Source organism: Electrona antarctica, assembly GCF_951216825.1.
Source record: "Electrona antarctica genome assembly, contig: scaffold_56, whole genome shotgun sequence".
NCBI lineage: Eukaryota > Metazoa > Chordata > Actinopteri > Myctophiformes > Myctophidae > Electrona > Electrona antarctica.
This window is the reverse complement of record NW_027638622.1, coordinates 100,079-208,642: the sequence shown is the minus strand read 5'-3', so window position 1 is coordinate 208,642 and position 108,564 is coordinate 100,079. Positions and strand designations below refer to the sequence as shown.

Here is a 108,564-nt window from a genome sequence, read left to right as displayed (position 1 = left end):
GCCAGGCCCTGCTCATAGAACACATTTCATCGTAGTGGTTGATGCCTTGTTCAAGGGCATTTCAGCGGTGGTAATTTTAACGTGTCGGACGGCTGGTTCGAACTGGGAACCTTCCGGTATCTAGACCGCGCCGCTATCCGTTCGGCCACCGCTGCCACTAAGTCGAAAATGAAATGTACTGTAATTCTGCAAACTGCAAAATATTTCAATCAATCAAAAAAAGCTTGTAGATCGGCTATTTTCGACTACACGACGAGTCACGTGACTGTGTGTACATCCCCCAGCTAGCTATCTTAGTCCAGCTAGCTTAGCTTACTAGCTTCTGAGATATAATTTAATACAAAACAAGTTGTGTATTTATTCATTTGTTATAAAACCTGCTTTATTCGAGTCGACAGTTTGTGTTAAATAATCTGACGTCCTTTAATACAACAATAAAACACGTGACACGTGACAATATCCATGAAGATACAAATAAAGCTAAACAATAGCTAAAGCTAACACACACTGCGCATGCTCAGGACTCGGTGGCGCGCACGCGCCGAAAACAGCCGATGGTCAGAGTTTGAAGCTCGGCTGTTTTCGGAGCGCATGCGCAGAAATAGAGTCACAGAATTCCACAGGGTCACAGATCTCAGTGCAACACACCGGAAGTCTATTGGTCTCCGGGTTGGTTTACATCCGGTAGCATGTTCATTATTCATTAATAAATTACATTACACACAGTTGGTAGATTCACCACCAGATGGCCAGACCGCCATACGACGGTGTACAAATGCACCGGTGGAAAGGTTTAACTTTAAACGAATGGATGTGAAGTAAATAAACTAGTTGTTCTGTTAATTAATGGATTATTATTTTATTTGTCAAATTAAATAATATTACATTAATATTTTCTGCTAGTCAGTCACCCTAAACCCTAAACCTCAGGAAGACATTAGAAACACATTATCTTTCTTGGAGTAGCCTAATCAAATGTGAAAATACTATAATCAATATCGACACTATTCTGAAAATAATTATATAGGCCTATTTGTCAATTTTTCCGAGAGTAATCAAGTGTTTAAATTATATCAAGATATGCTAGTATTTTAAATACAGTTTTTTCAGACACATTTTTGAAATTAGGTGTTATATTTGTGCTTCTTGTATTTTTGCACTAATATATTTGTGTCATTTAAGCCAGGGGTTCTCAACGTTTTTGGCCGGGGACCCCCGGAAATGCTTTGGCAATGTCTCGGGACCCCCGCCCCGCCCCCTCCCGACCCCCAATATAAATTGACTGCTACAATAACCTTAAACCATTTTGGGCGGGAACCCCTTTTGGTGTTTTAAGCATTGTTATAATTTAGCTATAGCAGATCTACAAGCTCATAGCGCGCCACCGAGTGGCGCGCTACGAGCTTGTAGGTCTGCTATTTTTGAAAAATCGTGAAAATAAAAATTTTAAAAACCCCTTTTTTTTTTTTTTGAAAATAATTTGGGGACCCCCTAAAATAATTTGGCGACCCCCCGAGGGGTCGCGACCCACGGGTTGAGAACCCCTGATTTAAGCTATAGGGGTTTACTGATTTTATAGAAACATGAACTTAAAAACAAAATACATACATACATACCTGGGACGTATCCTCAGTGATGTATCCCAAGGTCATCGGGGTTTCGGGTCTCCCAACATCACACCCCTCACTCAGGTGACCCAGCCGGGGTGATCAAGTCCCGACTTACGTCCCATTAGCTACCCTCGATCAGTCCCATTAGGGAAAAACCAGGGCCACACAATCCGTTCCTCCTGAACTACTCTGCCGGGACTGGGAGGTACCATTCTGGCACGTGGAAGGACTAGGCTCTGTGGGTTGACTCCTGTCCGGGCCCCTCCTACGTCTCACCAGGTCCACTCCTGCTCTCACCAGGTCAGGCCCTGTGCGTTGCACCAGACTCCCAGCACCAGGCAACTTAATTTGTATTTAAAAAAGAAGGTTTCACATCTTGAAATGATGACTGAAACAACAATACAAGGGAATCTTCCATCAATGTGTAAAGCTGTAAATAGTGCTAGTTGTGGCTATTTTCAGATGGGGGTCGGTAGCCAATTACATATAATCTTCGGGGTCCATGACATGAAAATGTTTGAGAACGACTGACATAGAAACATGGGTTTTTCACAAAACTGTCAGGATTTAGAAGACATTTGTAGAATCCTTCCCAGGTCAAAATGGGAAAGCCAAGTCCATTTGTACGGACAACTCCCATCCCCTCAGCTCTGAGTACAGGCTGCTTCCTTCCGGCCTTCGCCTAAAGGTTCCAGGGGCCACAAGTAACAGGTATAAATTCTCCTTCGTGCCTGACTCGTGCCTGATTATGAAATTCTGTTATGAAATTCCATTGCTACACTGATACCTTGAACTGCCATCCTGTTTTTTAGTGGTGCAACCACTCCCTTACAAAGCTGTGTGTGTGGGTGGCTGGGTCTGAACACGAAAACAGCATGGTTATTTTTCACTACCTGTGCTAACACACACGCACAAACACACACGCACATATTAACTGTAGCCTATATATGATGATTTTGGTTGTGCCAGTACAGTACAGTACAGTAGAGGGTACAGTAGAGGGACCCCCACACGGTAACTCTGTCATTTCTCAACCGTTTCGGACGCGGGGCGGCTCGCCGTAACTGGCCCGGCCTTATGGCCGCGTTCCTGGATGTTCCGAGGACCCCCTGGGGACCCCCACATGGTAACTCTGTCATTTCTCTACCGTTTCAGACACGGGGCGGCTTGACGGAACCGGGCTGGCACCCTGGGTGCGTTCCTGTGGGTCTGGAACTTCCGGGGACCCCCCCCCCCCCCCCCTGCACCACTCACTTCACATGGGTGTGATTTTAGTGTACCATGTTACCACTTACAGGATCTCCTCACTGGTCAACCCTTGACTCCTTAAACCGCTCTCAAAGGGCACCTACGGACGGCTGCAATTCAAAACTGGCCCCCATAAAATCTGAATCCCCCCGCCCACCCCTTTTCCCCCTCACTGTATATGTTTCTTTTCCCTTTTTCCCTCCTTTATGATGAATTCCTGTTCTGTTCTTTGGCTATATAGAAGTGTCTATTTGTACGTCTCTAAATGTGTTGATGAATTGAACAAGGTGGACCCTCTTGTAAACAAGTGTAATGCTTTATTGGGTCGTCCACTCACAGTTAAGGTGGCCTTACACTAGCCGATAATCGGGCATTTTTTGACGCTCGGGGGGTGCCCGACTCAATCGATCTGCTCGGGGCCGCTCAAAGCGCGATCGGGATCGGCCCGATCAACATCAAGAATGTTTGATATTTGCTCTGCCCCGCTCCGATTATCCTGTAGTGTGTCCTATCAGATTTCAGATTGAAACAAATCGGCTAGTGTAAAGGCCACCTTCAACCCTTCATCAATCAATCAATCAATCAATCAATCAATCAATCAATCAATCAATCAATCAATCAATCAATCAATCAATCAATCAATCAATCAATCAATCAATCAATCAGGGATCCCAGATTTGTGTTGTTAAAAATAATGTAAATATTCCACAATTATAACTTTTTTTCCCCCCAAGGTGCTTTATTTGTTTTAAATAGCAGAATTAGCCCTTAGACTTGGCTTGTTTTCATAACCGTGGTTGCTTATTTCTCTCAGACAACCTGGCAACACTGCCTCGTTGCGTCATCAACGGTGGCCTTATGATTAGTGTTGCCATGTCTGCTTATTATAAGTGACTTTTGTTTTTATTTGATCGATAGTAAGTATTTAATAACAGTTTGCAGAATGGGTACATGTGTTGTTGTTTCAAGTTGTGCTTGAAATGTACTGTAATTCTACAAACTGTTAATAACTTAAATCAATCAAAAATACATAAAACCCCCCCAAAAAAACAGGAAATGTGAAGTTGCTTTGGAAATATTGGTGGTTGCGTTTTTTGGGGGTTTCGTTTCTAAACTAAAGTCTAATAAATTATTATTCATGTCATGTGTGAGTGTATGGGACCCGAATGGAAACAAGGCCGCAAGGTCTTTCTTCGGTGAAATCCTTTTTTGGACAACAAATGTGGCAGCGGTGGCCGAACGGATAGCGGCGCGGTCTAGATACCGGAAGGTTCCCAGTTCGAACCAGCCGTCCGACACGTTAAAATTACCACCGCTGAAATGCCCTTGAACAAGGCATCAACCACTACGATGAAATGTGTTCTATGAGCAGGGCCTGGCTGGAAACAAGTTCTTGAGCTTAGCCCAGATACCCTGGGTAAATATAGATTTCATTTCATTTCATTTCACTGTACATTGTGCTGTTTGACTGTACATTGTGCTGTTTGCATTTATATGTTGCCTAATAAAATATTCAATAAATCAATCAATGTGACTCACATCGTGACGCGTAGTGAGCTTGTAGATCTGTTATTTTCAAATAGCCGATGAATATCACATTTCAATTTCACATGTTGTGGCTTCGCTTTGCGCTTATTTCTGTCACAAAAAAACCTAAAACCTGGCAACCCTCCGTCCGTCCGTCGCCTGGCCAGTGACGCGCAGTCGCAGAACGTGCTGCAGCTCGAGCTGCTTCCATGATGATAATAAACAAATAAACAAAACAACACATTTATTATCTGTAGAACCATCAACACTCTGCCTGCAGGAGCACCAGGCCACGGACACTGGGACACCTGCTCCCCCGGACACAGGGCCTCAGTGGCGGGCGTTGAAGAGGCACACACAGCCCTGAGAGGAGCCAAGGTATGGTTAGCATGATGCTAACAGCTATAGCCTGTTCTGGTGAGGGGAAACAAGGTAATGTTAGCATGATGCTAACAGCTATAGCCTGTTCTTATGAGGGGAATACAAGGTAAAGTTAGCATGATGCTAACAGCTATAGCCCGAATACAAGGTATGGTTAGCGTGATGCTAACGGCTATAGCCTGTTCTTATGAGGGGGATACAAGGTAAAGTTAGCATGATGCTAACAGCTATAGCCTGTTCTGATGAGGGGAATACAAGGTAAAGTTAGCATGATGCTAACAGGCTAGCCTGCTCTGATGCTAGTGCTGCTAGGGAGGAGAGAGATGTACTGGGCATCTGTCTGTGACTCTGTGACTCTGACTGTCTGTGACTCTGTGACTGTCTGTCTCTACCATCATGGAGAACACTGGCTCATTTGGCCATAAAACAGGTTTTCAACCCTTTTCACATCAAGGTCCATTATTTATTTATTCAGCATTTGAGCCACGGACCACCATTTGATTCTTGATGACATTTAGCCTCTCAGACCCATCTGAGCCACGGACCACCATTTGATTCTTGATGACATTTAGCCTCTCAGACCCATCTGAGCCACGGACCACCATTTGATGACATTTAGCCTCTCAGACCCATTTGAGCCACGGACCACCATTTGATGACATTTAGCCTCTCAGACCCATTTGAGCCACGGACCACCATTTGATGACATTTAGCCTCTCAGAGCCAAGACTATAATAATATTGTTGTTGTCGTTGGATTAGATTCTGTCCACAATTCCATGCTGTATTGATGTTGGTACCATTAGGAGAGATAACATGGTGTTGGTACCATTAGGAGAGATAACATGGTGTTGGTACCATTAGGAGAGATAACATGGTGTTGGTACCATTAGGAGAGATAAGATGGTGTTGGTACCATTAGGAGAGATAAGATGGTGTTGGTACCATTAGGAGAGATAACATGATGTTGGTACCATTAGGAGAGATAACATGATGTTGGTACCATTAGGAGAGATAACATGATGTTGGTACCATTAGGAGAGATAACATGATGTTGGTACCATTAGGAGAGATAACATGGTGTTGGTACCATTAGGAGAGATAACATGGTGTTGGTACCATTAGGAGAGAGAACATGATGTTTGTACCATTAGGAGAGAGAACATGGTGGTGGTACCATTAGGAGAGATAACATGGTGTTGGTACCATTAGGAGAGAGAACATGGTGGTGGTACCATTAGGAGAGATAACATGGTGGTGGTATCATTAGGAGAGATAACATGGTGTTTGTACCATTAGGAGAGATAACATGATGTTGGTACCATTAAGAGAGAACATGGTGTTGGTACCATTAGGAGAGAGAACATGGTGTTTGTACCATTAGGAGAGAGAACATGGTGTTGGTACCACTAGGAGAGATAACATGGTGTTGGTATCATTAGGAGAGATAACATGGTGTTGGTACCATTAGGAGAGATAACATGGTGTTGGTACCATTAGGAGAGATAACATGGTGTTGGTACCATTAGGAGAGATAACATGGTGTTGGTACCATTAGGAGAGAGAACATGATGTTGGTACCACTAGGAGAGATAACATGGTGTTGGTACCATTAGGAGAGATAACATGGTGTTGGTACCATTAGGAGAGAGAACATGATGTTGGTACCATTAGGAGAGAGAACATGATGTTGGTACCACTAGGAGAGATAACATGGTGTTGGTACCATTAGGAGAGATAACATGGTGTTGGTACCACTAGGAGAGATAACATGGTGTTGGTACCATTAGGAGAGATAACATGGTGTTGGTACCATTAGGAGAGATAACATGGTGTTGGTACCATTAGGAGAGATAAACAGGCAAACGTTGATCAAAATAACAATTCTACATTCTCTAATTGTGTAGACTTATTGTAAATTAACTAATGCAGATGTTTAACAATATTACAATAATGTAACTCTTGAGAGTGTAACATGAAACCAAATGGACCTGTAACTCTCAAGAGTTAAACATCTATGAGGGTCCACTTGGTTTACGCCCCAAACAGAAGTGGATAAACAGGTCTGGCAACACACTGGGCACACTAACACTCACCATTACACACTGCAAATGAGAGGCAGCGCATTGTGACAGATTAATAACATGTTTCTATATCAGTGGTTCTCAAACTATTTCATGTCAATGACCCCCAAAAATATCTGTATTTGGCCGCCGACCCCCATCTGAAAATATGTTGTTCCAGGGACCCCCCAGAAGCAATTTGAGTTAAATACTCGCTCTGAAAGAATATATATTCAAAGATGTTTCAAAAAATAGCAGAGCTACAAGCTCGTAGCGCGGCACTCGGTGCCACGCTATGAGCTTGTAGATCTGCTCTTTTTCAACAGCTAAAGAATAACATAATGCTTTTAACACCAACAGGGGTTCCCGCCCTGAATGGGTTAATATGCTGTTTTTGGATAATGATGGAAACGATTATGAAAGAATAAGAATAATTTGTGATAAAATAGCGCCATTTTTCAGTGACATCATCGATGGGGAAAATGTACCAGCGAGGTGCAGTTCCTTTGGTGCCCACTAGTAGTCTCCTCTGAGTGAAGTCTGGACCAACGTGTGTGTATTCTGTCGCTATGGAATGTGTGTGATGCTGTTTTTTTTAAACGCGCTGGTGGTCTCCACCAGGCCGAAGGCATGTATGGGGAGAGAGTATGTTTTGCACTGTCCGTGTGTGTGTCCGTCCGTCCGTCCGTCTGTGAACAGCTAATCTCCGGCACCGTTAACCCGGTCGGTGCCAAATTTTGCACACACACTCCCTGGATGCCAACGATGAACCTCTGCCCCATATTTTCCAGAACGGACTGTTATAGCGCCACCAGGAGTCCGACATTTGTAAAAAAACATTTTTTGATATTACGGCTCCAGATTCTGTCCAAAAATCCCGCAAATCGTTACACAGTATCTCTATAGTCATGTGTTCAAGACGGATCTGTCCGATATTTCATATTCCATCCTAATTGGCTAACATTGGCTTTCAAAGTTTGCACGATTGGCCTGTTTTGAACAAAAAGCCTCAAATCATGAACGCATCGTGCAATTTACGTGAAATCTTTCACAGACGTTCATACTAGGCTGAGGAATATATCCCACCCTTTTGGCCTGTTATAGCGCCACCAACAGGTGGATTTTTGCAAGACACATTTTTGGATCAAATTGCCTCAAATCATCCAATTGCCATACGAGGCATAAGAAGAAATTGCACCCTTTTCACATTGGCTTATTACAGCGCCACCAGGAGGCCACAACCTGACCTGCCCTGGTGGAGACCTGTGCTCCTAGGATATCCTACCTGCCCTGGTGGAGACCTGTGCCCCGAGGTGCACTTTATCTAGTTGTGATGTGAATGTGGTGGTTTTAGTTTAGAGGGCTCTGTAAACACTCTGGTTGTGATGTGAACATGAACACACACACACACACACACACACAGGCCAGGGAGAAGGGCTTGTACAGTACAGTACAGTACAGTACAGTACAGTACAGTACAGTACAGTACAGTACAGTACAGTACAGTACAGTACAGTACAGTACAGCACCACTCAGTTCAGACAGGTCTGATTTATTTTTTAAATATCTATGTACCCAGAGAGACTGACTGACAGTGTTGCCATGTTGTGTGAGAGACTGACTGACAGTGTTGCCATGTTGTGTGAGAGAAATAAGCTACCAGGTCTATGAAAACAAGCCCAACAGAAACGTCTAGGCTAGGGCAAGCTATTTGAAAATAGCAGATCTACAAGCTCACAACGCAGCGCAATGTGACGCATTGTGAACTTGTAGATCTGCTATTTAAAAAAAAATATATTTTTTACATGGATACTCTTTGTTATCTGTGATGTCACTGTGATGTCACTGTGATGTCACTGCCAGCTCATTGTTGATCTGGCATTCTGTAAGTCAGACATGGGCAACTGGTGGCCCGGGGGCCACATGCGGCCCCCACCTTCACCTAATGTGGCCCTCAGGTTAATATCAACTGGTGGCCCGGGGGCCACATGCGGCCCCCACCTTCACTTAATGCGGCCCTCAGGTTAATATCAACTGGCGGCCCGGGGGCCACATGCGGCCCCCACCTTCACTTAATGCGGCCCTCAGGTTAATATCAACTGGCGGCCTGAGGGCCACATGCGGCCCCCAGCTTCACTTAATGTGGCCCTCAGGTTAATATCAACTGGAGGCCCGGGGGCTACATGAGGCCCCCACCTTCACTTAATGTGGCCCTCAGGTTAATATCACAATACTGATATATTATTGATTTGTAAACATGACCCGCTATAATTACTTCAGTTAAAATGAGTAGCTTAATGACCTATGGCCCCTCCATCTATACAACTATAACATGAGTAGCTTAATGACCTATGGCCCTCTCCATCTATACAACTATAACATGAGTAGCTTAATGACCTATGACCCTCTCCATCTATACAACTATAACATGAGTAGCTTAATGCCCTATGGCCCTCTCCATCTATACAACTATAACATGAGTAGCTTAATGACCTATGGCCCTCTCCATCTATACAACTATAACATGAGTAGCTTAATGACCTATGGCCCTCTCCATCTATACAACTATAACATGAGTAGCTTAATGACCTATGGCCCTCTCCATCTATACAACTATAACATGAGTAGCTTAATGACCTATGGCCCTCTCCATCTATACAACTATAACATGAGTAGCTTAATGACCTATGGCCCTCTCCATCTATACAACTATAACATGAGTAGCTTAATGACCTATGGCCCTCTCCATCTATACAACTATAACATGAGTAGCTTAATGACCTATGGCCCCTCCATCTATACAACTATAACATGAGTAGCTTAATGACCTATGGCCCTCTCCATCTATACAACTATAACATGAGTAGCTTAATGACCTATGGCCCTCTCCATCTATACAACTATAACATGAGTAGCTTAATGACCTATGGCCCTCTCCATCTATACAACTATAACATGAGTAGCTTAATGACCTATGGCCCTCTCCATCTATACAACTATAACATGAGTAGCTTAATGACCTATGGCCCCTCCATCTATACAACTATAACATGAGTAGCTTAATGACCTATGGCCCTCTCCATCTATACAACTATAACATGAGTAGCTTAATGACCTATGGCCCTCTCCATCTATACAACTATAACATGAGTAGCTTAATGACCTATGGCCCTCTCCATCTATACAACTATAACATGAGTAGTTTAATGACCTATGGCCCCCTCCATCTATAACACTATAACATGAGTAGCTTAATGACCTATGGCCCTCTCCATCTATACAACTATAACATGAGTAGCTTAATGACCTATGGCCCTCTCCATCTATACAACTATAACATGAGTAGCTTAATGACCTATGGCCCTCTCCATCTATACAACTATAACATGAGTAGCTTAATGACCTATGGCCCTCTCCATCTATACAACTATAACATGAGTAGCTTAATGACCTATGGCCCTCTCCATCTATACAACTATAACATGAGTAGCTTAATGACCTATGGCCCTCTCCATCTATACAACTATAACATGAGTAGCTTAATGACCTATGGCCCTCTCCATCTATACAACTATAACATGAGTAGCTTAATGACCTATGGCCCTCTCCATCTATACAACTATAACATGAGTAGCTTAATGACCTATGGCCCTCTCCATCTATACAACTATAACATGAGTAGCTTAATGACCTATGGCCCTCTCCATCTATACAACTATAACATGAGTAGCTTAATGACCTATGGCCCTCTCCATCTATACAACTATAACATGAGTAGCTTAATGACCTATGGCCCTCTCCATCTATACAACTATAACATGAGTAGCTTAATGACCTATGGCCCTCTCCATCTATACAACTATAACATGAGTAGCTTAATGACCTATGGCCCTCTCCATCTATACAACTATAACATGAGTAGCTTAATGACCTATGGCCCCTCCATCTATAACACTATAACATGAGTAGCTTAATGACCTATGGCCCTCTCCATCTATACAACTATAACATGAGTAGCTTAATGACCTATGGCCCTCTCCATCTATACAACTATAACATGAGTAGCTTAATGACCTATGACCCTCTCCATCTATACAACTATAACATGAGTAGCTTAATGACCTATGGCCCTCTCCATCTATACAACTATAACATGAGTAGCTTAATGACCTATGGCCCCCTCCATCTATACAACTATAACATGAGTAGCTTAATGACCTATGGCCCCTCCATCTATAACACTATAACATGAGTAGCTTAATGACCTATGGCCCTCCATCTATACAACTATAACATGAGTAGCTTAATGACCTATGGCCCTCTCCATCTATACAACTATAACATGAGTAGCTTAATGACCTATGGCCCTCTCCATCTATACAACTATAACATGAGTAGCTTAATGACCTATGGCCCTCTCCATCTATACAACTATAACATGAGTAGCTTAATGACCTATGGCCCTCTCCATCTATACAACTATAACATGAGTAGCTTAATGACCTATGGCCCCTCCATCTATACAACTATAACATGAGTAGCTTAATGACCTATGGCCCTCTCCATCTATACAACTATAACATGAGTAGCTTAATGACCTATGGCCCTCTCCATCTATAACACTATAACATGAGTAGCTTAATGACCTATGGCCCCTCCATCTATACAACTATAACATGAGTAGCTTAATGACCTATGGCCCTCTCCATCTATACAACTATAACATGAGTAGCTTAATGACCTATGGCCCTCTCCATCTATACAACTATAACATGAGTAGCTTAATGACCTATGGCCCTCTCCATCTATACAACTATAACATGAGTAGCTTAATGACCTATGGCCCTCTCCATCTATAACACTATAACATGAGTAGCTTAATGACCTATGGCCCCTCCATCTATACAACTATAACATGAGTAGCTTAATGACCTATGGCCCCTCCATCTATACAACTATAACATGAGTAGCTTAATGACCTATGGCCCCCTCCATCTATACAACTATAACATGAGTAGCTTAATGACCTATGGCCCTCCATCTATACAACTATAACATGAGTAGCTTAATGACCTATGGCCCTCTCCATCTATACAACTATAACATGAGTAGCTTAATGACCTATGGCCCTCTCCATCTATACAACTATAACATGAGTAGCTTAATGACCTATGGCCCTCTCCATCTATACAACTATAACATGAGTAGCTTAATGACCTATGGCCCCTCCATCTATAACACTATAACATGAGTAGCTTAATGACCTATGGCCCCCTCCATCTATACAACTATAACATGAGTAGCTTAATGACCTATGGCCCTCCATCTATACAACTATAACATGAGTAGCTTAATGACCTATGGCCCTCTCCATCTATACAACTATAACATGAGTAGCTTAATGACCTATGGCCCTCTCCATCTATACAACTATAACATGAGTAGCTTAATGACCTATGGCCCTCTCCATCTATACAACTATAACATGAGTAGCTTAATGACCTATGGCCCTCTCCATCTATACAACTATAACATGAGTAGCTTAATGACCTATGGCCCTCTCCATCTATACAACTATAACATGAGTAGCTTAATGACCTATGACCCTCTCCATCTATACAACTATAACATGAGTAGCTTAATGACCTATGGCCCTCTCCATCTATACAACTATAACATGAGTAGCTTAATGACCTATGGCCCTCTCCATCTATACAACTATAACATGAGTAGCTTAATGACCTATGACCCTCTCCATCTATACAACTATAACATGAGTAGCTTAATGACCTATGGCCCCTCCATCTATACAACTATAACATGAGTAGCTTAATGACCTATGGCCCTCTCCATCTATACAACTATAACATGAGTAGCTTAATGACCTATGACCCTCTCCATCTATACAACTATAACATGAGTAGCTTAATGACCTATGGCCCTCTCCATCTATACAACTATAACATGAGTAGCTTAATGACCTATGGCCCCTCCATCTATACAACTATAACATGAGTAGCTTAATGACCTATGGCCCTCTCCATCTATACAACTATAACATGAGTAGCTTAATGACCTATGGCCCCTCCATCTATACAACTATAACATGAGTAGCTTAATGACCTATGGCCCTCTCCATCTATACAACTATAACATGAGTAGCTTAATGACCTATGGCCCCTCCATCTATACAACTATAACATGAGTAGCTTAATGACCTATGGCCCTCTCCATCTATACAACTATAACATGAGTAGCTTAATGACCTATGGCCCTCTCCATCTATACAACTATAACATGAGTAGCTTAATGACCTATGGCCCTCTCCATCTATACAACTATAACATGAGTAGCTTAATGACCTATGGCCCCTCCATCTATACAACTATAACATGAGTAGCTTAATGACCTATGGCCCTCTCCATCTATACAACTATAACATGAGTAGCTTAATGACCTATGGCCCTCTCCATCTATACAACTATAACATGAGTAGCTTAATGACCTATGGCCCCCTCCATCTATAACACTATAACATGAGTAGCTTAATGACCTATGGCCCTCTCCATCTATACAACTATAACATGAGTAGCTTAATGACCTATGGCCCTCTCCATCTATACAACTATAACATGAGTAGCTTAATGACCTATGGCCCTCTCCATCTATACAACTATAACATGAGTAGCTTAATGACCTATGGCCCCCTCCATCTATACAACTATAACATGAGTAGCTTAATGACCTATGGCCCCTCCATCTATAACACTATAACATGAGTAGCTTAATGACCTATGGCCCCTCCATCTATACAACTATAACATGAGTAGCTTAATGACCTATGGCCCCCTCCATCTATACAACTATAACATGAGTAGCTTAATGACCTATGGCCCTCCATCTATACAACTATAACATGAGTAGCTTAATGACCTATGGCCCTCTCCATCTATACAACTATAACATGAGTAGCTTAATGACCTATGGCCCTCTCCATCTATACAACTATAACATGAGTAGCTTAATGACCTATGGCCCTCTCCATCTATACAACTATAACATGAGTAGCTTAATGACCTATGGCCCCTCCATCTATAACACTATAACATGAGTAGCTTAATGACCTATGGCCCCCTCCATCTATACAACTATAACATGAGTAGCTTAATGACCTATGGCCCTCCATCTATACAACCATAACATGAGTAGCTTAATGACCTATGGCCCTCTCCATCTATACAACTATAACATGAGTAGCTTAATGACCTATGGCCCTCTCCATCTATACAACTATAACATGAGTAGCTTAATGACCTATGGCCCTCTCCATCTATACAACTATAACATGAGTAGCTTAATGACCTATGGCCCTCTCCATCTATACAACTATAACATGAGTAGCTTAATGACCTATGGCCCTCTCCATCTATACAACTATAACATGAGTAGCTTAATGACCTATGACCCTCTCCATCTATACAACTATAACATGAGTAGCTTAATGACCTATGGCCCTCTCCATCTATACAACTATAACATGAGTAGCTTAATGACCTATGGCCCTCTCCATCTATACAACTATAACATGAGTAGCTTAATGACCTATGACCCTCTCCATCTATACAACTATAACATGAGTAGCTTAATGACCTATGGCCCCTCCATCTATACAACTATAACATGAGTAGCTTAATGACCTATGGCCCTCTCCATCTATACAACTATAACATGAGTAGCTTAATGACCTATGACCCTCTCCATCTATACAACTATAACATGAGTAGCTTAATGACCTATGGCCCTCTCCATCTATACAACTATAACATGAGTAGCTTAATGACCTATGGCCCTCTCCATCTATACAACTATAACATGAGTAGCTTAATGACCTATGGCCCTCTCCATCTATACAACTATAACATGAGTAGCTTAATGACCTATGGCCCTCTCCATCTATACAACTATAACATGAGTAGCTTAATGACCTATGGCCCTCTCCATCTATACAACTATAACATGAGTAGCTTAATGACCTATGGCCCTCTCCATCTATACAACTATAACATGAGTAGCTTAATGACCTATGGCCCCTCCATCTATACAACTATAACATGAGTAGCTTAATGACCTATGGCCCTCTCCATCTATACAACTATAACATGAGTAGCTTAATGACCTATGGCCCTCTCCATCTATACAACTATAACATGAGTAGCTTAATGACCTATGGCCCTCTCCATCTATACAACTATAACATGAGTAGCTTAATGACCTATGGCCCCTCCATCTATACAACTATAACATGAGTAGCTTAATGACCTATGGCCCCTCCATCTATACAACTATAACATGAGTAGCTTAATGCCCTATGGCCCTCTCCATCTATACAACTATAACATGAGTAGCTTAATGACCTATGGCCCCTCCATCTATACAACTATAACATGAGTAGCTTAATGACCTATGGCCCTCTCCATCTATAACACTATAACATGAGTAGCTTAATGACCTATGGCCCTCTCCATCTATACAACTATAACATGAGTAGCTTAATGACCTATGGCCCTCTCCATCTATACAACTATAACATGAGTAGCTTAATGACCTATGGCCCCTCCATCTATACAACTATAACATGAGTAGTTTAATGACCTATGGCCCCCTCCATCTATACAACTATAACATGAGTAGCTTAATGACCTATGGCCCTCTCCATCTATACAACTATAACATGAGTAGCTTAATGACCTATGGCCCTCTCCATCTATACAACTATAACATGAGTAGCTTAATGACCTATGGCCCTCTCCATCTATACAACTATAACATGAGTAGCTTAATGACCTATGGGGTACATACGGGTACCCCCTAGGGGTACACCGTGGTACTACAGGCAGGGGGTACTTGAGGTAAAATGTAAACACAAGCCAGCATGGTTATTGGCGATGAGTCACCGCTGGTTCTGGATGTCCTCAGGCTCTGATTGGTTCTGGGAGGCTAGTAGACTCGTCCTCAGGCTCTGATTGGTTCAGGGAGGCTAGTAGAGTCGTCCTCAGGCTCTGATTGGTTCAGGGAGGCTAGTAGAGTCGTCCTCGGGCTCTGATTGGTTCAGGGAGGCTAGTAGAGTCGTCCTCAGGCTCTGATTGGTTCAGGGAGGCTAGTAGAGTCGTCCTCAGGCTGTGATTGGTTCAGGGAGGCTAGTAGAGACGTCCTCATGCTCTGATTGGGTGTTTCAACTCAAGCTGGCTTGGTTTCAGTCATACGTGTCAGTAATAATATGTTGCCTCTACCCAATTCTAAATGTTTTATTGTCTCCACCATGAAGGCATGGGGAGAGAGTATGTTTTATTGTCTCCACCATGAAGGCATGGGGAGAGAGTATGTTTTATTGTCTCCACCATGAAGGCATGGGGAGAGAGTATGTTTTATTGTCTCCACCAGGCTGAAGGCATGGGGAGAGAGTATGTTTTATTGTCTCCACCAGGCTGAAGGCATGGGGAGAGAGTATGTTTTATTTTCTCCACCAGGCTGAAGGCATGGGGAGAGAGTATGTTTTATTTTCTCCACCAGGCTGAAGGCATGGGGAGAGAGTATGTTTTATTGTCTCCACCATGAAGGCATGGGGAGAGAGTATGTTTTATTGTCTCCACCAGGCTGAAGGCATGGGGAGAGAGTATGTTTTATTGTCTCCACCAGGCTGAAGGCATGGGGAGAGAGTATGTTTTATTGTCTCCACCAGGCCGAAGGCATGGGGAGAGAGTATGTTTTATTGTCTCCACCAGGCCGAAGGCATGGGGAGAGAGTATGTTTTATTGTCTCCACCAGGCCGAAGGCATGGGGAGAGAGTATGTTTTATTATCTCCACCAGGCCGAAGGCATGAGGAGAGAGTATGTTTTATTATCTCCACCAGGCCGAAGGCATGGGGAGAGAGTATGTTTTATTGTCTCCACCATGAAGGCATGGGGAGAGAGTATGTTTTATTGTCTCCACCATGAAGGCATGGGGAGAGAGTATGTTTTATTGTCTCCACCAGGCCGAAGGCATGGGGAGAGAGTATGTTGTATTGTCTCCACCAGGCTGAAGGCATGGGGAGAGAGTATGTTTTATTGTCTCCACCAGGCTGAAGGCATGGGGAGAGAGTATGTTTTATTTTCTCCACCAGGCTGAAGGCATGGGGAGAGAGTATGTTTTATTGTCTCCACCATGAAGGCATGGGGAGAGAGTATGTTTTATTGTCTCCACCATGAAGGCATCGGGAGAGAGTATGTTTTATTGTCTCCACCATGAAGGCATGGGGAGAGAGTATGTTTTATTGTCTCCACCATGAAGGCATGGGGAGAGAGTATGTTTTATTGTCTCCACCATGAAGGCATGGGGAGAGAGTATGTTTTATTGTCTCCACCAGGCCGAAGGCATGGGGAGAGAGTATGTTTTATTGTCTCCACCAGGCCGAAGGCATGGGGAGAGAGTACGTTTTATTGTCTCCACCAGGCCGAAGGCATGGGGAGAGAGTATGTTTTATTGTCTCCACCAGGCCGAAGGCATGGGGAGAGAGTATGTTTTATTGTCTCCACCAGGCCGAAGGCATGGGGAGAGAGTATGTTTTATTGTCTCCACCATGAAGGCATGGGGAGAGAGTATGTTGTATTGTCTCCACCAGGCTGAAGGCATGGGGAGAGAGTATGTTTTATTTTCTCCACCAGGCTGAAGGCATGGGGAGAGAGTATGTTTTATTGTCTCCACCATGAAGGCATGGGGAGAGAGTATGTTTTATTGTCTCCACCATGAAGGCATCGGGAGAGAGTATGTTTTATTGTCTCCACCATGAAGGCATGGGGAGAGAGTATGTTTTATTGTCTCCACCATGAAGGCATGGGGAGAGAGTATGTTTTATTGTCTCCACCATGAAGGCATGGGGAGAGAGTATGTTTTATTGTCTCCACCAGGCCGAAGGCATGGGGAGAGAGTATGTTTTATTGTCTCCACCAGGCCGAAGGCATGGGGAGAGAGTACGTTTTATTGTCTCCACCAGGCCGAAGGCATGGGGAGAGAGTATGTTTTATTGTCTCCACCAGGCCGAAGGCATGGGGAGAGAGTATGTTTTATTGTCTCCACCAGGCCGAAGGCATGGGGAGAGAGTATGTTTTATTGTCTCCACCATGAAGGCATGGGGAGAGAGTATGTTTTATTGTCTCCACCAGGCCGAAGGCTGGGGAGAGAGTATGTTTCATTGTCTCCACCATGAAGGCATGGGGAGAGAGTATGTTTTATTGTCTCCACCATGAAGGCATGGGGAGAGAGTATGTTTTATTGTCTCCACCAGGCTGAAGGCATGGGGAGAGAGTATGTTGTATTGTCTCCACCAGGCTGAAGGCATGGGGAGAGAGTATGTTTTATTGTCTCCACAATGAAGGCATGGGGAGAGAGTATGTTTTATTGTCTCCACCATGAAGGCTTGGGGAGAGAGTATGTTTTATTGTCTCTCCACCAGGCTGAAGGCATGGGGAGAGAGTATGTTTTATTGTCTCCACCAGGCTGAAGGCATGGGGAGAGAGTATGTTTTATTGTCTCTCCACCAGGCTGAAGGCATGGGGAGAGAGTATCTTTTATTGTCTCCACCAGGCCGAAGGCATGGGGAGAGAGTATGTTTTATTGTCTCCACCATGAAGGCATGGGGAGAGAGTATGTTTTATTGTCTCCACCAGGCTGAAGGCATGGGGAGAGAGTATGTTTTATTGTCTCCACCAGGCCGAAGGCCTGGGGAGAGAGTATGTTTTATTGTCTCCACCAGGCTGAAGGCATGGGGAGAGAGTATGTTTTATTGTCTCCACCATGAAGGCATGGGGAGAGGGTATGTTTTATTGTCTCCACCAGGCCGAAGGCATGGGGAGAGAGTATCTTTTATTGTCTCCACCAGGCTGAAGGCATGGGGAGAGATTATGTTTTATTGTCTCCACCAGGCCGAAGGCATGTACAGCTAATCTCCGGTACCGTTAACCGGATCGGTGTCACATTTTGCACACACACTCCCTGGATGCCAACGATGACCTCTGCCACTTATTTTCCCATAGCGCCACCAGGAGGCAGAGTTTTGAAAAACTTTTTTTTTTATATTACTCCTCCAGGTTCTGTCAAAAATCCCGCAAATCGTTACACACTATCTCTATAGTCATCAAGACGGATCTGTCCTATATTTCAGATTCCATCCTGATTGGCTAACATTGGCTTTCAAAGTTTGCAGGATTGGCCCGTTTTGAACAAAAAGCCTCAAATCATGAACGCAGCGTGCAATTTACGTGAAATCTTTCACAGACTTTCCTACTAGGCTGAGGAATATATCCCACCCTTTTCACATTGGCCTGTTATAGCTCCACCAATAGATGGATTTTTGCAAAACACATTTTTGGAACAAAATACCTCAAATCATCCTATTTCCATCCAAAGCGTAAGAAGAAATGGTACCCTTTTCACATTGGCCTATTATAGCGCCACCAGGAGGCCACAACCTGACCTGCCTGCCCTGACCTGCCCTATTTAGGGCTGCAACTGGATTGTTTCCTTAGTGATTACTTTGCCATGGCGTCAGCCTCTGTTTAATATAAATGTTGTATCGCCAGGTACTGTCATGGCGTCGGGATGTTTTTAATTCATATTAATTTGCCGGAATCGGGCCGGCACACTGTTTTACAGGTATCATGGCGTCAGTATGTTATTAATATCAATCTTATTGTTTTAAAGGTATCATGGCGTCAGCCTCTGCCAGCGTGGATTCCAAGGCAGAGCTGACAGCTCTTCTAGAGCAGTGGGAGAAGGAGCAGCAGGGAAGCACCTCGGAGCTCAAAGACATCCTCACCAAGTAAGACTTATTATAAACACTAAACCTAACCCCAGCCTAACCCTAAACCTACCCCTAAACCTAAGCCCAGCCTAAACCTAACCCCTAACTCCACTGGGTAGCAGGGAAGCACCTCGGAGCTCAAAGACATGACATCCTCACCAAGTGCGTGCGTGCGTGCGTGCGTGCGTGTGTGCGTGCGTGCGTACTAATCAAACTTGGAGATCCATTGTCAGTGGAGTTAAGAGGTTTTCTCTGTCATTTATAAGAACTATCAATGACAGAGAAAACCACCTAACTCCACTTGAGCTGTATTCGGGTACAGTGGTGATAATATAATGACACATGCAAGTATCTGATAATATACAAAGTCACAATACCAACTTTGATGAGGCAGTATTGCTTTGTTTAAAAAATATAAGGTTTTCTTTAATTTCTGAAAAATGTAAAATGTGTTTTTCCATTTCCTGAAAAATGAAGATTGGAGGTTTCCTCCCGACAGCAGAGATATATAATGTGTAATATATTTTATAACTAATATTTCATATATAATGTGTAATATATTTCATAACTAATACTTCATATATAATGTGTTGTGGTGGCCCACATTTAGAGACTTGCAGAGACATTCACCAAATGGACATTGTGCCTTTTAAGAGGATGATGAGGATGAAGGGCGCAGGTTAGACTAGTGTTGTTGTTGTGACTCTGATGCTGCTGCAGTGTAATGCTATACGTTTAGGGATTAAGTAAACTAGTGTTGTTGTTGTGACTCTGATGCTGCTGTAGTGTAATGCTATACGTTTAGGGATTAAGTAAACTAGTGTTGTGTTGTTGTTGTGACTCTGATGCTGCTGCAGTGTAATGCTATACGTTTAGGGATTAAGTAAACTAGTGTTGTGTTGTTGTTGTGACTCTGATGCTGCTGCAGTGTAATGCTATATGTTTAGGGATTAAGTAAACTAGTGTTGTTGTTGTGACTCTGATGCTGCTGCAGTGTAATGCTATACGTTTAGGGATTAAGTAAACTAGTGTGTTGTTGTTGTGACTCTGATGCTGCTGTAGTGTAATGCTATACGTTTAGGGATTAAGTAAACTAGTGTTGTTGTTGTGACTCTGATGCTGCTGTAGTGTAATGCTATACGTTTAGGGATTAAGTAAACTAGTGTTGTGTTGTTGTGACTCTGATGCTGCTGCAGTGTAATGCTATACGTTTAGGGATTAAGTAAACTAGTGTTTTGTTGTTGTTGTTGTGACTCTGATGCTGCTGCAGTGTAATGCTATACGTTTAGGGATTAAGTAAACTAGTGTTTTGTTGTTGTTGTTGTGACTCTGATGCTGCTGCAGTGTAATGCTATACGTTTAGGGATTAAGTAAACTAGTGTTGTTGTTGTTGTGACTCTGATGCTGCTGCAGTGTAATGCTATACGTTTAGGGATTAAGTAAACTAGTGTTGTGTTGTTGTTGTGACTCTGATGCTGCTGCAGTGTAATGCTATACGTTTAGGGATTAAGTAAACTAGTGTTGTTGTTGTGACTCTGATGCTGCTGCAGTGTAATGCTATACGTTTAGGGATTAAGTAAACTAGTGTTGTTGTTTTGACTCTGATGCTGCTGCAGTGTAATGCTATACGTTTAGGGATTAAGTAAACTAGTGTTGTTGTTGTTGTGACTCTGATGCTGCTGCAGTGTAATGCTATACGTTTAGGGATTAAGTAAACTAGTGTTGTTGTTGTGACTCTGATGCTGCTACAGTGTAATGCTATACGTTTAGGGATTAAGTAAACTAGTGTTGTTGTTGTTGTGACTCTGATGCTGCTGCAGTGTAATGCTATACGTTTAGGGATTAAGTAAACTAGTGTTTTGTTGTTGTTGTTTTGACTCTGATGCTGCTGCAGTGTAATGCTATACGTTTAGGGATTAAGTAAACTAGTGTTGTTGTTGTTGTGACTCTGATGCTGCTGCAGTGTAATGCTATACGTTTAGGGATTAAGTAAACTAGTGTTGTTGTTGTTGTGACTCTGATGCTGCTGCAGTGTAATGCTATACGTTTAGGGATTAAGTAAACTAGTGTTGTTGTTGTTGTGACTCTGATGCTGCTGCAGTGTAATGCTATACGTTTAGGGATTAAGTAAACTAGTGTTGTTGTTGTTTTGACTCTGATGCTGCTGCAGTGTAATGCTATACGTTTAGGGATTAAGTAAACTAGTGTTGTTGTTGTTTTGACTCTGATGCTGCTGCAGTGTAATGCTATACGTTTAGGGATTAAGTAAACTAGTGTTGTTGTTGTGACTCTGATGCTGCTGCAGTGTAATGCTATACGTTTAGGGATTAAGTAAACTAGTGTTGTTGTTGTTTTGACTCTGATGCTGCTGCAGTGTAATGCTATACGTTTAGGGATTAAGTAAACTAGTGTTGTTGTTGTGACTCTGATGCTGCTGCAGTGTAATGCTATACGTTTAGGGATTAAGTAAACTAGTGTTGTTGTTGTGACTCTGATGCTGCTGTAGTGTAATGCTATACGTTTAGGGATTAAGTAAACTAGTGTTGTTGTTGTGACTCTGATGCTGCTGTAGTGTAATGCTATACGTTTAGGGATTAAGTAAACTAGTGTTGTTGTTGTTGTGACTCTGATGCTGCTGCAGTGTAATGCTATACGTTTAGGGATTAAGTAAACTAGTGTTGTTGTTGTTGTGACTCTGATGCTGCTGTAGTGTAATGCTATACGTTTAGGGATTAAGTAAACTAGTGTTGTTGTTGTTGTGACTCTGATGCTGCTGCAGTGTAATGCTATACGTTTAGGGATTAAGTAAACTAGTGTTGTTGTTGTGACTCTGATGCTGCTGCAGTGTAATGCTATACGTTTAGGGATTAAGTAAACTAGTGTTGTTGTTGTTGTGACTCTGATGCTGCTGCAGTGTAATGCTATACGTTTAGGGATTAAGTAAACTAGTGTTGTTGTTGTGACTCTGATGCTGCTGTAGTGTAATGCTATACGTTTAGGGATTAAGTAAACTAGTGTGTTGTTGTTGTGACTCTGATGCTGCTGTAGTGTAATGCTATATGTTTAGGGATTAAGTAAACTAGTGTTGTTGTTGTGACTCTGATGCTGCTGCAGTGTAATGCTATACGTTTAGGGATTAAGTAAACTAGTGTTGTTGTTGTTGTGACTCTGATGCTGCTGCAGTGTAATGCTATACGTTTAGGGATTAAGTAAACTAGTGTTGTGTTGTTGTTGTGACTCTGATGCTGCTGCAGTGTAATGCTATACGTTTAGGGATTAAGTAAACTAGTGTTTTGTTGTTGTTGTTGTGACTCTGATGCTGCTGCAGTGTAATGCTATACGTTTAGGGATTAAGTAAACTAGTGTTTTGTTGTTGTTGTTGTGACTCTGATGCTGCTGCAGTGTAATGCTATACGTTTAGGGATTAAGTAAACTAGTGTTGTGTTGTTGTTGTGACTCTGATGCTGCTGCAGTGTAATGCTATATGTTTAGGGATTAAGTAAACTAGTGTTGTTGTTGTGACTCTGATGCTGCTGCAGTGTAATGCTATACGTTTAGGGATTAAGTAAACTAGTGTTGTTGTTGTGACTCTGATGCTGCTGCAGTGTAATGCTATACGTTTAGGGATTAAGTAAACTAGTGTTGTTGTTGTTGTGACTCTGATGCTGCTGCAGTGTAATGCTATACGTTTAGGGATTAAGTAAACTAGTGTTGTTGTTGTGACTCTGATGCTGCTGCAGTGTAATGCTATACGTTTAGGGATTAAGTAAACTAGTGTTGTTGTTTTGACTCTGATGCTGCTGCAGTGTAATGCTATACGTTTAGGGATTAAGTAAACTAGTGTTGTTGTTGTTGTGACTCTGATGCTGCTGCAGTGTAATGCTATACGTTTAGGGATTAAGTAAACTAGTGTTGTTGTTGTGACTCTGATGCTGCTACAGTGTAATGCTATACGTTTAGGGATTAAGTAAACTAGTGTTGTTGTTGTTGTGACTCTGATGCTGCTGCAGTGTAATGCTATACGTTTAGGGATTAAGTAAACTAGTGTTTTGTTGTTGTTGTTTTGACTCTGATGCTGCTGCAGTGTAATGCTATACGTTTAGGGATTAAGTAAACTAGTGTTGTTGTTGTTGTGACTCTGATGCTGCTGCAGTGTAATGCTATACGTTTAGGGATTAAGTAAACTAGTGTTGTTGTTGTTGTGACTCTGATGCTGCTGCAGTGTAATGCTATACGTTTAGGGATTAAGTAAACTAGTGTTGTTGTTGTTGTGACTCTGATGCTGCTGCAGTGTAATGCTATACGTTTAGGGATTAAGTAAACTAGTGTTGTTGTTGTTTTGACTCTGATGCTGCTGCAGTGTAATGCTATACGTTTAGGGATTAAGTAAACTAGTGTTGTTGTTGTTTTGACTCTGATGCTGCTGCAGTGTAATGCTATACGTTTAGGGATTAAGTAAACTAGTGTTGTTGTTGTTTTGACTCTGATGCTGCTGCAGTGTAATGCTATACGTTTAGGGATTAAGTAAACTAGTGTTGTGTTGTTGTTGTGACTCTGATGCTGCTGCAGTGTAATGCTATACGTTTAGGGATTAAGTAAACTAGTGTTGTTGTTGTTTTGACTCTGATGCTGCTGCAGTGTAATGCTATACGTTTAGGGATTAAGTAAACTAGTGTTGTTGTTGTGACTCTGATGCTGCTGCAGTGTAATGCTATACGTTTAGGGATTAAGTAAACTAGTGTTGTTGTTGTTGTGACTCTGATGCTGCTGCAGTGTAATGCTATACGTTTAGGGATTAAGTAAACTAGTGTTGTTGTTGTGACTCTGATGCTGCTGTAGTGTAATGCTATACGTTTAGGGATTAAGTAAACTAGTGTTGTTGTTGTGACTCTGATGCTGCTGTAGTGTAATGCTATACGTTTAGGGATTAAGTAAACTAGTGTTGTTGTTGTTGTGACTCTGATGCTGCTGCAGTGTAATGCTATACGTTTAGGGATTAAGTAAACTAGTGTTGTTGTTGTGACTCTGATGCTGCTGCAGTGTAATGCTATACGTTTAGGGATTAAGTAAACTAGTGTTGTTGTTGTTGTGACTCTGATGCTGCTGTAGTGTAATGCTATACGTTTAGGGATTAAGTAAACTAGTGTTGTTGTTGTTGTGACTCTGATGCTGCTGCAGTGTAATGCTATACGTTTAGGGATTAAGTAAACTAGTGTTTTGTTGTTGTTGTTTTGACTCTGATGCTGCTGCAGTGTAATGCTATACGTTTAGGGATTAAGTAAACTAGTGTTTTGTTGTTGTTGTTTTGACTCTGATGCTGCTGCAGTGTAATGCTATATGTTTAGGGATTAAGTAAACTAGTGTTGTTGTTGTGACTCTGATGCTGCTGCAGTGTAATGCTATACGTTTAGGGATTAAGTAAACTAGTGTTGTTGTTGTGACTCTGATGCTGCTGCAGTGTAATGCTATATGTTTAGGGATTAAGTAAACTAGTGTTGTTGTTGTGACTCTGATGCTGCTGCAGTGTAATGCTATACGTTTAGGGATTAAGTAAACTAGTGTTGTTGTTGTGACTCTGATGCTGCTGCAGTGTAATGCTATACGTTTAGGGATTAAGTAAACTAGTGTTGTTGTTGTGACTCTGATGCTGCTGCAGTGTAATGCTATACGTTTAGGGATTAAGTAAACTAGTGTTGTTGTTGTTGTGACTCTGATGCTGCTGCAGTGTAATGCTATACGTTTAGGGATTAAGTAAACTAGTGTTGTTGTTGTGACTCTGATGCTGCTGTAGTGTAATGCTATACGTTTAGGGATTAAGTAAACTAGTGTGTTGTTGTTGTGACTCTGATGCTGCTGTAGTGTAATGCTATATGTTTAGGGATTAAGTAAACTAGTGTTGTTGTTGTTGTGACTCTGATGCTGCTGCAGTGTAATGCTATACGTTTAGGGATTAAGTAAACTAGTGTTTTGTTGTTGTTGTTTTGACTCTGATGCTGCTGCAGTGTAATGCTATACGTTTAGGGATTAAGTAAACTAGTGTTGTTGTTGTGACTCTGATGCTGCTGCAGTGTAATGCTATATGTTTAGGGATTAAGTAAACTAGTGTTGTTGTTGTGACTCTGATGCTGCTGCAGTGTAATGCTATACGTTTAGGGATTAAGTAAACTAGTGTTGTTGTTGTGACTCTGATGCTGCTGCAGTGTAATGCTATACGTTTAGGGATTAAGTAAACTAGTGTTGTTGTTGTGACTCTGATGCTGCTGCAGTGTAATGCTATACGTTTAGGGATTAAGTAAACTAGTGTTGTTGTTGTTGTGACTCTGATGCTGCTGCAGTGTAATGCTATACGTTTAGGGATTAAGTAAACTAGTGTTGTTGTTGTGACTCTGATGCTGCTGTAGTGTAATGCTATACGTTTAGGGATTAAGTAAACTAGTGTGTTGTTGTTGTGACTCTGATGCTGCTGTAGTGTAATGCTATATGTTTAGGGATTAAGTAAACTAGTGTTGTTGTTGTGACTCTGATGCTGCTGCAGTGTAATGCTATACGTTTAGGGATTAAGTAAACTAGTGTTGTTGTTGTTGTGACTCTGATGCTGCTGCAGTGTAATGCTATACGTTTAGGGATTAAGTAAACTAGTGTTGTGTTGTTGTTGTGACTCTGATGCTGCTGCAGTGTAATGCTATATGTTTAGGGATTAAGTAAACTAGTGTTGTTGTTGTGACTCTGATGCTGCTGCAGTGTAATGCTATACGTTTAGGGATTAAGTAAACTAGTGTTGTTGTTGTGACTCTGATGCTGCTGCAGTGTAATGCTATACGTTTAGGGATTAAGTAAACTAGTGTGTTGTTGTTGTGACTCTGATGCTGCTGTAGTGTAATGCTATATGTTTAGGGATTAAGTAAACTAGTGTTGTTGTTGTGACTCTGATGCTGCTGCAGTGTAATGCTATACGTTTAGGGATTAAGTAAACTAGTGTTGTTGTTGTTGTGACTCTGATGCTGCTGCAGTGTAATGCTATACGTTTAGGGATTAAGTAAACTAGTGTTGTGTTGTTGTTGTGACTCTGATGCTGCTGCAGTGTAATGCTATATGTTTAGGGATTAAGTAAACTAGTGTTGTTGTTGTGACTCTGATGCTGCTGCAGTGTAATGCTATACGTTTAGGGATTAAGTAAACTAGTGTTGTTGTTGTGACTCTGATGCTGCTGTAGTGTAATGCTATACGTTTAGGGATTAAGTAAACTAGTGTGTTGTTGTTGTGACTCTGATGCTGCTGTAGTGTAATGCTATATGTTTAGGGATTAAGTAAACTAGTGTTGTTGTTGTGACTCTGATGCTGCTGCAGTGTAATGCTATACGTTTAGGGATTAAGTAAACTAGTGTTGTGTTGTTGTGACTCTGATGCTGCTGCAGTGTAATGCTATACGTTTAGGGATTAAGTAAACTAGTGTTGTTGTTGTTGTGACTCTGATGCTGCTGCAGTGTAATGCTATATGTTTAGGGATTAAGTAAACTAGTGTTGTTGTTGTGACTCTGATGCTGCTGCAGTGTAATGCTATACGTTTAGGGATTAAGTAAACTAGTGTTGTTGTTGTTGTGACTCTGATGCTGCTGCAGTGTAATGCTATATGTTTAGGGATTAAGTAAACTAGTGTTGTTGTTGTTGTGACTCTGATGCTGCTGCAGTGTAATGCTATACGTTTAGGGATTAAGTAAACTAGTGTTGTTGTTGTTGTGACTCTGATGCTGCTGCAGTGTAATGCTATACGTTTAGGGATTAAGTAAACTAGTGTTGTTGTTGTGACTCTGATGCTGCTGTAGTGTAATGCTATACGTTTAGGGATTAAGTAAACTAGTGTTGTTGTTGTGACTCTGATGCTGCTGCAGTGTAATGCTATACGTTTAGGGATTAAGTAAACTACATCTCCTGTCTCGCTGTTTCTTACCCCACAGTGTAATATATTGTATAACTCATATTTATATATTTTCTTCTACCAGGATCTCTGAGCTGGTGGAGAGGGAGACGGAGGAATACCACAAAGCTGATCCTGATCCCTTTGATGACCGACATCCTGGTACAAGAATTACCATAATTAATATTCATGACATCCTGGTACAATAATTACCATACATCTATATATACAAGTGAGAAGTTGTACCCAACCCAGGAAAAGGGACCCAAAGTCAACAGCTACTACGTCACTGACACACTCCAACACACACTGCAACACACTACACTCACACGGCAGTGACGTCACACACTTACCCTCCGCGTCGTTCGGCCGCTATCTCGTCATGTCGCGCCGAACGCCGAGCCTCAACACCACCCGCGGAACATTGCTCATTGCACTGCCACCAAAGTTGCCTCCCTTCCACACTCACAAACAATATCAATATCAATCATTTAAAAAAAAACCTCACAAGCACCCACACCCCCGCACGCACACACTCGCACACGGGCCACGGAACACTGTTGCCATGTCTATGCAAACAAGCCCAGAAAAAATGCCATTCAACACGCTACTCACACACACTACAACTCGCTTAAAACTCGCGGACCTGGCAACACTGCGTCCTGTTTTCCCATTGGCTACTGTTGCTAATTTGATTTCAGCATGTTTTACACTGCAGTTGCGCAGTGCACACCATGGGACAAATCGGCTTTTCACCCCCTGCCACTGTGCCCACAAACGCATGTCCAAGAGGAAAACAATCTAAACATGATATACTAACGTCAGCATGGGGCAGATTAACACACACAAGCGTTATTAGTTGAGTTTTCTTATTGAAGTGCCTCTGAATTGTAACGGTGTGTTTATGTCAGTCATTGATGCGATCCGTTGTTATTCAGCCACCACCAGCACCATACGCACGGACTGGAGAGAGAAGTGTTTCTCTCCCTTCGGCTCATGTAGCCCTCATTGTAACTACAAATATTGTTCCCGAAGAAACAATGTGGGGTCACTGCAATCCAAAAGATTGTAGCCCTACTATAATGCAGTCAAGGTCCCCCAAACAATATACTACAGTATGTTCTGCTCCATTCTCAACATCTTTATACTATATAAATATACTACAGTATGTTCTGCTCCATTCTCAACATCTTTATACTATATAAATATACTACAGTATGTTCTGCTCCATTCTCAACATCTTTAAATATACTACATATTTATACTATATAAATATACTACAGTATGTTCTGCTCCATTCTCAACATCTTTTGGTTTCCAAAAACAGTAATTTATTGTAAGTAAACAAAAACAGTAAAAAGCAGTTTCATGTGTGCTTATTTTAATTTAATTGAATTTGCTTTGATGTGAAAATACAACAAATAATAATAATACCCATCCGTTACTACACGTGAAGGGCACAATACTGGGTTTAAAAACACAGCTGAAACATGAAGTGGAGTCTGTCAAATCTCACAATTTCCTTCTTCCCATTGCGCTGCAACATTCTAGTTAATATACATGACATCCTGGTCCTTAATTACCATAATTATTATTCATGACATCCTGGTACAAGAATTGCCATAAATTAATATTCATGACATCCTGGTACAATAATTACCATAATTAATATTCATGACATCCTGGTACAATAATTACCATAATTAATATTCATGACGATGACGATTCACATAATGACTGCATTACATATCGTATTCTATATGCCATCTGACTTCATTGTGGTCATCAGAATAAATGCATGTCGTATCATATCATAATTATTCAGAATAAATCCATATGGTATCATATTGTTGTGGTCTTCAGGGAGGGCAGATCCAGAATGCGTTTTAGGGTTAATATATTGTTGTGGTCTTCAGGGAGGGCAGATCCAGAATGCGTTTTAGGGTTAATATATTGTTGTGGTCTTCAGGGAGGGCAGATCCAGAATGTGTTTTAGGGTTAATATATTGTTGTGGTCTTCAGGGAGGGCAGATCCAGAATGTGTTTTAGGGTTAATATATTGTTGTGGTCTTCAGGGAGGGCCGATCCAGAATGTGTTTTAGGGTTAATATATTGTTGTGGTCTTCAGGGAGGGCAGATCCAGAATGCGTTTTAGGGTTAATATATTGTTGTGGTCTTCAGGGAGGGCAGATCCAGAATGCGTTTTAGGGTTAATATATTGTTGTGGTCTTCAGGGAGGGCAGATCCAGAATGTGTTTTAGGGTTAATATATTGTTGTGGTCTTCAGGGAGGGCAGATCCAGAATGCGTTTTAGGGTTAATATATTGTTGTGGTCTTCAGGGAGGGCAGATCCAGAATGCGTTTTAGGGTTAATATATTTTTCTGGTCTTCAGGGAGGGCAGATCCAGAATGCGTTTTAGGGTTAATATATTTTTCTGGTCTTCAGGGAGGGCAGATCCAGAATGCGTTTTAGGACACCTGCTGAAGATTCTCTTCAAGAATGACGACTTCATGAACGCCGTAAGTACGGAGCAAACATAGGAACGTTAATATCTCATTATAATATGATATGAGTGTTATTGTAATGAGAGCATAAAGATGATCTCATTACAATATGAGAGTTATTGTTGAGAACGTAACAAAGTCCGTCTGTCCGTCCGTGTACAGCTAATCTCCGGCACCGTTAACCCGGTCGATGCCACATTTTCCAGAACGGCCTGTTATAGCTCCACCAGGAGGCCGAACACATTTTTGGATATTACTCCTCCAGATTCTGTCCAAAAATCCCGCAAATCGTTACACACTATCTCTATAGTCATGTGCTCAAGACGGATCTGTCTTGAGCTAATGTTCGATACAGCTTAATAACTGTTAAGTTTCTATTCATCGCATTACATGCATCGCATTACGTTATACTTTAGCTTTTGAAAAATAGCAGATGTACACGCTACGAGCTTGTGGATCTGATATTTTTGAAAAATCGTGAAAATGTGTTGCAAATCTTTGAATATATATTCTTTTAGAGAACATTTTTAACTCAAATCTTTGCTTCTAGGGGGGCCCTGGAACAACATATTTTCAGATGGGGGTCGGCGGCCAAATTAATATATTTTTGGGGGTCGTTGACATGAACATGTTTGAGAACCACTGACACAGAAACATGGGTTTTTTCAAGAAAACTGTCATGATTTAGAAGGTATTTGTAGAATTGTCGTCAGGTCTAAATGTGTTAAACTAAAGGAAGTGTGTTCTGGTTAGGTTTATTTACTACATGTTCTAAATTAAGTGTGTGTTCTCATTGAACTAAAGGAAGTGTGTGTTCTCATTGAACTAAAGGAAGTGTGTGTTCTCATTGAACTAAAGGAAGTGTGTGTTCTCATTGAACTAAAGGAAGTGTGTGTTCTCATTGAACTAAAGGAAGTGTGTGTTCTCATTGAACTAAAGGAAGTGTGTGTTCTCATTGAACTAAAGGAAGTGTGTGTTCTCATTGAACTAAAGGAAGTGTGTGTTCTCATTGAACTAAAGGAAGTGTGTGTTCTGGTTAAACTAAAGGAAGTGTGTGTTCTGGTTAAACTAAAGGAAGTGTGTGTTCTGGTTAAACTAAAGGAAGTGTGTGTGTGTTCTGGTTAAACTAAAGGAAGTGTGTGTTCTCATTGAACTAAAGGAAGTGTGTGTTCTCATTGAACTAAAGGAAGTGTGTGTTCTGGTTAAACTAAAGGAAGTGTGTGTTCTGGTTAAACTAAAGGAAGTGTGTGTGTGTTCTGGTTAAACTAAAGGAAGTGTGTGTTCTCATTGAACTAAAGGAAGTGTGTGTTCTGGTTAAACTAAATGAAGTGTGTGTTCTGGTTAAACTAAAGGAAGTGTGTTTTCTGGTTAAACTAAAGGAAGTGTGTGTGTGTTCTGGTTAAACTAAAGGAAGTGTGTGTTCTCATTGAACTAAAGGAAGTGTGTGTTCTGGTTAAACTAAAGGAAGTGTGTGTTCTGGTTAAACTAAAGGAAGTGTGTTTTCTGGTTAAACTAAAGGAAGTGTGTGTTCTGGTTAAACTAAAGGAAGTGTGTGTTCTGGTTAAACTAAAGGAAGTGTGTGTTCTGGTTAAACCTCCAGCTGGTCAACAGCTACGTGATGACCAGCAGAGAGCTGTCACTCAACACGGCGGCCTGTCGACTCCTCCAGAACATCATGCCTGGTCTGGAGACCGCCGTGGTGTTCCAGGAGAAGGTAGGATATGACCCCTGACCTTTAACCCCTGACCTTTAACCCCTGGCCTCCAGAACATCATGCCTGGTCTGGAGACGGCCGTGGTCTTCCAGGAGAAGGTATGATATGACCCCTGACCTTTAACCCCTGACCTCCAGAACATCATGCCTGGTCTGGAGACGGCCGTGGTCTTTCAGGAGAAGGTAGGATATGACCCCTGACCTTTAACCCCTGACCTTTAACCCCTGACCTCCAGAACATCATGCCTGGTCTGGAGACCGCTGTGGTCTTCCAGGAGAAGGTATGATATGACCCCTGACCTTTAACCCCTGACCTCCAGAACATCATGCCTGGTCTGGAGACCGCCGTGGTCTTCCAGGAGAAGGTATGATATGACCCCTGACCTTTAACCCCTGACCTCCAAAACATCATGCCTGGTCTGGAGACCGCCGTGGTCTTCCAGGAGAAGGTAGGATATGACCCCTGACCTTTAACCCCTGACCTCCAGAACATCATGCCTGGTCAGGAGACCGCCGTGGTCTTAATTTGAAAGAAGAAAAAAAGGGTAGCCAGGTTACAACACTTTCTTGTTTTTCTTCTTTGTAATTATTTGTTGGGCCCAAAATATTGCGTTTGTTGTCATGATTTGTCACGATCCGAGTTGGCTTCGTCCGACGCTTACAGATCTTTAAATAAATACACGATCCGAGTTGGCTTCGTCCGACGCTTACAGATCTTTAAATAAATACTTTTTGAAACGTCTATGGGGGGAATGAACGGGAATTATTTCCTGGGCCTGGCGTCGTCATGAAAGGGGGCGGGACTGGGACTGGCGTCGTCATGAAAGGGGGCGGGACTGGGCCTGGCGTCGTCATGAAAGGGGGCGGGACTGGGCCTGGCGTCGTCATGAAAGGGGGCGGGACTGGGCCTGGCGTCGTCATGAAAGGGGGCGGGACTGGGACTGGCGTCGTCATGAAAGGGGGCGGGACTGGGCCTGGCGTCGTCATGAAAGGGGGCGGGACTGGGCCTGGCGTCGTCATGAAAGGGGGCGGGACTGGGCCTGGCGTCGTCATGAAAGGGGGCGGGACTGGGCCTGGCGTAGTCATGAAAGGGGGCGGGACTGGGACTGCTGTCGTCATGAAAGGGGGCGGGACTGGGACTGGCGTCGTCATGAAAGGGGGAGGGACTGGGCCTGGCCTCGTCATGAAAGGGGGCGGGACTGGGCCTGGCGTTGTCATGAAAGGGGGCGGGACTGGGCCTGGCGTCGTCATGAAAGGGGGCGGGACTGGGCCTGGCGTCGTCATGAAAGGGGGCGGGACTGGGCCTGGCGTCGTCATGAAAGGGGGCGGGACTGGCCCTGGCGTCGTCATGAAAGGGGGCGGGACTGTGACGCTCTATGAATATGGTACCAAGATAGTGAAGGGGCTATATCTTGCGCCACCCACTAATTTTTGAAAAAACCTTTTAAAATAGTTCAACTAGCCAATTTCATAATGTCTCGATGTAGATCAGCTAGTTGAACTATTTTAAAATGTTTTTTTAAAATAGTAAAACATGGCAAATTAGTTTAGGGATAAGGGGTGGTGCAAGATGGATGTCATAGTATCCCATCCTCCAGGAGGGCATCGTAGTGATATTTTAACACATTGTGATCCCATCCTCCAGGAGGACATCATAGTGATATTTAACTCATTGTATCCCATCCTCCAGGAGGGCATCGTAGTGATATTTAACACATTGTGATCCCATCCTCCAGGAGGGCATCGTAGTGATATTTAACTCATTGTATCCCATCCTCCAGGAGGGCATCGTAGTGATATTTAACACATTGTGATCCCATCCTCCAGGAGGGCATCGTAGTGATATTTAACTCATTGTATCCCATCCTCCAGGAGGGCATCGTAGTGATATTTAACTCATTGTATCCCATCCTCCAGGAGGGCATCGTAGTGATATTTAACTCATTGTATCCAATCCTCCAGGAGGGCATCGTAGTGATATTTAACTCATTGTATCTCATCCTCCAGGAGGACATCGTAGTGATATTTAACTCATTGTATCCCATCCTCCATGATGGCATCATTGTGATATTTAACTCATTGTGATCCCATCCTCAAGGAGGGCATCATAGTGATATTTAACTCATTGTATCCCATCCTCCAGGACGACATCATAGTGATATTTAACTCATTGTGATCCCATCCTCCAGGAGGGCATCGTAGAGCGTCTCTTCAAGTGGGCTCAGGAGGCGGAGCAACCTCTGAGGATCTACGCTACGGGTCTGCTGGCCGGAGCCATGGAGAACCAGGACATCGCTGCTAACTACCGCGAGGAGAACTCTGTTCTGGTACGTATTAATATAGAGCCATGGAGAACCAGGAGAACTCTGTTCTGGTGAGTTATAGAGTCTCACGTTGCCAGATTGTTTCCTCTTGCAATGTTCAAATGCTTCTGTCATACAGTCTGGAGCAACGGAAGCTCTGATCATGAGTCAAATATATATAAATGCTTCTGTCGTACAGTCTGGAGCAACGGAAGCTCTGATCATGAGTCAAATATATATAAATGCGTCCGTCGCACAGTCTGGAGCAACGGAAGCTCTGATCATGAGTCAAATATATATAAATGCTTCCGTCGCACAGTCTGGAGCAACGGAAGCTCTGATCATGAGTCAAATATATATAAATGCTTCCGTCGCACAGTCTGGAGCAACGGCAGCTCTGATCATGAATAAAATATAAATGCTTCCGTCGTACAGTCTGCAGCAACGGAAGCTCTGATCACGAATAAAATATAAATGCTTCCATCATACATGCTTCTGTCATACTGGTGTACGTCAGTCAGTAGATGGTGCTGTTGGCTGAACTATGACTGTTTTCATTGCACTAGTTGATTTAATTGATTATGAAAACGTGTAGATAAAGGCGCTATATAAATATAAATGCACCATTTACTCTCCTATCAATTTATTCCAACCCAACTCCCGTGGGAAGCTTTGTGACATATTTTTGTGCAGATTTTCCACACATTTCGCTAACCTCCCCTAATTCAGAGCAACGGACTGACCTGGTGCTTCCTTCCATGCATGAGGAGTCCATCCCTTTACCTTAACCCTAACCTCCCCTAATTCAGAGCAACGGACTCACCTGGTGCTTCCTTCCATGCATGAGGAGTCCATCCCCTTACCTTAACCCTAACCTCCCCTAATTCAGAGCAACGGACTGACCTGGTGCTTCCTTCCATGCATGAAGAGTCCATCCCCTTAGTTTCTAAAGGGTTTACTGTGTTTCCTGGCAGGTTCCTCTGATGCTGCAGCGCCTCCGTCAGCTCCAGGACAAGGACTTGGAGAACCGCATGGAGTTCAAGAGACCGAGCCCCCGGAAAGGTCTGTTCCCCCTTGGGGGCCCCGAACCCAGCCTGTACCCCCTGGGGGGCCCTGAGCACAGCCTGTTCCCCCTTGGGGGCCCCGAACCCAGTCTGTACCCTCTGGGGGGCGCCGAACCCAGCCTGTACCCCCTGGGGGGGCCCGAACCCCCCAACCTGTTCCCCCTTGGGGGCCCCGAGCCCCTTCTTCCCCTGGATGAGGAGGCGGTGGATGGGGGCTTCGATGGAAGCCCGTTCGGCTCTGCGATGATGGGGTAGGCCTGCTGTCGCCATTATTACACAAATACACACATCGTCTAATCCAGTGGTTAGCGCAGTGTTAGCATATCAGTGTTAGCATAGCAGCAGAGCAGTGTCAGCATAGCAGTGTTAGCATAGCAGTGTTAGCATAGCAGTGTTAGCATACAGCATAGCAGTGTTAGCATAGCAGTGTTAGCATAGCAGCATAGCAGTGTTAGCATAGCAGTGTTAGCATATCAGTGTTAGCATAGCAGCATAGCAGTGTTAGCATAGCAGTGTTAGCATAGCAGTGTTAGCATAGCAGTGTTAGCATAGCAGCATAGCAGCATAGCAGTGTTAGCATAGCAGTGAATAACTATTCAAATGGACTTTACTCTCATCAGCACAACATAGGACTAGGTTTGAAGGCTGTTTAAAGGTTCTGTAGATCTGGTAATTCAACAGGACTATGTTCTGTAGATCTGGTAATTCAAGGTTCCGTGACGACAGAAGAGACAAATGTAATGAAAATAGCCGATCTACAAGCTCACAACGATGTGGTGATGCATTGTGAGTTTGTAGATGTCATTAGCTATTCTACATAATGATGTCATCATTCAATGACATCACAATATCGTCATTGCAGCCAATGTAATCGTCCTATAAAATCATATGTACTATAAACAAAACAAATGTAGGAACTTGACATTTAACTTCTGGATGTTAGTAGCATTTATTTGTGGAGTTGCAGGTATTTCAAATGTTGCACTGGACAGTACATCTGAAAGGAGGACCAGATCATTACCTCTATGCTGCTGTGGTAGTCGGGCTCAAGGTGTATTCCTTTGGGCGATTAAAGCCTCTTAGGGAGAACAACAGTGATCAGATTCAGGTGAACATCTTCAACCAGGTGTCGTTGCGCTGGAGGATTTTGCCCCCAGAGACAACAGGAGGAGGAGAGCGCCCCCTTGAGGTTCCCTCCAGGCGTCAGGGCCACACAGCTGTGCTGATTGGAGACACTGTCTACCTCTGGGGAGGGTACCCTTACTGCAACGTGCTTTATGCATTTGATGTCGACGCCCACAGATGGTTCAAACCACAGGTTTCTGGGACTGTTCCAAATGGGAGGAGCTACCACTCTGCCTGCGTCCTGGAGAATGTCATGTTTATCCAAGGAGGATACACCCAGCTGACTGGACGCACTAATGACATCTACAAGTTGGACACCAGGACAATGGTCTGGACTTTAATCAACACCAGAGGAACTCCTCCACCTGTTTCATCCAGTCACTCTGCCACCATTATCGGGACAAAGATGTTTGTATTTGGGGGCTGGTCTGGGTATGAACAAAACGTCTATAACACCATCAGAGTGTTTGACACAGAGACCAACCTCTGGCTGAGCACGCCTTCTGGACAGATTCTTCCAGAAGGACGCTACGGTCATTCTGCCTTTGCCTACAATGGAGAGCTGTACATATTTGGAGGCAAAAACTCACCCCAGAAATTCAACGACCTGTGGAAATTCAACCCAGAGACCTTCTCCTGGAGTCAGGTTGAGCCCAAAGGGAAAAGCCCATGTACGAAGTCTTGTTGGATGGCCTGTTGTTGCATGGGAGATCTTATCATCCTCTTTGGAGGAAACAAAGGATCTGAGTTGTTCATCTTAAACTTTAGTCCGAGTCTTAAGATGTTGTGTAAACTGTCAGTTTTTCAGTACAGTCTGGAGCAGTCACAACTTCCACATGACATCAAGTGGGAACTGGCAGCCATGACTAGCAACAACTGAACCATTAACATCCAAAGGAAATAACAAAACATCACACCTGTGTGAAGTGAGGGGTGCTTTTATCATCACACATCACATTCCGTGGTACACACAGACACACAAAGCTGGACATATGTGGGGCCAGCACCCCTCAACAAATAAATACCGCTAAAGCCATAAAAATCAGATGGTATGAGGAACTGGTCTCTATACTGCCTCCCCCTGGCCAGCCGGGGCGCCTGATGGAGGTGAAAGGAACTGGTCTCTAAACTGCCTCCCCCTGGCCAGCCGGGGCGCCTGATGGAGGGGAAAGGAACTGGTCTCTAAACTGCCTCCCCCTGGCCAGCCGGGGCGCCTGATGGAGGGGAAAGGAACTGGTATCTAAACCGTTACCCCCTGGCCAGCCGGGGCGCCTGATGGAGGGGAAAGGAGCTGGTATCTAAACTGCCTCCCCCTGGCCAGCCGGGGCGCCTGATGGAGGGGAAAGGAACTGGTTCGCTTTCCTTCCACGCGCTACGTCCGTCGTCCAACCAGGGAAACTCCCCCCTGTCAGGTGTAAAGGAGCAACTTGGACACTCAGGCATGAAGGAAGCATGAGTTCAAGTCCGTTGCTCTCCCCATGTCCCCCATATATGGGGACTAGGTTGGCGGAGGGTGTGTAGAGCCCAGGCTCACATTGGTAAATAAAATGGTAAATGGTGCATTTATATAGCGCCTTTATCCAAGGTGCTTTACATAGATTGTGCATTACATTCACCCATTCACACACACATTCATACACCGATTGCGGCGGAAGCCATGCAAGGTACCAACCAGCACATCGGGAGCAATTTGGGGTTCAGTGTCTTGCCCAAGGACACTTTGACATGTAGACAGGAGGAGCCGGGATTCGAACCGCTGACCCATGGATCATTGGATGACCTGCTCTACCTCCTGAGCCACAGCCACAGCCGCCCACATTAGATAATTGACACGGGTAAAAAATGGGTTACAAAATCGTGGGATAAAAATTATATATAAAAAAAAAAAACCTGCAGTAGTGACATCACTGCTGTTGCTTTCATCACAGTGCAGGACCCGCCTTTCACTTTCACAGGAAATGATGTCATCAATATGTAAACAAAGATGGGATGCTGAGGGACTGCCAGCTGCACCTCAACTATTTCTGCAATTCTTTTAAAATATAAAAAAGTGAGGGGCCACAAAAAACACCCACAATTAAATCCTTAATCGCAATTGTTTGTGAGACAATGAATTGATCGTCATTTTAAAAGGTCTTATCGTGACAGCATGGATTAAAGTTCTCAGTCTGTTTGGGTCATTAGTTATTAGTTCTCAGTCTGTTTGGGTCATTCGTTATTAGTTCTCAGTCTGTTTGGGTCATTAGTTATTAGTTCTCAGTCTGTTTGGGTCATTCGTTATTAGTTCTCAGTCTGTTTGGGTCATTAGTTATTAAAGTTCTCAGTCTGTTTGGGTCATTAGTTATTAGTTCTCAGTCTGTTTGGGTCATTCGTTATTAGTTCTCAGTCTGTTTGGGTCATTAGTTATTAGTTCTCAGTCTGTTTGGGTCATTAGTTATTAGTTCTCAGTCTGTTTGGGTCATTAGTTATTAGTTCTCAGTCTGTTTGGGTCATTAGTAGCGATCAAACGTAGCGATAGATTTGATGAAACATGACTGCTCCCAGTTAACCCATTTAGGCCTGACGTCGAAATAAAAAAAAAGTCTTCTGAAAGAATATATATTCAAAGATTTGTGCCTCATTTTCACGATATTTCAAAAATAGCAGACCTACAAGCTTGTAGCGCGCCACTCGGTGGCGCGCTATGAGCTTGTAGATCTGCTATTTTTTCAATAGCTAAAGTATAACATAATGCTTAGTTAAAACACAAAGGGGTTCCCGCCCAGAATGGGTCAAATGTCATAAAAGCAAAGACGATTCATGTTTCAAATCTGTGATTTCTTCAGCTGGTCGGCCTGAAACATCATCATTACATTTGAATTTATTCCATGCAATTAATTATTTAATCCTCAACTTAAAGGTTCTGTGACACACATTTTCATTTATTTTTATTTTTATTTTTTATTTTAGAATAATAATAATAATAATAATAAAACTTGATTTATATAGCACTTTTTTAAACAACAGAATACATCACTGATGCAAAAGAAGAAAAAAAAACAGTAGAAAATAACAAACGGATTAGAATCAGGGAGATGCAAAGGCTATTCTATAAAAATGGGTCTTCAGGAGGGTTTTAAAATGTGTTAGAGACTGGGTTAGCCTCAGTTTCTCTGGAACTCAATTCCACCCAAAACACTTTGAACTTTGAATATTCAGTGTACTTTCTGTGGTCTGGAGTTTTCTCTGGGGTTTGGAAGCCTTTTGAGCTGCAATGAAAACAGGCGAAACTGTGAAAACAGTGACATCTGCTGGAAAATCCCACTGACTTGTTTGGGATTTGCAGGCTGTGACATCACAGTCAGCAGAAAACCCAGAGCACCTGTTTGAGCCAGAAAACCCAACAGACCACAGAAAATATACTGAAAGTTAAAAGTTCAGGTTTTTTGGGTGCAATTGAGCTCAGAAAACCTACAAGAAATTAAGAAAAATTACAAAAACTTTGTTTTAATGTCACAATCCCTTGTAATGTGCTCATGTTGTTGACAGCTCTACGACGGGGACCACGTTGAGCCAGAAGGGAACGACGGAAAACGCCGACATAATGGACCGAGACGGGAGAACCTCTCCTCCGTTCCCCTCCTCTGTGGACCGAGACGGGAGAACCTCTCCTCCGTTCCCCTCCTCTGTCATAATGGACCGAGACGGGAGAACCTCTCCTCCGTTCCCCTCCTCTGTCGCCGTTGAGTCCGACAACGAGAAGAACCTCTCCTCGTTCCGCCTGGCGTCCCCTCTTCGGAACGGCGTGTCGGGGGGGCGGGCCAACGCCCCCGGGGGGGCGGGCCGAACGTCCATGATGAAACCGCTGCTGACCAATCAGGACGAGGCCGACGGGAAGGCGGAGGGCGGCGGTAAGTGTAAGGCCTGGCGCACGGTTATGACATCATCACCTTAACCCAGTGAGGCCTGGCGCACGGTTATGACATCATCACCTTAACCCAGTAAGGCCTGGCGCATGGTTATGACATCATCACCTTAACCCAGTGAGGCCTGGCGCATGGTTATGACATCATCACCTTAACCCAGTGAGGCCTGGCGCACGGTTATGACATCATCACCTTAACCCAGTGAGGCCTGGCGCACGGTTATGACATCATCACCTTAACCCAGTGAGGCCTGGCGCATGGTTATGACATCACCTTAACCCATTCAGACCCTGAGGCCCATTCTAAAAAAAATGGCTTCTAAATCCTGACAGTTTTTTACTGAAAGACATAAAGAGGCGTCTTTATGTGCATCGCAGCGTAAAATGCGATATTCTGGGCTTGATTAGAGCTTAATTTGACTTGGATATTAAAATAAACGATGATCGCTTAGCATCGGGGACAGATGACTGTGTAACACTTAGCATCGGGGACAGATGACTGTGTAACACAGTGCAGAAACACAGCATCGGGGACAGATGACTGTGTAACACAGTGCAGAAACACAGCATCGGGGACAGATGACTGTGTAACACAGTGCAGAAACACAGCATCGGGGACAGATGACTGTTTAACACAAACAAAGCTAGCGGATGTTGTGATCCGTTTAACCGGAAATGACATCGCCATATTTGCTCTATTCGGTCAAAATCGGCATAATGGTGAAGTTACTGCCACCATCAGGACTGGGTCTCTAATACTATATTATATATATATATATATATATATATATATATATATATATACTGTATATGTGCATGCATAAAGTGAGTGGCAAATCGAGTGGCAAAGTGAGTTCAATGTTGTTTAACGTTGATGTTTAATGCAAACATATTGGACTTTTCTGTCTGTTTTCTTTTTTTTGCCATTCAGTACGCATTCCCGCATAACTTCCTGGTATGATGATGATGTCACGTGCATACCCTCTAGTCTATAGGATTGCCGCGTGAAAATGAGATATAGTGTGTATATCACAGATTTAGTGTGATATAGTGTTTATATCACAGATCTTTCTATTGGCATTAAAATGATGAATAGAGCTGGCAGAAGGCACTGAAACGCTGCTCTTGGGGTGGCAGTCCGAGGGTTAAGGCCGATCAGTTATATAATGTTATAGTTTTACATGTTATATAATAATGTTCTAACTCCACAGCGCTAGGCTCCTCCTACCTGAAGCGGAAGGCCGACAGGGATAAGGCCGACAGGGAGACATTGGGCAGGAAGGCCAAGCAGAAGCTGAACTTCTCCCTGCCGGAGCCGGAGAGGAACTTCAGCGAGCTGTCCAACAGCAGCTGGTCCGAGATGAGTCCCTGGGTGATCGGAAACAACTACCACCTGTTCCCCCTGACGCCCGAGATAGAGCAGCGCCTCATCCTGCAGTACCTCACCCCTCTGGGGGAGTACCAGGAGGTAAGGACCCTAAACCTGACCCCCTAACCCTACCCCCTGACCCCTCTGGGGGAGTACCAGGAGGTAAGGACCCTAAACCTGACCCCCTAACCCTACCCCCTGACCCCTCTGGGGGAGTACCAGGAGGTAAGGACCCTAAACCTGACCCCCTAACCCTACCCCCTGACCCCTCTGGGGGAGTACCAGGAGGTAAGGACACCTAACCTTTAACCTTTAACCCTAACAACTACCACCTGTACTGTGAGCAGCAGTCTCATGTCTCTGCTGCATCGTGGGGCTCAGAGCAGCAGTCTCATGTCTCTGCTGCATCGTGGGGCCTAGAGCAGCAGTCTCATGTCTCTGCTGCATCGTGGGGCCTAGAGCAGCAGTCTCATGTCTCTGCTGCATCGTGGGGCTGTGAGCAGCAGTCTCATGTCTCTGCTGCATCGTGGGGCTCAGAGCAGCAGTCTCATGTCTCTGCTGCATCGTGGGGCTCAGAGCAGCAGTCTCATGTCTCGGCTGCATCGTGGGGCCTAGAGCAGCAGTCTCATGTCTCTGCTGCATCGTGGGGCTTGTGAGCAGCAGTCTCATGTCTCTGCTGCATCGTGGGGCTTGTGAGCAGCAGTCTCATGTCTCTGCTGCATCGTGGGCCTGTGAGCAGCAGTCTCATGTCTCTGCTGCATCGTGGGGCTCAGAGCAGCAGTCTCATGTCTCTGCTGCATCGTGGGGCCTAGAGCAGCAGTCTCATGTCTCTGCTGCATCGTGGGGCTCAGAGCAGCAGTCTCATGTCTCTGCTGCATCGTGGGGCTGTGAGCAGCAGTCTCATGTCTCTGCTGCATCGTGGGGCCTAGAGCAGCAGTCTCATGTCTCTGCTGCATCGTGGGGCTCAGAGCAGCAGTCTCATGTCTCTGCTGCATCGTGGGGCCTAGAGCAGCAGTCTCATGTCTCTGCTGCATCGTGGGGCTGTGAGCAGCAGTCTCATGTCTCTGCTGCATCGTGGGCCTGTGAGCAGCAGTCTCATGTCTCTGCTGCATCGTGGGGCCTAGAGCAGCAGTCTCATGTCTCTGCTGCATCGTGGGGCCTAGAGCAGCAGTCTCATGTCTCTGCTGCATCGTGGGGCCTAGAGCAGCAGTCTCATGTCTCTGCTGCATCGTGGGGCTGTGAGCAGCAGTCTCATGTCTCTGCTGCATCGTGGGGCCTAGAGCAGCAGTCTCATGTCTCTGCTGCATCGTGGGGCTCAGAGCAGCAGTCTCATGTCTCTGCTGCATCGTGGGGCTGTGAGCAGCAGTCTCATGTCTCTGCTGCATCGTGGGGCTCAGAGCAGCAGTCTCATGTCTCTGCTGCATCGTGGGGCTCAGAGCAGCAGTCTCATGTCTCTGCTGCATCGTGGGGCTGTGAGCAGCAGTCTCATGTCTCTGCTGCATCGTGGGGCCTAGAGCAGCAGTCTCATGTCTCTGCTGCATCGTGGGGCTCAGAGCAGCAGTCTCATGTCTCTGCTGCATCGTGGGGCTCAGAGCAGCAGTCTCATGTCTCTGCTGCATCGTGGGGCTCAGAGCAGCAGTCTCATGTCTCTGCTGCATCGTGGGGCTCAGAGCAGCAGTCTCATGTCTCTGCTGCATCGTGGGGCTCAGAGCAGCAGTCTCATGTCTCTGCTGCATCGTGGGGCTCAGAGCAGCAGTCTCATGTCTCTGCTGCATCGTGGGGCTGTGAGCAGCAGTCTCATGTCTCTGCTGCATCGTGGGGCCTAGAGCAGCAGTCTCATGTCTCTGCTGCATCGTGGGGCTGTGAGCAGCAGTCTCATGTCTCTGCTGCATCGTGGGGCTCAGAGCAGCAGTCTCATGTCTCTGCTGCATCGTGGGGCTCAGAGCAGCAGTCTCATGTCTCTGCTGCATCGTGGGGCTGTGAGCAGCAGTCTCATGTCTCTGCTGCATCGTGGGGCCTAGAGCAGCAGTCTCATGTCTCTGCTGCATCGTGGGGCTCAGAGCAGCAGTCTCATGTCTCTGCTGCATCGTGGGGCTCAGAGCAGCAGTCTCATGTCTCTGCTGCATCGTGGGGCTGTGAGCAGCAGTCTCTCTCATGGCATCATTATAAGCCACATTGAGTCTCTGCATACTGCTCTTTTTGTAGCGCCGCCACAAGTGGGCAGTATACATCGGTGTGCAAAAAGATTTAGATAGTGTGGACTTCACAGAAGCTGAACACATACTAAACTCACGAACATGCATATAACATTCTACGTTGCCTGTAGATGTTACTCTTCTTTGCATTATAAATAATGTCACAGTCAATATTGAGAGCAGACCCTCAGTAACTGCTGAAGGCCAGCACTGTATCGTCATAGGATGACCAAATCATCTGCTTACATCAGGTTTGATGACTGTGTTGCAGACCCTTCATGTGACCACCGCGCTCTGACTTTAGGTGCATTACCCGTTCAAAACATATCAAATAAATAATGGTAGTGGGTCACACACTCCAAGACTTCAGTTCAAAATATTGATTTCATTTTTGAACAGGGACAAACGTTTGAGCTATCCAGCCTTCATCAGTGCTGGATAGCCCAAACGTTTGTCCCTGTTCAAAAACGAAATAAATATTTTGAACTGAAGTCTTGGAGTGTGCGACGGAGGGAACATGTCCCCTCCATCTTTGAAAAGAAGAAAAACATGACATCATCCCCTCCATTAAATTAATTTAGAGATAATTTTAGCATATATTCAATATGAGCTGACTCCTTTTAACATATTAAGTGCCGCCTGGTGGACCAAAGTGGTGGTGCTTGGGTGCCGGGTGATTTTAGGATATTACGCTTTTGGCTTCCATCTTTGATGCTAAAGCATAGCATCAATGCTAGCGAGCAAAAATGAGGTCCATCCTTGCTCTAGAAAAGGCCAATGTTCACATCGCACTCACCAGATAATCAGAACATTCCTCCGAACATCGCCGATCTGTTCAACACCACGGACAGCGACATTAGTTTCAGAGAAAAAAAGCATGCAACGGCCGCGTAGTCTATAGAGTGAGACTATAGACTACAGATATGTTAGTCCACAGCCTAGTGTGAGACTATAGACTACAGATATGTTAGTCCACAGCACTGCCATGCTTTTGTTATTGCTTAATGTAAATCGCTCTGGATTAAGAGCGTCTGCTAAATGCCTAAATTGTATAGACTACAGATATGTTAGTCCACAGCCTCCAGTGAGACTATAGACTACAGATATGTTAGTCCACAGCCTCCAGTGAGACTATAGACTACAGATATGTTAGTCCACAGCCTAGTGTGAGACTATAGACTACAGATATGTTAGTCCACAGCCTCCAGTGAGACTATAGACTACAGATATGTTAGTCCACAGCCTAGTGTGAGACTATAGACTACAGATATGTTAGTCCACAGCCTCCAGTGAGACTATAGACTACAGATATGTTAGTCCACAGCCTACAGTGAGACTATAGACTACAGATATGTTAGTCCACAGCCTCCAGTGAGACTATAGACTACAGATATGTTAGTCCACAGCCTAGTGTGAGACTATAGACTACAGATATGTTAGTCCACAGCCTCCAGTGAGACTATAGACTACAGATATGTTAGTCCACAGCCTACAGTGAGACTATAGACTACAGATATGTTAGTCCACAGCCTACAGTGAGACTATAGACTACAGATATGTTAGTCCACAGCCTCCAGTGAGACTATAGACTACAGATATGTTAGTCCACAGCCTAGTGTGAGACTATAGACTACAGATATGTTAGTCCACAGCCTACAGTGAGACTATAGACTACAGATATGTTAGTCCACAGCCTCCAGTGAGACTATAGACTACATATATGTTAGTCCACAGCCTACAGTGAGACTATAGACTACAGATATGTTAGTCCACAGCCTAGTGTGAGACTATAGACTACAGATATGTTAGTCCACAGCCTCCAGTGAGACTATAGACTACAGATATGTTAGTCCACAGCCTACAGTGAGACTATAGACTACAAACATGGAGGGATGTCATTTCCGGGTCGGGCGGATGTGGCTCTTCTTCTTTGCTTATGTTGTGCATTTCACTGGCCTCGCGATCCCGCCTTGCCGTATATTAGATTAGTCGATGGGCGGCTCTTCCAAGAGAGATGTTGTGGGGGGGTGCTCAGTTATCCAGACATGAGATACTCCATATTTGACCAAGACTGACATCATAGTTTATGAGGTCAGGTTTCAGTCAGCTTGACTTAAAAGCTGATTACACAGAGTGTGAGGAGCAGTAGACGACGACAGTCAGAGAGAGACGGACCGTTAGATCACACATAGAGAGATAAACCCTTAATAACAACTTAATATTCTGCTCTAATCACAGCATAAACATTCCTGGATTGTATGAAACAGACATCAGTGGTTGAAGACACCCTGTGACCACTAGTTAAGAAACCTATAGGAGACCAAACGTATCTATCAATAGTTTTGTTTCTGAAGTGGTTCGTCCATTCAGGTATCTCGAGTGGAAAGAAGAATATGACAGAAAGACAGAGGCTGAAATCCAGCAGATGATCCAGGAGAGAAGATTCAGGAGGTCAAACGCTCAGTAGAGCTCAGCAGGAAATATGCAGATGCAGTCATAGCCGTCAGTGTGCAGGTTTTCACTGCTCTGATCAGCTGTATTCAGAGAAGCCAGGCTGAGCTCATTGATGTGGTTGAAGAGAAGCAGAAAACAACAGAGAAACAGGCTGAAGGCTTCATCGAAGATCTGCAACAGGAAATCACTCAGTTAGAGAAGAGAAGCTCTGAGCTGAAACAGCTCTCACACTCTGAAGACCACCTCCACCTCCTCCAGAACTTCACCTCCATCAACACCCCTCCACCCACCAAGGACTGGACAAAGGTCAATGTCCATCAGTCTTCACATGTGGGGACAGTGAGGACAGCTGTGTCTCAGCTGGAGAAGACACTCAGTCAAGAGATGAAGAAGCCATTTAGTCAACAGATGATGTGTGATGCTGAGCTGAGGAGGATCCAACGATATGAGGTGGATGTAACTCTGGACCCTGATACAGCACATCCCCACCTCATCCTGTCTGTGGATGGAAAACAAGTGAGTCATGGAAACATATGGAATAATCTCCCAGACAACACAGAGAGATACACTCCATGTATCAGTGTCTTAGGAAAGCAAAGCTTCTCCTCAGGAAGGTTTTACTACGAGGTTCAGGTTGGAAGGAACACTGAGTGGGATATAGGAGTGGTCCATCAACAGGAAGGGAGTAGATAAACTGAGTCCCAACAATGGTTCCTGGACTATAGCGTTGAGGAATGGAAATGAGTACGAGGCTAATGCTGACCCTGATGATGTCCTCCTCCCTGTAAGAGAGGAGCTCCAGAAAGTGGGAGTGTTTGTGGATTATGAGGAGGGTCTGGTCTCCTTTTATGATGTGGAGACCAGAGTTCACTCTACTCTTTCACTGGCTGCTCCTTCACTGAGAGACTATATCCACTCTTCAGTCCTGAGCTTAATGCTGGTGGTAGAAACTCTGCTCCTCTCATCATCTCTCCTGTCAACATGGGGTGATGACCTCAATGGGGACCCCCTTCATCTCTCCTGTCAACATAGGGTGATGACCTCAATGGGGACCCCCTTCATCCTGTCAACATGGGGTGATGACCTCAATGGGGACCCCCTTCATCTCTCCTGTCAACATGGGGTGATGACCTCAATGGGGACCCCCTTCATCTCTCCTGTCAACATGGAGTGATGACCTCAATGGGGACCCCCTTCATCTCTCCTGTCAACATGGGGTGATGACCTCAATGGGGACCCCCTTCATCTCTCCTGTCAACATGGGGTGATGACCTCAATGGGGACCCCCTTCATTTCTCCTGTCAACATGGACGCTGGTCTCGGTGACGACGGATCGTCCCCTCCATTAAATTAATTTAGAAATACTTTTAGCATATATTCAATTTGAACTGAGTCCTTTTAAAAACCGTAGGGTCAATTATGAACCTGTTGTACATTGGAGTTGTAGTACTGTGCAGTACTGTAATACTGTTGTACATTGGAGTTGTACTACTCGTCCAAACCTCCAGCTCTGTGGACATAAAATCATTTAACAACTTGATCACAAAAACATAAGCTGACTCCACCTAAATAAATGCACAAAATAAATAAACAAATGTCACCAAATTTGACTGAGAAACTGCCATCGCGCAAATTCCAGCTTTTCACCAGAGGAGAATGTTTTGTTTGTTTTTTTCCCCAAAATGAGTTAACTCCTATAGCGCCATTGGTAAATGGTAAATGGTGCATTTATATAGCGCCTTTATCCAAGGCACTTTACATAGATGCATTACATTCACCCATTCACACACACATTCATACACCGATTGCGGCGGAAGCCATGCAAGGTACCAACCTGCACATCGGGAGCAATTTGGGGTTCAGTGTCTTGCCCAAGGACACTTCGACATGTAGACAGGAGGAGCCGGGAATCGAACCGCCGACCCATGGATCATTGGACAACCTGCTCTACCTCTTGAGCCACAGTCGCCCCACAGTCGCCCCATTGCCGAAGATCATTGTCAATTGAAGCCTAATTTTGATACTGACGCTTAACGCCATTGCCGAAGATTAATGGCAATTGCGCTTTTATAGTGCATTCGATCGATCGAGCCATAATGCTTCTTTCGTTAGCCGGTTAGCTAGCTGTGTTGTTAGAACAGCACTGGATCGCCCATCTTAGATCGTCGTCGCCATAATAATCCATTCTATCCGTTTCTTTCAATCGACTGTGTCTCCTATTCCTTGTCCCAGATGGCATTTTGGTCAAAACAGCGTTTCTTTGACGGCACAGAGCCGGCGATGTGGAGCTCTCCAGTGCACCGGCATAGATCGATCATGTAAACAAAGCCTGTCTCGGCTCCGTCGAGCGTCCTAGGATAAGCTACTTCTGGTAGACTTGAACTGTGGCTTTTCAAAATAAGAGCTCAAATTTAAAAAAAATGCTGGCGTGAATTAGATCCTAATTTTTCAGTAAATGCTAGCGGAGTAAGAGTTAATAGCACAGGCAGTCTCTTCACATACTAGAGCGTGTCTGAAATAAGTGTCAGAGCTGAGATCGACATGTAAATATGAACAGTGTCTTTTCAGTAATCCTTTTTTTTTTTTTGTATTCAGACAGCCAGTAACGGGTAAAACGCTCCCAAAAATTTACTCTCTGTGACACTTCTAGGAGCCACAATCTGCATTCAAAGATTTACCTAGAAGCTTTGTCATTGGTCGATTTGTCTACTTCTGCTGGTATATATATTTTTTTTTCGACCAATGGGGATCCTCTGCCCGGAAACGGCGCCTCGCGGGTGGGCAGAGAAAGCCCAGGGTAAAACCCTGTTTATGGCCACGGAGCTCCGGGCACCACCTATGCTGCCCGGCGGGGTCCGGGGACCACCCAGTCCGCCCGGCGGGGTCCGGGCACCACCTAGGCCCCCCGGAGTGCTCCGGGGACCACCTAGGCCACCCAGCGTGCTCCGGGGACCACCCATTCCGCCCGGCGGGGTCCGGGGACCACCCAGGCCGCCCGGCGGGGTCCGGGGACCACCTAGGCCACCCAGCGTGCTCCGGGGACCACCCAGTCCGCCCGGCGGGGTCCGGGGACCACCCAGGCCGCCCGGCGGGGTCAGAGTACCCCCGGGGGTCCTTCCTACATACGGGACGGCACCAGTGGGCCTCGTGCCTTGGGTCTTCATGCATCACTGACGGAGCTGCTCATGTTGTGTGTGTTGCGGTCTAGCTGTTGGCAGTGTTCATGTCTCATTGTGTGTGTGTGTGTGTGTGTGTGTGTGTGTGTGTGTGTGTGTGTGTGTGTGTGTGTGTGTGTGTGTGTGTGTGTGTGTGTGTGTGTGTGTGTGTGTGTGTGTGTGTGTGTGTGTGTGTGTGTGTGTGTGTGTGTGTGTGTGTGTGTGTGTGTGTGTGTGTGTGTGTGTGTGTGTGTGTGTTGCGGTGTCTAGCTGTTAGCGGTCTTCATGTCTCAGGGAGCCAGACAGCTGCTGATGCACTACATGGATCTGAAGCAGACCAACGACGTTCAGCTGACCTTCGAAGCTCTGAAGGTAAAAAACACTGACCTGTCCTGATAACTGTACGTACAGTAAAACACTGACTGTCCTGCTTATGCTTAAAAAAACCAAGGAGTTAAAATTCCATAGACTTGGCTGCCATATGACGTAATTCTATCTGGTTTATCTCCATACTTCTCTCTCTCTCTCTCTCTCTCTGTGGTTCCAGTACCTGGCGTCTCTCCTCCTCCACAAGAAGTTTGCAGCAGAGTTCGTGGCTCACGGAGGAGTTCAGAAGCTGCTGGAGATCCCACGACCGTCCATGGCCGCCACAGGGGTGTCCCTGTGTCTCTATTACCTGGCCTACAACCAGGACGCCATGGAGAGGGTAAACATGTCATCTATATAGCCCCTAACTCTAACCCAGACCGGGCGTGTCCCTGTGTCTCTATTACCTGGCCTACAACCAGGACGCCATGGAGAGGGTAAACATGTCATCTATATAACCCCTAACTCTAACCCAGACCGGGCGTGTCCCTGTGTCTCTATTACCTGGCCTACAACCAGGACGCCATGGAGAGGGTAAACATGTCATCTATATAACCCCTAACTCTAACCCAGACCGGGCGTGTCCCTGTGTCTCTATTACCTGGCCTACAACCAGGACGCCATGGAGAGGGTAAACATGTCATCTATATAACCCCTAACTCTAACCCAGACCGGGCGTGTCCCTGTGTCTCTATTACCTGGCCTACAACCAGGACGCCATGGAGAGGGTAAACATGTCATCTATATAACCCCTAACTAACCCCTAACTAATCCAGACAACAGTCTTGTCAAAACTTGACTATTGTAATTCGCTCCTTACTGGCCTACCGGCATGTGCACTTAAGCCTCTCCAACTGATCCAAAACGCCGCAGCTCGTCTGGTCTTCAACCAGCCAAAATTCTCACATGTCTCCCCCCTGCTCCGCTCCCTGCACTGGCTCCCAGTCGCTGCCCGCACAGAATACAAAACTCTGATGCTGGCATTCAAAGCAACCAAAGGTATGGCTCCCCCATATCTTGCAAGCATGATTGAACCCTACAAACCCTCCCGCGCACTCAGATCAGCCAACGCAGGAAAGCTGGAAGTACCCTCACTAAAAACGCCGGGACAACGCTCCACACGTCCCAAACTCTTCTCCCTTCTGGCCCCAAAACTGTGGAATGCACTCCCCGTTGCAATCAGAACTGCAGCATCACTCCCAATCTTCCGCCGTAGTCTGAAGACCCACCTTTTCAGACTCCATCATGGCCCATAGCACTTATCCTACCCCCTTAGATAGCACTTTTTAGACTTAGATAGCATTTGAAACAGACTTATAGCATGTCATGTAGACAGCACAATAATTGCATTGTATGTAGTCATAGCACATCATAGTACATATGTATAGCATAGTATAGTATATATGTATATTTAAACATGTATAGTGTCATTATATAGATATGTTCTAGTTACGTTCTTAGCTTACGCATGTTTCTTGATAAATGCTTTTTATATATGTGATGTATTCCCATACTTTTGTTCTTGCCTAATGTAAGTCGCTCTGGATTAAGAGCGTCTGCTAAATGCCTAAATTGTAAATTGTAACTCTAACCCAGACCGGGCGTGTCCCTGTGTCTCTGTGTACTACCTGGCTTATAACCAGGACGCTATCGTTCTCTGGAAGACGATGTCTCTCTGTCTCAATCTCTTCTCTCCCCCCAATGATGGTCTTGTATCTCTCCAGGTGTGTATGTTCCCTGCCTCCACCCTCTCGGAGGTGGTGGGCTACACCCACCCTCTCAGACATATTGTTCTGTATCTCTAGGTGTGCATGCTGCCTGCCTCCACCCTGTCCGAGGTGGTGGTCTTATTGTTCTGTATCTCTAGGTGTGCATGCTGCCTGCCTCCACCCTGTCCGAGGTGGTGGTCTTATTGTTCTGTATCTCTAGGTGTGCATGCTGCCTGCCTCCACCCTGTCCGAGGTGGTGGGCTACACCCTGTGGCTGTTGGAGTGCTCCCACGCGTCAGGCTGCTGCCACGCCACCATGTTCTTCTCCATCAGCTTCTCCTTCCGCGCCGTCCTGGAGCTGTTCGACCACCACGACGGCCTGAGACGTCTGGTGAACCTGGTGAGACTCTATCTATCTATCTATCTGTCTATCTAACCCTGAGAGACTCAGAGATCTGTCTGTCTTTTCTCTCTAACACCCTGAGCGGCATAAACAGAGTTCTCCATCCTATCAATTAGTAACGCTCAGGACGGAGATTAATAAAAGGACGCAGATTTATTGATATCAAAACCGATCGCATCGCTCCACAGGCTGGGAGCGTCTGTTGGGCAACATTCAATGTAATTTCCGGTAGGACGTCATCCAAAGTGTCCCTCCCCCCCACCCTATTTTAGCCGATGAGATCGAAAATCTTATAATAATAATTATTTATCTAAATCATTCCGTCCAATTCTAATCAAAGATGATGTGTTAGACGGCCCACCGCGGTCCCGTCGCTAGTCGCGGTAGAATTAATCATACCTCCCGTCGATCACCTCGGGGTGTTTTGGCTACATCTAGCTGCTTCAGCTACATCCGGTCCGTCGCTAAATGTGCTCCGCTGCTATAAATCGCTGGGCTGTGATTTAATGGTCCTAAATACCCCCCAGGCGTTCGGGGTGTTAACTCTGTAGTCAACCTGGAGAGACTCGGAGATCACTTTGGTATATTGTGTAGAATAGATCAGTACAGTGATGTCCTGATGTTTTATAGATCAGTACATTGATGTCCTGATGTTTTATAGATCAGTACATTGATGTTCTGATGTTTTATAGATCAGTACTTTAGAGATCCTCAACCCAGAGGACCAGGGCACGCTGCTCAGTGATGTCCTGATGTTTTATAGATCAGTACTTTAGAGATCCTGAACCCAGAGGACCAGGGCACGCTGCTCAGTGATGTTCTGATGTTTTATAGATCAGTACATTGATGTCCTGATGTTTTATAGATCTCTACAATAGAGATCCTGAACCCAGAGGACCAGGGCACGCTGCTCAGTGATGTTCTGATGTTTTATAGATCAGTACTTTAGAGATCCTCAACCCAGAGGACCAGGGCACGCTGCTCAGTGATGACGAGATCTTCTCCAGCCGCCAGACGGCCAAGCACACCTGCATGGCTCTGCGCCGTTACTTCGAGGCTCACCTGGCCATCAAGGTGGAGCAGGTGAAGCAGTCTCTGCAGCGCACGGAGGGCGGAGCGCCCATCCACTCACAGCCCTATTACAAGGTACGGAAATACCCCATGCACTCACAGCCCTATTACAAGGTAAAAATATACCCCATCCACTCACAGCCCTATTACAAGGTACGGAAATACCCCATGCACTCACAGCCCTATTACAAGGTAAAAATATACCCCATGTACTCACAGCCCTATTACACGGTACGAAAATACCCCATCCACTCACAGCCCTATTACAAGGTACGGAAATACCCCATGCACTCACAGCCCTATTACAAGGTACGGAAATACCCCATGCACTCACAGCCCTATTACAAGGTACGGAAATACCCCATGCACTCACAGCCCTATTACAAGGTAAAATATACCCCATGTACCTAGCCTTAAAACAAGGTAAAAATATACCCCATGCACTCACAGCCTTATAACAAGGTAAACATATACCCCATGCACTTACAGCCTTACTACAAGGTAAAAATATACCCCATGCACTCACAGCCCTATTACAAGGTACGAAAATACCCCATGCACTCCCAGCCCTATTACAAGGTACGGAAATACCCCATGCACTCACAGCCCTATTACACGGTAAATATAAATCAAATCAAATCAAATCAAAGTTTATTTGTATAGCACATTTACATTGACCGAAGACAAACCAAAGTGCTGAACAAGAGCATGTAAAACAAGAACAGAGCAACAACAAGAGCATGTAAAGAAAAGAAAACAAAAACTAAAAACAAAAACAAAACAAAACAAAAACAAAGCAACAAGTGAGACCGGAAGTATAAACAGACATGGTATAAGAAGGGTACGCGTTTTCAGGCAACATTAAAAGCCAGGGAGAAAAAGTGGGTCTTTAGGAGAGATTTAAAAACACCCAGGGACTGGGCAGAACGAATGGGAAGGGGCAGGGCATTCCACAGTGTGGGACCGGCCACAGAGAAGGCTCGGTCACCTCTAGTGACACATGAGGTTCCAGGCACAATCAAACGCAGTTGGTCAGCTGACCTCAAAGGTCTGGCTGGGACGTATGGTTTAATGAGCTCGCAGAGGTAAGGGGGGGCATGCCCATTTTGGGCTTTGAAGACAAACAATAATAATTTAAAATCTATTCTAAAGCGAACTGGGAGCCAGTGTAGGGAAGCAAGGACAGGTGTAATATGATCGCGCTTTTTCTTTCCGGTAAGCAGCAGCATTTTGGACGAGTTGTAGGCGTCTGATAGCAGATTGATCGATTCCAAAGTACAGGGCATTGCAGTAGTCAATCCGCGAGGAAATGAAGGCATGGACAACTTTCTCTAGGTCTGAGGGAGGTAGATAGGCCTTGATCTTGGCCAGCAGCCTTAGTTGGAAAAAGCTAGCTTTGACAACGGCACTAATCTGCTTATCAAATTTAAATTTGTTGTCAAAGAGCACTCCTAGATTTTTAACAAAGGGGCGAGTGTTGATGCTGAGTGGGCCAAGGTCAGCGTTGGGATAGCTTGGGGCATGATCAAAAACCAGCACCTCAGTCTTTCCCTCGTTGAGTGTTAAAAAATTTGAGGCCATCCAAGCCTTAATATCTGAGAGACAGTCCAACAATGGTTTTGTTGAATCACTGGTTTTTGTGTTTAAGGGTAAATAAAGCTGTACATCGTCGGCATAGCAATGGAAAGTCATATTATGTTTTTTAATGATTGTCCCTAATGGCAGAATATACAATAAAAACAGAAGAGTGCCGAGAATGGAGCCCTGGGGGACGCCACAGTTAAGGGGGGCAGGACTAGAGGAAAGTTCACCAAGCTTGACTGTAAAGCTCCTGTCGGTGAGGTAGGACTTGAACCACTGCAGAGCAATGTCAGTGATGCCGATGTAATGTTCTAGTCTGGATAGCAGGGTTGGGTGGTCAACAGTGTCAAATGCCGCTGTCAGGTCCAGGAGCACCAAGGCAGCGGGGGAACCAGTGTCAGCAGTTAAAAGTAAATCATTGAAAACTCTGAGGAGGGCTGTTTCAGTGCTGTGGCCTGTCCTAAAGCCTGACTGAAAGGTTTCATGGATGCCGTGGGTAGTTAGAAATGATTGCAACTGGGTATAAACTAACTTTTCGAGAACCTTGGATAGAAATGGGAGTTGTGAAATGGGTCTAAAATTTGAAAGAACGGAAGGGTCAAGATTATTTTTTTTAAAAAGAGGCTGAACCTCTGCATGTTTAAAAGCAGCAGGGACATGACCAGAAATGAGACTGGCATTCATACATATTAATACACTGTTACCAACAGAGTCAAAAACATCTTTGAGAAGATGAGACGGGATGACATCAGAGGCACATTTAGTAGGACGCAACTGCATTACAATGTCTGTAAGCAGGGTAAGAGAAACAGGCTCGAAATGACTAAAGGTGGCACTTAAGGTTGATGAGATGGGGACAACAGCAGCGGGTGAGTGAGCTGCCCTGAGGGCAGTTATCTTATCAGTAAAAAATGTTAAGAAATCTTGGCATAGGGTGAGGGAAGGTACGATGGGGGAGACATCTCTAGGATTAATAATTGAATTGAGGATACTGAAAAGAACCTGGGGTTTCTTGCTGTTTTTGGAGACCAGGTCTGATATAAATCTGGTTTTAGCGGCTTTGACCGCTTCCTGGTATTCTGACAGGCACCCGCGAAGGATATCAAGAGAGACATGGAGTCCATATTTTTTCCATTTCCGCTCAGCGCGTCTGCAGACGCATCTGAGGGCACGTGTAGAGCTGTTTAGCCAGGGCTCTGAGAGTGCCTTGGCGCTTTTAGTTTGCAGTCTAAAGGGGGCCACTGAGTTCAGGATCATGGTGCATGTGGAGTTAAACATATCAAAAAGTTCATCAGCACTGGAGGTGCAGTGATCAATTGGGGAATGTAAAATGGAGTTGTTGAACTGAAGTGAAAACCGGGAGGCAGTCTCAGGCGTGAGTGAGCGCTGGCGACGAGCAGGGGCCTGGTGTTTGACAGATGAGCAGGGAATTGAAACGTTGAACAGAACAGGGAAATGGTCGGAGATGCGGAAAGATGAGCGGATCTCACTAACAGAGACAGAAAGACCATGTGATAAAATTAAATCTAAGGTGTGCCCCTTTTCGTGTGTCGGGCCACTTACCGATTGGACTAAATTAAAAGAATCGAGAAGATTACTAAAGCTCTTGACTAATGGGCGGGACTCACAACAAAGATGGACGTTAAAATCACCCGTAATCAGACAGTGATCATATTTAACCATTATGCCTGATAAAAAATCACCAAAGTCATGGATGAAGCTAGCATTATATTTGGGCGGACGATAAACTATTGCACAAAACGCAGGAGATGACAAATTCAACTGAAATTGCTGAAGCTCAAAGCTAGGATAGCTGACCTCACATTGGGTCAGTTGACACTGTAGGTTGGACCGGAACACAGAGGCTAGGCCACCTCCAGTGCTGGTCGTTCGGGGGGAGCTAAAAAACGAACAGTCAGGGGGGAGGAGGTCGGAGAACGGTGTACAATCACCAACCTGCATATATACCCCATGCACTCACAGCCTTACTACAAGGTAAAAATATACCCCATGTACTCACAGCCTTATTACAAGGTACGAAAATACCCCATCCACTTACAGCCTTACTACAAGGTACGAAAATACCCCATCCACTCACAGCCCTAATACAAGGTACGAAAATACCCCATCCACTCACAGCCCTATTACAAGGTACGGAAATACCCCATCCACTCACAGCCTTACTACAAGGTACGAAAATACCCCATCCACTCACAGCCTTTCTACAAGGTACGAAAATACCCCATCCACTCACAGCCGTACTACAAGGTACGGAAATACCCCATGCACTCACAGCCCTACTACAAGGTAAAAATATTCCCCATGTACTCACAGCCTTATTACAGGGTAAAAATATTCCCCATGTACTCACAGCCTTACTACAAGGTAAAAATATTCCCCATGTACTCACATACTTATTACAAGGTAAAATTATACCCCATGCACTCACAGCCTTACTACAAGGTACGAAGATACCCAATGCACTCACAGCCTTACTACAAGGTAAAAATATACCCCATGTACTCACAGCCTTACTACAAGGTAAAAATATACCCCATGCACTCACAGCCTTACTACAAGGTACGAAGATACCCAATGCACTCACAGCCTTATTACAAGGTAAAAATATACCCCATGCACTCACAGCCTTACTACAAGGTAAAAATATACCCCATGCACTCACGGCCTTACTACAAGGTAAAAATATACCCCATGCACTCACAGCCTTACTACAAGGTACACTCACAGCCCTGTGGTTTAGATTCTAACGACATCTATACACGTCCTTAGCATCATTAGTGTGAAGCAGTCCTGGCAGCTTTCACCATGCTGGCTGGCATCCATATTGGAACGACTCCAACGTGTCATGCCCTGTTCCGTCCACCAGGCGGTGAACTACAGCCACGAGCAGGTGGTGGAGATGATGGAGTTCCTGATCGAGTACGGCCCTCTGCTGCTCTACTGGGAGCCTGCCGAGGTCTTCTACAGGCTGTCCTGTGTCCAGCTACTGCTGCAGCTCATCTCCATCGCCTGTGACTGGAGGACATACTATGGAAGGTAAGGATACCTGTAGATACAGATAGATAGATCGATGTGTTTCCTCCAACTGCGCCTTGGTCTGCCCCGGGGTCTCCTCCCAGTGGGACGTGCATCGATTATTATGTTACTGGTTGTTCTGCATTTAAGTTCCTTTGTAATTTATCCTGATTTATAATGTTGTGTTGATGTATTGTTTTGACTGTATTTGTGAAATGTAACCTCGGCTACATTGAAAATGAGGGCTTGCCTTGATCTGACTCCGCTCCGATCAAGGCACACACAGTCCTGCCTTGATCCCGCCTCTAGCTGCCGCTGATTGGCCAGGCCATTTGGTGGCTGGTTCATCGACTCTGCCTGAGAGTTCCCAGATGGGAGCAGGAGGGGGGAACCCTGTGTACTCTCTGCTGCCCCATCTGGTGGAGTCAGGTTTAATTGAGACCAGGGTCTCTTTTCCTTTTTTTTTCTTTTTTTAATGTTTTTTTTTGTGGCTTTCGCCTTTATTTTATATTTTTTATGGAGGGACAGACAGTAGGCTGACAGGGAATGGGGAGAGAGATGGGGGAAGACATGCAGTAAAGGCCGTCGGGATCGGGAGTCGAACCCGCGGCACACTGCCAGACTGGATTGCCAGCCAAGGTGCCTGGACCACTGAGCCATGGCCCAGGCCAGGGTCTCTTTTTCAATGGCGCCCTGTATAAAGACAAGAACATTTACAGCAATGATTTTACATACATGACATGGACGCAAAGTACAAAATATATAATACACAAACACATACACACAGAAACAGAACCTTTAACCGCTGTGTACATACATCTACTGATGCCTAGTCTGGACACATCCTCAGTGATGTTCCTGGAATCTTAGGGCGTTTCGGGTCTTTCAACATCATACGCCCTCCTCCAGGTGACCCAGCCAAGGTTGATCAGACCCCAGCTTGTGTCCAGACGGCTAGCTAGCTACCATGACTCCATGGCTCCCCTCTTTTGAGCCACAGCCATCTTGAGGCTCTCTCTGCCGCATCGGTGGTACTGCGGATGGCTCTCTTCTTTCTCTCTCCCTCGATGCTTAAGCTACTGAAGGCTCTGGCCAAGTACCGGGCTGCAAAACCTCTGCATCCAACCTCCACAGGGAAACACCTTGCTCTCCAACCAGCCTGCTGGCAGTCGCTGACCAGTCCTGCGTACTTGGAGACCTTCCTTTCAAAGGCTTCTTCCAGGCGATCTTCCCACGGGACAGCGGGTCAGCTCCAGCAGCACTGCTTGCTTGGTGGACTCAGACACAAGGACAATGTCTGGTCGCAGGGTGGTGACTACAATATGGCTGGGGAACTTCAGCTGATGTTCAAGATCCACCAACAACTGCCAGTCTCTTGCAGACATCAGGATGCCTGCAGATGACAGGAGTTGGCTTGTCCCCAGCTCTGACAAAGGCAATGGTTTTCTTGGAGGGTCGGAACTGCTTTGCCCACTTCAGTCCTGTGTTGATGGCTTCAGCAATGGTCTTAAGGACTTGGTCATGCCTCCACCTGTACCGTCCATCTCCAAGTGCCCTTGTACAGCAACTGAGGAACCAAATATTACACAAAGCAGGTGCATATGCCTTCCTCTAGTGTGAGGTCAGTTTAGAGTCTTTTAAAAGTAGTAAATGAAACAAGGACATTCAACTTCAATTTGTCTTGACAATTATTCCATAGATGTGGAGCATACACCCTGAAGGCAGTATCTCCCAATTTAGTAGTAGTTTTTGGTACCTTCAGCAAAAGCTTATCTTGTGATCTGGTACCATGGATGGGTAGGTGGGTGGAAGGGACGGAGGGAGGGAGGGGGGGGGGGGGTAGGGAGGTGGGTAGATAGATAGATAGATAACATTTCTGTTGATTGGTTTAATTGATCATTCCATTATTGGTTTCACCTGTACAGCCCACTGTCCTCAGTGTCCAAGCCCTTCCAATCCACATAAAGCGTAATTCTGGTCTTTGCTTTGACTTTGTATGTAATCGCGCCGCTCTAACCATCCAAGACTGAGACCTCGTCTCTCCTAATCCAGTGTTTAGGTCATACAGGGGCCTCGTCTCTCCTAATCCAGGGCGCTCTCCGTAGTTTTGATCTGATGGATATACTAAGCGCTTCATTTCTGCTCCTCATCCGCCTCTCGTTCAAAATATGCTTTTTGGATCATTTATCGTATAAATAAAAACGAGAGCAAGGTAAGCTAGCAAAATATTTCTCAGTTTTTTTTTCCCGGATTGTTTCCGGGGAGGGGGTTCAGACAGAGTAAAAGCGGCCATGTGTTTCCGGCACCTCAGAGCTTCTATTTTGAAGGAATGCATGTGCGTGCGACGTGCAGATTGTTTTTTGTATGTATTGTTTATTGAACTCCAGAGACACAATCATCTTTAGCGATCATCACATACCATCTGAGGGGTGCTGGCCCCACCTATGTCCAGCTTTGTGTGTCTGCGTCTGTACCACAGAATGTGATGTGATGATAAAAGCGCCCCTCACTTCACACAGGTGTGATGTTTTGTTATTTCCTTTGGATGTTAATGGTTCAGTTGTTGCTAGTCATGGCTGCCAGTTCCCACTTCATGTCATGTGGAAGTTGTGACTGCTCCAGACTGTACTGAAAAACTGACAGTTTACACAACATCTTAAGACTCGGACTAAAGTTTAAGATCAACAACTCATCAGATCCTTTGTTTCCTCCAAAGAGGATGATAAGATCTCCCATGCTACAACAGGCCATCCAACAAGACTTCGTACATGGGCTTTTCCCTTTGGGCTCAACCTGACTCCAGGAGAAGGTCTCTGGGTTGAATTTCCACAGGTCGTTGAATTTCTGGGGTGAATTTTTGCCTCCAAATATGTACAGCTCTCCATTGTAGGCGAAGGCAGAATGACCGTAGCGTCCTTCTGGAAGAATCTGTGCAGAAGGCGTGCTCAGCCAGAGGTTGGTCTCTGTGTCAAACACTCTGATGGTGTTATAATCCCCTGGATATTCCCCAGACCATCCCCCAAATACAAACATCTTAGTCCCGATAATGGTGGCAGAGTGACTGGATAAAACAGGCGGAGGAGTTCCTCTGGTGTTGATTAAAGTCCAGACCATTGTGCTGGTGTCCAACTTGTAGATGTCATTAGTGCGTCCAGTCAGCTGGGTGTTTCCTCCTTGGATAAACATGACCTTCTCCAGGACGCAGGCTGAGTGGTACCTCCTCCCATTTGGAACAGTCCCAGAAACCTGTGGTTTGAACCATCTGTGGGCGTCGACATCAAATGCATAAAGCACACTGCAGTAAGTCCACCCTCCCCAGAGGTAGACGGTGTCTCCAATCAGCACAGCTGTGTGGGCGTCACGCCCAGAGGGAACCTCAAGAGGGCGCTCTCCTCCTCCTGTTGTCTCTGGGGGCAAAATCCTCCAGCGCAACGACACCTGGTTGAAGATGTTCACCTCAATCTGATCACTGTTGTTCTCCCTAAGAGGCTTAGCTCGCCCAAAGGAATACACCTTGAGCCCGACTACCACAGCAGCATAGAGGTAATGATCTGGTCCTCCTTTCAGATGTACTGTCCAGTGCAACATTTTAAATAACTGCACCTCCACAAATAAATGCTACTAATATCCAGAAGTTAAACGTCAAGTTCCTAAATGGAGTTTTGTTTATAGGACAGATCATTTTATAGGACGATTACATCATTGCAATGATGATATTGTGAAGTAATTGAATGATGACATCATTATGTACGTGTAACCAGTAAGAGACCTGAGGTCGCGTGAGATCAGACTGCTGGGGGAGTGCTGGCGCTTTGGCATGGGACAGTCAGATCAACATATGGAATGAATTCTGTACTGGCCATATTTGGAGCGTGGTTTGAGTGTACAGGGTTTGATTTGGTGAGATCAACATTATGGAATGCCAGAACAGGTCAGCTCCATATATGGAGATCTGGCAGCGGGGGCAGTGTCTTGAGTGTACAGGGTTTGATGAGAGCCCAGGTAGGGCCAGGTCTTAATTTCCGGGCCTGTCGAGAGCGCTAGTTTTTGCCGGCTGCCGGGCACGGCTGCACTAATAACTTTGGGGCAGGCCCGTCTAGAGTTTAAATGGACAGGTATCAGTCAACAGGCCCGTCTAGAGTTTAAATGGACAGGTATCAGTCAACAGGCCCGTCTAGAGTTTAAATGGACAGGTATCAGTCAACAGGCCCGTCTAGAGTTTAAATGGACAGGTATCAGTCAACAGGCCCGTCTAGAGTTTAAATGGACAGGTATCAGTCAACAGGCCCGTCTAGAGTTTAAATGGACAGGTATCAGTCAACAGGCCCGTCTAGAGTTTAAATGGACAGGTATCAGTCGACAGGCCCGTCTAGAGTTTAAATGGACAGGTATCAGTCGACAGGCCCGTCTAGAGTTTAAATGGACAGGTATCAGTCGACAGGCCCGTCTAGAGTTTAAATGGACAGGTATCAGTCGACAGGCCCGTCTAGAGTTGAAATGGACAGGTATCAGTCGACAGGCCCGTCTAGAGTTTAAATGGACAGGTATCAGTCGACAGGCCCATCTAGAGTTTAAATGGACAGGTATCAGTCGACAGGCCCGTCTAGAGTTTAAATGGACAGGTATCAGTCGACAGGCCCGTCTAGAGTTTAAATGGACAGGTATCAGTCGACAGGCCCGTCTAGAGTTTAAATGGACAGGTATCAGTCGACAGGCCCGTCTAGAGTTTAAATGGACAGGTATCAGTCGACAGGCCCGTCTAGAGTTTAAATGGACAGGTATCAGTCGACAGGCCCGTCTAGAGTTTAAATGGACAGGTATCAGTCGACAGGCCCGTCTAGAGTTTAAATGGACAGGTATCAGTCGACAGGCCCGTCTAGAGTTTAAATGGACAGGTATCAGTCAACAGGCCCGTCTAGAGTTTAAATGGACAGGTATCAGTCAACAGGCCCGTCTAGAGTTTAAATGGACAGGTATCAGTCAACAGGCCCGTCTAGAGTTTAAATGGACAGGTATCAGTCAACAGGCCCGTCTAGAGTTTAAATGGACAGGTATCAGTCAATAGGCCCGTCTAGAGTTTAAATGGATAGGTATCAGTCAACAGGCCCGTCTAGAGTTTAAATGGACAGGTATCAGTCAAAAGAGAGACTTCGAAGAGGATGGATGGAGAAGGATCAACATATGGACTGTCAGAACAGGTCACCTCCATATATGGAGATCTAAGGGTTTGAGGTCAGATGTAGAGTTGCTGGCCAATCTTGATGACATCGGGGATCTCCATATATGGACTTGATATTGATGACATCACGTGATGTCACGAGGCATGATCATATATGGGGGCGTGACCAACCAAACAACTGACGGGAAATGCACGATTTCATAGTAATACAGTACATCCTCTTCCTGTTGTAGGGACTCGAGTGTAGGCACTCCTGTTCCTCTTTAGCCCATTCTGGGCGGGAACCCCTTTTGGTGTTTTAAGCATTATGTTATACTTTAGCTATTGAGAAATAGCAGATCTACAAGAAATAGCAGATCTACAATAGAGTGCCGCGCTATTAGTATATATTATTTCAGAGCGAACACTTTTAAGTCAAATATTTGCTTCTGGCGGGGTCACTGGAACAACATATTTTCAGATGGTGGTCGGTGGCCAATTACATATAATGTTTGGGGTCCTTGACATGAAATCTTGAGCACCACTGATATAGAAACATAGGTATTTCAGAAAACTGTCAGGATTTAGAAGATATTTTTTTAATATTGACGTCGGGTCTAAATGGGTTAAGAGGGACATCCTAAAGCCCAGACTGTAGAAACTCCTCCTGTTCCTCTTTTAGGAGGGACATCCCAAAGCCCAGACCACCCCATAGGGACTCCTCCTGTTCCTCTTTAGGAGGGAGATCCCAAAGCCCAGACTACCCCATAGGGACTCCTCCTGTTCCTCTTTAGGAGGGACATCCCAAAGCCCAGACTACCCCATAGGGACTCCTCCTGTTCCTCTTTAGGAGGGACATCCTAAAGCCCAGACCACCCCATAGGGACTCCTCCTGTTCCTCTTTAGGAGGGACATCCTAAAGCCCAGACCACCCCATAGGGACTCCTCCTGTTCCTCTTTAGGAGGGACATCCCAAAGCCCAGACCACCCCATAGGGACTCCTCCTGTTCCTCTTTAGGAGGGACATCCTAAAGCCCAGACCACCCCCGTAGGGACTCCTCCTGTTCCTCTTTAGGAGGGACATCCTAAAGCCCAGACCACCCCCGTAGGGACTCCTCCCGTTCCTCTTTAGGAGGGACATCCTAAAGCCCTGACCACCCCCGTAGGGACTCCTCCTGTTCCTCTTTAGGAGGGACATCCTAAAGCCCAGACCACCCCCGTAGGGACTCCTCCCGTTCCTCTTTAGGAGGGACATCCTAAAGCCCATACCGTAGGGACTCCTCCTGTTGCTCTTTAGTAGGGACATCCTAAAGCCCAGACCACCCCCATAGGGACTCCTCCTGTTCCTCTTTAGGAGGGACATCCTAAAGCCCAGACCACCCCCGTAGGGACTCCTCCTGTTCCTCTTTAGGAGGGACATCCTAAAGCCCAGACCACCCCATAGGGACTCCTCCTGTTCCTCTTTAGGAGGGACATCCTAAAGCCCAGACCACCCCCGTAGGGACTCCTCCCGTTCCTCTTTAGGAGGGACATCCTAAAGCCCAGACCACCCCATAGGGACTCCTCCTGTTCCTCTTTAGGAGGGACATCCTAAAGCCCTGACCACCCCCGTAGGGACTCCTCCTGTTCCTCTTTAGGAGGGACATCCTAAAGCCCAGACCACCCCCGTAGGGACTCCTCCCGTTCCTCTTTAGGAGGGACATCCTAAAGCCCATACCGTAGGGACTCCTCCTGTTGCTCTTTAGTAGGGACATCCTAAAGCCCAGACCACCCCCATAGGGACTCCTCCTGTTCCTCTTTAGGAGGGACATCCTAAAGCCCAGACCACCCCATAGGGACTCCTCCTGTTCCTCTTTAGGAGGGACATCCTAAAGCCCAGACCACCCCCGTAGGGACTCCTCCTGTTCCTATTTAGGAGGGACATCCTAAAGCCCAGACCACCCCCGTAGGGACTCCTCCTGTTCCTATTTAGGAGGGACATCCTAAAGCCCAGACCACCCCATAGGGACTCCTCCTGTTCCTATTTAGGAGGGACATCCTAAAGCCCAGACCACCCCGTAGGGACTCCTCCTGTTCCTATTTAGGAGGGACATCCTAAAGCCCAGACCACCCCCGTAGGGACTCCTCCTGTTCCTCTTTAGGAGGGACATCCTAAAGCCCATACCGTAGGGACTCCTCCTGTTGCTCTTTAGTAGGGACATCCTAAAGCCCAGACCACCCCCGTAGGGACTCCTCTTGTCCCTCTTTAGGACGGACATCCTAAAGCCCAGACCACCCCCGTAGGGACTCCTCTTGTTCCTATTTAGGAGGGACATCCTAAAGCCCAGACCACCCCCGTAGGGACTCCTCCTGTTCCTATTTAGGAGGGACATCCTAAAGCCCAGACCACCCCCGTAGGGACTCCTCCTGTTCCTATTTAGGAGGGACATCCTAAAACCCCTGTAGGGACTCCTACGGACAAGACCGCTTTAAGGTCAACCACACCAATGCAACTCAATGAGTCCTACAGCCCATCTGCTGCTGTTCATATATTATTGTATTTTTCATGGTATATTATTGTATTATTTATGATGTGTTATATTATTTATTTTAGGAGTGACACAGTGCACTACGCTCTGGACATCCTCAGCATCCTGACCGTTGTTCCTGTTGATATGTATATTATATTATATTCTGTCTCTCTTTAGGAGCGACACGGTGCGCTACGCTCTGGACATCCTCAGCATTCTGACCGTGGTTCCTAAGACTCAGCTGCTGTTGGCTGAAGCTGTGGCCGTCCTGGATGAGGGAGGATCCACCATCTCTACCGTCGGTACGTACGTCGTTATTCTGCCGTCTGTTTGTTGTTGTTCTCTCACCTGTCACCTGTCAAAGATTTGAGACACATTTTCACAATCTTTCAAAAATAGCAGACCTACAAGCTTGTAGCGCGGCACTCGGTGCCGCGCTACGAGCTTGTAGATCTGCTTGTAGATCTGCTTGTAGATCTGTAGATCTGCTTAAAACACCAAAAGGGGTTCCCGCCCGAAATGGGTTAATAATAATTTCCTCTCTCAGGGATGTCCATAGTCTTGGTCGTGGTGGAGGGCGAGGTGTTTGTTAATAATAATTATTTAGTGTTTGTTAAAGATGGAGTGCCACAATGTTTGTATTTTTCCAGTTTTTCATGTGTCTATGAGGTGACAGTACTTCATTAGACACCCTGGAGTCGTTTTCATGTGTCTATGAGGTGACAGTACTTCATTAGACACCCTGGAGTCGTTTTCATGTGTCTATGAGGTGACAGTACTTCATTAGACACCCTGGAGTCGTTTTCATGTGTCTATGAGGTGAAACAGTACTTCATTAGACACCCTGGAGTCGTTTTCATGCGTCTATGAGGTGACAGTACTTCATTAGACACCCTGGAGTTGTTATGTGCAATGGTGTATTCAGGGTTTCTTCCTGGAGGCTGAACCCTTGACAGTCAAATGGGCCAATGAAATACACACTAATATAGTGACATCACACTATCAGCCCCTCCCCTAACCCCTCCCCCTTTATCATACAACTACAGCTGTGGGTGCGGCTTCAGTTCAGGTGGATCACCACCCATCACCACCCACCAGGCAAACCAGGCATACTTAATGAACTGGTGGGGGTGTCCACATAAAAACAACATTTTAACAAATACTGTACACTTTATTGAAAAAATTATACCTCCTTATATAACAATAAGACCTGATGGTCATGTTTTAGGGTGGAAAAAAATTACGGCACTCCATCTTTAATAATATGGACATCTCTCTCAGGTATGTCTATAGTCCTGGTGGTAGCAGAGGGAGAGGTGTTTATATTTACCTAGTGTATCTCCTCCTCTCAGGTGTGTCTATAGTCCTGGTGGTAGCAGAGGGGGAGGTGTTTATATTTACCTAGTGTATCTCCTCCTCTCAGGTGTGTCTATAGTCCTGGTGGTAGCAGAGGGAGAGGTGTTTATATTTACCTAGTGTATCTCCTCAGGTGTGTCTATAGTCCTGGTGGTAGCAGAGGGAGAGGTGTTTATATTTACCTAGTGTATCTCCTCCTCTCAGGTGTGTCTATAGTCCTGGTGGTAGCAGAGGGAGAGGTGTTTATATTTACCTAGTGTATCTCCTCCTCTCAGGTGTGTCTATAGTCCTGGTGGTAGCAGAGGGGGAGGTGTTTATATTTACCTAGTGTATCTCCTCCTCTCAGGTGTGTCTATAGTCCTGGTGGTAGCAGAGGGGGAGGTGTTTATATTTACCTAGTGTATCTCCTCAGGTGTGTCTATAGTCCTGGTGGTAGCAGAGGGAGAGGTGTTTATATTTACCTAGTGTATCTCCTCCTCTCAGGTGTGTCTATAGTCCTGGTGGTAGCAGAGGGAGAGGTGTTTATATTTACCTAGTGTATCTCCTCAGGTGTGTCTATAGTCCTGGTGGTAGCAGAGGGAGAGGTGTTTATATTTACCTAGTGTATCTCCTCCTCTCAGGTGTGTCTATAGTCCTGGTGGTAGCAGAGGGAGAGGTGTTTATATTTACCTAGTGTATCTCCTCAGGTGTGTCTATAGTCCTGGTGGTAGCAGAGGGAGAGGTGTTTATATTTACCTAGTGTATCTCCTCCTCTCAGGTGTGTCTATAGTCCTGGTGGTAGCAGAGAGAGAGGTGTTTATATTTACCTAGTGTATCTCCTCAGGTATGTCTATAGTCCTGGTGGTAGCAGAGGGAGAGGTGTTTATATTTACCTAGTGTATCTCCTCCTCTCAGGTGTGTCTATAGTCCTGGTGGTAGCAGAGGGAGAGGTGTTTATATTTACCTAGTGTATCTCCTCAGGTGTGTCTATAGTCCTGGTGGTAGCAGAGGGGGAGGTGTTTATATTTACCTAGTGTATCTCCTCAGGTGTGTCTATAGTCCTGGTGGTAGCAGAGGGAGGGGTGTTTATATTTACCTAGTGTATCTCCTCAGGTGTGTCTATAGTCCTGGTGGTAGCAGAGGGGGAGGTGTTTATATTTACCTAGTGTATCTCCTCTCAGGTGTGTCTATAGTCCTGGTGGTAGCAGAGGGAGAGGTGTTTATATTTACCTAGTGTATCTCCTCCTCTCAGGTGTGTCTATAGTCCTGGTGGTAGCAGAGGGAGAGGTGTTTATATTTACCTAGTGTATCTCCTCAGGTGTGTCTATAGTCCTGGTGGTAGCAGAGGGAGAGGTGTTTATATTTACCTAGTGTATCTCCTCAGGTGTGTCTATAGTCCTGGTGGTAGCAGAGGGAGGGGTGTTTATATTTACCTAGTGTATCTCCTCTCAGGTGTGTCTATAGTCCTGGTGGTAGCAGAGGGAGAGGTGTTTATATTTACCTAGTGTATCTCCTCTCAGGTGTGTCTATAGTCCTGGTGGTAGCAGAGGGAGAGGTGTTTATATTTACCTAGTGTATCTCCTCCTCTCAGGTGTGTCTATAGTCCTGGTGGTAGCAGAGGGAGAGGTGTTTATATTTACCTAGTGTATCTCCTCAGGTGTGTCTATAGTCCTGGTGGTAGCAGAGGGAGAGGTGTTTATATTTACCTAGTGTATCTCCTCTCAGGTGTGTCTATAGTCCTGGTGGTAGCAGAGGGGGAGGTGTTTATATTTACCTAGTGTATCTCCTCCTCTCAGGTGTGTCTATAGTCCTGGTGGTAGCAGAGGGAGAGGTGTTTATATTTACCTAGTGTATCTCCTCAGGTGTGTCTATAGTCCTGGTGGTAGCAGAGGGAGAGGTGTTTATATTTACCTAGTGTATCTCCTCCTCTCAGGTGTGTCTATAGTCCTGGTGGTAGCAGAGGGAGAGGTGTTTATATTTACCTAGTGTATCTCCTCAGGTGTGTCTATAGTCCTGGTGGTAGCAGAGGGGGAGGTGTTTATATTTACCTAGTGTATCTCCTCTCAGGTGTGTCTATAGTCCTGGTGGTATCAGAGGGAGAGGTGTTTATATTTACCTAGTGTATCTCCTCCTCTCAGGTGTGTCTATAGTCCTGGTGGTAGCAGAGGGAGAGGTGTTTATATTTACCTAGTGTATCTCCTCAGGTGTGTCTATAGTCCTGGTGGTAGCAGAGGGGGAGGTGTTTATATTTACCTAGTGTATCTCCTCAGGTGTGTCTATAGTCCTGGTGGTAGCAGAGGGAGAGGTGTTTATATTTACCTAGTGTATCTCCTCAGGTGTGTCTATAGTCCTGGTGGTAGCAGAGGGAGAGGTGTTTATATTTACCTAGTGTATCTCCTCCTCTCAGGTGTGTCTATAGTCCTGGTGGTATCAGAGGAAGAGGTGTTTATATTTACCTAGTGTATCTCCTCCCCTCAGGTGTGTCTATAGTCCTGGTGGTAGCAGAGGGAGAGGTGTTTATATTTACCTAGTGTATCTCCTCAGGTGTGTCTATAGTCCTGGTGGTAGCAGAGGGAGGGGTGTTTATATTTACCTAGTGTATCTCCTCAGGTGTGTCTATAGTCCTGGTGGTAGCAGAGGGAGAGGTGTTTATATTTACCTAGTGTATCTCCTCTCAGGTGTGTCTATAGTCCTGGTGGTAGCAGAGGGAGAGGTGTTTATATTTACCTAGTGTATCTCCTCCCCTCAGGTGTGTCTATAGTCCTGGTGGTATCAGAGGGAGAGGTGTTTATATTTACCTAGTGTATCTCCTCTCAGGTGTGTCTATAGTCCTGGTGGTAGCAGAGGGAGAGGTGTTTATATTTACCTAGTGTATCTCCTCCTCTCAGGTGTGTCTATAGTCCTGGTGGTAGCAGAGGGAGAGGTGTTTATATTTACCTAGTGTATCTCCTCCTCTCAGGTGTGTCTATAGTCCTGGTGGTAGCAGAGGGAGAGGTGTTTATATTTACCTAGTGTATCTCCTCAGGTGTGTCTATAGTCCTGGTGGTAGCAGAGGGGGAGGTGTTTATATTTACCTAGTGTATCTCCTCTCAGGTGTGTCTATAGTCCTGGTGGTATCAGAGGGAGAGGTGTTTATATTTACCTAGTGTATCTCCTCCTCTCAGGTGTGTCTATAGTCCTGGTGGTAGCAGAGGGAGAGGTGTTTATATTTACCTAGTGTATCTCCTCAGGTGTGTCTATAGTCCTGGTGGTAGCAGAGGGGGAGGTGTTTATATTTACCTAGTGTATCTCCTCAGGTGTGTCTATAGTCCTGGTGGTAGCAGAGGGAGAGGTGTTTATATTTACCTAGTGTATCTCCTCAGGTGTGTCTATAGTCCTGGTGGTAGCAGAGGGAGAGGTGTTTATATTTACCTAGTGTATCTCCTCCTCTCAGGTGTGTCTATAGTCCTGGTGGTATCAGAGGAAGAGGTGTTTATATTTACCTAGTGTATCTCCTCCCCTCAGGTGTGTCTATAGTCCTGGTGGTAGCAGAGGGAGAGGTGTTTATATTTACCTAGTGTATCTCCTCAGGTGTGTCTATAGTCCTGGTGGTAGCAGAGGGAGGGGTGTTTATATTTACCTAGTGTATCTCCTCAGGTGTGTCTATAGTCCTGGTGGTAGCAGAGGGAGAGGTGTTTATATTTACCTAGTGTATCTCCTCTCAGGTGTGTCTATAGTCCTGGTGGTAGCAGAGGGAGAGGTGTTTATATTTACCTAGTGTATCTCCTCCCCTCAGGTGTGTCTATAGTCCTGGTGGTATCAGAGGGAGAGGTGTTTATATTTACCTAGTGTATCTCCTCTCAGGTGTGTCTATAGTCCTGGTGGTAGCAGAGGGAGAGGTGTTTATATTTACCTAGTGTATCTCCTCCTCTCAGGTGTGTCTATAGTCCTGGTGGTAGCAGAGGGAGAGGTGTTTATATTTACCTAGTGTATCTCCTCTCAGGTGTGTCTATAGTCCTGGTGGTAGCAGAGGGAGAGGTGTTTATATTTACCTAGTGTATCTCCTCCCCTCAGGTGTGTCTATAGTCCTGGTGGTAGCAGAGGGAGAGGTGTTTATATTTACCTAGTGTATCTCCTCCTCTGTGTCTATAGTCCTGGTGGTAGCAGAGGGAGAGGTGTTTATATTTACCTAGTGTATCTCCTCAGGTGTGTCTATCATCCTGGTGGTATCAGAGGGAGAGGTGTTTATATTTACCTAGTGTATCTCCTCAGGTGTGTCTATAGTCCTGGTGGTAGCAGAGGGAGAGGTGTTTATATTTACCTAGTGTATCTCCTCCTCTCAGGTGTGTCTATAGTCCTGGTGGTAGCAGAGGGAGAGGTGTTTATATTTACCTAGTGTATCTCCTCCTCTCAGGTGTGTCTATAGTCCTGGTGGTAGCAGAGGGGGAGGTGTTTATATTTACCTAGTGTATCTCCTCCTCTCAGGTGTGTCTATAGTCCTGGTGGTAGCAGAGGGAGAGGTGTTTATATTTACCTAGTGTATCTCCTCCTCTCAGGTGTGTCTATAGTCCTGGTGGTAGCAGAGGGGGAGGTGTTTATATTTACCTAGTGTATCTCCTCAGGTGTGTCTATAGTCCTGGTGGTAGCAGAGGGGGAGGTGTTTATATTTACCTAGTGTATCTCCTCCTCTCAGGTGTGTCTATAGTCCTGGTGGTAGCAGAGGGGGAGGTGTTTATATTTACCTAGTGTATCTCCTCCTCTCAGGTGTGTCTATAGTCCTGGTGGTAGCAGAGGGAGAGGTGTTTATATTTACCTAGTGTATCCTCCTCTCAGGTGTGTCTATAGTCCTGGTGGTATCAGAGGGAGAGGTGTTTATATTTACCTAGTGTATCTCCTCAGGTGTGTCTATAGTCCTGGTGGTAGCAGAGGGAGAGGTGTATATATTTACCTAGTGTATCTCCTCAGGTGTGTCTATAGTCCTGGTGGTAGCAGAGGGAGAGGTGTTTATATTTACCTAGTGTATCTCCTCAGGTGTGTCTATAGTCCTGGTGGTAGCAGAGGGAGAGGTGTTTATATTTACCTAGTGTATCTCCTCCTCTCAGGTGTGTCTATAGTCCTGGTGGTAGCAGAGGGAGAGGTGTTTATATTTACCTAGTGTATCTCCTCAGGTGTGTCTATAGTCCTGGTGGTAGCAGAGGGAGAGGTGTTTATATTTACCTAGTGTATCTCCTCCTCTCAGGTGTGTCTATAGTCCTGGTGGTAGCAGAGGGAGAGGTGTTTATATTTACCTAGTGTATCTCCTCAGGTGTGTCTATAGTCCTGGTGGTAGCAGAGGGAGAGGTGTTTATATTTACCTAGTGTATCTCCTCTCAGGTGTGTCTATAGTCCTGGTGGTAGCAGAGGGGGAGGTGTTTATATTTACCTAGTGTATCTCCTCTCAGGTGTGTCTATAGTCCTGGTGGTAGCAGAGGGAGAGGTGTTTATATTTACCTAGTGTATCTCCTCAGGTGTGTCTATAGTCCTGGTGGTAGCAGACGGAGAGGTGTTTATATTTACCTAGTGTATCTCCTCCTCTCAGGTGTGTCTATAGTCCTGGTGGTAGCATGTTGTTTATGCTCCGGAGTCCAGACCCATGCAGTTTAATAATATACAGTCACAACAGAATGCACACTGCTGTCTCGTGTCTCATCACAATCCCAATGCGCCACCCGTGAAGTCGGGGGGAAAATAAAAAACAGGCTGCTAGTGTTAGTGTAGGCTCGGGGATCGTTAGCTTAGCGCTTAGCTTAGCGTGTAGCTACTGATTCAACCCACTACTGATTGTTCATCTCCGCCTGTAATCTAGTTTTTTTTTTTTTTTGACAACGTGAACGAACCCCGACACCAGCGCTGCAAAAATAGACAGATCTACAAGCTCTCAACGCGTAGCGAACGGCGCTGCAAAAACAGGCAGGACGCGATGCCTTGAGGGCTTGTGGATCAGCAGCAGCGCTCCGAGCCTCCGATGGTGCGGGGAGGCAAGAGTTCTCCGGGGAGGAGGAGAAGTTACCAGGGCAGGCTACATGTTGCTGCGGCTAACAACACTGTCACCAGAAAGTGGTTGTGATGTTAGCTTGGCTTGCAGCTGCTTGTCCGTTCCAACTTCACTTCATCTCCACCTGTAACTTATTTTTTATTTTGTTACCCTGGCTGCGCGGGCTGCGCAGCTGCGCTGCAAAAATAGACGGATCTACAAGCTCTCAACGCGTAGCGAACGGCGCTGCAAAAACAGGCAGGACGCGGCGCCTTGAGAGCTTGTAGATCTGGCTTTTTTGCGACCTGTAGTGAGCTGTTCTCACTTTACTTTTATGACACGAATATATCGTCCATCGGCGATTTTTGGACAGACGATGGGCGATTGAAAAAGATTGGCATATCGCCCAACCTTAGTCTATAGTCCTGGTGGTAGCAGAGGGAGAGGTGTATATATTTACCTAGTGTATCTCCTCCCCTCAGGTGTGTCTATAGTCCTGGTGGTAGCAGAGGGGGAGGTGTTTATATTTACCTAGTGTATCTCCTCCCCTCAGGTATGTCCATAGTGCTCGTCGTGGCGGAGGGCGAGGTGTTTGTGAACGACGCAGAGATCCAGAAGTCCGCGCTGCAGGTGGTCAGTAACTGCGTGTGCGCTCCAGACAAACGCCTCTCCAGCATGGGGAAGTTCCTGGGCGGCTCTGCCCGCCGCCGCCTGCCTCAGCACAGCAAGAACAGCGAGAGCGTTCTCACCAAGATGTGGAACGTGGTGCAGTCCAACAACGGAATCAAGGTGCCGTTCATTGATCGATTTGATCAATTCATTCATTCATTCAGTTCCGTAATCAGCTCAAAAGTGCTACTAATGAGAGTAAAGCGACCCTCGAGTGTAATACTGTGATATTATCTAATATCTACAACAGTTTTCCCCCATGGCTACTACAACTCCTGGTTACAATGGTAATGAGGGGTCCACTGCCCTGGTGGGTCTGTGATGCTGAAGATGACCCTCTCTCTCTGTGTCTCTAGGTTCTCCTGTCCCTCCTCATGGTGAAGATGCCCATCACAGATGCGGACCAGATCCGGGCCATGGCCTGCAAGGCCCTGGTGGGTCTGTGCCGGTCCAGCTCGGTGCGTCAGATCATCTCCAAGCTGCCTCTGTTCTCCAGCGGTCACATCCAGCAGCTTATGAAGGAACCCGTGCTTCAGGACAAACGCAGTCAGCACGTCAAGTTCTGCAAGTTCGCCGCCGAGCTCATCGAGAGGATCTCTGGTAAGGAAGGTTACGTCAGAGAGCTAACGTTGTGTATATATAATCATATATTTATGTATATATTTATGTATATCTCCAGGTAAACCTCTCCTCATCGGGACAGACGTGTCCTTAGCGTGGCTCCAGAGAGCTAACGTTGTTGCTCAGTCCAGGATCTCCTTCCCTGAGAAAGAGCTGCTCCTTCTCATCAGGTAACACACACACACACACACACACACACACACACACACACACAGAGAGAGAAAGAGCTGCTCCTTCTCATCAGGTATGTCTGTTTCTCGTGGAAAAGAACCCCCCCTCAATTTCGTCAAATAAAAACTAGACTAAAATGTTAGGAAGGGACTAGTGGACAAGAGATCCAGTATGAGTCATGTTACACTTGGTTGCATGCTGAAAATATTAGATCTACAAGCTCACAAAGCGTTGCACTGCGACGTGTTGTGAGCTTGTAGATCTGCTATATTTCTAACACTAAAACATTATTGTGATTTTAGTCACAAATGTGACTAAAACTAAATGAAAACGTTTCCAGAGAAACGACAAACTAAATGAAAACGTTTCCAGAGAAACGACAAACTAAATGAAAACGTTTCCAGAGAAACGACTAAAACTAAATGAAAACGTTTCCAGAGAAACGACTAAAACTAAATGAAAACGTTTCCAGAGAAACGACTAAAATTAATTAAAACGTTTCCAGAGAAACGACTAAAACTAAATGAAAACGTTTCCAGAGAAACGACTAAAACTAAATGAAAACGTTTCCAGAGAAACGACAAACTAAATAAACGTTTCCAGAGAAACGACTAAAACTAAATGAACGTTTCCAGAGAAACGACTAAAACTAAATGAAAACGTTTCCAGAGAAACGACTAAAACTAAATGAAAATGTTTCCAGAGAAACTACTAAAACTAAATAAAAACGTTTCCAGAGAAACGACAAACTAAATGAAAACGTTTCCAGAGAAACGACTAAAACTAAATTAAAACGTTTCCAGAGAAACGACTAAAACTAAATTAAAACGTTTCCAGAGAAACGACTAAAACTAAATAAAAACGTTTCCAGAGAAACGACTAAAACTAAATAAAAACGTTTCCAGAGAAACGACAAACTAAATGAAAACGTTTCCAGAGAAACGACTACAACTAAATGAAAACGTTTCCAGAGAAACGACTACAACTAAATGAAAACGTTTCCAGAGAAACGACTAAAACTAAATAAACGTTTCCAGAGAAACGACTAAAACTAAATAAACGTTTCCAGAGAAACGACTAAAACTAAATAAACGTTTCCAGAGAAACGACTAAAACTAAATGAAAACATTTCCAGAGAAACGACTAAAACTAAAATCTAAATTTGCTGCCAAAAACAACACATAAAGGCGCTCTATAAATGCTCCGTTCTCATTGGTCCATTGTCCAATCAGGAACCACCTGCTGACCAAAGGCCTCCACACCACCGCCACCGCGCTCACCAAGGAGGCGGAGTTACCCATGGTGCACCTCTCCCACCCCCCCTTCCCCCTTCCCGCCACCCCAACCCCCCTCCACGCCACGCCCTCCTCCTCCTCCGTGGGGGGCGTGGCCCTGCTGCCGCCCCGCCTCCTCGCCCCCAGGCTGGCCAATGGCGTGGAGCGGGTGAGGCTGGGGGGCGTGGCCGTCCACGGCTGTCAGACAACGAACGCCAACGCGACGTCGCTGCTCCTCCTCCCCGGACACAACGTAAGATGTTTTATTTTCTATATTATCTATTATGTATGCCTGGTTTGCCACCTGAACTGAAGCCACACCCACAGCTGTTGTTGTATGATAAAAAGGGAGGGGTTAGGGAAGGGGATGATATGGTGATGTCAACTGGAAAGAAATACAAAAATCATGGCATTCCATCTTTATTCAATTCTCAACACTTCACTCTGACTGGATTTAATACTTTCCGTTATTCTCAGATGCCCCGCCCATCGACGTCTCAGCCCCTCCTCCCCTCGTCGACGACATCCTCCCCACCGGCTGGCAGCGCCAGCACCTCGGCCACGCCCCTCTGCCCCAACGCCACGCCCCTCTGCCCCAACGGTCCGCCCCTCTGCCCCAACGGCCCGCCCCCCTGCTCTAACGGCCCTCCCCCCTGTCCAAACGGCCCGCCCCTCTGTCCCAACGGCCCACCCCCCTGTCCCAACGGCCCGCCTCCCGGGCATCGCATCGTGTTCACGCGGGAGCGCCAGCCTCCGCTGTGCCCCGCCCCTGGGGGCGGGGCCTCCGTCGGCTGCAAGAAGCCGCGCGTTCTGCGACAGAAGTCTGACCACGGAGCGTTCAGCCAGAGCCCGGCCGTCAAGAAACAGCTGGACAGGTAAGAAATAAATTAATACATATTAAAACATTAGAATGAAGAAACAGCTGGACAATAATAAGAAATAAATTAATACATGCATGTAAAACATTAGAATGTTTTACATGCATCAGCTAGTCTGGAGGTTGTTATCTTGCTCGACGCGGCCAAAGCGTTTGACCGTGTGGAGTGGGCGGACCTCTTTAGTACATTGGAGAAGTTTGGGTTTGTGGCCAACTTTGTGTCTTGGGTGAAGGTGCTTTCTACATCTCCTACTGCATCAGTAAGGACCACTAATACCCGTTCAGCACAATTCCCCCTATATCGCTCGACCAGGCAGGGCTGTAATTTGAATCCACTTCTGTTTGATATCGCCATCGAGCCGTTGGCTGTTGCACTTGGATCAAGCCCTCGCATAACAGGTATAGTTAGAAATGGCATTGAGCAGCGGACATCTCTTTATGCAGATGATTTACTTTTGTATAATTCCTACGTCCATTCCGGCGATACTTGACAGTTTCTCCTCACTTGGCCTTATCTCTGGTTATAAGCTGAACCTGGATCAAAGTGAGTTACTCCCATTAAACGCAGCAGCACGTAATTACCCGCTGAGCAATTTTCCATTTAAAATAGCTCTGCACGGTTTTAAATACCTTGGTATTCAGATTACAGACAGCTTTATTCATATGTAATTTTGGTACTTTACTGACTCGCTTACAGTCGTCTCTATTGCCATTATCTCTTGCTGCGCTTAACTGTGTCACGATTCATTCTCTCCCAAAATTATCTTATCTTGTCCAGTGCCTGCCCATTTTTCTTCCCCTTTATTTTTTTGATAAAATTGATCAGTAAAACATTATTACAATGACCTAAACCTCAGGGTGGGTTAGCCCTACCTAACTGTAGGTTTTATTACTGGGCGGCCAATCTTAGAAGCAGTTAAGATTACTCTATTTAGAGCTTACTGTACACCACTCTACACTGCCCACTTGTGGTCAAGCTACAAAAAAGCAAGTATTCAGAAACTTCAAGTAGCATATAATGATGCCATGATAATTTTACTCAAAAAGCCTAGATGATGCAGTGCAAGTGAAATCTTTGTGGCTGCAAGAGTCAATACTTTTCAAGCTGTTCTCGGGAACTTAATGCATAGATTCATGAGTCTGTGAATAGCATCATCGTCGGTATAAATAACCCTGTCAAAAGCTGCACTAGATACTCCTCTAGTCTTAGAAGACATTGGCTTAAAAGCCTTTATTTATAACTGTCACAAATGCCTGTCTAACATGTACATTTGGACTGTTTTTTATTGGATTTTGTGTTTTCTCTATGGACCCTGAGTCTGCAATAAAGGCATTCATTCATTCATTAGAATTTTGCAACGTTGGCTGATGTTGGAGAAATCACCTCTACGTCCAACGTGGATTGAAATGGAATCTTCCTCAGTTAGGCCTGCCTCGTTAACTGCTCTTTTCATACCCCTATTCGTTTTGCTCTTACCCTATTCTATCTATTCTAAGAACATTGTCAAATCCACACTAAAAATGTGGAATCAATTCAGGGGCCACTTTGGTCTACAAGCTCAGTCCTTCTGGCCCCAATAGCAGCAAACCCTTTATTCCATCCATCTTTGAGTGATAATGCCTTCTCTTTATGGTCATCACTTGGTATTACCAATCTCAGGGATCTGTATATTGGCAATGTATTTGCCTCCTTTCAACAACTATTGGAGGGAATTTAACTCTCTCCACAGACACCTCCCCTCCCCCCCCGGCCCTAGACGGGGTCATAACAGAGTTTAACTCTCTCCACAGACACCTCCCCTCCCCCCCCCCGGCCCTAGACGGGGTCATAACAGAGTTTAACTCTCTCCACAGACACCTCCCCTCCCCCCCCGGCCCTAGACGGGGTCATAACAGAGTTTAACTCTCTCCACAGACACCTCCCCTCCCCCCCCCCCGGCGCTAGACGGGGTCATTAAAGTATTTAACTCTCTCCACAGACACCTCCCCTCCCCCCCCCCGGCCCTAGACGGGATCATTAAAGTATTTAACTCTCTCCACAGACACCTCCCCTCCCCCCCCCCCCGGCCCTAGACGGGATCATTAAAGTATTTAACTCTCTCCACAGACACCTCCCCCCCCCCCCCCCCCCCCCCCCGGCCCTAGACGGGATCATTAAAGTATTTAACTCTCTCCACAGACACCTCCCCCCCCCCCCCCCCCAGGCCCTAGACGGGATCATTAAAGTATTTAACTCTCTCCACAGACACCTCCCCCCCCCCCCCCCCCCCCCCCCCCCCCCAGGCCCTAGACGGGATCATTAAAGTATTTAACTCTCTCCACAGAGAACCTCCCCCCCCCCCCCCCCCCCCCCCCCCGGCCCTAGACGGGATCATTAAAGTATTTAACTCTCTCCACAGACACCTCCCCCCCCCATCCCCCACCCCCCCCCCCCCGGCCCTAGACGGGATCATTAAAGTATTTAACTCTCTCCACAGACACCTCCCCCCCCCCCCCCCCCCCCCCCCCAGGCCCTAGACGGGATCATTAAAGTATTTAACTCTCTCCACAGACACCTCCCCCCCCCCCCCCCCCGGCCCTAGACGGGATCATTAAAGTATTTAACTCTCTCCACAGACACCTCCCCTCCCCCCCCCGGCCCTAGACGGGGTCATAACAGAGTTTAACTCTCTCCACAGACACCTCCCCCCCCCCCCCCCCCCCCCCCCCCGCTCTAGACGGGATCATTAAAGTGTTTAACTCTCTCCACAGACACCTCCCCTCCCCCCCGGCGCTAGACGGCATCATAACGGAGTACCTGCGGGAGCAGCACGCCCGCTGTAAGAACCCGGTCGCCACCTGTCCTCCGTTCAGCCTGTTCACCCCCCACCAGTGTCCAGAACCCAAGCAGAGGCGCCAGGCGCCGCTCAACGTCACGTCACGTCACACACGCAGGGTCATCTACCCCAAATATGGAGGGGTGGACGGAGGCTGCTTCGACAGACACCTCATCTTCAGCAGGTGAGACAGGCAGGCACCTCATCTTCAGCAGGTGAGACAGGCAGGCACCTCATCTTCAGCAGGTGAGACAGGCAGACACCTCATCTTCAGCAGGTGAGACAGGCAGGCACCTCATCTTCAGCAGGTGAGACAGGCAGACAGACACCTCATATTCAGCAGGTGAGACAGGCAGGCAGACAGACAGACACATCATCTTCAGCAGGTGAGACAGGCAGACAGACACAGACAGGCACCTCATTTTCAGCAGGTGAGACAGGCAGACAGACAGGCACCTCATCTTCAGCAGGTGAGACAGACAGACAGACAGACACCTCATCTTCAGCAGGTGAGACAGGCAGACAGACAGACACCTCGTCTTCAGCAGGTGAGACAGACATGCACCTCGTCTTCAGCAGGTGAGACAGACATGCACCTCATCTTCAGCAGGTGAGACAGGCAGGCAGACAGGCACCTCATCTTCAGCAGGTGAGACAGGCAGGCACCTCATCTTCAGCAGGTGAGACAGGCAGACATACAGGCACCTCGTCTTCAGCAGGTGAGACAGACATGCACCTCATCTTCAGCAGGTGAGACAGGCAGGCAGACAGGCACCTCATCTTCAGCAGGTGAGACAGGCAGGCAGACAGGCACCTCATCTTCAGCAGGTGCTACCAATTACACATTTTGACCCATATTTGATCAAAAAAAGTGCAAGATCAATTTGCAATACATAGATTTTAATCAACTTATTTTCGAGAGACAGCGAGCTCCATCCTCGACTAACGACGACTTCCGCAACGTCATCAATATCGTCGCGGCGCGAGACGTTCGCCGCGACTCGCAGGACTTTCGCTGCGACCTGCGGCTATCGTCGCGACTCGCGGGACATCCGCGACTCGCGGGACATCCGCGACTCGCGGGACGTTCGCCGCGACCCGCGGACTGTGCGCAATGGGTGGCTTTTGGTGGTTTTACATGCCGGGGAGAGTCTTTCTAATACTAGCAGAGAACCCTATTCTGGCAGCTCCCTTGCTGGCCTAGAGGACTCCGACGCTGACTTCCAAACCATTGGAATCGCGCCCCGCTGCCAACAATTTTTGCAACCGCGGTCTTTTTTAATAGTTTTTGGATTAAGGTTTGTGAGGGGTACAAAGACCATAACTCAGCCATTTCTCCACCGATTGTGACGCGGGAAAGATCGTTTTAACCGGGCCGGTTATTATAATAATAATAATTTAAAAAAACAGTGTTGGCAGCGGGCCGCGAACAGGTGACAAAATTCCAAAGGATTGCAAGGCGGTGTAACAGACCACTAGGCTAACGAGGCAGCTGATAGAATGGGGTTCTATTTTAATATTAGAAGGTGAAGTTCCACGGCTTTTATAAATAGTGTCGGCAGCGGGACGCAAACACGTGAACCCATGAACAAAGGATTGGAAGGCGGCGTAACAGACCACTAGGCTAACAAGGCAGCTGATAGAATGGGGTTCTATGTTAGTATTAGAAGGTGAAGGCGGCCGAGGCCGTTCTCCTCGACGAACCTCCCGTGCGCAATGACGCACGGAGTTCGGCGCGGCGAAAGGTCGCGACGACAAAGTGTCGCAAAATACGCGACGAGACTCGACGAGCACCCTTTGCCCGCGGAAACAGTATTGAACGCAGCGACGAAACCTAAAACGTCGCCGTTTTAGCTGGAAAGCTGCGACGACAGCTCATGACCGTCGACGAATTCGGCCAAACGCCATGGCGAGCCGCCAAATACCATGGCTACCGGTCGCGGTCATACTTGGATCTCGCCCCTCCTGTTATTTTCACTTAAGCAATATTACACGAGAGGGTGTGGTTTAACGTGATTATTGCCACAACAGTGATGCGGTCAGGAACGAGACTAAGTCGAGTTCTGCAAGCATCACTGAAGTGGCGATTTTGAGCGAATAGCGTGAATCTGGCTATGTAATTTCCGGTTCTACGGATCACAACATCCTCTAGCTTTCTGCACTGTATTACACAGTCAGATGTCCGGGATGCTAAGCTATCATCGTTTATTTTAATAACTAAGTCAAATTAAGCTCTAATCAAGCCCCAAATATCGCATTTTACGCAGCGATGCACATAAAGACTGCGCACGTGAGGGCGTGCACGCGAGGATTTCGGCCGTTTTTAGGTAGATTACATCGGTCGTTAGCCAAACAAGCTAAAGGTTGCTACATTTTGCTACATTAAGCCCCCGATTATAGGGAATAAAGCGATTACGTCATTTACGCCAACAGCCTTGAGGGGTTTAAGCATTTGTTTTCTAATTAATGGAATTAATCATTGATATTTTGTGTGCTTTTAAAAAATAATGTAAAAAGAAAATGTAGGAAACAAAATATGATGGGGATATTTACTCGAGACCCCCCCTCTAAAAAACACAGTTAGTGACCTTTTACACACATGAACATTAAAATGTATGTTCATATTACCCCAGGTTCCTTTTATACCTTGATAAACATGTATTTTCATACATTTATATATTTATATATATATATATATATATATTCCAGGTTCCGTCCCATCTCGGTGATCAACATGTATTTTCATATATTTTCATATATTTATATATATATATTCCAGGTTCCGTCCCATCTCAGTGCTAAACATGTATTTATATATAAATATATATATATATTCCAGGTTCCGTCCCATCTCAGTGTTCCGTGAGGCCGAGGAGGATGAGAGTGGCTTCATGTGCTGTGCGTTCTCAGCGCGGGAGCGTTTCCTGATGCTGGGGACGTGTACGGGACAGCTGAAACTATACAACGTGTTCACGGGACAGGAGGAGGCGAGCTACAGCTGTCACAGCTCTGCTATCACTCACATGGAGCCTTCTAGGGTACGTATATAGATCTACTAGGCAGGAGGAGGCGAGCTACAGCTGTCACAGCTCTGCTATCACTCACATGGAGCCTTCTAGGGTACGTATATAGATCTACTAGGCAGGAGGAGGCGAGCTACAGCTGTCACAGCTCTGCTATCACTCACATGGAGCCTTCTAGGGTACGTATATAGATCTACTAGGCAGGAGGAGGCGAGCTACAGCTGTCACAGCTCTGCTATCACTCACATGGAGCCTTCTAGGGTACGTATATAGATCTACTAGGCAGGAGGAGGCGAGCTACAGCTGTCACAGCTCTGCTATCACTCACATGGAGCCTTCTAGGGTACGTATATAGATCTACTAGGCAGGAGGAGGCGGGCTACAGCTGTCACAGCTCTGCTATCACTCACATGGAGCCTTCTAGGGTACGTATATAGATCTACTAGGCAGGAGGAGGCGAGCTACAGCTGTCACAGCTCTGCTATCACTCACATGGAGCCTTCTAGGGTACGTATATAGATCTACTAGGCAGGAGGAGGCGAGCTATAGCTGTCACAGCTCTGCTATCACACACATGGAGCCTTCTAGGGTATGTATAATATAATCTATAGATCTACTAGGCAGGAGGAGGCGAGCTACAGCTGTCACAGCTCTGCTATCACACACATGGAGCCTTCTAGGGTATGTATAATATAATCTATAGATCTACTAGGCAGGAGGAGGCGAGCTACAGCTGTCACAGCTCTGCTATCACTCACATGGAACCTCAGTGTTGTGTTCCACTAGGAACCATGTTTTATTTAACTTGTTCCACTAGGAACCATGTTTTAACCCATTTTGACCTGAGATCAGATTCTAAAAATGTCTTCTACATCCTGACAGTTTTCTGAAAAAGCTATGTTTCTATGTCAGTCGTTCTTCGATTTAAAAAAAATAGCAGACCTACAGTGGCGCACTACGAGCTTGTAGATCTGCTATTTTTCAATTCCTAAAGCATAACATAATGCTGACACCAAAAGGGGATCCCGCCCAAAATGGGTTAATTAGCGTGTTTTCCACTAGGAACCATGTTTTAATGAACTCTGTTTCTTGTGTTCCATCAGGATGGGTCCCTGTTGTTGACATCGGCATCGTGGAGCTATCCTCTGTCAGCGCTATGGGGAATGAAATCTGTCTTCATCATGAAGTAAGTTTAACACCAGCATTACACATTAAATCTGTCTTTATCGTGAAGTAAGTGATGAAACCACCATAATGTATTTTTCTTTATCTTCTCCCTTATGGCTCCAAAACTATGGAATGAACTACAGACTCACTCCCAATCTAAACTATGGAATGAACTTCCCATTGCAGTCAGAACTACAGACTCACTCCCAATCTATACTATGGAATGAACTTCCCATTGCAGTCAGAACTACAGACTCACTCCCAATCTAAACTATGGAATGAACTTCCCATTGCAGTCAGAACTACAGACTCACTCCCAATCTAAACTATGGAATGAACTTCCCATTGCAGTCAGAACTACAGACTCACTCCCAATCTAAACTATGGAATGAACTTCCCATTGCAGTCAGAACTACAGACTCACTCCCAATCTATACTATGGAATGAACTTCCCATTGCAGTCAGAACTACAGACTCACTCCCAATCTATACTATGGAATGAACTTCCCATTGCAGTCAGAACTACAGACTCACTCCCAATCTAAACTATGGAATGAACTTCCCATTGCAGTCAGAACTACAGACTCACTCCCAATCTAAACTATAGAATGAACTTCCCATTGCAGTCAGAACTACAGACTCACTCCCAATCTAAACTATGGAATGAACTTCCCATTACAGTCAGAACTACAGACTCACTCCCAATCTAAACTATAGAATGAACTTCCCATTGCAGTCAGAACTACAGACTCACTCCCAATCTAAACTATGGAATGAACTTCCCATTGCAGTCAGAACTACAGACTCACTCCCAATCTAAACTATGGAATGAACTTCCCATTGCAGTCAGAACTACAGACTCACTCCCAATCTAAACTATGGAATGAACTTCCCATTGCAGTCAGAACTACAGACTCACTCCCAATCTAAACTATGGAATGAACTTCCCATTGCAGTCAGAACTACAGACTCACTCCCAATCTAAAATATGGAATGAACTTCCCATTTCAATCAGAACTACAGACTCACTCCCAATCTAAACTATGGAATGAACTTCCCATTGCAGTCAGAACTACAGACTCACTCCCAATCTAAACTATGGAATGAACTTCCCATTGCAGTCAGAACTACAGACTCACTCCCAATCTAAACTATGGAATGAACTTCCCATTGCAGTCAGAACTACAGACTCACTCCCAATCTAAACTATGGAATGAACTTCCCATTGCAGTCAGAACTACAGACTCACTCCCGATCTAAACTATGGAATGAACTTCCCATTGCAGTCAGAACTACAGACTCACTCCCGATCTAAACTATGGAATGAACTTCCCATTGCAGTCAGAACTACAGACTCACTCCCGATCTAAACTATGGAATGAACTTCCCATTGCAGTCAGAACTACAGACTCACTCCCGATCTAAACTATTCAATGAACTTCCCATTGCAGTCAGAACTACAGACTCACTCCCGATCTAAACTATGGAATGAACTTCCCATTGCAGTCAGAACTACAGACTCACTCCCGATCTAAACTATGGAATGAACTTCCCATTACAGTCAGAACTACAGACTCACTCCCAATCTATACTATGGAATGAACTTCCCATTGCAGTCAGAACTACAGACTCACTCCCAATCTAAATTATGGAATGAACTTCCCATTGCATTCAGAACTACAGACTCACTCCCAATCTAAACTATGGAATGAACTTCCCATTGCAGTCAGAACTACAGACTCACTCCCAATCTATACTATGGAATGAACTTCCCATTGCAGTCAGAACTACAGACTCACTCCCAATCTATACTATGGAATGAACTTCCCATTACAGACAGAACTACAGACTCACTCCCAATCTAAACTATGGAATGAACTTCCCATTACAGTCAGAACTACAGACTCACTCCCAATCTAAACTATGGAATGAACTTCACATTGCAGTCAGAACTACAGACTCACTCCCAATCTAAACTATGGAATGAACTTCCCATTGCAGTCAGAACTACAGACTCACTCCCAATCTAAACTATGGAATGAACTTCCCATTGCAGTCAGAACTACAGACTCACTCCCAATCTAAACTATGGAATGAACTTCCCATTGCAGTCAGAACTACAGACTCACTCCCAATCTAAACTATGGAATGAACTTCCCATTGCAGTCAGAACTACAGACTCACTCCCAATCTAAACTATGGAATGAACTTCCCATTGCAGTCAGAACTACAGACTCACTCCCAATCTAAACTATGGAATGAACTTCACATTGCAGTCAGAACTACAGACTCACTCCCAATCTAAACTATGGAATGAACTTCACATTGCAGTCAGAACTACAGACTCACTCCCAATCTAAACTATGGAATGAACTTCCCATTGCAGTCAGAACTACAGACTCACTCCCAATCTAAACTATGGAATGAACTTCCCATTGCAGTCAGAACTACAGACTCACTCCCAATCTAAACTATGGAATGCACTAGGGCTTAGGGATGCCTGAAAGTGACCATCAGCCAAATCGAATAATCTACAGCTCTGCCGATTAATAATCGATTAATTGAACCCCCCCCCCAAAAATAATAATAATAATAATAATCAATATCAGATAAAACTTTTAAGATTTTATATTATGCACATGCCATGGTCACATAACCATTATATGTTGAGTGCATGCTTTGATGGTTACAGTTTTATAATCAGTTTTGATGAGTAAACCTAGACACTAGTCTACACTCTACTCTACAACTGCCTTCATTTCATCTGATTGTCTGTCTGGCAGGCACTTAACAAGCGATCGTTAACTGTGTCTGTTAGAGAGAGAGGCAGAGAAGAGTGGCTTTGCTCAACTTGATTTATACTTATATTCTCCACTCTGATGAAGGTACATGTTCGATATATCATGCAGCCTTACTTATTAGCCTATATTTGGGCAATTTTAGTTTTTTTTGTTTTTGATTTTCGATTATGAAATATTAAAATCGATTTCGGAGACTCCGACAATTATCGGAAAATCAATTAATCAAAAAAAAAAAAAATGGCCCATTTTGGTCCCGCCAGCCATGCTTGTGCCTCGCCTCGTTAACAAGGAAGTCAACTCAACAAGTGCGGTTGCATTTTAAAGTACCGTATTTGAATAAAGGTTGTACACGAGATTGAAATGAACCGCTGGGAAAATCCCTAATTGAGAGAGAGTAGGCCTGACAAGCCACCACAGCTCAGTGGACATGACATATAGGCTACCATCTCTCTCCATATATGCACTACGGGCGAGCGGGGTCTCCTGTCAACAAGGATCTAGGGCTTTAACCCATTTATTTAGGCCTGACGTCGACATTTAAAAAAATGTCTAAAATACCTCATGTTTCTGTATCAGTGGTGCTCAATATTACCTCATGTTTCTGTATCAGTGGTGCTCAATATTACCTCATGTTTCTGTATCAGTGGTGCTCAATATTACCTCATGTTTCTGTATCAGTGGTGCTCAATATTACCTCATGTTTCTGTATCAGTGGTGCTCAATATTACCTCATGTTTCTGTATCAGTGGTGCTCAATATTTCATGTCAAGGACCCCAAAAATGATACGTAATTGGCCGCCGACCTCCATCTGAAAATATGTAGTTTCAGGGACCCCCCAGAAGACCCCCCCCCCCCCCAGGGACCCCCCAGAAGACCCCCCCAGGGACCCCCCAGAAGACCCCCCCCCAGGGACCCCCCAGAAGACCCCCCTCCCCCAGAAGCAAAGATTTGAGTTAAAAACCTTCGCTCTAAAATAATATATATTCAAAGATTTGCGCCACATATTCATGATTTTTCAAAAATAGCAGACCTACAAGCTCGTAGCGCGGCACTCGGTGGCGCGCTATGAGCTTGTAGATCTGCTATTTTTCAATAGCTAAAGTATAACATAATGCTTAAAACAGTCGACTAGTAAATCCACCAGTCGACCTTGTTGGTACTAGTTGACCAGTTGATAAGATTATTATTTTTTTAATCCCTATTCATGTTTATTCGTAATGTAAAATATTTCTTTTTTTTCCTTTGTTTTTTTTAACCCATTTTGGGCGGGAACCCCTTTTGGTGTATGTTATACTTTAGCTATTGAAAAATAGCAGATCTACAAGCTCGTAGCGCGGCACTGAGTGGCGCGCTACGAGTTTGTAGGTCTGCTATTTTTGAAAAATCGTGAAAATGTGGCGCAAATCTTTGAATCTTCTTTCAGAGCGAATGTTTTTAACTCATTTATCGTTGCTTCTGGGGGGTCCCTGGAACAACATATTTTCAGATGGGGGTCGGCGGCTAAATACATATAATGTTTGGGGTCCTTGACATGAAATATTGAGAACTGATACAGAAACATAGGTATTTCAGAAAACTGTCAGGATTTAGAAGACTTTTTTTTTATTTCGATGTCAGGCCTAAATGGGTTAGTGTCTCTTCTGTTTGTAATCTGTGACGCACATTGGGTTGCACTTGCTGTATGAAATGTGCTATACAAATAAAGTTTTGATTGATTGATTGGTTGATGTTCAAATGCCATTTGTGTGTTTCCAGGCATTCCTTTCTAGGAAACCACTATGTAGAATTCAGTAAACTGTCCCAGGACCGAGTGATCGGCACCAAGGAGCACATCGCCCACGTGAGTTACTGTTACTGACCACCAGGGGGCACATCGCCCACTGAGTTACTGTTACTGACCACCAGGGGGCACATCGCCCACTGAGTTACTGTTACTGACCACCAGGGGGCACATCACCCACTGAGTTACTGTTACTGACCACCAGGGGGCACATCGCCCACTGAGTTACTGTTACTGACCACCAGGGGGCACATCGCCCACTGAGTTACTGTTTCTGACCACCAGGGGGCACATCACTCACTGAGTTACTGTTACTGACCACCAGGGGGCACATCACCCACTGAGTTACTGTTACTGACCACCAGGGGGCACATCACCCACTGAGTTACTGTTACTGACCACCAGGGGGCACATCACCCACTGAGTTACTGTTACTGACCACCAGGGGGCACATCGCCCACTGAGTTACTGTTACTGACCACCAGGGGGCACATCGCCCACTGAGTTACTGTTACTGACCACCAGGGGGCACATCGCCCACTGAGTTACTGTTACTGACCACCAGGGGGCACATCGCCCACTGAGTTACTGTTACTGACCACCAGGGGGCACGTCGCTCACTGAGTTACTGTTACTGACCACCAGGGGGCACGTCGCCCACTGAGTTACTGTTACTGACCACCAGGGGGCACATCACCCACTGAGTTACTGTTACTGACCACCAGGGGGCACATCGCCCACTGAGTTACTGTTACTGACCACCAGGGGGCACATCGCCCACTGAGTTACTGTTACTGACCACCAGGGGGCACGTCGCTCACTGAGTTACTGTTACTGACCACCAGGGGGCACATCGCCCACTGAGTTACTGTTACTGACCACCAGGGGGCACGTCGCTCACTGAGTTACTGTTACTGACCACCAGGGGGCACATCACCCACTGAGTTACTGTTACTGACCACCAGGGAGCACATCGCCCACTGAGTTACTGTTACTGACCACCAGGGGGCACATCGCCCACTGAGTTACTGTTACTGACCACCAGGGGGCACATCGCCCACTGAGTTACTGTTACTGACCACCAGGGGTACACATCACCCACTGAGTTACTGTTACTGACCACCAGGGGGCACATCGCCCACTGAGTTACTGTTACTGACCACCAGGGGGCACATCGCCCACTGAGTTACTGTTACTGACCACCAGGGGGCACATCACCCACTGAGTTACTGTTCTGTTACTGACCACCAGGGGGCACATCGCCCACTGAGTTACTGTTACTGACCACCAGGGGGCACATCACCCACTGAGTTACTGTTACTGACCACCAGGGGGCACATCACCCACTGAGTTACTGTTACTGACCACCAGGGGGCACATCACCCACTGAGTTACTGTTACTGACCACCAGGGGGCACATCACCCACTGAGTTACTGTTACTGACCACCAGGGGGCACATCACCCACTGAGTTACTGTTACTGACCACCAGGGGGCACATCACTCACTGAGTTACTGTTACTGACCACCAGGGGGCACATCGCCCACTGAGTTACTGTTACTGACCACCAGGGGGCACATCGCCCACTGAGTTACTGTTACTGACCACCAGGGGGCACATCGCCCACTGAGTTACTGTTATTGACCACCAGGGGGCACATCGCCCACTGAGTTACTGTTATTGACCACCAGGGGGCACATCGCCCACTGAGTTACTGTTATTGACCACCAGGGGGCACATCGCCCACTGAGTTACTGTTACTGACCACCAGGGGGCACATCGCCCACTGAGTTACTGTTTCTGACCACCAGGGGGCACATCGGTCACTGAGTTACTGTTACTGACCACCAGGGGGCACATCACTCACTGAGTTACTGTTTCTGACCACCAGGGGGCACATCACTCACTGAGTTACTGTTTCTGACCACCAGGGGGCACGTCACTCACTGAGTTACTGTTTCTGACCACCAGGGGGCACATCGCCCACATCTGTGTGCACATGCATCTTATGTTTTTTCTGTATTTCATCAGATCTATGACATCACCTCGGGGAAGAAGACCCTGACCCTCAACAACCCCGACCTGGCCAACAACTACAAGAGGAACTGCGCGACCTTTAACCCCACGGACGACCTGGTGCTGAACGACGGCGTGCTGTGGGACGTGCGCTCCGCTCAGGCCATCCACAAGTTCGACAAGTTCAACATGAACATCAGCGGAGTGTTCCACCCCAACGGCCTGGAGGTCATCGTCAACACAGAGATCGTATCCTTACAGAGTCCTCCGTTTAGGACCACATTCTGGGTTAGGGTAGGGTAGGGTCATCCTCATCATTTTTCGACCGCGGTCAAGATCATGGATTTCACAATGCCACGCCAGACTTCCCGGTCCTTCATTGCCATCCCCAGTTCCTGCTTACTGATGCATGTGTCCCTAGCGATGACATCATGTGTCCCTAGCGACGACATCATGTGTCCCTAGCGATGACATCATGTGTCCCTAGCGATGACATCAGGGAATGACAGTTTTCTACCCCTGGTCTGCTTTGAGGCAGGACTCCAGAGAAGAAGGGAAGATATAACCTCATTGTCAGCTTTGTAGCAGTGGCCGGAAAACTGTGTTCTTCTGGATCGGACTAGTGAAGAAACACGGGGAAGGTTGCCGTATATTAGATCAGTCAATGGGTGGCTCTTCCAAGACAGATTTTGACCGCGCTCACGTAAATACGCTTGTGTTGTCGCACTGCGACTGCTCCCCAGTGCTCCGCGAAAAAACGCAGGTCTCATTGAAAATGAACTATAGGCTCGTTATATCGCTTCACGTTTTAAAGTATTTGAAAGTAAAGTTTAGTATTATTATCTTAAAGATGGAGTGCCACAATGTTTGTATTTTTCCAGTTGTTCATGTGTATATGAGGTGACAGTACTTCATTAGACACCCTGGAGTCATTTTATGTGCAATGATGTATTAACTTTGTATTTAGGGTTTCTTCCTGGAGGCTGAACCCTTGACAGTCAAACGGGCCAATGAAATAAACAGTAATATAGTGACACCACACTATCAGCCCCTCCCCTAACCCCTCCCCCTTTATCATACAACTACAGCTGTGGGTGCGGCTTCAGTTCACCCATCACCACCCACCTGGCAAACCAGGCATACTTAATGAACTGGTGGGCGTGCACACATAAAAACAACATTTTAACAAATACTGTACACTTTTTTTGAAAAGATTATACCTCCTTATATAACAAGACCTGATGGTCATGTTTTAGGGGGGGGGGGATCACAGCACTCCATCTTTAACTAGTATTGTAGTAGTAGTATTATGTTCAGTATTCTAGTATTATCTAGTATTGTAGTAGTAGTATTATGTTCAGTATTCTAGTATTGTAGTAGTAGTATTATGTTCAGTATTCTAGTATTATCTAGTATTGTAGTAGTAGTATTATGTTCAGTATTCTAGTATTGTAGTAGTAGTATTATGTTCAGTATTCTAGTATTATCTAGTATTCAGGCCCGGTTCTTCCTACAGGCCGACGAAGCAACGGCTTCGAGCGCCATGGGGGAGGGGCGCCAAAAAAAAAAAACAACTCTGTCTGCACCGTGTCCCCCCAGTGCCCCCCCAGTGCCCCCCCAGTGCCTCCCCAGTGCTTCCCCAGTACCTCCCCAGTGTCTCCCCAGTGCCAGTGTCCCGCCAGTGCCTCCACAGAGCCTCCCCAGTGTCCCCACAGTGCCTCCCCAATGGACCCCCAGTGCCTCCACAGTGTCCCCACTCCCCCCCCAGTGCCTCCACAGTGTCTCCTGGGGGGGGGGGTATTGTAGTATTATCTAGTATTGTAGCAGTAGTAGTAGTAGTATGTTCAGTATTGTAGTATTATCTTAACTCAGACCTCCAGTGTATTGTAGCAGTAGTAGTAGTAGTATGTTCAGTATTGTAGTATTATCTTAACTCAGACCTCCAGTGTATTGTAGCAGTAGTAGTAGTAGTATTATGTTCAGTATTCTAGTATTATCTAGTATTGTAGTAGTAGTATTATGTTCAGTATTCTAGTATTATCTAGTATTGTAGTAGTAGTATTATGTTCAGTATTGTAGTATTATCTTAACTCAGACCTCCAGTGTATTGTAGCAGTAGCAGTAGTAGTAGTATGTTCAGTATTGTAGTATTATCTTAACTCAGACCTCCAGTGGGACCTCAGGACGTTCCATCTCCTCCACACGGTTCCAGCTCTGGATCAGTGCAGGATCGTCTTCAACAACAACGGAACCGTCATCTACGGAGGTAACCCTAACCCTAAACCCTAACCCTAAACCCTAAACCTACCACACAATACCCTTATTTGTATGGAGTCATATCCCCCAAAGTGACAGGAGCGCAACTTTTTCATATCGCGTCAAATAAGAACTGTTCCAAAAATAAACAAATGATCGCGGCGGTTTGACTCATATGGATATAAAGAATCAACTGACTGAAAGAAAACGCTAATGTTACTGCCGTCGAATTATTACAAATTTCGCTATACAGAGACGCTCAAATATCACTGCCTGACTGACGACACAGAGACACCTCCCTGACAATATCGCTGAGACAGTTTATTTATTTTTGGACCACAATGCTTATATGAGATTAAAATGAAACTTCTACGGGCCTGGACCAGGGGATGAGCGAGTGACGTCAGGACTTCGGTAGAGAATTCACCGTCTGTCCGCTCCGCTGTAGTGCTGACAGAATGAAGTGACATTATTCCGGTAGTGTCTCAGCCCTGCGGTCGCTTCTCGCCTTTAACTTAAAGCGTCTTACTGGTGGTGAGAACATGTATGTTATGGTGAGAACATGTATGTTATGGTGAGAACATGTATGTTGTTATGGTGAGAACATGTATGTTATCATGGTGAGAACATGTATGTTATGGTGAGAACATGTATGTTGTTATGGTGAGAACATGTATGTTATCATGGTGAGAACATGTATGTTATGGTGAGAACATGTATGTTATGGTGAGAACATGTATGTTATCATGGTGAGAACATGTATGTTATCATGGTGAGAACATGTATGTTATGGTGAGAACATGTATGTTATGGTGAGAACATGTATGTTGTTATGGTGAGAACATGTATGTTATCATGGTGAGAACATGTATGTTATGGTGAGAACATGTATGTTATGGTGAGAACATGTATGTTATCATGGTGAGAACATGTATGTTATGGTGAGAACATGTATGTTGTGGTGAGAACATGTATGTTATCATGGTGAGAACATGTATGTTATCATGGTGAGAACATGTATGTTATCATGGTGTGAACATGTATGTTATGGTGATAACATGTATGTTATGGTGAGAACATGTATGTTATCATGGTGTGAACATGTATGTTATCATGGTGAGAACATGTATGTTATCATGGTGAGAACATGTATGTTATCATGGTGTGAACATGTATGTTATGGTGAGAACATGTATGTTATCATGGTGTGAACATGTATGTTATCATGGTGAGAACATGTATGTTATCATGGTGAGAACATGTATGTTATCATGGTGAGAACATGTATGTTATCATGGTGAGAACATGTATGCTATCATGGTGAGAACATGTATGTTATCATGGTGAGAACATGTATGTTATCATGGTGAGAACATGTATGTTATCATGGTGAGAACATTTATGTTATCATGGTGAGAACATGTATGTTATGGTGAGAACATGTATGTTATCATGGTGAGAACATGTATGTTATCATGGTGTGAACATGTATGTTATCATGGTGTGAACATGTATGTTATCATGGTGTGAACATGTATGTTATCATGGTGTGAACATGTATGTTATCATGGTGAGAACATGTATGTTATCATGGTGTGAACATGTATGTTATCATGGTGAGAACATGTATGTTATCATGGTGAGAACATGTATGTTATCATGGTGAGAACATGTATGTTATCATGGTGAGAACATGTATGTTATCATGGTGAGAACATGTATGTTATCATGGTGAGAACATGTATGTTATCATGGTGAGAACATGTATGTTATCATGGTGAGAACATGTATGTTATAATGGTGTGGACATGTATGTTATCATGGTGTGGACATGTATGTTATCATGGTGAGAACATGTATGTTATGGTGAGAACATGTATGTTATCATGGTGTGAACATGTATGTTATCATGGTGTGAACATGTATGTTATCATGGTGTGAACATGTATGTTATCATGGTGAGAACATGTGTGGTTATCATGGTGAGAACATGTATGTTATCATGGTGAGAACATGTATGTTATCATGGTGTGAACATGTATGTTATCATGGTGAGAACATGTATGTTATCATGGTGAGAACATGTATGTTATCATGGTGAGAACATGTATGTTATCATGGTGAGAACATGTATGTTATCATGGTGAGAACATGTATGTTATGGTGTGTTTCCAGCCATGCTCCAAGCAGACGAGGAAGACGACATGATGGACATGCAGATGAAATCTCCGTTTGGATCCTCGTTCAGAACATTCAACGCCACCGACTACAAGCCTATAGGTAAATACTACTACTACTACTACTATATACGACAGACTACAAGCCTATAGGTAAATACTACAATACTACTACTACTATATACTACATACTACAAGCCTATAGGTCAATACTACTACTACTACTACTACTACTACTACTACTATATACTACAGACTACAAGCCTATAGGTAAATACTACAATACTACTACTACTATATACTACAGACTACAAGCCTATAGGTAAATACTACAATAATACTACTACTACTACTACATACTACAGACTACACGCCTATAGGTAAATACTACAATACTACTACTACTACTATATACTACAGACTACAAGCCTATAGGTAAATACTACAATACTACTACTACTACTACTATAATGTAGTAGTAGTAGTATTGTAGTATTTACCTATAGTCTGTAGTATATTATACTACAGACTACAAGCCTATAGGTAAATACTACAATAATACTACTACTACTATACACTACAGACTACAAGCCTATAGGTAAATACTACAATAATACTACTACTACTACTACTACTATATACTACAGACTACAAGCCTATAGGTAAATACTACTACTACTATATACTACAGACTACAAGCCTATAGGTAAATACTACAACAATACTACTACTACTATATACTACATACTACAAGCCTATAGGTAAATACTACAATACTACTACTACTATATACTACAGACTACAAGCCTATAGGTCAATAATACTACTACTACTAATATATACTACTATATACTACAGACTACAAGCCTATAGGTAAATACTACAATACTACTACTACTATATACTACAGACTACAAGCCTATAGGTAAATACTACAATACTACTACTACTATATACTACATACTACAAGCCTATAGGTAAATACTACAATACTACTACTACTATATACTACATACTACAAGCCTATAGGTAAATACTACAATACTACTACTACTATATACTACAGACTACAAGCCTATAGGTAAATACTACAATACTACTACTACTATATACTACAGACTACAAGCCTATAGGTAAATACTACAATAATACTACTACTATATACTACAGACTACAAGCCTATAGGTAAATACTACAATAATACTACTACTATATACTACAGACTACAAGCCTATAGGTAAATACTACAATAATACTACTACTACTAATATATATACTACTATATACTACAGACTACAAGCCTATAGGTAAATACTACAATAATACTACTACTATATGCTACAGACTACAAGCCTATAGGTAAATACTATATACTACAGACTACAAGCCTATAGGTAAATACTACAATAATACTACTACTATATACTACAGACTACAAGCCTATAGGTAAATACTATGTACTACTACTACTACTTTACTAAGTACTATCACATGTTAATCTGTGTATTACTGATTCACTGTTTCCACCCTATCAGCTACCATCGATGTCAAGAGGAATATATTTGACCTGTGCACGGACACCAAGGACTGTTACCTGGCGGTCATAGAGGTATGTCAGGCCCTGTCACATTCACCTGTCTGTCACATTCACCTGTTTGTCTGTCTGTCAGGCCCTGTCACATTCACCTGTCTGTCTCTCAGGCCCTGTCACATTCACCTGTCTGTCTGTCAGGCCCTGTCACATTCACCTGTCTGTCTCTCAGGCCCGGTCACATTCACCTGTCTGTCTCTCAGGCCCTGTCATATTCACCTGTCTGTCACATTCACCTGTTTGTCTGTCTCTCAGGCCCTGTCACATTCACCTGTTTGTCTGTCTGTCAGGCCCTGGCACATTCACCTGTCTGTCTGTCAGGCCCTGTCACATTCACCTGTCTGTCTGTCAGGCCCTGGCACATTCACCTGTCTGTCTGTCAGGCCCTGTCACATTCACCTGTCTGTCTGTCAGGCCCTGTCACATTCACCTGTCTGTCTGTCTTAGATGTATTTATGTATATTTATGGATATATTGTGGTGTTTCTACAGAACCAAGACTCTGTGAACACCGACACGGTGTGCCGGCTGTACGAGGTCGGACGCCAGAGGCTGGCCGAGGAGGAAGAGGAGGATGAGGAGGACCAGGTGAGCATGAACTAGACCTGGTACCCGCTGAGGTACCGACCAGGTGATCCTGAACTAGACCTGGTACCCACTGAGGTACTGACAAGCGTTTAGGTACCGACAGGTACCCGCTTAGGTACCGACAGGTACCCGCTTAGGTACCGACAGTTACCCGCTTAGGTACCGACAGGTACCGCTTAGGTACAAACAGGTACCGCTTAGGTACAGACAGGTACCCGCTTAGGTACAAACAGGTACCGCTTAGGTACAAACAGTTACCCGCTTAGGTACCGACAGGTACCCGCTTAGGTACCGACAGGTACCGCTTAGGTACCGACAGGTATCCGCTTAGGTACCGACAGGTACCGCTTAGGTACAGACAGGTACCCGCTTAGGTACAGACAGGTACCGCTTAGGTACAAACAGGTACCCGCTTAGGTACCGACAGGTACCCGCTTAGGTACCGACAGGTACCGCTTAGGTACCGACAGGTACCCGCTTAGGTACCGACAGGTACCCGCTTAGGTACCGACAGGTACCCGCTTAGGTACAGACAGGTACCGCTTAGGTACAGACAGGTACCGCTTAGGTACCGACAGGTACCGCTTAGGTACCGACAGGTACCGCTTAGGTACCGACAGGTACCGCTTAGGTACCGACAGGTACCGCTTAGGTACCGACAGGTACCGCTTAGGTACCGACAGGTACCGCTTAGGTACCGACAGGTACCCGCTTAGGTACAGACAGGTACCGCTTAGGTACAGACAGGTACCCGCTTAGGTACCGACAGGTACCCGCTTAGGTACCGACAGGTACCGCTTAGGTACCGACAGGTACCGCTTAGGTACCGACAGGTACCCGCTTAGGTACCGACAGGTACCCGCTTAGGTACAGACAGGTACCGCTTAGGTACAGACAGGTACCCGCTTAGGTACCGACAGGTACCCGCTTAGGTACCGACAGGTACCGCTTAGGTACCGACAGGTACCGCTTAGGTACCGACAGGTACCCGCCTAGGTACCGACAGGTACCCGCTTAGGTACAGACAGGTACCGCTTAGGTACCGACAGGTACCGCTTAGGTACCGACAGGTACCGACAGGTACCGCTTAGGTACAGACAGGTACCGCTTAGGTACCGACAGGTACCGCTTAGGTACAGACAGGTACCGCTTAGGTACCGACAGGTACCGCTTAGGTACCGACAGGTACCGCTTAGGTACAGACAGGTACCGCTTAGGTACCGACAGGTACCGCTTAGGTACCGACAGGTACCGCTTAACCCGCTAAGCGGGTGCTCTTTTTCCGCCTTGAACATCAGAACGTTACAGACTTACAATGTTGTATTTCTGTGTCGCCTTTCAGGCTTCGTGATCACAGACTGTATAGTATGATAAATATACTGTACAAACTGTACAATATGATATGACTAAATATACAAACCATCACTCACACCCCCCCCCCCCCCTCTCCGCCCCCCCTCCCACCTCCCTCCCCCACCAGGAGGAAGACGATGATCAGGACGATGATGAAGATGACGACTCAGACGAGGAGGTGGACACTGACCCTCTGGTCACTGAGATGGACAACGAGGACAACGCAGGTAACATCATATCGCCCTAGAGCTGATACACAACGCAGTTAACATCATATCGCCCTAGGGCTGATACACAACGCAGGTAACATCATATCGCCCTAGAGCTGATACACAACGCAGTTAACATCATATCGCCCTAGAGCTGATACACAACGCAGGTAACATCATATCGCCCTAGGGCTGATACACAATGCAGTTAACATCATATCGCCCTAGGGCTGATACACAATGCAGGTAACATCATATCGCCCTATGGCTGATACACAACGCAGGTAACGTCATATCGCCCTAGGGCTGATACACAACGCAGGTAACATCATATCGCCCTAGGGCTGATACACAATGCAGGTAACATCATATCGCCCTATGGCTGATACACAACGCAGGTAACGTCATATCGCCCTAGGGCTGATACACAACGCAGGTAACATCATATCGCCCTAGGGCTGATACACAATGCAGGTAACATCATATCGCCCTAGAGCTGATACACAATGCAGGTAACATCATATCGCCCTAGGGCTGATACACAATGCAGGTAACATCATATCGCCCTAGGGCTGATACACAACGCAGTTAACATCATATCGCCCTAGAGCTGATACACAATGCAGGTAACATCATATCGCCCTAGGGCTGATACACAATGCAGGTAACATCATATCGCCCTAGGGCTGATACACAACGCAGTTAACATCATATCGCCCTAGAGCTGATACACAATGCAGGTAACATCATATCGCCCTAGGGCTGATACACAACGCAGTTAACATCATATCGCCCTAGAGCTGATACACAATGCAGGTAACATCATATCGCCCTAGGGCTGATACACAACGCAGTTAACATCATATCGCCCTAGAGCTGATACACAATGCAGGTAACATCATATCGCCCTAGGGCTGATACACAATGCAGGTAACATCATATCGCCCTAGAGCTGATACACAATGCAGGTAACATCATATCGCCCTAGGGCTGATACACAACGCAGGTAACATCATATCGCCCTAGAGCTGATACACAATGCAGGTAACATCATATCGCCCTAGGGCTGATACACAACGCAGGTAACATCATATCGCCCTAGAGCTGATACACAATGCAGGTAACATCATATCGCCCTAGGGCTGATACACAATGCAGGTAACGTCATATCGCCCTAGGGCTGATACACAACGCAGGTAACGTCATATCGCCCTAGGGCTGATACACAATGCAGGTAACGTCATATCGCCCTAGGGCTGATACACAACGCAGGTAACATATCGCCCTAGGGCTGATACACAATGCAGGTAACGTCATATCGCCCTAGGGCTGATACACAATGCAGGTAACGTCATATCGCCCTAGAGCTGATACACAATGCAGGTAACATCATATCGCCCTAGAGCTGATACACAATGCAGGTAACATCATATCGCCCTAGGGCTGATACACAATGCAGGTAACATCATATCGCCCTAGGGCTGATACACAACGCAGTTAACATCATATCGCCCTAGGGCTGATACACAACGCAGGTAACGTCATATTGCCCTAGGGCTGATACACAATGCAGGTAACATCATATCGCCCTAGGGCTGATACACAATGCAGGTAACGTCATATCGCCCTAGGGCTGATACACAATGCAGGTAACGTCATATCGCACTAGGGCTGATACACAATGCAGGTAACGTCATATCGCCCTAGGGCTGATACACAACGCAGGTAACATATCGCCCTAGGGCTGATACACAATGCAATGAATCATATCGAGATGGACTCTAACCGTCTTGCCGCCAGCATTACATCGCTCATTGCCAAGGTTTTAAGGTTTTATCGCCGTAACACTTATTTTGAAGAGCCAAATATCTGTAACCGGATGTTACAATGACAACATGCTGTGTGTGGTGTCATGACCGGTTGTTGTTCTCTCGTTCGGTGGTGGAAAAACCCGACCGCGAAGTATCACAGCGCCTGCTACAGGCCGTTTCACCAGAAAACGACATTGATTGTGCCGATTTGGCGATACAGGCATTTGAACGCGGACGCGCACATCTTCAAAATGGCCGCAGCCATTAGGCTTCCCTCTTGGACTGCTAACGAATGGTGGCTAACGATACGATGGGATCAAAACATGGATTAAAGAAGCTACGGCTCTGGTAGGCTAGACGATTAATTTAACACGGTGTTCTACGGTTGTGGCGGGCTCCGTGTTAACACGGTATATTCTCCTCCCCTAAACCCAGGAGAGGAAGAGGAGGAAGACGGGAACGATGACTTCACTCCCTCTGATGACGAGGAGGTAGAGCGCCTCCTAGAGGAGGACGGGGAGGGAGACGACGACGACGATGATGATGATGACTCTGACAACGAGGACGTGGATCTGGGCGGAGACAACGGTACGGAACGTCTTTTGGGCGGGAACCCCTGTTGGTGTTTTAACATTATGTTACACTTTTAGCTATTGCAAAATAGCAGATCTAGAAGCTTGTAGCTCGGCACCGAGTGCCGCGCTACGAGCTTGTAGGTCTGCTATTTTTGAAAAAATCGTGAAAATGTGGCGTAACTATTTGAATATATATTCTTTCAGAGTGAACGTTTTTAACTCAAATCTTTGCTTCTGGGGGGGTCCCTGGAGGGGGGGGGGGGGTCCCTGGAGGGGGGGGGGGGGGGGGGGGGGGGTCCCTGGAACTACATATTTTCAGATGAGGGTCGGCGGCCAATTACGTATAATCTTGGGGGTCCTTTTGAGAACCACTGGTCAGGATTTAGAAGACATTAACCCTTAGACAGATTACTACTGGAAAACACGTGGAGTTTTGCATTAGTCTTTTCTGCCCTGTACGTGATTTTCCGTAGTTCTCTTTTTTTATTAATACCAATATATTAATTCGGTCCGCACCTCTGTATATAGTATTGAGCATAAATATCAACTACATTTCCCAGAATTCCCGTGTCACGTGACACACGTGTATGCTTTCCTATTGGAAACTGACGCCCAGCCCCCAGTGAACAGGGGGGTTGGTTGACTCCTCCGAGGTGGGCACTGGAGGAAGAGTTTTTCAGCCAGGTTTGCAGTCGCCGCAAAAAAAACAATCTGAAAAATGATCCATCCGTGTCCAGTGGCATTCTCCAGTCCCAGACCGTTGGCCGGGCTGCAACATCCACCCTCGCGGATTACACGTGTGCAACGTTTTTTCTTCTCCCCACCGGAGTTACCACCAAGGCTGATGCCTTCGCTAAAAGGTAATTTTATTGTATTCGAAAATGCCCTAATATGACATGTCTAGTAAGACGATCCCTATATTTGGCCCGAGCCGACCTAGTGCTGATATCAGATAGATGTGGTAGAACCATATATGGATAGATCTAACTGGTTTAGTCATCGTGACATGCATAGTCGGAGAATATATAACAAGGGTCGGTACTATAGGTGATCGACGTAGCTAACAAAAACATCTGATCAAATGAATGTATTGTACTGTGTCTTTGTGGGCCGAATCGTGGCATCGTGGCATACAAATAGATGTTTGTATAATTAGTATCACGATAAAATAATATGGCGACGTTAGAATGACACCACCAATGAGTGATCGCGTGTAATGTAGCTGCCCAGCGTATATCCAGCACCATCACGTCACCACATTCCACTGGCTGTTGGCTAGTAGTAGTTGCTAACAAACACTGCACAAATGGTACTGGCTATTGGCCGGGCCACAAGCCCGGGCAATAGCCAGTACCAATGTTGCTGGATGATTGCGACGCAATGGTGCTGGATATACCCTGGGCAGCTAGCTACATTACCACCGATCACTCATTGGTGTTTCATTCTAACGTTGCCATATTATTTTATCGTGATACTACTTATACAAGCATCTATTTGTATTTGTCATGCCACGACTCGGCCCACAAAGACACTGCACAATAAAATCATTGATCGCCAGCAGCCGGGTAAAACGCCATGTAATAGTAGCGTGCACTGACTACAGCTAAAATGTTTATTTCTTTTTATATATTTAGAACTGGCATCAGATGAGGAGGAGGAGGAGGAGGAGGAGGAGGAGGAGGATGAAGAGTCAAGACTGCGATGGCGTTCTCCGACACTGAACCGGATTCATTCATTCATTCATTTCAGGGGGGGCAGTTTTTGGGTGTTTTTTTTATTTAGCCTACTCACACATAACCTGACTCCGCCAGATGGGGCAGCAGAGAGTACACTGGGTTCCCCCCTCCTGCTCCCATCTGGGAACTCTCAGGCAGACTTGATGCCCGGCCACAAAACGGCCTGGCCAATCAGCAGCAGCTAGAAGCGAAGTTGCTCACAAAACGGCCTGGCCAATCAGCAGCAGCTAGTAGAAGCTAGAAGCTGCTGCTAGAAGTTGCTAGAAGCTGCTGCTGATTGGCCAGGCCGTTTTGTGGCCGGGCATCAAGTCTGCCTGAGAGTTCCCAGATGGGAGCAGGAGGGGGGAACACAGTGTACACTCTGCTGCCCCATATGGCGGAGTCAGGTTAACTCACACACACACACCGTCAAGGACTGGGTTTGGGGACATTTGGGAGGAGTAGCTCTGATCCATAGCTCTAAATGCGCATTTAGAGCTATGGATCAGAGCTAGGGGAGGAGTAACTGTTTTGTATGTAGGCCTATTTATTTTCTGTAATATTTATCATTTTATTATGTTAGTAGTCGTAAAAAATAAAAGACGCTTTTACAATGAGTTAGACCTGTCATGACTATTTTGTTCACTATTGTGAGGTTTATTGTATATGACTAAGCAAGTTTCAACTGTGATTTACTCTGTAACGGTAGATGGTAATAACTCAATTTCTTTTTTATAATACAGTATACATTCAAGTCTATATTTTGATACATATCATGGGCACCAAGTCATATCAAAACAATGTCCTTGGATGTGTTTTTTATCAAAACTGTGTTTCTTCATAACAGGTTTTTGAGATACATGCATGAATAGACAAGGTACTGGTAAGACTATGTAAACATGGTATATATCAAAATGTGCGTTAGAATGTCTAATTTTACCCCAAAAAAGAATTGAGTTTATATGATGTTCCAATTTCAGAGCTATGGGGACTTTTAGCTGGATAGGTCAGATTGATCATGACTGACCATGCTATTTATAGATGGCAAAATATCTACAGTGGTACATGTGAGAAACTTTTTATTTTATTTTAATTGAACTAGACAACTCACCCTTTAAAATGAGATATTGCATGGCTATGTATGCCCAGCAGAAAAAAAGTTATTTAGAAAATAAAACTTCAACCGGGCATAACTTTTTTTGGTTGTCCTAGAAACAGAAACAGTGTAAATGCAGGCTCTTTTAAATGGCTTCCAACACAAGAACTAAACATTTTATCAACTCAGTTCATTTTTTTCCTGGAAGCAGACAAGTCAAGCTTTCTCTGAAGGTCTTTCGTTGTCACACATTCACAACAGAGAATTTTCAATAAATCATTCAAAAACGCCATTCTGGCCATAGAGAAGTCTACCTACTATATAGAAATCCTTGAAACGCTCAAAGAGTTAAGTGGAGGTTGAGACCTGAGTCCAGATGGAGGTTGAGACCTGAGTCCAGATTCTACAAATGTCAGTTTTCTGAAAAACCTCACGTTTCCATGTCGGTGGTTCTAGAACTATTTCATGTCAAGGACCCCCAAAAATGATATGTAATTGGCCGCCGATCCCCATCTGAAACTGTTGTTTTTCCAGGGACCCCCCCCCCCCTCCCCCCCAGAAGCAAAGATATGAGTTAAAATCGTCTAAATGTAAATCCTGTTGTGTTTATCAACCCAACAGACAGCGACGACAACTCTGACCTCGAGGATGACATCATCTTATCCCTCAACGAGTGACATCATCATCCCTCAACGAGTGACATCATCATCCCTCAACGAGTGACATCATCCCTCAACGAGTGACATCATCTTATCCCTCAACGAGTGACATCATCATCTTATCCCTCAACGAGTGACAGCTGCGTTGGTCTAGAAGGAGGAATAACTTTAAAATCATCATCTCATCTGGCCTTAGATCTGTCTGTCTGTCTGTCTGTCTGTCTGTCTGTCTGTCTGTCTGTCCTTAGATCCACTGAGGCTGTTTACACCCATATGTTTTGGTGCAAAGGAATTTTCCAAACTAGGACAGACAGACAGACAGACAGACAGACAGAACCAATGTTTGGGAGCTGATCTTTTTACAGCACTGCCAGTTCAATCAGTAACCCCCCCCCCCACACACACACACACACACACACACACACACACACACACACCACGGTGGAACATGCGCACACTTCCTTCCACAAGCAAAGCATTCTGGGATGTGTAGTTCAGAGTGGAGGACCACGGAACACAGACAGAACTTTGTTATGGGTGGAAAAAAGAAAGAAAACAGATTGTATATTATATAGTTTTATTAAAAAAAAGAAAATAAAAATGAGTAAAAAAAAAAAAGAAAAGAAAAAGGAAACAAATTGTCCATTTGACTGAAATCGCGTTGCAGATTTAAGACCAGGAAGTGGATTCTTATCATTATTTGTTTTGTTTTTTTATAAATCATCAATGCCATTTTGTTATGGATTCCCATTCCAGTTTAAACAGGATCCATTCCAGTTTAAACAGGATCCATTCCAGTTTAAACAGCATCCGGTCCAGTTTAAACAGGATCCGGTCCAGTTTAAACAGGATCCAGTCCAGTTTAAACAGGATCCGGTCCAGTTGATACAGGATCCGGTCCAGTTGTTACAGGATCCGGTCCAGTTGTTACAGGATCCGGTCCAGTTTAAACAGGATCCGATCCAGTTTAAACAGGATCCAGTCCAGTTTAAACAGGATCCGGTCCAGTTGATACAGGATCCGGTTCAGTTGTTACAGGATCCGGTCCAGTTGATACAGGATCCGGTCCAGTTGATACAGGATCCGGTCCAGTTGATACAGGATCCGGTCCAGTTGTTACAGGATCCGGTCCAGTTGATACAGGATCCAGTCCAGTTTAAACAGGATCCGGTCCAGTTTAAACAGGATCCGGTCCAGTTGATACAGGATCCGGGTCCAGTTGATACAGGATCCATTCCAGTTGATACAGGATCCATTCCAGTTTAAACAGGATCCGGTCCAGTTTAAACAGGATCTGGTCCAGTTTAAACAGGATCCGGTCCAGTTAATACAGGATCCGGTCCAGTTGATAGAGGATCCTGCCTTCAAAAACATGCATGCGTGACTCGTGAGCGCCTCCTAGTGGCTTGGAGTGGCAAGGCGACCAATGCTTTCTTTTTTTTGTAAGCTATGACTCATAAGGGACTTCAGTCACATGATACCTTGTCGTATCGCGCTTCTTACGAAATGTCACATGACCATATTTACCATCTCATACTTTTAGCTGAGTGGGGAAAAAAAGGTTGTCGACGCTTTCATTTTCAGCTGGACAGACATTTAGGTCGAAAAGACGCCACCGTCTGTCGAAAAGACGCCACGGTCTGTCGAAAAGACGCCACGGTCTGTCGAAAAGATGCCACCGTCTGTCGAAAAGACGCCACGGTCTGTCAAAGACGCCACAGTCTGTCGAAAAGACGCCACCGTCTGTCGAAAAGACGCCACCGTCTGTCGAAAAGACGCCAACGTCTGTCAAAGACGCCACCGTCTGTCAAAGACGCCACCGTTTGTCGCCAACTCTTGGCTGTGCGTATGATATGTATGTCTACATGACATGCAGATGTAGTGTAGTGTAAATCCCAGTGTAATGTGTCACACGTTACGCCCACTTTTCACCAGTAGGAGGCAGTGCACCAAACGCACGTTACGCCCACTTTTCACCCGCAGACGAACTCACGTCTGCCCACTGTCGCCACCGCACAACCTAGCTTTTCCTCCCCGCGGTGGGAGAGGGTGGGAGGAGCGCCACCCGCGGCTTCTGATTGGTTGAGACGGGCTGTCAGTCATGAGGATTTACTATTCTGTGATAGAGATGGACCATGGTGCTCCTCTTCAAATGCTGGCCTGAAATATGATGTCGTTTGTTGGGATAAAACTCACATGGTGACTTTACTGTTCCTTCCAATATGTTGTTGCGACGCCCGATTAACCATTTCAACCCTGTTTCAATGCCTTACGGTTCGTCATGAGTGGTTTCGATGCTAACAATGCTATTCTACAGCCTTACGGTGCATCATGAGAGGTAACGATGCTATCGATAGACGATAGCCTTACAGTGCATCATGAGAGGTAACGATGCTATCGATAGCCTTACTGTGCATCATGAGAGTGCTAACGATGCTATCGATGGCCTTACTGTGCATCATGAGAGTGTTAACGATGCTAACGATGCTATCGATAGCCTTACAGTGCATCATGAGAGGTAACGATGCTTACGATGCTATCGATAGCCTTACTGTGCATCATGAGAGTGGTAACGATGCTAACGATGCTATCGATAGCCTTACAGTGCATCATGAGAGTGCTAACGATGCTAACGATGCTATCGATAGCCTTACTGTGCATCATGAGAGGTAACGATGCTATCGATAGCCTTACAGTGCATCATGAGAGTGGTAACGATGCTAACGATGCTATCGATAGCCTTACAGTGCATCATGAGAGTGGTAACGATGCTAACGATGCTATCGATAGCCTTACAGTGCATCATGAGAGGTAACGATGCTAACGATGCTATCGATAGCCTTACTGTGCATCATGAGAGGTAACGATGCTAACGATGCTATCGATAGCCTTACAGTGCATCATGAGAGGTAACGATGCTATCGATAGCCTTACTGTGCATCATGAGAGTGGTAACGATGCTAACGATGCTATCGATAGCCTTACAGTGCATCATGAGAGTGCTAACGATGCTAACGATGCTATCGATAGCCTTACTGTGCATCATGAGAGGTAACGATGCTAACGATGCTATCGATAGCCTTACAGTGCATCATGAGAGGTAACGATGCTAACGATGCTATCGATAGCCTTACAGTGCATCATGAGAGGTAACGATGCTAACGATGCTATCGATAGCCTTACAGTGCATCATGAGAGTGGTAACGATGCTAACGATGCTATCGATAGCCTTACAGTGCATCATGAGAGTGGTAACGATGCTAACGATGCTATCGATAGCCTTACAGTGCATCATGAGAGGTAACGATGCTAACGATCCTATCGATAGCCTTACTGTGCATCATGAGAGGTAACGATGCTAACGATGCTATCGATAGCCTTACAGTGCATCATGAGAGGTAACGATGCTATCGATAGCCTTACTGTGCATCATGAGAGGTAACGATGCTAACGATGCTATCGATAGCCTTACTGTGCATCATGAGAGGTAACGATGCTAACGATGCTATCGATAGCCTTTCTGTTCATCATGAGAGTGGTAACGATGCTAACGATGCTATCGATAGCCTTTCTGTTCATCATGAGAGTGGTAACGATGCTAACGATGCTATCGATAGCCTTACAGTGCATCATGAGAGGTAACGATGCTATCGATAGCCTAACTGTGCATCTTGAGAGTGGTAACGATGCTAACGATGCTATCGATAGCCTTACAGTGCATCATGAGAGTGGTAACGATGCTAACGATGCTATCGATAGCCTTACAGTGCATCATGAGAGGTAACGATGCTATCGATAGCCTTACTGTGCATCATGAGAGGTAACGATGCTAACGATGCTATCGATAGCCTTACTGTGCATCATGAGAGGTAACGATGCTAACGATGCTATCGATAGCCTTTCTGTTCATCATGAGAGGTAACGATGCTAACGATGCTATCGATAGCCTTACTGTGCATCATGAGAGGTAACGATGCTATCGATAGCCTTACTGTGCATCATGAGAGGTAACGATGCTAACGATGCTATCGATAGCCTTACAGTGCATCATGAGAGTGGTAACGATGCTAACGATGCTATCGATGGCCTTACTGTGCATCATGAGAGGTAACGATGCTAACGATGCTATCGATAGCCTTACTGTGCATCATGAGAGTGGTAACGATGCTAACAATGCTATCGATAGCCTTACTGTGCATCATGAGAGGTAACGATGCTAACGATGCTATCGATAGCCTTACAGTGCATCATGAGAGGTAACGATGCTATCGATAGCCTTACTGTGCATCATGAGAGGTAACGATGCTAACGATGCTATCGATAGCCTTACAGTGCATCATGAGAGTGGTAACGATGCTAATGATGCTATCGATAGCCTTACAGTGCATCATGAGAGTGGTAACGATGCTAACGATGCTATCGATAGCCTTACAGTGCATCATGAGAGTGGTAACGATGCTAACGATGCTATCGATAGCCTTACTGTGCATCATGAGAGTGGTAACGATGCTAACGATGCTATCGATAGCCTTACAGTGCATCATGAGAGGTAACGATGCTAACGATGCTATCGATAGCCTTACTGTGCATCATGAGAGGTAACGATGCTATCGATAGCCTTACAGTGCATCATGAGAGGTAACGATGCTAACGATGCTATCGATGGCCTTACTGTGCATCATGAGAGTGGTAACGATGCTAACGATGCTATCGATAGCCTTACAGTGCATCATGAGAGGTAACGATGCTATCGATAGCCTTACTGTGCATCATGAGAGGTAACGATGCT

At 45.3% G+C, this 108,564-nt stretch overlaps 1 protein-coding gene across 1 annotated transcript; it reads left to right on the top strand.

Moving 5' to 3' along the window:
• The first annotated feature begins 4,544 nt into the window (after positions 1–4,544).
• dcaf1 (ddb1 and cul4 associated factor 1) lies at positions 4,545–106,233 on the top strand. The gene is made up of 32 exons (XM_079530794.1): positions 4,545–4,763; positions 19,568–19,685; positions 27,668–27,744; positions 30,029–30,102; positions 31,688–31,801; positions 33,990–34,127; positions 35,078–35,418; positions 39,821–40,182; positions 41,408–41,664; positions 49,640–49,741; positions 49,917–50,075; positions 51,665–51,844; positions 52,784–52,993; positions 57,387–57,556; positions 65,381–65,505; positions 73,084–73,319; positions 73,556–73,799; positions 73,879–73,990; positions 75,224–75,518; positions 75,743–76,140; positions 78,894–79,142; positions 81,798–81,996; positions 83,085–83,167; positions 87,706–87,790; positions 89,762–89,995; positions 91,919–92,012; positions 94,178–94,282; positions 95,715–95,788; positions 96,262–96,357; positions 97,838–97,937; positions 100,166–100,318; positions 103,738–106,233. Exons 2-32 carry the CDS (start codon positions 19,573–19,575, stop codon positions 103,791–103,793), a joined length of 5,235 nt encoding a protein of 1,744 aa, XP_079386920.1. The 5' UTR covers positions 4,545–4,763; positions 19,568–19,572; the 3' UTR covers positions 103,794–106,233.
• Positions 106,234–108,564: the final 2,331 nt, after the last annotated feature.

Coding starts and splice junctions, on each gene's coding strand:
- dcaf1 (XM_079530794.1), top strand. CDS start 19,573: ATGGCGTCAGCCTCTGCCAGCGTGGATTCCAAGGCAGAGCTGACAGCT. Junction 31,802..33,989: donor CCGTGGTGTTCCAGGAGAAG/GTAGGATATGAC, acceptor CCCATCCTCCAG/GAGGGCATCGTAGAGCGTCT. Junction 100,319..103,737: donor GGATCTGGGCGGAGACAACG/GTACGGAACGTC, acceptor TCAACCCAACAG/ACAGCGACGACAACTCTGAC.